The sequence below is a fragment of the Bos javanicus genome, chromosome 5, assembly GCF_032452875.1.
Source record: "Bos javanicus breed banteng chromosome 5, ARS-OSU_banteng_1.0, whole genome shotgun sequence".
Lineage (NCBI taxonomy): Eukaryota > Metazoa > Chordata > Mammalia > Artiodactyla > Bovidae > Bos > Bos javanicus.
In genome coordinates, this window is record NC_083872.1 from 107,592,553 (window position 1) to 107,735,707 (window position 143,155).

The 143,155-nt window shown below is 46.2% G+C and overlaps 3 protein-coding genes and 1 pseudogene across 17 annotated transcripts in view; 1 reads left to right on the top strand and 3 right to left on the bottom strand.

Moving 5' to 3' along the window:
* Window positions 1-2,265: 2,265 nt before the first annotated feature.
* Window positions 2,266-22,381, bottom strand: SLC6A12 (solute carrier family 6 member 12). Of its 10 annotated transcripts, none has more exons than XM_061418270.1 (17): window positions 20,052-20,719; window positions 19,659-19,784; window positions 17,300-17,383; window positions 14,626-14,902; window positions 11,670-11,804; window positions 10,968-11,108; window positions 10,373-10,460; window positions 9,238-9,370; window positions 8,696-8,830; window positions 8,231-8,334; window positions 7,852-7,976; window positions 7,446-7,558; window positions 6,851-6,988; window positions 6,043-6,145; window positions 5,141-5,241; window positions 4,519-4,689; window positions 2,266-3,190 (listed from the first exon to the last, which is right to left on the bottom strand). In XM_061418270.1, the coding sequence occupies exons 4-17, from the start codon at window positions 14,846-14,848 to the stop codon at window positions 3,047-3,049; spliced, it is 1,854 nt and encodes a 617-aa protein (XP_061274254.1). In that variant the 5' UTR covers window positions 14,849-14,902; window positions 17,300-17,383; window positions 19,659-19,784; window positions 20,052-20,719; the 3' UTR covers window positions 2,266-3,046. The 10 variants fall into 10 exon arrangements, with proteins under 10 accessions (XP_061274254.1, XP_061274248.1, XP_061274247.1 ...); XM_061418264.1 differs by adding an exon at window positions 20,765-22,381 and having other exon boundaries at window positions 3,075-3,190; window positions 4,519-5,241; window positions 20,052-20,197; XM_061418263.1 differs by adding an exon at window positions 19,226-19,297 and having other exon boundaries at window positions 3,075-3,190; window positions 4,519-5,241; window positions 20,052-20,726.
* A 2,063-nt stretch (window positions 22,382-24,444) lies between these two features.
* SLC6A13 (solute carrier family 6 member 13) lies at window positions 24,445-66,412 on the bottom strand. Of its 6 annotated transcripts, none has more exons than XM_061418274.1 (16): window positions 66,167-66,402; window positions 63,224-63,430; window positions 45,337-45,471; window positions 42,369-42,509; window positions 39,465-39,549; window positions 38,759-38,891; window positions 37,534-37,668; window positions 30,634-30,737; window positions 29,786-29,880; window positions 28,042-28,154; window positions 27,579-27,716; window positions 26,770-26,872; window positions 26,211-26,311; window positions 25,494-25,812; window positions 25,218-25,388; window positions 24,445-24,909 (listed from the first exon to the last, which is right to left on the bottom strand). In XM_061418274.1, exons 2-16 carry the CDS (start codon window positions 63,423-63,425, stop codon window positions 24,773-24,775), a joined length of 2,112 nt encoding a protein of 703 aa, XP_061274258.1. In that variant the 5' UTR covers window positions 63,426-63,430; window positions 66,167-66,402; the 3' UTR covers window positions 24,445-24,772. The 6 variants fall into 6 exon arrangements, with proteins under 6 accessions (XP_061274258.1, XP_061274257.1, XP_061274259.1 ...); XM_061418273.1 differs by having other exon boundaries at window positions 29,786-29,910; window positions 66,167-66,399; XM_061418275.1 differs by having other exon boundaries at window positions 25,606-25,812; window positions 29,786-29,910; window positions 66,167-66,398.
* A 16,356-nt stretch (window positions 66,413-82,768) lies between these two features.
* Window positions 82,769-143,155, bottom strand: part of KDM5A (lysine demethylase 5A) — a 67,063-nt gene continuing 6,676 nt past the window's right edge. Inside the window, exons 4-28 of the mRNA XM_061418279.1 lie at window positions 138,318-138,488; window positions 136,238-136,372; window positions 135,429-135,534; window positions 134,172-134,263; window positions 133,408-133,566; window positions 132,187-132,306; window positions 131,313-131,471; window positions 127,929-128,110; window positions 126,125-126,287; window positions 124,938-125,057; window positions 122,069-122,263; window positions 119,643-119,824; window positions 119,153-119,277; window positions 116,874-117,024; window positions 115,393-115,507; window positions 112,619-112,974; window positions 108,828-108,966; window positions 105,484-105,663; window positions 104,157-104,318; window positions 101,974-102,525; window positions 101,628-101,771; window positions 96,853-97,012; window positions 95,776-95,996; window positions 93,646-94,056; window positions 82,769-87,252 (exon numbers count right to left, since the gene is read on the bottom strand). Of these exons, the coding sequence (XP_061274263.1) occupies window positions 87,046-87,252; window positions 93,646-94,056; window positions 95,776-95,996; window positions 96,853-97,012; window positions 101,628-101,771; window positions 101,974-102,525; window positions 104,157-104,318; window positions 105,484-105,663; window positions 108,828-108,966; window positions 112,619-112,974; window positions 115,393-115,507; window positions 116,874-117,024; window positions 119,153-119,277; window positions 119,643-119,824; window positions 122,069-122,263; window positions 124,938-125,057; window positions 126,125-126,287; window positions 127,929-128,110; window positions 131,313-131,471; window positions 132,187-132,306; window positions 133,408-133,566; window positions 134,172-134,263; window positions 135,429-135,534; window positions 136,238-136,372; window positions 138,318-138,488 (4,707 nt within the window). The 3' untranslated portion in view covers window positions 82,769-87,045. The remainder of the gene's footprint in view (window positions 87,253-93,645; window positions 94,057-95,775; window positions 95,997-96,852; window positions 97,013-101,627; window positions 101,772-101,973; window positions 102,526-104,156; window positions 104,319-105,483; window positions 105,664-108,827; window positions 108,967-112,618; window positions 112,975-115,392; window positions 115,508-116,873; window positions 117,025-119,152; window positions 119,278-119,642; window positions 119,825-122,068; window positions 122,264-124,937; window positions 125,058-126,124; window positions 126,288-127,928; window positions 128,111-131,312; window positions 131,472-132,186; window positions 132,307-133,407; window positions 133,567-134,171; window positions 134,264-135,428; window positions 135,535-136,237; window positions 136,373-138,317; window positions 138,489-143,155) is intronic.
* LOC133248320 (large ribosomal subunit protein uL15-like) lies at window positions 105,943-106,483 on the top strand (annotated as a pseudogene).

The window sequence follows — 143,155 nt, forward strand, 5'->3', positions numbered from 1 at the left end:
ATGTACCCACTCCAGCATTCTTGTCTGGGAAACCTCATGGGCAGGGGAGCCTGGTGGGGTACCCACTCCAGCATTCTTGTCTGGGAAACCTCATGGGCAGGGGAGCCTGGTGGGGTACCCACTCCAGCATTCTTGTCTGGGAAACCTCATGGGCAGGGGAGCCTGGTGGGCTACAGTCCGTGGAGTTGCACAGGGTCGGACACAAGTGAGCGACTAACACTTTCACTGCTTTACTCCCCAAGAAGGCTGTCCAGTTCAAGATCAGCTCCAAGACCCAGCTTGGAGTCAGAACTGGTCCTACCAGGAAAATTCCACTCTCGGGGTGGCAAGAGGATGAGGGAGCTGGGCTCGGGAGATGGGGAGGAGGGATGGGAACTCTTTCATTGCCCCTCCTCCCATTCCCCCTGCAGGTCTGGTGGCTTCTTTCCCAGGGGAACCAGGAGCCCTCACCCCACTGGCTGCTCCTAGCACCTCAGCGCTTCCTGCTCCCACGACCCTGAAACCTCAAGGCAAACTCTGGAAAAATTGTGGGAACTGGCCACAGGGATGGAGACCACCAGGAGGGCCGGCTCTTGTTCCCACATTCCCAACACCACTGGAGAGGCCTATTGCCCCCCTAGGAACCCTCTAATCCCCTTTCCTCCCAAGACATCTGGGTGGGAAGCAGCTTCCCCCTCCACTGCACCCCAACCCCACAGGGAATGAATGTACAGCAGGCATGAGGGAGCCTTGCCCACCATCACAGGGGGCCACAGAGTCCCCGGATGTCAGACCTGGAAGCAAGCAGATTATGAGACAGGCGGGGACTGGGGACCTGGGACCCTTTACTGCCGTGCGTGTACCTGGACAGGTGTCTCCTCATCTCTTCAAGCAACAGATACAAAGAAACTGTAAGGAACTGAAACTAGCGGCACGCCCGCACAGCCGGGGCAAGTCATGAACCATAAGATGCAAAAGCCAAAACCCAACTGCCATGATCCCTGTCCACCACTAAGGGGGTGGGCAGACCCCCTAAGCCACCCTCCCACCTGACCCACCATACCCTCACCCCAGCTCCTGCCCCGCCCCCAAGGAAAGGAGCTGGAGAGAGCCCATGCCCCGCCCCTCCGTGTGCAGAGTTGCCTGCTGCCCACAGCAAGGGTCTCCAGGCTGAGGACCCAGCTGCACAGCTTGGTGCACTCGGGGCAGGTGGCCAGCCCCTGAGAAACCTGCTGGCCTCCACCCCATGCCCCCGGCAGCAGGGCTGTCCCAAAACCAGCAGACTCTTGTGGGAACACCCACCAGGGCCGTGAGGAGGAGGGTGTGGGAGATTTTTGTTTCCAGAGGGCACTAGCTTGCACAGGGAAGGGGAAATGCTCAGCCAGTCCATATGTCCAGCGAGGGCAGGGGTGAGGGGGCCTCAGGAGGTGGGAGGCCAGATCAGGGAGGTGGCCCTGCTCCCATCTGCCACCAGGTGGCAGCAGAGAGCACCATGCCTGCCCCAGGTCCCCAGTTCCGGAAAAGAGGAATCCGGCTGGAGCAGAGTTCCTCTCCATCCCCGGAGGGCCTTCTTCACCCACCAACTAGCCAGTTAACTGCCACGGTGTGCAGGCAGTCCAGAGGGAGGCAGAAGGGGCCACCCAGAACCCAGGAGTCTGGACATCTGCTTGTGCCTGGCATGCCAGCATCCTTGTTCTCACAAGCTGAGCAGTCCTCAAAGTTCTGAGCAAAGGATACCGGATGCTCTGAGGATGCTGGGCAGTGGGGATGGAGCTCACCCTGGCTGGACCACAGACTTTTACTCCAGCCACCAGGTGGTGACTTCTACCTACACATCATTGCAGGTGGCTTCCCTTCTTCCAGCCCCCAGGTCCTCCCCAGGACACTGTCCCCAAGTGGCCCACTCCATCCCCACTCCCCCTCCCTCCTTCCCTTTGGAACAAGACCTCACAGCTTATCCAAGCCCTGCCTTCTTCCTCCAGGAAGCCTTCCTCCTCTAGGAAGCCTCCCCCAGCCAGGGAAGGGTCTGGCATGGTTTGGCAGGGGCCTCGGGAAAGGGGCACCCCCACATCTCTGTGGGAGACTGGGAGTCTCTCACAGATCCAAAGCATCCTCTGATGGAGAGGGTGGAAAGTGGGGAGAAGACAAAAGTCTAGAGAGGAAATCTGGTCAGAGGGGTGTGGGCTGGTAGAGGAACTGCCAAGGGGGGCTGCCAATCTGGGGGGCTGCTCACCCCCACAGAGGGGGCCCTCTCTCTCCCACCCCAAGAACCACAATGGACAGAAAAAAGGTAGGCACATGCAGCAAGCGCTCCATGGGGCTTGTTAACAAGGCAGGAGAGGGAGGTGAGGGGGACACTGGCCTGAGAGCAGGAGGCTTCAGTCGTGTCTCTGGCCCCGAGCAGCTGTGTGAATTGCAAAAGTCACTTTGTCTCTCAGGTCCTCAGTTTCCTCGTCCACAACGTCAGGGTTGGGACAAAGACAGAATGCCAAACAGAGCTGCCAGGAGCTCTGTCTTCAGAAGGTCATGAGCTGGGGAATGTCTGTGCAGGGTGCAGGCTGTGCCACCCCGAGCCCCTGCCACCCCAACGCTCCATGTGTTGAGGACAACACTGCAAGGCAGGCTGGAACTGGAGACGCCTTGAGAGCCTGTCTCTGGGAAAATGCCAGACAACAGTGGCTGTGTCTTTCTTTGGTTCCTCCCTGTAGACTCCAGGATGCTGAGCCAGGTGAGGGGTCCCCTCCAGCAGAACATTGGGATCCAGCGTGGGTGTCAGTGGTCACGTCTGACATGGCACTACCCTCTCCAAGCCCAGAGATGGTAAGAGGAAGCCCCCCATAGAGGGCACTCCCCCCGTGTACACTGCAGTTGTCATAATCAGACAGCGGGCTTCAGGAAGACCACCTCCTGCTCAGATAAGATGCTGAGTTCCAACAGGCACGGCATGCTCCAGCCCCAGGAGGGGCTGCCCACGGACAGCACAGAGTTTCTCGGCAAGGCTGCGGGAGGGGGCAGAGGTGAAGCTGTCCGCTGGGGACACAAGAGCCACCTGGCTTCCGGGCACTTCCTACAAGTGCGTCTCCTTCTCCCCAGCCATGAGGCCCTCCTTAAGTGGGGTGGGCCCGCAGTCCCGGCTGCTGCCACCATCCAGACAAAGGTGTCTCTTGGGCTGCGGCAGGCTGGGGTCAGGGGTGACGAGCTGCCGTAGGCGCTGTGGGGAGAAGAGGGAGTCAGTGGTGCTGTTGGCGAGAGAGGCAAAGACAATATGTCCTCCTGTCTGTGTCCCCAGGGCCCAGCTCAGAGCCTGCCCGTGGGGAAGCTCAGTGCGGTGCGACTGAATGAATGAGCACAGATCTCGAGAAGAGAGAGGAGGCAGTGGTGTGGGGACAGTGTGGGAACCAGTCCTGACATCTGTGTAGCCATAGGCAACCCACTGAACCATACCACACCTCAGCACAGTGCCTGGCACAGGATCAGTGTTCAGGGTCTATTTTGTCCTTATTATAACTATTCTTATTGCTACTTCTATCAAATACTCAGTAAATGTCTATCATGTTTCTTCCTAGTAGTACTGCTACTATTACTATTGCTATTGATGCCATCTCCCTGCCTTGAACACTGATGTGATGGCTGGAATCATGACCACCTTCTTGTGACCATGAGGTGATAAGTATGATGACGAAGGGACACCATGAGCAGGATGAAAGTGCAGGAATAGAGGAAGCGTCTGGTCCCCAATGGCCTCTTCAGGCAGCCAAAACAGAATGCCAGAAGCCCTAACTCTGATCTTCATGTGTAAGAAGACACTGAGCCTGTTTGTTTATTGCAGTTGGGTTTTCTGTGACTTGTAAGTGACACAGATTCCCACATATGTAATGTCTTTGTGGGACACTGGCTCTATGTCTTCCAGGAAGGTATGTCCTACAGCCTAAGCCGGGAGCCTTTGTAAAGGGTTCGCACAGGGATAAGAGGAGAGAAGAGGGGAACTGTGTGGATGAACTGTGGCTGCCGGTCACCAATTTCCAGGAGCAGGAATCTGTGCTCTGTGACTCCCTGTGTCTGGCACCTTTGAGGTCTTGTTTATAACTTAGTTTCCCAGGTGGTGCTAGTGGTAAAGAACCTGCCTGCTAATGCAGATAGATGAGAGAGACGCAGCTTCGATCCCTGGGAAGACCCCCGGAGGAGGAAATGGCAGCCCACTCCAGTATTCTTGCCCAGAGAATCCCCAAGGACAGAGGAGCCTGGTGGGCTACAGTTCATAGGGTCACAAAGAGTCAGACACAACTGAAGCGACTTAACAGGCACACACACCCCTTAACCCTTTGACAGTTGCTCTTGGTCAGCCTGCCCAGATGATCTGGAGGTCAGATTCCGAAGGTCTAGACTCCTGACCATTTCTGAAAATGAAGCCACGGGTCTTCAAAGACCCTTCTCCTTAAGATTCTCTTAGACAGAAGGGCTGCCTGGCCTCAGAGCTGCCCCAGCCATGATGCCCTGCCCATTGTCCAACCTCCACAGGGCCACTTTCCCAGCCCCTACCTTCTTGAAGGAACCCCGGGTCTTCAAGAGGGTGACGATGATGAAGAGAGGGACACAGCCCATGGAGGAGCCAGCCAGGAACCAGCCAATGAAGTATCCCCAGGTCGGGTACACATAGACGTTGTTGTATTTGAGAGGTGTGTACTTGCTCAAGGAGAAGAAAAAAGTGGCCTAGAGAGACAGGGGGAGGGCAGGCGCAGATGCAGGAGGGGCCCACGAACCCTCTCCTCGGGGATGGAGCACAGTTAGATACACTGGTGCTTCTGGAGGTGGAGAGTAGACGCCATCGCAGACCATGGGCCAAGGCGTCAGTCACATCCAGAAGGAAGGGAGGGGAGACGAGACGCTCCAAGCAGACAGGCGGAAGTAGACCAGCAGCTGGAACATCAGGCAGACCGACAGACCGACAGAGTTGCCAAAGGAAGGGATGGAGCAGGAACCAGGCCGGATGATAGTGCTCGTGAAACCAAGAGACGGTGAGAAAAGAGGGGCGGGGGGACCAGCACACAGAGGGCACGGACCTGCCCCCCAAGGAGCCCCAGAACTCAGCCCCCTGCCCCTCATCTCCCGGAATCGACTGGAGAGGCAGGAGGGGATATAGGGGGCACTGATGGGCACATACCAGGCAGAGGCCAGGGGTCAGGAAGAGCCAGGAGATCTTCACCAGGGGCCATGGCCGGTAGCCAATCATGTCTGCCACGTTGTCATAGAAACGGTCGGCCCCTGCCCAGGTGGGTGTCGGGAGAGTGTGAGGACAGGATGGGGGGCAGCGGATGGGTTTGGGGAAGGACTCGGCTGCTCCGTCCTCCCCATCCCCCACCGTGTGGGGGAAACTGGATCAGCACACAGGAGTGACACTCGGGGAGGGGGAGGCTGCCCCCAACAGGGAGCCCCCTCATCCCCCAGGGTGTCTCTGGCCTCCCGCCTAGGGATGAAGACCCACGTCCTAACACACGGGAGGGTGTGAGCCAGGGGTGCTCAGTGGCCACACAGATGCTTATCACATCACAGAGACAGATTCGGTTTCAAGTAAAAGCAGCAGAACAGCCAAGGGGCCGCTGAGCCACGCGGGGCACTGGGCAGGGGCGGTGTATGCATCCCAGGCTCCAGGTATTCATAATTATTCTCACTATTCAAGGAACCCAGGGTTGTCCCAAGCACAGCTCCACCTGCCATTTGAGAAATGCCTGGGTTCCCAGCGATGGATAAACCTCAAGTAAAAAGAACCAGGGCAGAGACTTCCCTGAGGGGCCAGTGGCTAAGACTCTTGTGCTCCCAGGGCAGGGCGCCTGGGTTTTGATCCCTGGTCAGGGAGCTAGATCCCACACGCCGCAACTAAGAGTTCTCATGCTGCAACTAAGACCCAGAGCAGCCAAATAAATAAATACAAAATAAATATGAAAAAAAATTAAGAACCAGGACAGCAGCTCAAGGAGCCACAAAGACCAGAAGGCCAGCTTGCTGGTCCTTACCTGGGGCAGATCCAGCCCTTCCAGGGACCCCAAGGCTCCCCCCACCACTTACCATACACCCAGCCGACGCAGATCACCTCAAACACGGAAAGGAAGAGCAGGCACGTGCCGCTGCAGGCATAGTAATCAAACAGCTGAAAGAGGTACATCCCACCCTGCAGGCAGGGGATGGAGCTCAGGCTTCAACCTTCCCCTGGGCGGTGGTGGGTGGCAGGGGACACACCCTGTCCCACCAGAGAAGACAGATGCCCACCTTGTGGGGTGCCACCCTGCTCGGCCCAAGGAAGTTGTCCCTTGCAGCTAGAGTGTGCCCTGCCTGTCCGTGCCTCCCAGGCCTCATCTGACAACCATCTCTGACCTCAGTGAGGACCCCGGGGACTGTGGCGTAGATCCACTGTGTTGTCTGCCCAGAATCCCACCTTCTGGAAGGTGCTGTGTTGTGGCCATCTCACTGTGAGTTTGTGCGCCCCACTCCCCTGTTTCAGGCCTGAAGAGGAGCCAGGGCTGACTCTCAGGAAAAGGGCCCTGTGTCCCCAGGGTTGGCCAGTGGCACAAGGGAAGCCCAAAGCTGCCCCAGCCATCTGTAACATCCCAGGAGGAAAATCTGCCCAAGAATGACATCATCAGAGGAAAGGAGGGGACCATCTCTGATGATGTCATTGGGGGCTGCTGGATCCAACCGTGCCTGAAACCGAACATCTAGACTTATCTGTTCCCTGATTCAAAAAGTTCATTTTCCTGCTTAAGCCAGCTTGTGTTTGGTTTCTGTCACCTGAAACCAAAGGAGAGGAAACCAACACAAGAAGGCTCGACCGTGTGGCCCCTCCAACCTCGGGGGAGGCTCCGCCCCTGCCGCTCACCTCAGTGACCAGGAAGAGCCCGATCAGGCAGCACGTGACTGAGATGGCGAGGATCAGAAGCTCCCGCCGCCCGCTCCTCCGGAGCTGCCTGGGGAACATGTCCATGGAGGCCGTCACCAGGCACTCCATACAGACAAACTGTGGGCCGGAGGGGGCTGGTGAGAGGGGTCACTGCCCACGCCTGCTCCCTGCCCCCCACCTCCACGCTGACCCGCAGAGTCAGGGGCACAGGGGTCAGAGCTGGGGTGAGGCCAGCCCAGGTCTCCACCACAGAGGCTCCCAGCTGGGAGGGGGGGGGGGGAGGCTGGGTGGCCTGACTGTGCGGGAGGGATGTTTGGGAGAGCATGTCCATGTCTGCGAAGGGTCAGGCCTGGGGGTGGGGGGTTGGAGTGGGGGACAAAGGAGGCAGCCCCTCACAGAAGAGGGTCCCTAGGCCAGGGGTTCCCCTCCCGCCAACCTCAAGGACGGGTCCTGGTCATGCAATGGAGGAGGAGCGACCCTGGGCTGGGGCCAGGGAGCTGGGGAAAGTCCTGGCAGGGAGCACAGAAGCTGGGAAGGGGGCTGCAGGGTGGGGCGGGGTGGGGGTGGAGCAAACCTGGCTGTCCAGCCCGAGGAAGATGAGCATGATGAAGAAGAGGCAGGACCACAGCTGGGACAGGGGCATCATGGTCACGGCCTTGGGGAAGGCGATGAAGGCCAGGCCGGGGCCTGCCGGGCACACACAGCATCAGGGGGGCCCGCCCGCACGCGCGTGTGCACGTGTGTGTCTGCCTGCGTGCGCTGGCTGAGCCAGTCGACTACTCTGGGGAGCACACTTTCCACCTGTCCGCTCGCCTCTCCCTCCTCCCTCCCCGGGTTTTGGGGTCCTGCTCTGTGCCAATCACTGCCCCCCAGTGTTGAAAGTTTCCTAGTATCTGGTTTCTGGGACTCCCACTCCCACCCCACCCTCTGTCCCCTGCCCATCCTTCCCTCCAGCTCCCAGACAGCCAGGCAGCACCCACCTGACTCGGCCACTTCAGAGATGGGCACCCCCTGCTCCCGGGACATGAAGCCCAGGATGGAGAAGACCACAAACCCGGCCACGAAACTGGTGCCACTGTTGAGGAAGCAGAGCGCGATGCTGTCCCTGTGGGAAACGGGAAGGAAGAGGGAGAAAGAAGCCCAGCATGCGAGGAGATCCAGAGCCAGTGAGCGGTGAAGGGCAGGGAGAAAAGGAGGTGGGGGATGGAGACCGAGGCCAGGTACCGGGAGAAGAGCCCAGTCTGGAAAGCGGACCACAGGGTTGGATTTGTGCAGCTCGGGCCCCCACACCCACCCCTCCGTCTCCGATCACAAAGGAGGGAGGCCCCCCTGCCACCCCCAGGCCCCACCCCCGCTCACCTGTAGCAGTTGTTGTGGTACTTGTTGTAGCTGCCCAGGGCCGTCAGGCACCCCTGGCAGATGGCGAAGGAGAAGAAGATCTGGGTGCCCGCGTCCATCCACACCTAAGGGAGAGAGGCCCCGAGAAAGTAGTGAAAAGATGGGGGGAGCCTGCAGGGAGCCTGGTGTGCGTGACCACACAGCCCCCCATGAAGAGCGGCCCCTCCGCCTCCCCTCAGAGCATCCCACGTCCACCAGTGGGTCCTCCTCCTCCTGTCCTGGGCGCGGTGGGCATCACGTGTATGCGTGCTGTCCACACTAGCTCCAGGGCAGCTATATTATAATTTCTTCTATATTATCTCTCTTTTCTGTGGTGGGCATATTTTGCCTCTACACCAAGGGAAAAGCAACCAGAGGTTTTTAGAAGTCTGAATCTGGTTTGGGGCAGGAGACACCTAGGATAAGGGTCCCCAGCAAGGTTCCTACCTGGGGGTCCTTGAGCCGAAGCAAATCTGGTTTCAGGTAGTAGATGATGCCCTCGTAGGCTCCGGGCAGGGTGACGCCTCGAACCAACAGGATGACCAGCATCAGGTAGGGAAACGTGGCTGTGAAGTAGACAACCTGCAAGGGGGAGGCCAAGGTCACCCCTCTCCAGACGGCATGAGCCTCCTGAGGAGGGGTGAGTGCAGGAAGCTTGCCACCCCTCCTTCACACGTTCCGGGGGGTCTGGGGCTCCCCAGCACAGGGTGAGACACACATCAGCGGGCCAAACTGGGGCGGGCTTATTTCACCCTGCAGGTTGCTTGCTTATGTACACAGGCCTTTGACAGTCATATCGAAAAAGAAAGACTTTCCCAGTGTTGAGCTAAACCCCTTTCCCGGGACGTCCCCTGTTCTTAGCAGGCCCTTCCCTTCACTACTTTCTCTTTCAGGTCTCCAGGGGGATGCCGTGGTGGTGGTAGTGGGGGGAGGGGTCCCTGCAGACTCTGGGGGCCACAAAGAGCGTGCCCGGAGCCCGAGCCCCTCACCTTGCCCGTGATCTTGACGCCCTTCCAGATGCAGAAGTAACAGATGATCCAGGCGAGCAGGAGACACAGGGCCAGCTCCCAGCGCAGGCCGCCCAGGTGCTGGATGCCAGGGCTGATGCTGAGAACACGTCTCCTGCAGATGAGGGGTGGGGGGTACACCGCCAGGTGAGGCCGAGGGGACAGCAAGCCGCCTCCTCCGTCATCACTGGGTGTCCTGATCCTCAGAGCTGACCCCACGGATCTCAGCCTCCAGACCACCCCACCCCCTGCCCCTCCCCTGCCCCATGGACAGCACGTTCCCATCTGTGGTCTATAAGCCCTTGGCCATCATGAGACCAAATCACATAATGCCACAGGTATGTCTGTCTAACGCATCCAGCTTTCTCTGTTGCTCAGAGAGACAGAGACAGTGAGGGTGGCACGTGCCTGAGGGGCCCGTGGTGGGGCACAGCTGATGAGCAGGTGGGTGAGCAGATGCCTGGGGAGCAGAGGGACTGGTGTGCACTGGGGTTGGCAGGTGACGGTGATAGGAACATGTGAGCCAAGGGCTGGAGGGCGTGAGGGTGAGTCAGGGCTGGGTGGGCGCCCTCGGGAGAGTGTTGGCAGCTACGTGTGTGCCGAGGTGAGTGTGTGTTGGGGGGGGAGGGCGGGTAGACTCTGTAAGCACAAAGGTGGACACGTGTGGATGTGGGAGAGGGTGTAAGTGCTCAAGTGGAGGCTGCAGGTGCGAGTGTGGGTGAGTGTAGAAATTTGCCAGTTTGTAAATATTCCAACTTCGGCCAAGTTCAAGCTACCGCCAGGACGTCAGGGCACCCAAAGCTGGAAAGGTGCACAGAGCTGATCTCCTGAGCTGCGAGGTGCAGGCGGATTAGTGGGTGCGGGTAGGGGAGGGTGAGCAGGCTTGAGTGGGAAGGGAGTCACATGGACACTCACATGGAGTCACTCACACCCATGTGAGTCTAGGTGGACACGGGGGTGTGGGGTGAGGGTGAGGGCGTGGGCGGTAGGTATGCGAGGGTCCCTCATCTCTTGGTGATGGGAGGTGTGTGCTGGAAAGGACCCCACATCCCAGGTCCTGGACACCCAAATTCCCTCCCCTGGCACCCCCAGAGGCACATCCAGGCCTGCTACCTACTCCCAGAATTCCATGACGGGGGACGTGACATTCTCGGATGGGCCCGTTGTGCCGGCTGTGGAGTGGTTCAGGAAGTCCATGCAGTGCTCTGTGGGGGACGAGGGGGCATCCACAGTGGGCGAAGCAGGCAGAGACACCCTCACATCCTGTCCCCCACCCTCTGGCCTGCTTGCCCCATCATTCCCAGCCCTGGAGACCCCGCTTTCCAGTGTCAGGAGTTCCCCCTTGGGAAGCCCAGGGAACCAGCCCCCTCTCCCACCAAATCTGGTCCCGCCGAATCTGACTGCTCCTCTGGGCCCCCCTGGTCTGCCTCTGCCCCTCTGGTCTCCGGGGTCTGGTGCACAGTAGGCCCACGGTAAACACTGGCTCAATGGGTGGACGGTGGGGGCAGTTAGTGCCTGGCAGCCAGTTATCACCCACAGTCCCACGGGGCTGTGGGCTGTCAGGGCAGTTGGTTGAGTGACCCACACGGGGCTGGCCCACAGAGTGGCCCCCAGCAGCCCCCACAGCTTGGCTTGGGGCGGGTTTGGCTGGGCGCCTGGTCACTGTTAGCCTGTTGCCAGGCTCCCTGTCCCGGGCCCAACCCAACAGGTACCTGTGTTCCAGGAGTGGGCGCAGGTGGTCCAGGGCAGCTCGGAGGTGAAGGAGCTGAACAGGTAGAAGAGGGCCCAGGCCAGGATGATGATATAGTAGATGTTCAGATAGGCCTCGATGACTACAGACGCCAGCCCAATGCCTTGGGGACAGGGTGGGGGGTGGGGGTGGGGAACAGGAAGGTCTGAGAGATCAGAGTTAGCCCGGAACCCACAGGAGCTGTCAGTGGCGCTGGAAGGACACGGGGCCACGGAGACACTGCCAGGCTTACTCACAGGCCTGAGAACCCTTTACTCCTTATTTTTCTAAATAAGAACAGCAGGTGACACCACAGCACAACACGGCCTTAGGCCTTCTCCCATCACCGTGGTCACCGTGGTTACACCATTGGACGCACATGGGGGGCCCAGCCGTTTGCTTGTAGCACATTTTTCCGTGAAGCTGTGAAAACTCAGCTCCAGGGCTCCTCACTTGCAAGCACCCCTCCTAAGACTGCACCTAGTTTTGTGCCTGAGTACGATTTTGTATTGTCTTTCCCTGAAGACCACTTGCCCCAGGTTTTATAAGCTTTATAATCCGGTCCTACAAAGCCGGATTATACTTCCTGCTGCCCCTGCAACCCTGAGCACAGTGTGGATGAGGGAAGGGGTGGTGGGGATGGGGCTCCTGGGGGCCTGCAGGGGGGCGGGGGGAGGACACTCACCCTGGAGGAGGGGGCAGATCTTCCGCCAGGCTGTGACGCTGCCCTGGCTGGTGTACTGGCCCAGTGCCACCTCCAGGAAGAACACCGGGATGCCACAGGAGAAAAAGAAGATGAAGTAGGGGATGAAGAATGCTCCTGTGGAGAAAGGGGAGGTGGGCTGAGCCTGTAGCCACCCCTCAATGTCCCTCCCGCTCCCCCCAGACCCCAGAGGCCCAAGGCAGCTTCCTACTGTTCTGAGCAGGGCTGGTGGAAAGTTTCTGGTCTGCACCCCACCCAGGATAGGAAAGACCTTCGAAGGGAAATGAATGAAAAGGTAGGTGGAGATCCCAATATACATACTATTTACTGTCTCAATGTGCTTCACAAATCTGATTCAGTTTATTATTTTTGGAACCAAAAACATGTGTTCTGTATAATTTGATCAATGGCACCCCACTCCAGTACTCTTGCCTGGAAAATCCCATGGACGGAGGAGCCTGGTAGGCTGCAGTCCATGGGGTCGCTAAGAGTTGGGCACGACTGAGCGACTTCACTTTCACTTTTCACTTTCATGCATTGGAGAAGGAAATGGCAACCCACTACAGTGTTCTTGTCTGGAGAATCCCAGGGACAGAGGAGCCTAGTGGGCTACTGTCTCTGGGGTCACACAGAGTCGGACACGACTGAAGCGACTTAGCAGCAGCATTAAATTATCAAGTAGGTTACTTTTTAGAGGAAAACTAACAAACAAAAATATCTTGGAAAAATTATTTTCCTTCTCATTCAGAGGGTTTTTTCCCCTCATATTCAGAGGGTTTTCCCTTCTCTCAGGCTCTGGTCTGAACTGGGCTTCTCTGACAAGGTCACTCTTCTGCTGGGGGGCTATTCTTGGGATGTGGTTTCAGCGTCGGAGGCGCTGACCTGCAGGCCGTGGAGGGAGGCCAGGCCTAAAGACACCCTGGAAATGACAGCCCAGGGTGTCCACCTCCCTCATCTCAGAAGTGTGTGCCTGGGTGAACACATTGCGTAGTAATGCAGTTATTGCAGAGTTAATTGCATAGTAATAACACTTGGCACTTGGGCTTCTGTCTGTAAAGCCTGCTTCTAAATGCTTTACCAATATCAAAACCCTCACAAAGCAACCTCCCAGGTACTGATGTTATCCCCATTTTACAGATGAGGAAAGTGAAGCAGAAACTCAGGTAGTCTGACCCTGAGACTGGGCTCGTAACCACAGTGTTACAATGCTTCTCAAGCATGTGTTACTGTGTAGAAAAAATAGAAAGTATAATGGGAAAGAAAGAGAAAAGCATTATATCAGTGAAAAGTGAAAGTGAAAGTCTCTCAGTCATGTCCGACTCTTTGCGACCCCATGGACTATACAGTCCATGGAATTCTTCAGGCCAGAATACTGGAGTGGGTAGCCTTTCCCTTCTCCAAGGGATCTTCCCAAGCCAGGGATCAAACCCAGGTCTCCCGCACGGCAGGCAGATTCTTTACCAGCTGAGCCACAAGGGAAGCCCTTGTATCAGCATATCCGTCCAATTTTCTTATAAACATATCCACATATATTTCTTTTTTTTGCAAAAATAAGAACCTACTACGCATGACTTGATGACCATTTAAAAATGTACAGACTTCCCCAGTGGTCCGTGCTCCCAATGCAGGGGGCCTGGGTTCGATCCCTGGTCAGGGAACCAGATCCCACATGCCACAACTAAAGATTGGTTTCAGTCAAATAAATAAATATTAAAAAAAGAAAATTAATCATGGATGCTTAAAAAAGAGAGCAGGATACATAGTAAATGTTCAATAAATATTTGTCAACTTAAATATAAATGGTGTTTAGAAGGATTTTCTAAACAATGGCTATTTTTACACAGGACTGTTCCTTCTTTTTCACCTTTCTGAAATATTTCTAATATTCACATACATCATTTCCACAAAAGAATAAAGGTATTTTCAAAAGGCAAAAATGAATCTGGCCACTCACAAACAAACCCATGTAAATGAATTATTCCACTGATGTGAAATATTCCAAGCAGGTAAAACCACAGCCACAGGAAGCAGATTTGCGGTTGCTGAGGGCGGGCTGGGAGAGGGCTGGGGAGTGACTTCTGATGGGTACAGGGCTTCTTTTGGGGGTGATGGAAAGATTCTAGAATCAGTTGTGGTGACAGTTGTACAGTTCTCTGAATATACTAAAACCACACTTTAAAAGGTGACTCTGGCCCCTCCCCATTACACCCTTGCTCATTTTTACTGCTGGTGCTAAAACATGCATAATTGCTTCTTTAATTAAAATCCTAGACAGGGGTCACGTCTCTTATTTGATCAACGTTCCTCAGTGGCTCCTGTCTCACTCAGATCCAAACCTCAGGTCCAGGCCCGTGCCCTCTGGTCTCTCCCCCACCACCCACCCCATCACTCCCCTCCTCGGCCCTCCTCAAACAGGCCAGCTGCTCTTCACTTGGCCTTGGCCCTTGCTGTCCCCTGAGTTTGGCGTGTTCTTCACCTGGACTCCACCCTTGGAACTCACTGCTTCACCTCCTTCAAGTCTCAGCTCAAAGGCCACCTCCTGGACAGACCCTGTCCTGGTCCCCTCGCCTCCCGCGTCTCGTCCTTCCCTTCCCGATCCAGTATCTCCCCACCCCGTCCCTCCACCCTGCTCTGCTTCTAGCCCGTCCACGCTTCACCTCTCAACAGACTGCGGTGGATGTGTTTGTCTGTGACCTGCTGCCCTTCGCTGCAACGTGACCCGGAGTGTGTTCTGTTTTGTATCTAGCACAGTGCCTGGCACAGGGTGGCCCACAGTAGGCGCTGAGCGAGGGACCGAGCTCTTCAGTGACTGACTTCCTCTTGGAGAGGAGCTTGTTCTGAGGAATCAAGCCCATTTCACGGCGGGGGATGCTGAGGCCAGTGGTGCAACTGGAGCTCCACAGCTCTCCCCCACCGCGCTCACCTCAAGTGAACTCACCTCCCCCGTTTTTGTAACAGAGGTAGGGGAACCTCCAGACGTTGCCGAGCCCGATGATCTCCCCGGCCACGGACAGCACGAACTCCATCTTGTTGTTCCACTGGCCTCGATCCTTCACCTGGTCCTGGGCTTCCTGGTCCGGCCTCGGGCCCTCCTCGGGGGCCCAGGGGACCACCGGAAGCCCCTCCTTGGGAGCTGCCAGTTTTCTGTCGTCTGCAGCCATGGATGGGCTGGGAGGCCGCAGATGGGTGTGAGCGGGACGGTGGGAGAGGTCAGCCTGCAGGGACGAGAGGAATGAGCTGGGCAGCCCCAGGGGTACTACCACCCCTGCTCTCCCCATTCTAACCCTTCAGCGTTGCCGGGAGGTTTTCTAATAGTGTTGGATCAGATTCTCAAATTCTCAGTGACATTTGCACCTCAAGTTACCCTTTGCTCTCATGGCTCCAATAATAAATAGGGAGCAGTTTGCTCTTTTAAAAAATGTACATATGTATTTATTTATGGCTTTAAAAATTTTTATTGGCATAGGGTTGATTTACAACGTTCTGTTAGTTTCTGCTGTACGCAAAGTGACTCAGTTATACATATACATACACCACTCTTTTTTAGATTCTTTTCCCATATAGCTCATTACAGAGTATCAAAAAGAATTCCCTGTAACGTACAGAAGGACCTTATGAATGCAAGCATATTTTTTTAATGGGAACTGCATCTGGATTTTATTTTATTTTTTATTAATTTTTACTGGAGTATAGTGGTTTTGGGCTTCCCTGGTGGCTCAGCGGTAAAGAATCCACCTGTCAATGCAGGAGATGTGGGTTTGATCCCTGGGTCAGGAAGATCTCCTGGAGTAGGAAATGGCAACCCACTCCAGTATTCTTGCCTGGGAAATCCTATGAATGGAGGAGCCAGTGGGGTACAGTCCATGGGGTCACGAAAGAGTCGGACACGGCTTAACAACTAAACAACACAAACAGTAGTTTCTTTACGATGGGAGCGGCTTGCTCTTTGCCCATTTTGCAGATAGGAAAACCCAGGCCTCGGCAGGCGAAGTGATTTGCCTGAGACCACACAGGAACTAGACGGGGATTAAAACCCAGACTCGGGGACTGTTATCCCAAGTCTCTTTTGATCCTTGCAGCCAGCTGCCATCCCCGCTGGCCCATCTGCCTTAGGTCCCCAGCGTCCCGTGAGTGGCACCATTCTAGCCATAAGGGGGTCAGAGGCTGCCGGGAGCGACGGGAGGTCAAAGGGCTGGTGTGGCCAGGTAACAGCATGGTCTTCTCCGGGCCAGCTGCGTGCTCGTCACTGTGCCAGTACAATCGATTGCCTCCGGGTAAACACGGGGCCAACTCGCTCTGGGCATCTGATTGGGAGGGCAGGGGAAGGTGGGGCCACCTCATGAGGCCAGATGGGGACAGGGTGGCCTTCAAGGGAAGCCTGGTTCTTCCCCTTCTCTTGGTTGAACCTCCATCCTGAGAGCTGGCAAGGATCCTGGAGGCAGAGGGGGTCACCAGAGAGAGCCTCACTTGGGTGGTCACCTCCAATCCGAGTGGTGTCCTCAAGGGAGATCCAGAGTGAGTGCCCATCACAGGCAGGTCATTGTTCCTCCTGACTTCCTACCGTCCTGAAGGGCGGCCGCTGTCTGCTCTCCCTTGTCCCTCCCATGGCCCATTTACCGGCTGCCAGGAGATAAACTGATGCCTGCTCTATCCGGAATCCTTGTTTGCCTCCCCTCCCCACACTCTGCCCAAGGCCACCTCTGATTCTGTTTCCAGGAGCTGCCAGGAAAACGTGCCTAGGCTGCAGAGGGGGGCACTCACCCACATGCCCCCTCCCCTCCCCCGCCTCCAAGGGGCACTGGGGAACCAAAGTGACCAGGAGCTACCAAGGGCTCTGTTCCTCCAAGGCTCCAGAGAAACACAAGGGATTCTTTTTATTAAAAGAAGCGTCTGTTTACTTGTTGGTTCTTTTAACCCAGGCAACAGCCCAAGCCCAAGTCAGCTAGGAGGGCGTGGCAGGGCCATTTGAGGTTATGGAAATTTTTGAAGGTGACTTGGAGGGTGCAGATTGTCCCAGGAGTGAGGAAGCATGTCGGGGGCGGAAATTCAAGTTCTGGGACCTACGAGGAGGCTTCCCTGGCAAGCTCAACCCTGGACAGAATGTGAGGAGAGAGGCGCCTGGTGGAATCAAAGACCTCAGCCTCTGATACAGGGAAGGGGTGGGGGGAGAAGGGAAGGAAAAACAAAGAGGCCGGCCCCCGGGGCTTTGAGAACCAAGCCTCAGGTGGAAAGAACGGGGTGGTCTGGCCCCAGGGGACACCTGAAACAATGGTGGATGCTGATACAGAATTGAGGCTGGGCACCCTGAAGACTGGGCCCTGAACCCTTATCAAACAAATGAATGGACTTGAAAACACAGACGAAGAAGCATCAGACAGGGACTCCAAGGTCTGGTCCAGACCTGGCTCAGAATAACAACAGAAGCAAACCTTAGCACTATGCCCAAAACATACGCGTTTGCATGCATTATTGAGTTTCATCTCCATAGAAATCTTTGTGCTAGGAATTACTACTAACTCTGTTTTATGAATGATGAAATGAAGTTCAGAGAAATTCAGGAACAGGCCCTGACACCCCCAGTAACTATTTTTGAATGATCTGAAGAAACTTACCAGTACAGTAAGTGGGGAGCTGTGCCTCCGGGTTGCTCTGTTCTCTTAGGTAAGTCTCACCTCCTCTCTGGGCTTTAAGTCTCCCTGAAAGTGAGAATGACGCCTGCTCAACTGTGGTATTGGGAAGGGGGGGGACACAAATGAGATCCACAAGAGCCAAGGAGAGATATTGCCTTTGCTTGACACGCCATAGGGTAGCCGAGCTCCGGGCCTGAACACAGGGTCACCAACTGGGCGGCCGGGAGACAAGGCTCACTGTCCCCAGACCAGAGGCAGTTATTTCAGGGCCAAGTCGTCCCCAGCAGCTGGAGATGCAGAGACCCCCTCCCCAACTCTGGGAAAGGAGGAAATGAAGGGAAAACTGGAGGAGAGTACAGGATGCGGGGGAAACCTCAGAGCTCAGAGTGGGCACAGGATTTGGGAGAAGAGAACGCGTACAAGCTGACCCTGATGTGAAAAGTTTTGCTCTGTTTTCTTAAAAAAAAAAAATATATTGAGAGGAGCATGATTTATGGGTTAAGGATGAAATACCGAACAGCAGGACGAAAGCAAGAACACAGGAAAGGGAAAGCTGGCTCAGAGCCATGGCAAGTCAAGGGGAAACAGGCTGAAACTGCAGCAAGCAGGCTTCGAGTTAGACTCAAGGAAGAACTTTCCAGTCGGATGTTAGACATAAAAGCTGTCTGAGCTCTCCCTTTGGAGGGTTACTTTTAAAAGCCAGAAAGAGACTTCCTTGGTGGTGTAGTGGCCAAGACTCCACACTCCCAATGCAGGGGTCCCAGGTTCAATCCCTGGTCAGGGAACTAGATTCTGCATGCCACAACTAAGACCCAGCACAGCCAAATAAGTAAATATTAAAAAAAAATTTTTTTTTAAGCTAAAAAGAGAGCACCCTGCCCTCCTCGCCCACACTATATGCCTTTCCACCTCTGGCCCTTTTGCAAGGAATACTTAAACAACAGTGTTACCCTCAGTCTCGATGACTTGCAGAGAACTCCCCCTTCCAAGGGCTCACCCCAGCTCTGTCACCTCGCCAGCTCCTCGAATCGCCTGCCCAGGCTGCCGCCGGCTCTGCTCAGCTGAGGCAGGGAGTGAGGGTGCGACCTGGACCTCCCCATTCTTCAGTGCCTCCAGAGGCAAGATACCCACACCCATGGCCGGCTCAGCCCTGCCCAGGAAGGAACTCTTCAAGAGGCTGATAAGCCCCACAGTCACCATTTTTAGGGGCTGGGCAGGTAGGTGGAGGCCTGCCCAGTGTCCAGCCAAGGAGCAGGCACAGGTGAAAACGCCGCTGCCCAACAGGCCCGGCGATGGGGGAGCGGCCCAGGCCCTGGACGCTCAGCCCCGGCTTCAACCCACACCCACATACCAGCTCCCGTTCTGCACACACACCGGGGCCGCTCCCGTCACGTCCCCATGCGCTCACATACCTGTGTGCACCGCACCACAACCTGACCCCCACCCCTGTCCAGTCCTTCACACCCCGTGGGCTGCCTGGCTCAGCCCTTGTGGTTCCCCGGTGCACAGGCCCACAGCCTCCTCCTCCTCCGGGGAGCCTGCCTGGCGGGAGTCTGATCAGGTCGTGGCCCTTCACCTGCCAGCCTTCCTCCTCACCTGCGGGCACCACCTGCCTGCCTCCCCTTCCCTCTCGAGCCGGTGGGTGATCACCTCTCTCTCACCCGCTCCCTGGGGCCACCCCCCATCCAAGGACTTTCCTCCTGCTAGGCAGGCTTGTCCCCAGCAGCTCAGATGCTGCTGATGGTGCCGGGAGCTGGGGGGTTGCCGTGTCCTAAGAGTCCCCAGCACCAGACTTCCCCTCCAGCCTCGCTCATAACCAGACACACGCTTCCACCCAGTCCTCCTCCCGGGGGTCCACTGAGCCCTCTGTGGCAGCTCTCAGTCCTCCTCATCCCACATCCCACTCACCTCATCCCTTTGTCCAGCTCCCCGGCTCCCGTGTCCCCAGCAGAGTCCCGGGAAGACGCTAAGAGACCCAGCCTGAAAGGGAAATTGCCCCACTCCTTCCCCTGTTCCTCCCAGCTCAGAATCCCATCCAGCGTGGTCCTGGGACCGCCCCGCCCGGGACAGAAAGTGACTGTGTGTGTCCACATGCATGTGAGCCAGTGTGTTGGAAAAAGAAGGGGCAGAGAAATGCCGCAAGCAGAAAGAGGGCCGGAGGCCAAGAGTCTGAACCAGGATTACAACTCCTAACCTCAGGAAGTCTCCTTCATCCCCAGCCCCCTCCCCCACCTCCCTCCCTCCCAGCCGGGGCTGGTGGCTGAGGCACTGTCTCAGGAGGACCCCCCAGAGACCCACATCCCTCCCCTCCTTTGCCCTGTCCGTTCCCCTCCCCTCTCACCTCGCTCCTCTGGTGTGGCTTCTGCTCCTCCGGAGGGAAGCAGATGGGATGGACAGGGCTGGGCACAGCCCTCTCTCACTGGGTGGTAGGGTGGGTGCTACCAACCCCCAGGCTGCAGGCTGAGATCTGGGGAGGGCAGGGCAGGGAGGAGGTGAATCACCGCTGGACTTTTCCACCAGTACCTGCCCTCTGCGGTTTCGCGGCCAGGCTCTGGACCTTCCCAGCCACAGCCCCTTTCCTTGGGATTTTCCTAGACACAGTGCCCAGAGCATGCCTCGGGAAGCAGCATCCGCAAAGGGCACAAGTTTGCAGGCAGACAGCCCTGGGTCTGCCCCCTTCTCTGTCACCTCCCGGTCATGTCAGCCGGGCAGGCATCTGAGCCTCTTTTCTCACCTGATAGCACCCACTTGCAGAGCTGCCAAGAGGGTTAAAGGGTGTTACTGGTGTCTCAGGCCACTTGCTGGTGTTTGCTGGGGTCTTCCAGAAGCAGGGGCTGGGGTGCAGGAGTCCCGGACGGCGACACGATGCTCTGGTGACCTCTGGGCAGTAAGCACACAGTCGGGACTTGTCTGACCGCCTGGCAGCGACCCGTGGTGAACTGGTGTCTGAGTTAGCGTCTGTGTCCCCTCTGTGTGCCCGGGGAGCTGCTCTAGAACAGGGTCCTCATTGACGTTTCTGCAATGTCCTCACGGCAGTGGCACAGGGCTGCCTGTGATCTTTCACTCTGTACAGCCAGGGTCTCCTTCTGGACAATGAAGACGTCTCTCTGGCCCCAGGTGGTGGCGGGGGAGGAGAAGTTGTGGGGAGAAGGGAAATTTCCCTCAGCCTGGACTTCCCCTTCGTGTTCTAGAACTTCCCCGCAGGGCCGGGGTGTGAAGCTCGAGTCTCAGTCTGTAGTTTTCCATCAGCACCCTACTCAGCGTCTCTTGGGCCCCTTTCGGCACTTCCCCCAGGCTCCATGGACAGAATCCTCACTCCCTGCCCCCAGCCCCCAGTGGGGATGGAATGACTGTGCTGCTTGCTGCGATGCCCGGCTGCTGTCCCCTGTCCCCACAGTGCGTCAGCCGAATGGCAGAGGGGCCCCCAAAGTCCCTGTGATTGATTACCTGGCTGCAGCTGCTCAGAACCAATGACTCCACCTCTCGGGGAAGTGGGGAGCGTGAGGGAAGAAAGCCAGGCTGGGCAGAGGGTGAATTTCCCAGCTCAGGCATTCATTCAGAAATGTTTCTTGGTGCCAAGTGTGTCAGGCGTCTCTGCAAGGACCTGGAGATACACGTGTCACCTCCTGTTCGTGTCAAAGAGAAGGGCTGCCAGGTTTCACCTGGCTGCCCTGTGTCTCCCACCCTCCCTGACTCAAGCCCACCAAACCCTTCAGCTTCCAGCCCCTGCTGGGCATTTAGAACAATCTGTAAGTTCCCAGAGGCATGAGACTTCCATCTTTGCAAAAGGTGAGGATCCCTAAGCTACCTGGAAAGCCTGCCTAAGGCTGGGCTGTCTCCATGCTGGGGAGGGTCGGGAGTGAAGATGGACTAGTGAATCCGGTATCTTAGTGCAGTGAAAACCGTTGCATCACCGCAGTCATCTTCTATCCCAAGCCTGCTTTTGGAGGGCCTGAGGTGGAACCTGGTTCCTGAGCACCTAACTCAGGCCAGGCACTTTACATGACACCCCATTTTGTCCTCACGAGAAACATGATGAGAAACATGAAATCTAGAAATTGTTAGCCCGTTTTTCAGTGAGAAAGCTGGGGCAAAGAGAAGCTCATTTACTAGGTGTCCCTAGTAAATGAGGGAGCTAGGATTTGAAGCTGGGCTCCGAAAATCTGTGCCTGTTCCTCTGCAGCAATGTTGCCTAGACCAGGAATATCTAGAGGGCAGGGATCACATCTCATAATTCTATGTTTCTCCCTCAAGCATTTGATATAGTGCTGGATCAGAGTAGGCACTTGGATGGATGGATAAATTTGTGGATAGATGGATGGGTGGATGGGTAGATAGACGGATGGCTGGCTGGATGGATGGACAGACGGATGGATGGATGGGTGGGTGGATGGACGGATGGGTGGGTGGGTGGACAGTGGGTGGGTGGATGGACAGACGGATGGATGGATGGATGGATGGATAGGTGGGAGAGAAGAAGGGATGGAGGGAGGGAGGGATGGATGGATGCAACTTGAGGGAAATACTGATCTTGGTTTTCCCTCTCCAGAAAGGGTATTGCTCTCTCAGAACCAGGGGATAGATTAGGGCCTGGAGGACTCAGGTCTTGCTTTTCTTAGACAAAACTACTGATGCTAAGCAGGACCCTCAGGCCATGGATGTAGGGTTATTTTAGGTCTGCCTCTCCCTTGCTTCCTAGCAGAAATGCTTAGGTAATAAATGTGTAGCCTTCTTCCTGGGGCCCCTTGCAACCTGATACACGGGGCTGGGGAAGTAGGGGGGCAGCAAAGATGTCTCTGAGCTCTTTCTGGGCTTTTCTGTTTCACTGACAACTCAATGCAGGGGTGGGGGTGGAGTCATGGAAAACAGGATGGATTTGCCTGAAATATGTCTCCAAGGCAGCTACACCTACCCTCTCCACTGGACTCTAACAACACAATGAGGTAAATATTATTATTCTCATTTTATAGCAGAGAAAATTAAGGATCGGAGCCATGAACTTGCCCAAGGTCACATCGCTAGTAAGACCCACGCCAGGCCTGCCCGCCTGGCAGACTGTGGTGTGTCCAGAGGCCTGCCCGCCTGGCAGACTGTGGTGTGTCCAGGTCTGTACACATTCATCTGTGGAGAGTGAGGGGCTGTGTGTGTGCACACGTGTGGGTCCTAGACCAGTTGTATGTGTGAGCACAGTCTGAGGGCCCATGAAGCCTGGGGACTCAGTGTCCCCTTGGCAGCTCCCCGATCTCAGGACGGCCAGCCCTAACTCTCTGGGTACTACTGCCTTTCCTCTTCCTTCCAGCTTGCCCTGAGGCTCTCTGTCCGCCTCACAGAAACCTTGATACAGAGGCGCTGATCTGCCCATTTTACAGATGAGCAAACTGAGGGTGAATAGAAGCTAAATGATGTGTTCTAAGGTCTTCTTCTCCAATAGGTGATGTCTCTAGACAAAAGGCTCTTCTTCCTCTGGGAACTGCAGGATCTGAATCTCCCAATCAGGGCTCGAGCAGAGGGGACAGAAAGTGGCCCCACCCCAACCATCCCTTTGAGAGGCTGAAGTCACGTCCAGGTATGGCCATTCCCTTTCCCTGACCTGAGCCCTGACTTTTAGGACAGCTCCCCACCTCATCCATCCCCCACTCTTCTAATGACCTCAGGGGTGGGCTCACATGCCCGTGACCCCATCCAGCCCCACCACAAACCTGTGTGTGGGTGAGGTGCCCAGTATCATCTCTGTCTGCAAAAAATGAAGACCTGAATTCCACCGAGAAACACGGCAGGTGTGAGGCAGGAGAAGACCAGAACCCAGATCTATGGATCTTGTGCTGGTGAGTTATTTTCCAACTCCATCCACCATCAGTGAAGCTCCCAACTCGGGGTCAGATCACCATGACTGAACAGCCCACCTCCCTCCCTGGGTCTTCCCAGACCCCTGTCCTGGGATCCTCGGGGTCCCTCCCACACCCACTTATTCTTTCGCAGAGACTGCTTTTCTATCATAGCGGTTGTCGTCCTTTGTCCTTAAAGAGATGTCCATTTTCGCTCCTCACGTGTCCTGAGCACAGCACCCCGTAGTTTGTGTACTGGAAATGTCCTCAGCTGGGCAAAGACTCCACGTGTGTATCTGGAGACCCACAAGTTCCTCTAGCAAACTTATTTCTCCCATCTTAGGACTGGGTTGCGCCTGGCACACTGGGGTGGGGGGTGGGGGCGGAAGCCACTGTCCACGAATGAGCTGCCACCACTGATTTTAATAAACCCTCCCAACAATAAAAGAATAAAACCTGAGGACTTCAGTGCATTTTCCCACTAGTAGGCTCACTAAAATGCTAAGAAAATCACCCAGGAAACTCTGTGCACCTGTCTGCATCGCTAAGAATCCTGCCAAGCGCCAGGTTGCAGAGCGCACCTGCGGGCGCTGCAGAGCCAAAGTCAGGCCCGCTGACCCCGAGGTCGCACAGGCTCTGCTTCCCACCTGGCTCCTCTCTGGCCGCCTCTGCGCGCTCAGGCCCGGCAGCCCGCGGAGGTCCCCTAGCCGCCCACCTCGAGGCCGCGTCCTGGTTACCGAGTCTGCATCCATCCTCCTGCGAGCGGAGAGGCGCCGCGGCCCCGAGGAGGCGCCGCCCTCTGCTGGCCGAGTCGGGTAGTGGCCTGCTCCGCCAGGGCTTCGCGGACTGTTTGTACGTGTCTAGAACCCGGCGCACGATGCCCGGTGCGGTGTGCAATTTGGGAAGGCAGGGCCAGGAAAGGACTCGGCGGGGGGAAATCGGGCGGAAAGAAGCCCAGCCACTCTCATCCTCCTTCCTCTAACGAGAACTCCTTCTTCTCCCTTCCATCTCCTTTCCTATTCCAGAGTGAAGGAGCAGGGGAAGGGACCTGGGAGAGGGGACGGATGGGGAGAGGGGATGGATGGGGGGTGTGGACAGAGGGGAGACAGCCCCTCTGGCCAAGGGCCTGGGGACAGAGGACCTTGACTGGGCCCCACCCCCTTCTCCCACAGCAGCCCCTCTGCTCCTCCACAAGGAGAGACCCCAGTCAGTGTGGGAAGGAGAGACAGCGGATGGGGTGGGTGAGGAGGTGGGGAGGGCAGCAACGGTGGGGGGCAGAAACCAGACGGACCCGCTAGCTGCTGGTAGGAAGAACTTGGATTTAATGGAATGAAGGGAAGCCAAACAGAGCTCTCGCCCGTCCCCCAGACTCCCCAGGCCCCTCTCAAAGGGGTTGCCCTCGATCCTGGCCCTTCTCACCCATCCAGCCACCCCTGGAGCAGGGAAGTTGGCACCCAGCTCAGAATTGGGTTCTAAAATGTCCCCTATTATCTTGTCTAGTCTCTGCCTGTCCCCCCCACCCCCGCCACCACCCCTTCCTAAGCCGGGGCGGGGAGCCTGGAGAAACACAGAGGGCTGCTTCTGTGTGTTCCTTCTGTAATCGTGTCCATAGCCAGGCTCACTGGACCACTCAGGCCCTGGCCTCTAGTGGTGAGGCTCCAGCTCGGTGAGGATGAGAAGTGATGTCCTGGGTGTGGCCAGGGCGGAGGGTCCTTCTCGGTGCCCCTGGGGAAGGTCCTTGGCTGGGCACAGGAGCTGGCGAACTCTCTGCGAGCAGAGTGGGGTCTGTCGTGAGCTGGAGACGGGGGGAGGGGGGGTGGGGGGCAGCGGCCCTCTTCGCTGTTGTGTGCGTGCCTCCTCCTACACAGACGCCCTCCCGGTAACCACAGCATTGTCTTGGCGGCCTCCTGTCTCTTTCTGAGACTGCTGAGCACTCCATCTGTCCCTCCCCAATGCCCACGCCAGGACCCCTGGCCCTCCCGTGCACCACCCTCTACCTAGGCAGGCTGCCACCTCTCAGCAAGGACGAGCCACCAGCTCGTCCTCTGACTCTTTCCTCCCCTCCATCTCCCTACCTCTCTGAAAGACCCCTTGAGGGTGCTGAGTTTGTAGCAGCTCCAGGCAGGAATGCAGACCATGGAGGAGAGGGCCAGGAGCCAGCCCAGGGCATCGCCCCACCACGGGTATTTGTACTTCTTGTTGTAGGTCAGCGGGGTGTACTTGATCAGGGAGAAGAGGAAGGTGGCCTGAGGGTGAGAGCAGGAGAGACGGGGCTGGGGGAGCATGGGTCCCCGACCCAGCTGGGCCAGTCTACCTCCAGCCTCCATCCACAGACTGCTCAAAATCCATACCCCCGGGGAGATATTTCCAAGGTGCCTTCTCTGTCTCTGCAGGGTCCCCGCCCCTGGGTGTCTCTACACATGGTTGGCCCTCAGTTGGGACTTGGTGTCCAGCTGTGAGCACCTGGAGCGCAGGGGTGGAGCCTCCATCCCCTGGCTTGTCATCAGCACAGTGGGTGTTCAGGGGCGCTGCTGACCCAGGAAAAGCCAAAGCAGCGGTGCTTAGGAGCTCAGGCCCAGACTCCAAGCCAGGCTGCCTGGGCTTGAGCCCCAGCTCTCGGCCACCTTCCAGCTCCAGTGAACTGCTTAACCTCCGGGGCTTCAGTTTCACCTGAGAAGCGAATGCAGCAGTAATTCTTCGTGGGGTTCTTGTGAGGACTGATTAAATGTGTGATACACTCTGTGCCCAGCAGGAAGTTAAGTGTTCTAGAACTGCTATTGTCATCACTGGACTTTATCAGTGAGCATCATCTCAGCAGCCCGAGGCATCTGCCCCACATTGTGGAGTAGGTCGAGCCGGCTGCCCTGGCCCTCAGTTTGTACTTCTGTGAAATGGGAAGGAAGAAGCTATCTGGCTCGCATTTTGCAGAACCCAACAGGAGAATGAATGAAACCTCTAAATGATTTTCAGTCCCCACGGAGAAGTCCCTTCTAGGGTAAGGGCCCGTTACCCTCCTGGACCACCGCCTCTCTCCCTTCATCTGGTTTCTCCTCCGGAGCTTGTCTTACTGTGCACACAGCCGGTGTGAGGAAGAGCCAACAGTATTTGATGAGAGGCCACGGCCTATACCCAATCATGTCCTCGATGTTGTCATAAAAGCGCCCAGCTCCTGCCACGAAGGAGAGGAGGGAGGGGAAGAAAGGACCGTCTAGCATCTGAAGCATCAGGACAGGGACCACAGCGACCAGGAAGGGCAAGGAAAAGACGTGGTGGATGTCTTCTCTGATCGCCCCTGGGAGCTGACTCTTGCCTGGATTTCACAGACATAAACAGCAGCGGGCAGAACTCGGCTTGGGCCAAGGCAGGGACTTTCTGATGATCGAGGTTGTTAAAGGCTGAAAAGCTCTGGATAAGACGTGATATGGTCCCCCAGGGTGGGCTGGGGGCAGCCATCATTAGGAGGGTGCACAAGACCACCTCTTGGGGGCCATTTCAGATTCTTGAGATTTTTTTTTTTTTTTTGAGGTTGGGCCAGGGAAGGTGGTTGTAAGCAGTGGTATCTCCTTTGTCTGAGAGCCCTGGGCAGAGGCGAGTGCCAGGGTCAGGACCGAGGGGAGAGTCACTCACCGTAGGCCCACGCCACGCAGAAGGACTCAAAGATAGCCACGAACAGCAGGCACATGCCGCTGGCTGCATAGTAGTCAAAGAGCTGGAACACGTACATGCCGCCCTGCCCGGGGAGGGGGAGAGGCAGAACCTTACCCGAGGAGACAGGCACCCTCAGGGCGTGAAGTGGAGGTGGGGAGGATCACAGGAGACAGAGATGAAAAGAGAGCCTGGTTGGTAAGCTGTAAAGCTCTGGCAGACATGTGACAAGGATAGGGGCTTCTTATTGTTGAAAAAGAGCTGAAACAGCCATTGTTAGCTCAGCCCTGAGAACAAGCAGGGGGTGACGCAGAGTCCACGACAGTGTGCGTTTTTGGCAGAAGGTCAAGATAGGGGCCGTCCTGGATACCATCAGGCTACGAGTTCCGTCTCCTGCCTTCTCCCCTGAGATGTCACCCAGAATGTCACCCACCCCAGGGCTCCCTTTACTGCCTTTGAAGTCTGTCCCTGGAACTTGGGTCAGCTGCCTGGGAACTCATGGGGTCTTGCTGGATGCAGTTTTTCCCAGTCCAACCGCACTGGACACTTTTGATTTTCCCATCCAGGCTTTCTATATTTCTCAGCATCTGGGGAGCCAAAGCATCCCTCAGCCATGACCAGAGCTAGATGTTCAGTGCTTCCCAGGCTGGGAAAGGACCAGACCCCAGGCTCTGAAGCCCAGATGGCAGAGACCCGGCATCACAGCAGCTGCTTCCCCTGCCGGGAGGACAGTGACCCTCCTTGGCTTCTCCTCCTCCCCAGGACCCACCTGCAAGCCCCCACACCCTCACCTCTGTGAGCATGACCAGCCCGACGAGGAAGGAGGTGACAGATACCCCCAGAATGAGGACCTCCCTGCGGTTCTTCTTGCGGAACACACGGGGATACATGTCCACCAGCGCCGTCACCAGGCTTTCCACACACACGAACTGGACGAGAGGGCGAGGAGTTGGAGGGCAAGCGCCCCCCACGAGAAGCTCCGTCAACCAGCTCTGGCTCGTCCCTCCCAGAGGCAGCCCTGCCTGCCTCCTGACAGTCCAGAGCGCCCCCTGCATGGTTGGGGTTGGACCCACTCTCCCAAACTCCGCTTGGTCCCTGGAAGGGCATTGTCTCCTGACACATGCCCAGCCCCCAGCTGTTTTAAGGGCCTTCAGGGCATCAGGTTCAACGTTGGGGAACAAGCCCGCTGCTTCCCACCCACAACCCACGCACACCACTGTCTCTCAGGCTCTGAGTGGCCATCCCTCTTGATACCTGGCTGTCCAGTCCCAGGAGGACGACCATGAAGAAGAAGCAGCAGGCCCAGAGGGGCGAGAAGGGCAACATCACCACAGCCCGGGGGTAGGCAATGAAGGCCAGGCCGGGGCCTGTGCAGGGAGAGAGGGACATGCCGGTGCCACCCCGAGGCGGGCGTCCCGGTGTGGGACACAGGACAGCGGGAGCCCTGAAGCTAGCCACCACCACCACCGTCCTGGCCCAGAAGAAGAAACCCAGACCCCGACCTGATCCCTGCTCTTCAAGGCACCACCCGCTGTTTTCTCGGGGCAGGAGGAGAACATAAAGGCTGTGTGCATTTTAAAGGGTTTTGGAAAATAGAAAGGGGTCTATTTCACCCACATTTCTATAAGTTCTACCCCCAAATCCTCAGCGCTCACTCTACAGATCTATTGCTCCAAATCAGAGGTTTCATATTTAAAAAGAGCTCACAGATGTTTGTGGAGCTGGTTTTCCCAGTGTAAAAGGGAGAGTGGGGGAGGTGAAGGACGTGGACCCTTCGTGCAACCGTAAGGCAATTACTGGAGAGTGGTTTCTGTAAGTTTCCAAAGAAAATACCTTCTGGACTAGATTGGGTCTGGGGCACCACTGGCCACCTCTGCACCTCTGCACTGCCTTTTCTCTTGCCTGACAGCAAGCGAGCTGGCATTGGGTGTCATGATACTGTGCCCTGCCACCCCCCGCATCCTCTCAAACACTTCATGTTGCCCTTGGCTGGCTCAGATGGCAAGAACAGGGTCACGTGCCAGCACCCGGTCATCCATAGGGAGCTGCCTTTGAAAGGAAGGGCACGTATATGGCCATAACACTCTGAACGCACCCGATCTTGTATAAAAGGAAGAGCAAGACCGTGGGCCGGGATGACGGTCAGCTCCTAGCCTGCTTCCCATGCTGCCAGGGCCCACCCCACCACTCTCCATCACAAGTCACCGCAAATGCTCAGCACCTCGCCTGGCACAGGGCAGCGCTTTGTAACAGAGAAACGCAATCGTTCTTAGTAAGAACCCATGATGTCAGTTATCTGGTGCCCGGCACCTTGTGTGACGGGGGAGCTTGTGAACCCCATGATCAAAATCATCTTATTACAGGTGCAAGCAGGCGGTCCACGGGCCTAGAGGGTGTTCAAGGCAAACGCTGGCCCCTTACCCAGATAGGGGACCATCTGTGATTTTATTTAAAAGCAGCAGCAGTGCATCATGGGTGGGGGCGGGGGTGAGGGTCAGGCACTTAAAGGAGGAAAGCCATGTGCCGGTAATTAACTTACCCCTGAGACACACTTTAAGGGGTACAAGACAGGGCAGGATGCAGGACAGTGTATACTGCATCTTAGCAACTGGCTGTTACAAGATGTAACAAGCAGAAACAGTAATATGTATGTGTGTGTGAATGTGTATGTACAGACGTATGTGTATGCTTTTTCTCTTAAAAGACTAAACCGTTTCTGGAAGGAAAAGTGTGAACCGGATGACACTGGTTGGCTCCAGGGTGAGGAACTGGAGGCGAGTGTGGAAAGGAAGGTGTTCTCTGCACACCTGTTCGCCCTTTGAAGCTGGAATTGCTGCTTAAGTCCACCCCACATCTTTCCAGGACGCAGCCACTGAAAGGTCACCCGAGTGTAGGGGACAGTAGAAACGCCTGTGAATCCCGGTGGGCTGGCGAAGGTTCAGACAAAGCTCACAGAGTCACCTGGCTCGGGCCCCCCACCCCCCAAAACACCACCCACCTGACTCGGCCACCTCAGAGATGGGCACCCCCTGCTCTTGGGACATGAAGCCCAGGATGGAGAAGATGGCAAACCCGGCCACGAAGCTGGTGCCGCTGTTGAGGAAGCAGAGCGCGATGCTGTCCCTGTGGGCGGGGCAGGGCAGGGAACAGACGGTCAGCGGGGCTCCCAGCGCCTCTGGCAGGGACCAGGGAACCCAAGGGACACCGCTTGCCCAGCAGGGGCAGAGGACACCCAAGGGGCTGGTCCTGAGCCCCGACTCCATGGTCTCAGACTTGGACTGACCCACGGTCATCCTGGAAGAGTGAGGCCTCAAGGGAGTAACAGGGTCTGAACCTCGCCCACGGACACAGAGCCTCCCTCTCCCACCGTGCTGTCACTGTGCCTCCTGGGACACCACCCTGGTACCCACACAGCCCGCACGTTAATGGAGGGGAGAGGGGCACCCAGGCTACAGATGTTCCTTACTCACCTAAGTTTCGATTTTGAAATGCATGATGTGATTTTGTTTAGCTAAAACTGGCTTGAATTCTCTGACAGAACCCAGGCGGGCCCACAGGAACCATGGGGAGGGGCCAGAGCAGGGAGGCCTGGGCCGCTCGGTGTGACTCACTCCCGGGCAGGTCTGCTTGCACACCTGTGCCCACTGCCCTCTACGTGAGCCCGGTATTATCAATTATCAGGTCCTCCAGGGAGCGATCGCTTGCCCGTGCTGCCCCGGCTCCTCTCGCCACCTGGCAGCCCTGGGGGATTGACTGGAGAGTGGGGTGAAGACAGGTGGGGTGTAGGGATCGCCCCTGACCTGGCACACCTGGAGGGGCAGGCGCCCAGGCCCCACCCCCACTCACCTGTAGCAGTTGTTGTGATACTTGTTGTAGCTGCCCAGGGCCGTCAGGCACCCTAGGCAGATGGCAAAGGAGAAGAAGATCTGGGTGCCCGCGTCCATCCACACCTACACAGAGAAAAGGCAAGAAAGCTGCCCCTCCGAGGTGCCCACAGGCCCACGGCCGAGCCAGACTGGAGATACAGAGCCCTGCCCTCAGCCGGGACAGAGAGCTCCTAGACCATGCTGTCCCAATGGGCTCGAATTCCTGGGCCTCTAGATGGGGTGTCTTGGGCACCACCGGGATGGCACGGGCATCAGGACTAAAGGACCCACGATGGAGGCTGGCGGGCAGGTGCTGTAGAACCAAGTGAGGCGTGGGAACTTCCCTGGTGTCCAATGGTTAAGACTCCCTGCTCGCAATGAAGGGGGGGCCCTGGGTTCAATCCCTGCTCAGGGAACTAGATCCCACATGCCGCAAAAAAAAAAAAAATAAAAACACTTCATGTTGAAACTAAGACCCGGGCAGTCAGATACAAAACAAAAAACAAACAAGCTAAAACAACACGTGAGGCTGGGCCCCGTGCTGCTGTAATGGAAACAAAGCCCGGGGCTCAGCCCCCACTTTCTCCCGCCCCAGACCCCGGGTGACGTGCCCAGTTTGGAAGGAAGCCAGGACAGTCTTTCTGGGGATGTGGGTCCTCAACGTCAGAGCCCTCATGAGCATGTGTCCCAGGCGCCTCAAAACCCTCTGAAAACAAAGGAGGGATCCTCCGCTCACAAAACATCCAGAGGGTGAAGGGACGGCATCTCTAAGGGGCTGTGTGCTCCTGGGGGAAGACAGCGCTTGGTAAACACAGGGCACAGCTGTCCCTCTTATTATCTCAGCTGCCGGCCCGGCCTGTGCTCGCTGTGATTTAGATTTCACAGCTAGAATAACATCCCAAAGAGAAAGAAGATCAAGGCAAATGGGGCTCCGCAAGGCTGCAGATCCACAGGAGGTGGGGGTCCTGGGGCCACGGACCCGCCCCAGGCACCTCCTGCCTTCAGGGAACGTGAGCACTGAGCTGTGGCCACGGACGTCGCCAGACTGGGGGCGGGGTCCCCACTTCTGGTCTCACCCTCCGCAGTAGCCCCCAAACAGGTCCCTGCTGTCCTTCCGTTAAAATCAGGCTCCCGTGCCCACGGGCACCAAAGCCTCAGCTGCTTGTGTCCACAGCTCCTCAGCCCCTGCCCACCCCTCCCACCTCCCTAACCGAGACCACCCTCGACCTCCCTTGCTCCTGCTCTCACCACTCACTCCCCGCAAATGCCCCTTTCCTTGGTGCTCTGGCAGGTCCGAGGGAACCCATGCCAGCTGACTGCCTCAGAACACAGATTCCTCAACCAGCATCCCAGATGAGACCCCAAACTAGACCTAGAGCAGAACCCAGAATCCTGTGTGGTTTCAGAGACTCCTGGGGAACCCCAGTGTATAGCCCAGAAGTGGGGATCCCGCCCTTCCAGCCTCTGAGAACTGGAGTCCACCCCGGCGCTCTCGCCTCCTGCTCTCTTTTCACTTGTGCGGGGCTGGAGACAGACAGGAAAGAGGGTGAAGAGAGCGGGGCCGTGCCTGACCATCTGTGCCTCCTGCCCACCAGGACTCCCAGGGCATTTGGGAGGCAGGAGCTGCCACGTGGGGCAGGGGGTCCTCAGCAAGAAGCACAGAGGAAGACCCCCAAGGGGGCAGGGCCAGAAAGGAGCTAGCAGGCAAGGTCGACCACCCCAGGGAAACTTTCTTAAACCTCAGGGGAAATGATGATGGGGAGAGGGGAGGGGGCCTCAGGATTTATTTCAGAAGCTGGAGAAGGAAAGGGCAGGCATGAGAGAAGCCGAGCGGAGGGTACCAGGGTGGGTACCACAAAACTTTGTGGATACCGCAGGCGGAGGTCACGCCTCAGGGAGTCCGGTGCCTCCTTTGCAGCATCTCAAATGCTTTCCTCTTCTAAAACTGCCCCAGAGCCTGAGAGGAGCGTCCTCCCAGGAAAACCCAGTGGTCTCTGGTCTGAAAGTCACTCATCCGCTCCCTTCATTATCGCAGCCCCAAGGGTGGGTTGGTGAGGCAAGAGGCTCTGAGCTCGAAAAGAAAGGATAAGGGGGGACTTCCCTGGTGGTCCGGTGGTTAAGAATCTACCTGGCAATGTGGGGGGATATGGGTTCGATTCCCGGTTGGGGAACTAAAATCTCACATGCTTTGGAGCAACTGAGCTTGTGGGCCACAACCGAAGAGTCTGTGTGCTGCAAAGAAAGAGCCCGCGTGATGCAGTAGAAAGAAACCTCACGTGCTACGACTAAGACCTGCTCTGTGCACTCTGTCGGCCATGTCCGACTCTTTGCGACCCCACGGACTGTAGCCCACCAGGCTCCTCTATCCATGGGATTCTCCAAGCAAGAATACTGGAGTGGGTTGCCATGCCCTCCTCCAGGAACTAAGACCTGACGAAGCCAAAATAAAATAATAAATAAATAGAAAGAATCAGGGAGGTCTCTCCAGGCAGGTCATCCAGAACCTGGCCCAGCCTCGGGCCCTGGAGGTCCACTCCCACACCTGGCGGGGCCCACAGTCCACATGGGAAACTCTCTATTTCCTCAGAGACAGTCCCATGGTTGCCCACGGGCAGATCCTGTTGTTAGGAAGTATTTCGAACTTGGGCTTGGGAAGAAGAAATAAAGGACAACTGTGACTCGGCTGTTCACCTCACCCTCAGGGGACACACTCAGATCGAGCTGGGAGGAGAGGTTGATGAGAACTGAGGAAGAGGAAGCAGGGGGCCTGAGGGTTCAGAGTGCAGGGGTCAGCCCCGCAATTGTGACCCAGGCCCCTGGCTAGTGAGTTGGCTTGCAGCTGCTCTGGGTTGGCCTGCTGGGGTAGGGGAGACGCGGGCTGGGAGCGGAGTGGGGAAGGTCCGGAGGACAGCAGAGCAAGCCATTCTGTTCCCGCCACAACCCAGCTGCCACCTGCCTGGTGCAGGAGCCCTGGTTTCTAGAACAAAACTCCATGAGCTTGGCTGGCGCAGAAGACTGCCCAACAAAACAGGTGTGAAAAAAACTTGGCCAAGTGTGGGTTAAAAAGAGGTCTTGCAGTGGGGGACAGGGGAAGAGAGAAGTTTCTAGAAGATCCAGGAAAGATGTTTTTCAACCCGGAGTCCAACCTCAAGAACTACTTACTATTTTGAGAAAGGCAATTATGGAACAGAAAAAGCCTGGGCTTTGGAGTCAAACTGGGTTCATTTCCTAACTCTGTTCATTACTTGCTGTGTGATCTTAGGCAGATCACTTAACCTCTGTGAACCTCACTTGCCGCATCATGAAAATGGTAATAATAAGTGAAATAAAAAGGGGGTATATTAACAGATAAAATGTGTAAAACAACAAATAAAAATAAAATAGTGTTTGTCAAATGCCTAATACATAAAAAAATACTAGTACCCTATCCCACCTCAGGGCTTCCCTGGTAGCTCAGCTGGTAAAGAATTCGCTTGCAATGCAGGAGACCCTGGTTCAATCCCTGGGTCAGGAAGTTCCCTGGAGAAGTGATGGGCTACCCACTCCAGTATTCTTGGGCTTCCCTGGTGGCTCAGATGGTAAAGAATCCACCTGCAATGCAAGAGACCTGGGTTCAATCCCTGGGTTGGAAGATTCCCCTGGAGAAGGGCATGGCAACCCACTCCAGTATTCTTGCCTGGAGAATCCCCATGGACAGAGGAGCCTGGAGGGTCACAAAGAGTCAGACACGACTGAGTGACTAAGCACAGCACAGCACAGTGGGCTATTTGCTCTTGCTATTTGCTCATTTTAAAGAAGCAACTCGCCTTCCAGGTTCCCTAGGTCTCAATGTGCGACATCAAAATAAAAAGCCTCGTTCTAATTAATGGCTCCAACCTCCCCCCAAAATAAACCCTCCCAAGAATAGCTTAACACAGAGATTTAAGATGTCCAACAAGGGTTCTCTGGACACCTTGTCCCCAACCCGTCCTTACCAATGGACAGACAAAAAGGGTCAGGGTGGGTGAGGGAAAGAAACAGAGCCTGACCAGCACACGCACCAGTGGAGCCCCTGGGGCTGCTCCCCAGTGGGACAGAGTTGGTGCTGGGGAGCCCGGGAGAGGCGGCAGCCCACCCACTGCACAGCAGCCTGGCAGACAGAGAAATCCAGTCGTGTCTCTGCCTGGCTTCCGCTCCCAGATTGAGAGCTTGACAGACAGAGACGCTCTGGTCTTTGTGCTGCAGGAATTTTGCACCTTTCTCAAGTGCGAGCCAAATGCAGGTTGGAACTGTCACACTTCCTGGGGAACGCCAACTGGGTTTGATTAGGACTCTGGCCGGGACATCCCGCCCTGCAGGAAGCCAGGACCAGCAGCTAACATGGCTGCTTACAAGCTCAGGACCAAGCCTGGCTCTGGAAACATCTCCCTCCCATGGCCTCAGAGGACTCTGAGGGCATTGGCTCCCTGCATGGCCTGCAGCTGCCCGGGGTTGGAAGGACAGTGTCCTGGAGAGGAGACTGAAAGAGGTCTTCATCCCTGCAATAGCCAGACACAGAATTATGGCCTTTTAACTCTCAGAGCTGCATGCTCTCTGGTCCTCCTTCTTATTTGCTGCCAACTGTTATATGTGGTGCTGGAGAAGACTCTCAAGAGTCCCTCGGACAGCAAAGAGAGAGAACCAGTCAATCCTAAAGGAAATCAGTCCTGAATACTCATTGGAAGGACTGAGCTGAAGCTGAAACTCCAATACTTTGGCCACCTGATGCGAAGAACTGACTCATTGGAAAAGACCCTGATACTGGGAAAGATTGAAGGCAGGAAGAGAAGGGGACGACAGAGGATGAGATGGTTGGATGGCATCACTGACTCAACGGACATGAGTTTGAGCAAACTCCAGGAGATGTTGAAGGACAGGGGAGCCTGGCGTGCTGCAGTCCATGGGGTTGCAAAGAGTTGGACACGACTGAGCAACTTAATAACAATAACAACTAACAAAGGTGGGGATACTTCACTGGTTGATGGTGAGGATGAGCTGAAATAGTTCACATGAACCTCTTAACGATGCCAGGGCTGTGGCAGGCGCTCAGCAGTTGTCGGCTGCACATGGCTGATCAGCACAAACAGGGCATCGATCAGAAAAGCCACCGGTCAGTTCCAGAGATTCTGGACCCTGTCTCCCTTTCTTCTTTCATTCCATCTGCCCGTCTCCCTGTCTTTCACCCCTCCTTCCTCCTGCCTGACCCCCAAGCAAAGACACCTCGTGGCTCAGCCACCGGTCCACACTGTGCTCCAGAGCCACAGCAGCTCCTCCTGCGTGAAGGATCCACGCCAGACCCACACCTGGCTCCTCTCCCCCCAGGCCTTGCCCAGCTCTGCTGCTCCACCACCTTCAGCTTGCTGCCTGGTCCCACCACAGGGTCCCCTGTGGGTCTCAGCCTGCTGTTACTTCCATGTGAGCCTGGGCCCCGTCTGCTCATCTGTGCTGTGAGGAGTTTGCACAGATGACGTCTGGGGTTTTCTAGCTTGGGCAGCTGCCGTTCTACAGTTTGGCTCCACGGCCACCCTCGGGCCCAGGTGGAGATGAAGCAGCTGTGTCTGTCTCTATCTGTCTCAGAAACAAGTGCAAGAGGGCATGCTCACATCCCACCAGAGGTCATGAAGGAACCCCAGGGCCGAGACTGGGGCAATGTCTGGGCTCGAATGGTCTGGATGCTTCTGGGGGCCACAGCAACCCTAAGACCCAGGATGGAAGAGCTTGTAGTCCATCTGGGTGGGGGAAGGCAGGCTGGAGAACAGTCACCCCAACCTCTGCACAAGGAACAAGGGGAGCCACTGCCTCCGTGGGGACGTCCCCGCCTCAAAGGGAGCTGGGGGAGGGGCCGTTCCCTCCTCTCCTGCCCTCCTTGCCCCTCAGCAAGACAATGCCGCTGCCTTTACTATTAAAATGTTTGAAAAGCTGTCCGGTTGCTGGTCTGTCCTAAGCTGGGCGGCACTTTCAGGCACATGGCCCCTCCCCACCGAGCAAAGGAGGCTTCCAGGAGGTGACCTTTGCTGGGGCGATGGGGGCAGGGGGTAGCCCGGTGTGTAGGGCTCTGGGCTTCCCTCGCCCATGGCCTCTTCCACCCTCTTCCACCTCCGCACCTCCTGGCTTTGCATGCATATGCATCCTAAGTCGCTCAGTCCTGTCTGACTCTTTGTGGCCCCATGCACTGTAGCCCGCCAGGCTCCTCTATCCATGGGACTCTCCAGGCAAGAATGCTGCAGCGGGTTGCCATCCCCTCCTCCAGGAGATCTTCCCGACCCGGGGATGTAACCCTAGTCTCCTGCGTTGACAGGCCGGTTCTTTACCACTAGCGCCACCTGGGAGGCCCTTCAAAACGGCAGGCAAACAAGGAGGCGAGAAGCCGACAGAGGCTTCTCTCAACAGGCCTTGCTGTCCAAATCCTCGTCAGCAAGCACCCGCTCCTGGAGGGTGGACCTGAAGGAAGAGCCGGGAGGGACGGGGAGGCGGGGTGCAGCCCTCTGGACAGCAGGCAGGAAACTCAATACCAGCCAGCTGGCTCCAGGCGGGGCCGGGGACACTGCCAGGGGTGGGCCGTGTGGGCAGAGAGGGGGAAGCAGAGGGCTGGCGGAGGGTCAGGGGAGAGAGGCTGTCCAGTGTGAAAGGAGGTGCCAAGCGGGGGTGGGAGGTGGAGCAGGGCAGAGCCTGGAGAAGGGCTTTTAGGACCTTCAGCCCCCGAGGGACACCCTCCGGGCTCCCTGGCAGCTGTGAAACTAGCAGGGAGCACACACAGCTGCCAGCAGATGTGTGGAAATATCCCCCACCGCAGACGCCGGAGACGGAGCAGAGATGCCCATACAGAGCACAGGGGCAGCCCTCGTCGTCGGGGGTTTCTTACCTGGGGGTCCCACAGACGCGTGAGGTTTGGGTACAGGTAGAACTGAATTCCTTGGGCTGCCCCAGGCAGCGTCACCCCTCGAATCAATAGGACCACCAGCATGAGGTAAGGGAAGGTGGCCGTGAAGTACACCACCTGGGCCAAGGCGATGGAAAGACACGGAAGCCGTGAGGGGCTGGAGGAGCTGCAACCCCACGAGAGAGGTCACGGAGCCCGCCTGCTCCCCCTCCCGCTCACCCCTCATCCCGCAGCTGTTCAGTCCTGTCTGCCCTCTGCCTCCGGCCACAACCTCCTGCCTCCCTCCCTCCAGCTCCCCCTACACAATCCCTGGCAAATATTTGTTGAATGACTGAATGAACTTAGGCATGCCCCTGACAGGGGGCTTAGAACTGTGGCCAGGGTCGTCAGGAACGACAGTTCTGTCACACGTGATCCCTGTCCTCGCCGAGTTTACGAGCTTAGCATGACTGCACGGCCCGATTAGGAGGGCGGCCTGGTCAGAGGCCTCGGGGACCAGAGTCCAGGAGAACTCGAGCTGCCCTGCATGACACTCCGGGGCAGGGCGTCTCCCTCGGGCCTTGGGTGGCTGAGAATTGTGTCAAGATGAACAGTCCCAAAGCACTGCTGTGTGAAACGGCGCCGTGAACCGTGTTCCTTGTGCGATGTGCCCACACACGTGGTGTGTTCCGAGATCCTGCCACCCTCCCCGTCTCTGGCCCCACCCGTCTCTGTCTCCCCCCCGCCCCCCCCGACCCTCCCTCGCCCCCTGGCTCTCTCTGTCTCCCCCCTCCCTCTGTCTCCCCCTCCCCTTCTCTGTCTCCCCCTCCCCCTCTCTGTGCCCCCTCCCCCTCTCTGTCTCCCCCTCCCTCCCTCTGTCTCCCCCTCCCTCCCTCTGTCTCCCCCTCCCCCTCTCTGTCTCCCCCTCCCCCTCTCTGTCTCCCCCTCCCTCTCTCTGTCTCCCCCTCCCCCTCTCTGTCTCGCCTCCCTCTCTCTGTTTCCCCTTCCCTCTCCGTCTTTCTTCCATTTCACCTTCCCAAACAGAAGGACATGTGACTGAGCCCAGGAGAGGCACAGAATCAAGCAAGCAAGCACCAAGCAATCTTCGTGGGGTCATTCCCTCCCATCCCTGACTAGGTACAACTTGAGGAACCCCTGGGTGGCTGAGCCCCCCAGCGAGGGCAGAGGGTCCCGGGAAGGGAGGGGCCCAGGGCTCTCTGACACAGACCTTGCCCGTGGACTTGACACCCTTCCAGATGCAGAAGTAGCAGACGACCCAGGCGAGCAGGAGGCACAGGGCCAGCTCCCAGCGCAGGGCCCCCAGGTGCTGGATGCCCTCTGAGATCTTCAGGACCCGCCGCCTGGGGAAAGAGGGGTGAGCTGCTGGCCTCAGCTCCCTGGGCAGCAGAGCTGAGCCTCTCGCTCTGATCTGAAAAAGGCTCACCGGCTCCTTTACTCTGAACCGTGAGGCTCACCTTTGCCCAGAGATGGGGATAGACAGACAGGGAGGCAAAGACAGACTGTCCCTGGGTAAGTTTATTCTGCCAGGCCGAGTGCAACTGAACCCAGAGAAGGGAACGCAAACATACTCTCTCAGCTGGACTGTGAAGATGCTTTGATATTAGGAATCACGTCTTAGGTGAATGCCAGTATTTGGGGGGAGGAGCAGTAGAGGTAACTGACAAGGAGCTGGGGAGGAGGATGGACACTCATGGGGGTGGCCCCGGGGGAGGGGAGGCAGGCCCGGCTTAAGGACAGTCCTGCATTAACCACAGATACAGGCAAAAGGGAAAAGCCACTTGGATGGTGGGGCCACCAAAGGAGGAAGCAGAAGTTCGTCCCTTGCCATCTGTGGAGTCACCACTGTTTGAACTCACCCCCCTGCCCTGGACAAACCATCCACACTGGATGAAGGGAGAAAGGGCCTCACTTACTCCCAGAACTCGATGACGGGAGAGGTGGCATTCTCAGCGGTCGCATTCAGAGAGCCATTGGTCCTCTGGAACTCCACGCAGCGCTCTGTGGGCGGTCAGGGGAGCAAGAGAAAGGTCACTGGCCAGTGTGACCAGAGGGTGGGGGGAACTTTAGGAGACTCGGAAGGAAGGTGTCTGGGCTGAAGTTATCTAAACAAAACAGTCTCACAATGAGACACGAAAGACATAATAACCTCATCAAACCCATGGCACCCTTTCCCACTTCTCCATGGCAGAGGGGGTGAGGGGTGGGATGGGGGGGGGTCGTGGCTGTACATTCTAATTAAAGCAAGACCAGGCAGCCTCAGCAAAGATGCTTTGCACACTGCTTCAAATAGGCGAATATTTCTGGGCCGCCGTCCTGGATGGGCTCACGACCTTTGAGGAACAATCAGGACGCCATCCAGGGAAGTGGTGCAGTCATGGCTAAGCGCAGGGGTACAGGTCAGGAGGCTCTGGCTTGAATTCCACTCCCCACCCCCCACCGCCAGGTTATTCACTGAGAGGCTCTCTAAGCCTCAGTCCTGTCGGCTGTAAATGCACATGGCAAGAGCCCTGCGCAGGGCCGATAAGGGGATTAAATGAAAATGAGACTCCAGGGCGCTCCATAAATAGTGGCTCTCAATTACCCCTCTATGCCTTCAGACTTTTCACAAAGTGTTCACACCCTTCTTTGCGTTTTTATCAGGACAGCAATCCTGCGAAATACTAAGATAGCATTTTCCCTACTGCATGCACGAGAAAGCGAATCTTCTCAGAGATGACTTGTCATCACCCATCTGTGAGGAAGTGAGGGCTGGGCTCCTGCTCAGCAAAGTGTGTTAAGTTCCACCTGCAGAGGATCTGGGAGCTGGGGACTGCCCTGGGGGTCCAGCGGTTAAGAATCCACCTTCCAGTGCACGGGACTCGAGTTTGATCCCTGGGTGGAGAACTGGTCCCTGGTCAGGCTTCCCTGGTAACTCAGCTGCTAAAGAATCCACCTGCAATGCAGGAGACCCTGGTTTGATTCCTGGGTCAGGAAGATTCCCTGGAGAAGGGATAGGCTACCCACTCCAGTATTCTTAGGCTTCCCTGGTGGATCAGCTGGTAAAGAATCTGCCTGCAATGCAGGAGACCTGGATTCCATCCCTGGATTGGGAAGACTCCCCTGGAGGACGGCATGGCAATCTACTCCAGTATTCTTGCCTAGAGAATCCTCATGGAAAGAGGAGCCTGACAGGCTACAGTCGATGGAGTCGCCAAGAGTTAGACATGACTGAGCCACTAAGCACAGCACAGGGAGCTAAGATCCCACATGCCTAGGAGCAACTAAGCTTGTGGGCCACAACTAGAGAGCCCATGAGCAGCAACAAAGACCCAACAGCCAAAAATTAAAAAAAAAAAAGTCCGGGGGTGGGGGCGGGAGGGAGGGAGAGAGGGAGAGGGAGGGTGAAACAAAGAGAGGAGAAGAAAAAACACAATAAAGAAAATATCCAAACAGAACAGACTTTTTAAAACTTGATTCATTCCACAAATATGTTTTGAGGGCTCAGGATATAGCACACAGCACTAAGCACAAATCAAACCAAAAAAGAGAAAAACCCGGGTGAATGCCAGGGCCCGGGGCCGGGACAGGCACAGGCACACACACTGAGCAGAACCTAGTGGATCAGCGACCCGCAGGGAGGGACATCCAGGATTGGACTTTTCACTTGAAAAGTAGTGGCACGGAGGTGGTGGCAGAGAGGAACGAAGGAAGGAAGGCCTGGAGAGACAGCACACAGTTTGGGGGCGAGGGGGGCCTAGTGGCTGCCGGGTCAGAGAGTACCAAGGACGTTCATCACCCCAGACGGTTCTTCTAGACAGCACTACTCTAGGTAACTTTCAATTTTATCTTTTATTTAATGTTTACTTTCTATTCATTAGACTCAGTAGTTCTATGGCCCTTATGGGCTCCTGTCTTAAAATGGAACCCCAAGAGACAATTACTTGCTATTACAAATGATAGAGATACTGTATAAAATGGTGTATCCCCTGGTTCAGTCCAGATGAACTGGGAGTTGAAAAGGCCTAAAATAGCATCAGAAAGAAGACATGAGAAACAAATAAATGAAATAATATATACATATATATTATATTATAATATATGTACACATATAATAATATAATATATACATATATTTATATATGCATTGTATACAATATATACATATATAAATATATGTATTGTGTATAATATATACATATATCAAACTAACCATGTCTCAGATCACATAAAGGGCTAAACTGCACAAAATGAAGTCAGTTCTGTCTTCATAATATATGCATTTATAATGTGTTTGATGGAACCCATGAATTTTTTACACTGTCTGTAGGGCTTTTCTGGTGGCTCAGTGGATCGTGGGTTTGATCCCTGAGTCAGGATGATCCCGGGTGCTGAAGAACAACTAAGCCTGTGTCTCACGACTACAGAACCTGTGCTCCAGAGACCGGAAGCCGAAGCTACTGAACCCACGTGCTGCAGCTACCGAAGCCTGTGTGCCTAGAGCCCGTGCTCCCCAACGAGAGAAGCCACCGCAATGAGAAACCCAGGCACTGGAACTAGAGAGTAGTTACCGCTTACGACAACGAGAGAAAAGCACTTGCAGAGCAAAGACCCAGCACAAGCAAAAAATAAATAAGTAAAATTGCTTTTTAAAAAAAGGCCTGTGACATTTTCCCTGTGATGCTGGTGGATTCTCGCTCTTATCTTTGGTGTAAGACCTCCGTGATGTCCTTGGAAGACTTCTAGAGCAACCCAAGTACGGGGTGGGGGCCTAGGTCCCAGGGTACAGGGACGATCCCTCTCCCCGGTCACCACAGCCAAGCAGGAGGGGGTGACCTCACCTGTGTTCCAGTCGTGGCGGCAGCTCCCCCAGGGCAGGTCGATGGTAAAGCTGCTGAAGAGGTAGAAGAGGGCCCAGGCCAGGACAATGATGTAGTAGATGTTGAGGAGGGTGACGATCATCTGGGAGGCGTAGCCAATGCCTGGTGGGGGCGGGGAAGGGGCAGACCAGGCTGGGGCACCGGGCAGGTGTCTCACTCTCCTGCCCACCCCTGCTCGGGAGAGGGTTTGTGCTCCACTGGGAGTGTCCTAAGACGTGGGATTCGGGACCCGGGCTTCCTACTCTCCTCCCCATCCCTGCTGCCGTGCCCTGCTTCCCGTAAACTTGCATCAGTCTTGGTGCTAAAACTCCACTGTTTCCAATTCCAAGTTATTTTACACACGTGTAAGGCTAACTCTGAGATTCCAATAGCTATGTTGCCTGGAATTCATCTGATCTATTTCTGAAATATAAAAACACGTGCTACGAGCAGGACGAGACAGTTCACAGAGGAGCAAGTGCACGTAGTGAATGAGCGTCCTCAAAATGCCCTCATGCTCCCTCATCCTAGGCGTGCAAACTGAAACGATGAGGGGCAACATTCTGCACCCGCAACACAGCGAGCATTTCTACAGACGCTGTCACTCGGTGAGCTCCAAACTCGTCCACATAATAGGAGAATTACCTGGCGATATTTTTAAAATTCCAAAGCCCAGTCTAGATGCCAGACCAGTTTAATCACAACCTCTGGGGGTGGGGTACAGGCCTCATGATGTTTTGAAGGTCCCGGGGTGTTTCCAATGTGCTGACAAGTTTGGGAACTAGGGTCATGACTCAGAGCTGTTAAAGATATGGGAGAAAGTCCTTACTCAAGCTCAGTGACTGTACGTCAGTATAACACTTCCATAAGCCAGATCAAGAGACATCGACTTGGTTGTCCATTTGATTCCATGATTCTGAACTTGGGAATTTATCCCAAAGAAATAATTTCAAAAAGAGGGGGGGCTATTTCTACCAAGATACATGGTAGAAGGGTATAACAATTCTATAAGTGATCAAAAATAAGCATAAATTTTGATATATGCATCTGATGAAAGTTTATGCAACTCAATGATTGCTGCGTAGAAAATGAAAAATAACACTAACTAAAGCAGAAACACAAATAAGTAGGAAAAAATTCTTAAAAATAAAAACAAAAAAAGAAAAACGAAGGAAAAAACTGTATATTTCAAACTAATAGATACATACATTTTAATATAGAGAAAGAAATAGTGAAATAAATCTCTCCAAACTACAAACAACCCAAATGTTCTTCAATGGGTGAATGGTTAAATCAATCATAGTACATTCATCCATGCCATGGAATATGGCTCAGTAATAAAAAGGAATGAACCACTGATACCAGGAGCTCCCCAGGTGGCACTAGTGGTAAAGAACCAGGCTGCCAATGCAGGAGATGTAAGAGACTCGGGTTTGATCCCTGGGTTGGGAAGAGCCCCTGGAGGAGGGCATGGCAACCCACTCCAGTATTCTTGCCTGGAGAATCCCATGGACAGAGGAGCCTGGCAGGCTAGTCCATGGGGTCACAGAGTCAGAAACAACTGAAGTGACTTAGCACACACACACACACATACGCGCACACTTGCGTTGATACCCGAGCAATCTGGGTGTATCTCCAGGGCATGATGCTGAGTGAAACAGTGGATCTCAAGTCACACACTGCATGACTTCATTTATATAGCGCTCCCCAATGACAGAATCACAGAGCTAGAGAACAGATTGATGGTTGTCAGAGGTTAGGGATGAGGGCAGGGAGGGGGTAAATGCGACTATAAAGGGGCAGTGGAGTGGAGTTCTTTGTAGCCATGGAACAGTGGTGGTGGTCGCACAAATCCACACACGTGATACAATTACACACAATTACACATACATACCCTCACACAAGCGAGCGCATGGAAACGGGTGAAACCTGAACAAAGTCTGTGGATGGTACCAATGTCCGTTTGCAGGTTTTGACATTGTTCCATAGCTATATAAAATTTTTACCATGAAGGAAAACTGGCTGATGGGTACACGTGACACTCCTGGGCTACTTTTGCAACTTTCTGTGAACATATAATTATTTCAAAATAGAAATTTAAAGAAAATCCTAAAGAGAGAGGAATATTAAAACACCCTAAGTAACTGCTGTGTCAAGATAGTAGAATTATTTATTTATTTATTTTGGTGGTGCCTTGAGGCTTGTGGGATCTTAGTTCCCCAACCAAGGATTGAACCCAGGCCCCCAGCAGTGGAAGTGTGGAGTCTTCTTAATCACTGGACCACCAAGAAAGTCCAAAGATAGTAGAATTATTAATGGATTTTTTTTCTCATTAAAATTCTTTTAGAGACTTCCTTGACCATCCAGTGGTTAGGACTCTGTACTCTCACTGCCGAGGGCCTGGGCTCAATCCCTGGTTGGGGAACTGAAATGCCACCAGCTGCATGGCACAGCCAAAAAAAAAAATCCCCAAACTAAAAACAAGTTAAAAACAAACAAAAAAATCTCTTTTTAAATGCTTTCCATTGATTAAATATGTTTTTAAAAGCATAAAATTATTTGTATGCATTGCAAAATATATACAGGTACAGCTAAAATAGCTTTGCACTCTACTTATTAGCTAAAGCCTTTGTGCCACCCTCAGCCCCGTCTTCTCCTCCATCCTCTGCTGGGCTGAGTGACTAGTTCTGTCTTGGGCCCACAAGTGGAGTTGTTCAGTTACTCAGTTGTGTCCGACTGTGACCCCATAACAGCAGTACGCAAGCCTTCCCTGTCCTTCACGCTCTCCCTGAGCTTGCTCAAACTCATGCCCGCTGAGTCACAAGTGGAAGGTTTAACATAAAGACCCAGGGGCTTATCTCCATTAGCACCGCTGCTGAATCCCCCAGTTATTCCAAATGCAGTTTATAACCTGGTACAGAGACCCTGGTGTCAGGGACGAGCAACTCACCCTCAAAGATGGGGCAGATCTTCCTCCAGGCAGTGATGCCCCCCTGACTGGTGTACTGGCCCAGCGCCGTCTCCAGGAGGAAGACAGGAATGCCGCAGGTAAAGAGGAAGATGAGGTAGGGGATGAAGAAGGCACCTGCAGGTGGGAAACAGGCTGTGTGTTCCTTGGCAGCAGCCGTCTTCTGGTCCAAGTCCAACTCCTCCCGCCACCACTGCTTCCAAGGCGGGGGTGGGGGGTGCTGTGAAAAACTGGGAACACTGGTCTAAGTGTCTGGAACCAAGCAGAGATCAAGTGTCACCAAGTTACTTAGGACCTGGCCAGTCCCTCTCTTCACTCTGAAGTTTCTGTCTATACCTACCAAGGTGTACTTCCCATCAACTTCAGTTATCACCTAAAAAACACATAACCTGTGGCCATCGAAGGAGCTCCTGGAATCCCAGAAACCACGAGCATTTACAGAGCCCACAGTTCAGCATGTGTCGAGGAAATGATTGCTCTCAATGTCAGAGAGGGATTTTTAGCAGACTGCAGTCAGATTTCCTTTTAGTAATCCTTTCTGTTTTCACAGTCATTGGCTGAGACGAGTCTACTGACTCCAGAAACGCTGGCATTTTCTCCACCGTAGACCTCTATCTGCTGGCATCAGGGCAGGGAGTTCATAGGACAGAGACCCAGGGAGCAGAGATGTGCACAGAGAGGGACTTCCCCGGTGGTCCAGCGGTTAAGAATCAGCCTGCCAATGCAGGGGACTCATGTTCAATCCCTCATCGGGGAACTATTATCTCTCATGCCTTGGGGGCAGCTAAGCACACCACGACTAGAGAGCCTGAGCACTACAGTGAAGACCCAGCACAGACAAAAAAGAAAAAAGAAATGTGCATAGAGAGACCCAAATATCCGCAGAGGGTCCCCTATTAGCTTGCAGCTGAGTACTGGTCAGTACATATGTGTGAGGAAACCACCCAGGAAGGGAAAGTATCTCTCAAAAGGATTGAATCCAGTGGTGCTTATGCAGGGCTGGGGACATTCCAAACATTTAAGGAAGAAATAATCCCAGTTCTATAGAAACTCTTCCAGAGAATGTAAAAGGAATTCTTTCCAACTGATTCTACAAAGCCAGCATTACCCTGATAAGAAAAGCAGGCAAAGACATGAAAAGAAAACTGTAGGTCAAACTTTGATGAACATAGATGCAAAATTCTAAAAAATTTTCAGCGAATCAGATCCAACAACATGTATTAATAAAAAGGATAATACATTACATAGTGGGGTTTACCCCAGGAATACAAAGTTAACATTCAAAAAATCAATCTGTGTATCATATTAATAAATTTATAGACAAAAAAATATAATCACTGCAATAAATGTAAGAAAAGCATTTGACAAAATCTAACAGCTATTTGTGATTAAAAAAAAAAACTCTCGGCAAATGATAAACAGAAGGAAACCCTCAATCTGAAAAAAGGCATTTACAAAACATCTGCAGATAACATCTACAAATAATAGTGAAACACTGCTTAACTTCTGAGATCAAGACAAGACAAGACAAAGGTGTCTAGTCTTACTATTTCTTACCATTTCTATTTAATACTGTTTCCATCAGTATTGATTCTAGTCAAGGCAATAAGGTGAGAAAAAAAAAGGATGACAGCCTATCTAGAATACCCTCTGGAGTCTGAAACAAATTCACAGAAGCAGAGTATAGATTAGTGATTACCAGGGTCTGAGGAAGGGGGAAACAGGGAGGTGTTAGTCAAAGGGTACAAAGTTTCTGTTACCTAAAATGAATATGTCCTAGAGCTCTATTGTAATGGCAGTGCCTGTAGTGAACAATATCTAATTGTTTTCTTAAAATTGTGCTAAGAAGGAGGAGGGGCTACACCAGCTAACAGGACACACAAACTTCTGGAACACCTGCCTCCGGCAGCAGGTGAAGGTTCCTATATCTGCTTGATGGAGCTACTCAACTGGATTCCTGGACTTCTGCAGAGGCTCTCTCATCCATGGGTCTGACTGTTCTCTGGGGGGCCATGCTGAAGGGCAGGAGCCAGTTAACAAGGCATTGCAGGTTCTGCTGCCAGGAACGAGCCTATATGCCTATTCTTGCTCTGAGGAGATTGTTTCAACTTCTGTATACATCAGAATAGGTTAGACCTACGCTGTAGTACCTATTATTCTGCCAAATCTCAGTGGTTAGACAAAGCAAAAGTGTATTTCTTGAGTTGCTAGGAGTGGCTGAAGCAGTGAGGAAACTGAGGCACAGAGAAGTCAAGGAATTGGCTTGAGCTCATCTGAGTGACTTCTTCCGACTTGAGCTTGCAGTGTGCTTTGAGAGATGCTCCACCAGATCACCTCAAGCTTTGGTCCCTTGGTACCACCCATTAGCAACAGTCGTAAAAGATCAAGTCCTGAGCCTTTGCAGTGGGAGCACTGACTCCAAGACCCAACCAGAGAATTAACCCTCAGTTCAGTTCAGTTCAGTCACTCAGTCGTGTCCGACTCTTTGCGACCCCATGAATCGCAGCACGCCAGGCCTCCCTATCCATCACCAACTTCCAGAGTTCACTGAGACTCACGTCTGTCGAGTCAGTGATGCCATCCAGCCATCTCATCCTCTGTCGTCCCCTTCTCCTCTTGCCCCCAATCCCTCCCAGCATCAGAGTCTTTTCCAATGCGTCAACTCTTCACATGAGGTGGCCAAAGTACTGGAGTTTCAGCTTTAGCATCATTCCTTCCAAAGAAATCCCAGGGCTGATCTCCTTTAGGATGGACTGGTTGGATCTCCTTGCAGTCCAAGGGACTCTCAACCCCACAGTTCAAAAAGCATCAATTCTTCGGCGCTCAGCTTTCTTCACAGTCCAACTCTCACATCCATACATGACCACAGGAAAAACCATAGCCTTGACTAGACGGACCTTTGTTGGCAAAGTAATGTCTCTGCTTTTGAATATGCTATCTAGGTTGGACATAACTTTCCTTCCAAGGAGTAAGTGTCTTTTAATTTCATGGCTGCAGTCACCATCTGCAGTGATTTGGAGCCCAAAAAAATAAAGTCTGACACTGTTTCGACTGTTTCCCCATCTATTTCCCATGAAGTGATGGGACCAGATGCCATGATCTTCGTTTTCTGAATGTTGAGCTTTAAGCCAAGTTTTTCACTCTCCACTTTCACTTTCATCAAGAGGCTTTTGAGTTCCTCTTCACTTTCTGCCATAAGGGTGGTGTTATCTGCATATCTGAGGTTATTGATATTTCTCCCGGCAATCTTGATTCCAGCTTGTGCACTAACCCTAGGGAGTATCAAATAGTGAAAACTCACACAAAGGAAACCTCTTGAACACAAGACCCGGCATCATCCAACCATCAGTAGCACCCTGTGCAGGATGCCTCATCTAAACAACAAACAAAACAAAAATACAAATGCAATCATCAGCAGACAGGATTACCACCTCACCCAGCCTTGCCCATCAGAGGAAAAACAAACAAAAACTTAGCACAAATCTCAACCTATAGGAAGCTTACACAAACCACTGGACCAACCTTAGGAGGGCAGAAACCAAAAGGAAGAAATAATTCAACCTTGAAGGCTGGGAAAAGGAGACCTCAAACACAATAAGTTAAAAAAAAAAAAAAAGAAAAGGCAGAGAAATACTACACAAATGAAGGAACAAATTAAAAACACAGCTGCTAAGTCACTTCAGTCGTGTCCAACTCTGTGCAACCCCATAGACAGCAGCCCACCAGGCTTCCCCACCCCTGGGATTCTCCAGGCAGGAACACTGGAGTGGATTGCCATTTCCTTCTCCAATGCATGAAAGTGAAAAGTGAAAGTGAAGTCGCTCAGTCGTGTCCCCCTCTCAGCGACCTCATGGACTGCAGCCTTTCAGGCTCCTCCATCCATGGGATTTTCCAGGCAAGAGTACTGGAGTGGGATGCCAGAAGTCCAAATAAATGGAGAGGAAATGGGCAAACTACCTGAAAAAGAATTCAGAATAATGATAGTAAAGATGGTCAAACACCTTGAAAACAAAATGGAGAAAAATGCAAGAATCAATTAACAAAGACCTAGAAGAATTAAAGAATAAACATACAGAGACAAACAACACAATTACTGAAATTAAAAATACTCTGGAAGGAATCAGTAGCAGAATATCTGAAGCAGAAGAATGAAACAGTGAACTAGAAGATAAAATGGTGGAAATAACTTCTGAAAAGCAGAATAAAGTCACAAGAATGAAAAGAACTGAGGATAGTCTCAGACACCTCTGGAACAATATCAAACATACCAATATTCAAATTATAGGGTCTCAGAAGAAGAAGAAGAGAAAAAGAAAGGATATGAGAAAATTTTTGAAGAGATTATAGTTGAAAATTTCCCCAACATGGAAAAGGAAATAGTCAATGATGTCCAAGAGGCACAAAGAGTCCCATACAGGATAAACCCAAGGAGAAACACACCAAGGCACATACTAATTAAACTAACAAAGACTAAACACAAGGAAAGAATATTAAAAGCAGAAAGGGAGAAGCAACAAGTATCATACAAGGGAAACCCCAAATGTTTAACAGCTGATCTTTCAGCAGAAACTCTGCAGGCCAGAAGGGAATAGCAGGATATATGTAAAGTACTGAAAGGGAAAAATCTACAACCAAGATTACTGTACCCGGCAAGGATCTTATTCAAAATTGATGGAGAAATAGAAACCTTTTCAGACAAGCAACAATTAAGAGGATTCAGTATCACCAAACCAGCTTTACAACAAATATTAAACAGACTTATATAGTCGAGAAATAAAACAGAATAAAAAAGATCTACAAAATCAACCCCAAACAATTAAGAAAATGGCAATAGGAACATATATATCAATAATTACTTTAAATGTAAATGGATTAATGCTCCAACCAAAAGACACAGACTGGCTGAATGGATAAAAAAAAAAAAAAAAGACCCATATATATGCTGTCTACAAGAAACCTACTTCAGACCTAAAGACACATACAGACTGAAAGTAAGAGGATGGAAAAATATATTCCATGCAAATGGGAAGCAAAAGAAAGCTGGAGTAGCAATGCTCATATCAGACAAAATAGACCTTAAAATAAAGAAGATTACAAGAGATAAGGAAGGACACTACATAATGATCAAGGGATCAATCCAAGAGGAAGACATAACAATTGTAAATATCTATGCACCCAGCATAGGAGCACCTCAATACATAAGACAAACACTAACAGACATAAAAGGAGAAATTGACAGTAACACAATAATAGTAGGAGACTTTAACACCCCTGTTTGGGGTGGACAGATCATCCAAACAGAAAATTAATAAGGAAACACAAGTCTTAAATGATACATTAGATGAAATGGATCTCACTGATATCTTCAGAACATTCCATCCAAATGCAGACGAATACATCTCCTTGTCACGTGCACACGGAACATTCTCCAGGATAGGCCATATCTTGGGTCACAAATCAAACCTCAGTAAATTTAAGAAAATTGAAATCATATCAAGCATCTTCTCTGACCACAACACTATGAGACTAGATATCAATTATAAGAAAAAAACTGTAAGAAACACAAACACGTGGAGATCAAACAACATGTTTCTAAATAACCAACAGGTTACTGAAGAAATCAAAAAGGAAATCAAAACATTTCTAGAAACAAATGACAATGAAAACACGACAACTCAAAACCTATGGGATGCAGCAAAGGCAGTTCTAAGAGGGAAGTTTATAGCAATACAATCCTACCTCAAGAAACAAGAAAAACATCAAAAAGACAACCTAACTTTACACCTAAAACAACTGGAAAAAGAAGAACAAAAAAAACCCCAAAATTAGCAGAAGGAAAGAAATCATAAAGATCCAAGCAGAAATAATTGAAAAAGAAATGAAAAAAACAATAGTAAAAATTAATAAAACTAAAATCTGGTTCTTTGAGAAGATAAACTAAATTGACAAACCTTTAGCCAGACTCATCAAGAAAAAAAGAAGAGTCAAATCAACAAAATTAGAAATGAAAAAGGAGAGGTTATGACAGACAATGCAGAAATACAGACGATTATAAGAGACTATTATGAACAACTATATGACAATAAAATGGGTAACCTGGGAGAAATGAACAGATTATTAGAAAAGTTCAGTCTTCCAAGACTGAAGCAGGAAGAAATAGAAATTATGAACAACCCAATTACAAACACTGAAAGAAGCTGTGACCAAAAATCTCCCCAAAAATCAAAAGCTCAGGACCAAATGGCTTCACAGGAGAATTCTATCAAACATTTAGAGAAGAGCTAATGCCTATCCTTCTAAAACTCTTTCAAAAAATTTCAGAGGAAGGAACACTTCCAAACTCATTCTATGAGTCCACCATCACCCTGATACCAAAACCAGACAAAGACAACACAAAAAAAGAAAACTACAGGCTAATATCACTGATGAACATAGATGCAAAAATCTGCAACAAAATTTTAGCAAACAGAATTCAGCAACACATCAAAAAGCTCATACACCATGGTCAAGTTGGTTTTATTCCAGGGATGCAAGGATTCTTCAATATACACAAATCAATCAATGTGACATACCATATTAACAAATTGAAAGATAAAAACCATATGATAATCTCAATAGATGCAGAAAAAGCCATTGAGAAAATTCAGCACCCATTTATGATTAAAACTCTTCAAAAAATGGGCATAGAAGGAACTTACCTCAACATCAGATCAGATCAGATCAGTCGTTCAGTCGTGTCCAACTCTTTGGATCCCCTGAGTCACAGCACGCCAGGCCTCCCTGTCCATCACCAACTCCCGCAGTTCACTGAGACTCACGTCCATCGAGTCGGTGATGCCATCCAGCCATCTCATCCTCTGTCGTCCCCTTCTCCTCTTGCCCCCAATCCCTCCCAGCATCAGAGTTTTTTCCAGTGAGTCAACTCTTCACATGAGGTGGCCAAAGTACTGGAGTTTCAGCTTTAGCATCATTCCTTCCAAAGAAATCCCAGGGCTGATCTCCTTTAGAATGGACTGGTTGGATCTCTTTGCAGTCCAAGGGACTCTCAAGAGTCTTCTCCAACACCACAGTTCAAAAGCATCAATTCTTCAGGGCTCAGCCTTCTTCACAGGCCAACTCTTACATCCATACATGACCACGATAGTCACCATCTGCAGTGATTTTGGAGCCCAGAAAAATAAAGTCTGACACTGTTTCCACTGTTTCCCCATCTATTTCCCATGAAGTGATGGGACCGGATGCCATGATCTTCGTTTTCTGAATGTTGAGCTTTAAGCCAACTTTTTCACTCTCCACTTTCACTTTCATCAAGAGGCTTTTTAGTTCCTCTTCACTTTCTGCCATAAGGGTGGTGTTATCTGCATATCTGAGGTTATTGATATTTCTCCCGGCAATCTTGATTCCAGCTTGTGTTTCTTCCAGTCCAGCGTTTCTCATGAAACCTCAACATAGTAATGGCCATACATGATAAGCCTACAGCAAACATTATTCTCAATGGTGAGAAACTGAAAGCATTCCCCCTAAGATCAGGAACAAGACAAGGGTGTCCACTTTCACTATTATTCAACATAGTTTTGGAAGTCCTAGCTACAGCCATCAGAGAAGAAAAAGAAATAAAAGGAATCCAGATTGAAAAAGAAGAAGTAATGCTCTCACTGTTTGCAGATGACATAATACCCTAAAAGATAGAAAACCCTAAAGATAGTATCAAAAATTATTAGAGCTAATCAGTGAATTTAGCAAAGTTGCAGGATACAAAATCAATACACAGAAATCACTTGCATTTCTATATACTAACAATGAAAAATCATAAAGAGAAATTAAGGAATCAATGCCATTCACCATTGCAACAAAAAGAATTAAATATCTAGGAATAAACTTACCTAAGGAGACAAAAGAACTGTACACAGAAAATTATAAGACACTGGTGAAAGCCGACATAAGCAGATGGGTAGGATATTCCATGTTCCTTAAATATTGTGAAAATGACTATACTACCAAATGCAATCTACAGATTCAATGCGATCCTATCAAATTACCAATGGCATTTTTCACAGAACTAGAACAAAAAATTTCACAATTCATGTGGAAACACAAAAGACCCTGAATAGCCAAAGCAGTCTTGAAAAAGAAGAATGGAAGTGGAGTAATCAACCTTCCTCTCTTCAGATTATACTACAAAGCTACAGTCATCAACACAGTATGGTACTGGCACAAAAACAGAAATATAGACCAATGGAACAAGACAGAAAACCCCAAATAAACCCACGCACCTATGGGTACCTTATTTTTAACAAAGGAGGCAAGAATATACAATGGGGTAAAGACAGCCTCTTCAATAAATGGTGCTGGGAAAACTGGACAGCTACATGTAGAAGAATGAAATTAGAACACTTTCTAATACCATACACAAAGATAAACTCAAAATGGATTAAAGACCTAAATGTAAGACCAGAAACTATAAAACTCTTAGAGGAAAACATAGGCAGAACACTCGATGACATAAATCAAAGCAAGATCCTCTATGACCCACCCCGTAGAGTAACAGAAATAAAAACAAAAGTAAACAAGTGGGATCTGATTAAACTTAAAAGCTTTTGCACAGCAAAGGAAACTATAAGCAAGGTGAAAAGACAGCCTTCAGAATGGGGGAAAATAATAACAAATGAAACAACTGACGAAGGATTAATTTCCAAAACATACAAGCAGCTCATACAACTCAATGCCAGAAAAACAAACAACCCAATCAAAAAGTGGGGGAAAGACCTAAACAGACACTTCTCCGAAGAAGACACACAGATGACTAACAAACACATAAAAAGATGCTCAACACTGCTCATTATTAGAGAAATGCAAATCAAAACTACAATGAGATATCACCTCACACGAATCAGAAAGGCCATCATCAAAAAGTCTACAAACAATAAATGCTGGAGAGGGTGTGGAGAAAAGGGACCTCTGGCACTGTTGGTGGGAATGTAAATTGATACAGCCTATAGGGTAAGAGAGTTAGAGAAGGCGCCGTTCAGAAAAAGAATGAGACTAGCACTTTACAGGAACAGATGACCTTTAATGAAGCAAGAAGGGGCAGCAGTCAGATTAGCGAGCTGCTGCACTAAACTAAGAAATGAATAAGTATATATAGGCATGTATGTGCAAAGTTACTGTCTTAAGGGGGCCTGTTCTTCTCCAAGGTTGTTCTGAGTAGTTTTCTCTTAAACGGCTGGGGAAAGGAATTTTGGAAATTGGCCAGAGGCTGGACTGGGTGGGAGGTGGGTGTAATCAACCTAATGTCCATTTTTTTATTTGGGTGAGAGAGTTCTTTGTTTTGCATAGAATGGTGGAGAAGACCTGGAGGGTAGTTTTAACTCCAGGCTACTTCCAGCCATGCAACTTTCCTTCACAGCCACTATGGAAGACGGTATGAAAATTTCTTAAAAACTAGAAATAAAACCACCATATGACCCAGAAATCCACTCCTAGGCATATACCCCAAGGAAACCAAAATTGAAAAAGACACACATATCCCATTGTTCATTGCAGCACTATTTACAATAGCTAGAACATGAAAGCAACCTAGATGTCCATCAACAGATAAATGGATATAGAAGTTGAGGTACATATACACAATGGAGTATTAATCAGCCATAAAAAAGACCACATTTGAGTCAGTTCTGATGAGGCGGATGAACCTAGAACCTATTATACAGAGTGAAGTAAGTCAGAAAGAGAAAGATAAATATTGTATTCTATATATGGAATCTAGAAAAATGGTACTGAAGAATTTATTTACAGGGCAGCAATGGAAAAACAGACATAGAGAACAGATGTATGAACAAGGGGAGAGGGGTGGGGAGGGTGAGATGTATGGAAAGAATAACATGGAAACTTACATTACCATATGTAAAATAGATAGCCAATGGGAACTTGCTGTATGGCTCAGGAAACAAACAGGGGCTCTGTATCAACCTAGTGGGGTGGGATGGGGAGGGAGATGGGATGGAGGTTCAAAAGGGAGGGGATATATGTATACCTATGGCTGATTCATGTTGAGGTTTGACAGAAAACAACAAAATTCTGTAAAGCAATTATCCTTCAATTAAAAAAAAATTTTTAAAAATGTGCTAAGAAGATGAATCTTATATTGTGTTCTTATCACAAAAAATTAAAATAAAAAAAGGACAAAAGGAAACTTCAGGAGGTGATGGATATGTTTATGACATTGACTGTGGGAATGGTTTCACAGGTGTGTGTTTACCTCAAAACTCATTGAGTTGATATGTTAAATGTGTACAGCTTTTTGTAAGTCAGTCATAACTCAATAAAGTGTAATTAAAAAGAAAAGAAGGACTTCCCTGTGATCCAGTGGCTAAGACAGTAAGAAAACAAACAACCCTTTTTTTTTTCAAATGGTCAGAAGATTTGAACAGGTTTTCACCAAAAAAAAAAAAAAGAAAAAAAAATACGTGAGTTGCAAATAAGCACATAAGATGTTCAATATCATTAGTCATTATAAATTTAAAAAATGAGGTAATGCTACACACCAATTAGAAAAATTAAAAAGACAGACCAGGAATTTCCCTGGCAGTTCAGTGGTTAAGACTCCACGCTCCCAATGTAGGGACTGCAGTTCCATCTCTGATCAGGAAACTAAGATCCCACAAGCCTTGCATGTGCGTGGAGCAGGCAAAAAAAGTAAAAGAAAAGAAAGACCAAGTATTGGTGAAGATGTGGAAAAGCTGGCACCCGCATACACCGTTGGCAGGAATGTAAAATGGCACAACCGTTTTGGAAAAGCGTTTGGCAATTTCTTAAAAAGTTAAAGGTGCATTAGCATATAATCCTGTCATTCCACACCTAAGTGTTTACTCAAGGGAGGTGAAAGCATATGTTTATACAAAGACTTGTACACAAATGTTCTTAGCAGATTCATCTGTCATACCTAAAACCTGGAAAGAACCCACATGTCCATAAACAGGAGAAGAGATAAATGGCAGTCCACCCATCTAATGGAATGGTGGTCTAGTCACTAAGTCGTGTCCGACTCTTGCGACCCCATGGACTGTAGCCTGCCAAGCTCCTCTGTCCGTGGGATTCTCCAGGCAAGAATATGGAATGGGTAGCCATTCCCTTCTCCAGGGAATCTTCCTGACCCAGGAACTGAACCCAGGTCTCCTGCATTGCAGGTGGATTCTTTACTGACTAAGCTACTTTACTATTCAGCAATAACAAGAAAGGAACTACTGAGACATGAAAAAGACGGATGAATCGCAAAGTAATTACGCTAAGTCAAAGAAGCCAAATCATGATTCCATTTAAGAGAAGTCTAAGGAATGCAAACTAGTGTATAGGGACAGCGTGGATAAAGAAAATGCTATTACGTATCAGTTCAGTTCAGTTCAGTTTAGTCGCTCAGTCGTGTCCGACTCTTTGCGACCCCAGGAATCACAGCACACCAGAGTGGGGTATTATTCAGCCATAAGAGAGAAGGAAGTACCATGCTTTGCAACCATGGATGGGCCTTGAGGGTATCATGCTAAGTGACATAATTTATACAGAGAAAGTAAAGTAAATATTGTGTGTTCTCACTTATATGTGGGATCTCAAAATAGTCAGATTCATCAAGGCAGAGAGTAGAATGGTGGTTGCCAGAGGCTGGGGGTGGGAGACATGGGGAGATAATCAAAGGGTACACAGTTCATTATAAGATGAACATTTCCTGGGGATAGAACTGTACAGTGTGGTGACTACAGCGAATGGTACTGTTTAATATACTAGAAAGTTCTTAAGAGCGTAGATCTTAAAAGCTATCACCACCAAGAAAAGGTAATGATATAAAGGAATGGAATTGTTAACTAACCTTATTGTGGTAATGATTTTGCAGTATATACTTGTATCAAATCATAATGTATGCCTTAAACTTACATATATTATGTATCAGTAATAAATCAGTAAAGCTGGAAATAATTACATCTTTCAAAAACAGAGACCTCCCTGGTGGTCCAGTGGTTAAGACTTCACCTTCTAAAGCAGGAGATGCAGGTTCAGTTCCTGATTGGGGAGTTAAGATTCCACATGCCTCTTCGCCAAAAAAAAACAAAACATAAAAAAAAAAGAAGCAATATTGTAACAAATTCAATAAAGACTTTAAAAATGATCTACATTTAAAAAATGGTCTACATCAAAAATCTTTAAAAAACAAAACAGGTTTGTGGTTGCATTGACATGGGGTTGCAGAGGTTGGGGGTGGGAGAAAGGGTCAGGAAGCAATTTGGGGGAGTCATGGATACATTCACAATTTTTTTTCTTTTAATTTATATTTTGGCCAGGCCATGTAGCATGTGGGATCTTAGTTCCCCAGCCAAGGATGAAACCTGTGCCCCCTGCAATGGAAGCTTGGAATCCTAACCACTGGATCACCTGCAAGTCCCCGTTAATTATCTTGATAGCGGTGATGGTCTCAGGGGTGTGTACCTATGGCAAAACTTATGTAGCTGTACACTTCAAATGTGTGCCATTTATTGTAAGCCAATTATACCATACTAAAATTGCTAAAACAAAAGTTGGTGGTGAGGAATCAACTCCTCCAATTCTCCGCCTTCCAAGTCTCTTGGTGTGTAGTCCATGCATAATTCAAGCACTGAGGGAGACGCTTGGTGAGTATAAGGGCAAAGAAAGATCATCAACAACTCAGGCAAGTAAGTACACAAATCAGTCCAAGACTCGCTGGGCAGGAGGAGGGAATTAGGAGAGAGAATCCAGTAGCTGAAACGAACTGTCACCACTGAGAGTTAGAAACATCAAAGCAAGAGAGCAAAGAGAGAGTGGGGGGCCGGGAGAGGGGTTTCCAAGCCCCTCCTCCCATCTCTATGCCACCTGCTCTTTCCCAATAAACCAAGCCAGTGTTTAACTGCACCGGGTCTGGTGGTCAGTCTGTTCCCCTCCTCCTCTGCCTCCTTGAGCACCTGGGCAGCTGGCTATAAGGGTCAAAGTCCACACCCACCAGGCAGAGTCACTGGCCCCAAACTGCGGAGGGAGTTAGAGAAGGGATGGAGCCCAAGAGGGGACCTGTGTGCCCACCAGGGAGTCCTGGGGACACTGCCTGTTTCCTCACCTGAGCCATAACCACCACCCCTGCAAGACATATCCAGTCCTGGAGAAGGGAAATGGAGTCATGGTTACCTGCTCCCCCAAAGCCCCACTCAATCTCCTCCCTCAATTCTCAAATGTCCTGGCATCGTCCCCCATGGGATGCCAGAGACCACACACCCATCCTGGAAAAGAACCATTCTGCTAGACATCCTTCTCAGTAAGAGCACATTCTGTGGTGTCACCTGTCATGTTCCAGGTGACAATTTTTTAAAAAATTTATTTATTTGCTTGGCAACTCGGTCTTAGTTGCAGCTTGTGGGATCTAGTTCCCTGACCAGGGATCGAACCCAGGCCCCCTTCACTGGGAGCTCAGAGTCTTAGCCCCTGAACCACCAGAGAAGTCCCTCCAGGTGACACTTTTTTAAAAGACAAACTGTTAAATGTTCCACATGAGTAACACAGCAGTGAGCATTCATGAAGTATCACATGCTGTCATCAGCACTACTGAACCAATACTTGGCACTGAGTCACTAACTAAAAATGGTAACCAGTCGTCAAGTACTAATAACGTAACCATGACTCTTCCGTGAAGAAATGCGCTCCTTGTCTCTCTTTGCTCCTTAGTATCTACGGACGTCCTCAGGGCACAGTGGGGCCGTCTAACACCTGTGGCATTGGCGTCCTATGTGCTGTCTCTCCCTAGAGCTGGTCTAGATGTCTAGAGCTGGGGCTCGCTTGGCTGCACCCCCGCCCCACAGCCTTCCCTCTGAGATCCCGGTTTCTGAGTGGCTCAGCAGTGGCACATTCTGCTGTGGTCTCACTTGGCATCTCCGGCCCCAGGCATCCTGGGTGTTGGGGAACTCAGAATGCTGGTAGCCCAGAGTCCAGGGAGCAGGAGAGGTTCCAGCTGAAGTCCCGGGTTCTGCAGCAACCGGGATCTGGGTATTCAGGTAGAGTCAGCAGGTATGTGAGAAAGAAGGACAGCAAAGAGACATCAAGATTCTTAGCCTTGCAACTGGTCTGCTTCCAGCCTGATGCCTCTGCCATCAGTTCTTAGCACCATAGATACAGAGATTGTGTTCAAGTGTAAGATTTGGCCGCTCTGCTCAAACCCCTGCCCTGACTCCCCATCCCTGGAGTGAAAGCCGAACCTCACAGTGGTTGACAAGCCCTGCATGACCCACCCCCGACAGTGACTCCCCTCCTTTGACTCCCCAGACACACCAGACAGCCGCCTGCTCTAAGGCCTTTTGTTTCCTCTACCCAGGGTGCACTCCCCACCTCCAATATCCCCAAGATCGGGTCTCACCCCCACCCCAGAAGCTGTCACTCAAGTGTTCTCAGTGTGGCCGCCCGCCCCTGCTCCTGCGATGCTCAGCGACTTCTGATGCGCGGTGACACTTTCTTGTTTACTGAGTTTACCGTCTGTCTCACCCCCACCCACACCCAGAATGAAAGCCCCACAAAAACAGGGAGGTGGTCTATTCTGTTTCCGTTTTATCACCACATCTCAGAGTAGTTCCTGGCAGGTGGCGCGTTCTCAGTGTGTGACCACCGTTGGGTGACTTACATTGGTTGGCCTGATTCTAGAAAGTCATAGGGGCCGGGGGTGGGGGCAAGTGCTCAGGGTGGCCTGGCCGCAATGCCTGGACAGCAAGGAGCACACTTACCTAGAAGGCACCCCTTCTTTCCCCATCTTCTGTTGGGTGATGATTCTATATTTTATTTATTTATTTTTAAGATCTTTTTTTTTTTCTTTGGATGTGGACCATTTTTTAAGTGTTTATTGCATTTGTTACAATATTACTTCTGTTTTGTGCTTTGGTTTCTTGACCACGAGGCATGTGGGATCTTGGCTCCCCAAGCAGGGACTGAATCCACATCCTCTGCATTGAAAGCCCAAGTCCCAGCCACCAGACTCAGTTTCTTCACACCACTTTCTCAGCGTCTCTGTTTTTAGCTACCGTGTTTCACTGTCGACCTGTCCTCCATCATATTCTTACCTCAGCCTTTCCCCTGCTCTGGGACTCACTTCTAATCGGATCTACCAAACATCCAAGCTGGAAGGAACCAAAGACAGCACTTGCATTTTTAGTATGGAACTGATGCTGTGCTTTGGGGATGTCTTCCTCCCTGAGCTCCCCAACCAACAAACATTAGCAACAATAAGGTCCCCCCTCCAAGCACAAAAGCGGCTATTTGCAGCTGTGAGTTGGAGAAAGCACCCAGCAGAGGCAGGCTGATAGCACATGTGACCTTGGGGGGTTCACACCACGACCTCAGCATCCTCAGAACCTGCTCAGAACCATCCTCAAATCCCCTGGGAGTCCCAGCCCTGATCTGAGGGCCATGGGTTTAAATAAAAACACTGAACTGGGAGGAGGGGATCAAACCTACCTAGGAGGCCTCTGTCCTCCTCCCCGTCTGCTCTCTCATGTCGGCAGTGAAGGGCCTTGTCATAAGGAGATGTCTGGTCCCTTCCAGACCAAGATGACGAGACAAAGTGTGGAGTCTATGCTCTGAGGGGCCCAGGAGGGGTGAAGAGTACAGAAAGGGTGAACCTCTGGGAACACCAGAAACCAGAAGAGCTGGCCTGTCTGGGTCCCTGCACAGACCCGGCGGGTCCTCATCACGCCAGCAGAGGCACCACCCATGTGTCCACCTGCTGACCCTGGGTGACTCAGGGCCTTCAGAGCAAAGCTGGGCATCAGCCTCCAGCCCCAGAGCCCCTCAGTGCACTTCCTCCAGCTGCCGTTGTCCGTCAAGGAAAGAGAAGAGGAAGCCTGAGGCCTGGTGCCCCACTGGAGAAGAAGGGGTGGGAGGAAGGGGAATGGCGTCAGGATTCTGCAGATGGTCCCAGGACCCCAAAACAGCTCCTGGGACCAGCATGCTAGAGGGTAGGCCCTGCCCAGGGAGGAGGCAGCCACGTCCTACTTCCGCACCCCTGCTTCTTCAGTGAAGAATCAGGGGCTGTGGTCGTGATCCCAGCCTGCGTTTCCTTTTCTGAGACACAGCCACACATCCTCAGGCCACACAGACCTGTGTGGGCCCCCGGAAGCAGAGCTCAGGTGCAAACCTACTGGGGGACGCCTCCCGTAGACAGGGTGACCCTGTGCTCCTGCCCTGGCCGCCCCTCCCCCTTCCTTCCCTTCCTCATTGCAGGGGTCCCCACAGACCCCAGAATCCCTCCCCCACCTCTTCGTGCCAGTCCTGCTAATTCCCAGGCCAACCTCGCGGTCCCATTCCAGAGCGGCTTGCGAAAAGCAGCTCACGTCCTAATCTTCTTGCCGTGTGAGGAGCTAAGCTGGTCACCGGGTCCAGACACAGAGCCCCAGGCCCGGCTTAGCCCCCCACCCCTCCTCCTCCCCGGACTAGCCGAATCCGAACTCCCTAGGGCCCAAGGGTCTGAACAAGCTGTCGGAGGGTCCAGCGCTGGGCGGGGACCTCCTGCCTTCCCTAGAGATGCCAGCTGACCCAGCAAAGTCCTGCAGCTTCAGACTGCCGGCCAGAGAGTCTGGGGGACGGAGAACACACCGGCCCACTCCCACCTGCTCTGGGAAAATACAAATTAACCTCCAGTCCCTGGGCCAGTGCCCAGCTGCCACCATCCTGAGAGTACGAATGGGCTCAGGGCCTCTCTATATTCGCCTCCCTCCTGACCGCCCACCCCTACTCTGTGCTGTGGGCTTTCTCTCCCCAAAACCACTGCGACTGGGCTCACGCACGGGAGGCTCCCACGCCCCCGCCAAGGGTGAGTGTTGCATTAGGGTGCCCTAAAGTCCTCGTGGCCCACAAAGTCCTACGCCTTCAGTCTTTCCCCGTGATCTACCTCAGCATTTCCCATCCTCCAGCCCAGACTGCAGCCCCACCCCGCCCCCAAAACCAGCCGTGGGAGCCCAGTCCCGCTAAGCTTTACCCACTGACGAGGAGACCTTCCGAACCCACTGCTCTTCCCAGAGGCCTTCAGCACCTGGGAAATCCCTCAGGGGCTCCCCAGAGACCTGGCAAAGGGTGGGCGTGCCTAAAAGAGAGTCCATGGTGGGAAAGCGACCCGCATTGCTAAGGAGACAGTGGGATCACTGCAGGGCCTGAGAGGCAGGAAGGATCCAGAAAGGAACTGGAGTCCATGCTCCCCACCCCGTACAAACATTTCAGTGGGAAAATTATAAAAGAAGAGTCACTGGGATCAAAGGTGATACGTGATGTGGGCAGGGAGGGGTGTGGCGCGGGACAGGCGACCCTGGTTGCAGAGTCTCGAGACCACGGGACAGCTGGGTGCCAACATCGCCCTCAGCACAGCCATGGATTCTGAGGCCCTTTGCCCACAACCTCCAGTCCTGACAACCACCTTGAGGGGCAGGAAGAACCGTCTCTGTTCACAGCGCCCACCTGAGGTCCGAGGGCTTGCCCCAGGTCGCAGGGAGTGAGTAGCAGAGCCAGAATCCAAACCCCCATCCATCTGGTCCCAGACCACACCTGTGTTTCTCTGCTGCCACCATGGGCACCCAGGAAGTCACCCCCGTCCAGGTGCTTCTCCTGCAGGGTCCTGAGCGACTTCTAAGGGTTTTTCCAACTCCAGCGTCCTATGCATCTCTGGGGCTCCCCAGAGTGCAGTAGGTGCAGGAGATGGAGACAGCCTTGCAGGGGTGAAGGTTGCGGTGCCTCTCACCTCCCCCTGTTTTTGTAACAGAGGCAGGAAACCTCCACCCACTGCCCAGGCAGGAGGCGCCAGGCGGGCACAGCTCTCCCCCACCACGCCCACCTCAAGTGAACTCACCTCCCCCGTTTTTGTAGCAGAGGTAGGGGAACCTCCAGACGTTGCCCAGCCCAATGATCTCCCCGGCCACGGACAGCACGAACTCCATCTTGTTGCTCCACTGCTCTCGCTGCAGGGCACCATCCTCCGCCGCCTTTTCCAGGCCTGGGCACACTGGTTTGGTCTCGCCATTACTGGTGGTGCCCGAGACCCTGCTATCCATTCCCCCTGGAAGACAAGCAGGGCGCTGTGCTACTGCTGGGGGCTGGGGGTGGGGAGCGGTGCCTGGAGGGAAAGCTTCCCCTTTCCCTTCCAGCAAATTTCCAAAGGAAAAGTGCCAGGGAGGAGAGTGACTCCTGCTGCTGTCCGCAGACCCGCACCCCCCTTGGCATGTCTGGTTGGTAAAGGCTGAGCGTATATGTTCTCTTCCTGCTTCAGTAAGAAGGCACTGACTCTGAGGCACAGACACTGCACCCCTAGAAGGTGCCTCAGGTGGGGGCTTGTGGACATGGGGAGCCCACCTGGCCCGGGCTGTCAGTTCTCTCTGCCACCCTCCAACCAGCCTCATCTGCATAAACATGTACCTCAGTCTCTCTATTCCATGTTTAAGGATAGTTTAAGGGATGGGATTTGTATGTATCCTTAAGCCACCGATTCTCCTTTGGGGAATTTACCCTACAGAGATAACTGTGACTCTGTGTAAACATTCAGCACTGAGGATGTTCATGCTTAAAACCATGAAAAATTAGAAAGTACATAAAAATGTTCAAATATGGTAACTAGGTTAATAAATTATGGCTCAGACAGTGGACTACAATATAATCATTAAAAACTGTGCTGCAGAAGAAAGAAACAAAGAGGTGTTCACAAAATGTGAAGTGCAAACACTTACAAAATAGACCACATGCAAGATGACCCTGAGAAAAGTACCTTATAAAGTATTTGCATGCATGAAAATTAGGATATTCACCAAGATGTTTCTTTCTCAGCAGATGGGTTTTAGAGATATTTTCCTTATCTATATTTTCTACATTTTCATCAAAAACATGTTTTATTTTATAAGAGGAATGTGAAAGTCAGCTTTTTTAGATCCTTGCAAGAAGACGAGAAAGGTTGAGTAGAACCAGGAACTCTGAGTAAGATGAGCTGACCTTCCCAGGTCAGCCCTGCATCTCTCTCTGAGAGCAACATAAGAGGAAGACGACCCGTAGGCTCCTCTTCTTTTCTGGTGATGCCAGCGCAGGACTCCGTTACCACAGAGACGACAACATAAGATGAACGCAGAGCTGAAGGCTACACCCTGCCCGCCCCTATTCTAGACTCGAACTGAGGTTGAGGGTGAGATTGGACGTGGTCACGTTCAGAGAACAACTACTGTAGGCCAGGAGCTTTACATGCCTTTATGTCATTCAGTCCACGCGGCCTCGGGATGTGACGGTTCCCTCTGCTTTGTAAGCAGGGAGCTGCCCATCAGAGAGGTTGGATGACATGTGTGCAGCCATGTAGCACAGCCGGGACCTGACCCCACGACGTCCTGCTCGTTCAGCTACCTCCCTTGCTTACACTGGCTGGTGGGTTTAGCAGCAAGTCTAATGTAAGTATCTCGGATTGTATACAGCAGTCTCTTCTCTGCAGAAGTGGGTTCATGTGCTTCTTTCTACGCACCCCCTCCCAGAAAAGTTCCTGGGAACAAAATTTTCTCACAAGAGCCCCATCTGGCCACAGAGCCTCCTGCAGGTCTGTCTCCCTAGTGGGGCTGCCCCAGGGGATCCAGAAAGCCAGAGGGAGGTCAGGAATGTGCTGCTTATTTGATAAATGAGGGAACGGGCTCCAGAGACTGTGGGTTAAGAAGGAGAAACCCAAGCCGTTGGTCCCCAGAAGCTTCCCCAGTCCTTCTGAGATGGTCGCCTCTTGGGCAGGTTCTGGGCCTAATGGGAGTCTTCCAATGATTAAACACTACCCCCCTCACTTCTCTATCCCCCGCAGACCCCAGGAGAACAGAAGCCTATCCTAGGTCTCTTAGCCACGTTGATTAGCAGAGGCAGCATCATGCGATTGAAGGGCAAGTCTGTATTCAAACCATAGCTCTGCATCAGAGACCACCCGACTCCCAGGAAATGAATTCATCACTCTGAGCCTTGGTTTGCTTGTCTATAAAATGTCTCTTCACTTCATCTCCTGATTCCAGCTCTACTCTCCAAATGTAACTACTAACAACCGTGCAGTGAATATTTCTTCAGACTTTTCTATATGCAGATGTGTGTGTGCGTGTGTGTGTGTGTGTGTATGTATTTGGGAAGTTTTTCTAACTGTCCAAAGTTTTATAATTTACACATCTTTATTCTAAATCACTGTCCATTCCAAGTCCTAAGCTGTGAAAGAGTAAGATAAATATGCGTTTAAATTAATCTACACAACACTTGACCAAAGAGACATCTACTCTTGATGGATTTATATAGGGGCATGACAGGATACACTTAGCCATGAGGATTAAATGAAGAGATGTATATATACATACATGTATTTCATACACATATATGTATATATATTTCATACATGTATATATATTATATACATGTGCATATATATACATGTATATATATGTGCACACACACATATATGAAAGCACTTCATAGTATAACAGGCACTTGAATTTTTGTTTTCTTTCAATCTTGTTTTATGGTCTTTCAACTTTCAATCTTGTCTCAGAGCAGAGAGCCTTCATTTTCTTAGAAGTAAACCCAAATGTCTTCCTCTTTCATCTGGGGTCCTCTTTCTCCAAGTTACATTGGTCCTTGAATCAGCAGCCATCAAAGTTTCAGAAAGTCAAGAAAATAGCTAGTCTTTGAGTACCACACATAAATGTCATATTTTCTAGGAGAGGATCCCCAAACTGTAAGTCTTATGGATCCAACCCACCTGAAGTCTGACACCCAGAGAAAAAGAGAAGAAAACAGCACCAACCTTAGTGTAGTTGCTGCCAGAGGTCCGGTCAGAGGGGAGAAGAATTATCTGGGGGAAGGGGAGGTGATGGCTATTTAAAGTGTGGTTCCCACTCCTCTGGCACTTGTAATTCTAAACTTGGCCCAGCCCACATTCCGCCCTTGTCCCCTCCCCTCAGCTCAAAGGCTCACCCTCGCTCACCCTCCAGTGCGAGCTGGTAGGCAGCACTCTCCTCCTGGGTGACCTCAGGTCTCTCGAGAGGGATCCCGCCTTCTCTCTCTCTCTCTCTCACTCTAGACTCAAGGGCTGCCATAAATCCACCAAGAGTAGGTGTTTCTTTGGTCAGGTGCTGTGTAGATTAACTTAAACGCATATTTATCTTACCCTTTAGCAACTTAGGACTTAGAATGGACAGTGATTTAGAATAAAGATGTGTAGATTATAAACTTTGGCCAGTTAGAAATACTACCCCCCCTACCCACACACACACTTATCCGCATACAGAAAAGTCTGAAGAAATATTTTCTGCCCGGTTGTTAGTAGTTACATCTGGAGAGTAGGGTTGGGGTCAGGCGATATGAAGAGGCACTTTTCACTTCTGCTTTCTAAGCTTTAGTATTGCTTGAATTTCTAAACAATGTGCTAGAATTTTAAATAATTGTCTAAACTATCACAGAAAAGGATGTGCCAAGGTTCACAGCAAAGCAAAGCCCTACCCGGGTCATGGTGCAGGAGCGGACTGACGGGGAGAAGATGAGCACAGGGTGGAGTAGGGAGCCCCAGCCCCACCAGGGACCAGGGAAACAAGCTGAGTGTGCCCAGGGCTGCTCCGGCTCCCGGCTCCGAGGCCAAGGTCGTCCAGGGTCTGGGTCCCGCTTCTGACCCTTCCCAGGCTGCTGTGGGGAGCAAGGCGTCCAATCTCTAAAAGTCCTGTTTTTTCATCTAGATGAAGAGGAGCATCCAATGGATCTAGAGGCAGTTATACCAAGTGAAGTAAGTCAGACAGAAAGACAGATACAATATGATATCACTTATCTGCAGAATCTGAAATATGATACAAATGAACTTAGCTAGGGTAAAGAATCTGCCTGCAATGCAAGAGACACAGGAGATGCAGGTTTGATCCCTGGGTGGGGAAGATCCCTGGAGAAGGAAATGGCAACCCACTTCAGTATTCTTGCCTGGGAAATCCCACGGACAGAAGAGTCTGGTGGGCTGTAGTCCCAGGTGTTGCAAAGAATTGGACAGGACTGAGCATGAGCGCAGACAGAAGACAGACAGGGACACCCCTAGATGTGGAATGGCCAAGACTGCACTCCCAGTGCAGGGGGCCCGGGTGTGACCTGTGGTCAGGGAACTAGATCCCACATGCCGCAACTAAAGATCCCACATGCCACAGCTAATATCCGGTGCAGCTGAATAAATAAATAAATAAAGATCTTTTTTACAAAGACCAAAAGAATCCCACAAATGGACTTATCTACAAAACAGAGATGAGCTCACAGATGCAGAAAATAAACTTATAGTTACCAAAAGGGAAAGGAGAGGGGGAGGGATAAACTAAGAGACTAGGATTAGCAGATACCCACGGCTACATGTAAAGTAGATAACAAACAAGATCCTACAGCACAGGGAACTCTATTCAGTACATTGTAATATCCTATAATGAAAGAGAATCTGAAAAAGATATATATATATATGTATGTATACATATGTATAACTGAATCACTTTGCTGTACACTTGAAACACTGTAAATCAACTATACTTCAATAAAAATAAAAATTTTTTTTTAAAGAGGAGAATATTCCTTACCTTGCAAGGCTGTGGGAGCTTCTAGGAGATCTGAGTACGTGTAAAGGGCCTATAACACCCAGGCAGCCCTTATTTACCCTTAAGGAAGTGTTCATGGTCAGCAGGGACATGCCCTGAAAGGGACGGGGCTGAAAGACCCCTGAGCAAAGTCAGCTTCTGCTGGACAGAAGTCAGGGGGTGTGAGGGATGCAAGGGGTGGGATTGTACAGCCATTCCAGAAACAAGCGTAAATCAGAGATGCTGCTGCTGCTGCTAAGTCGCTTCAGTCATGTCCGACTCTGTGCGACCCCAGAGATGACAGCCCACCAGGCTCCCCCACCTGCCTCGAGACCTCGGAATCGCATCACAAAAACTCCAGTGAGCCTCTCAGAGATGATTATTCTTCTGTTTGTTCTGCCTCTCTCCTCTCCCCGCCTATCCGTCCATCTGACTTGAGTGTGTCAGCAGTAGACCACAAGGTCCTCCCAGGGAGGCTGCAAACTCACGAAAAAAGACCTGTCTTCATGAACTCCCATCCTTACTCATCAGCAAGCAGTACTCACAACACAGTAAGGCCCCTAACAAATGAGCAAGGCTCCAGAACAGAGTCCATGAAACAAACTCTGGAGGAGCAGCCCGGGAGGCCTGGGCCTCCATCAGATTGACTCTGGTCTTTTTAAACACCAACATGCCATGAGCTAGTTTCCCCCCCATTTTTTTTTTTTGTCTATCCTTGGAATGAAAGAAGAGCAAATCAGTTTTAAAAGGAGCATGATTTGTTTCAGAAAGAACATTTCTGAGCAGCACTGGTTTCAACATTGGAATGGGTTGGCAAAGGAAGAGGTAGGTTCCTCTCTTCTGTGAATTAATGGGCATAGTCATGTTTAACTGCAGGGGGGAGGGAACTTTTTGATTCCTGTTGACCTTTTGGATCTCTTTTCAAAGATCATACTGAAAGGGAAGAAAGGAGCAAGCCCAATAAATGAAAATAAAAATCATGGTTTGCTAAAACTGGAACAATTTGAGCAAGAAAATGAAAAATGATGATACTGGATTATAACCCAAAGAATAAAATATAGTCATGATTTCACACTAACAGAAATAAATAGTCTACTAAACAAATAAATGGGGAAGGAAGGCCAGCTTTTCCAGATGGTGGAATTCCAATGATTAAATCCAGAAGGAAAGAGAGAAATAGAAAATCAGCTTTAGACAGTGAGATAATTTTTGTACACAAGTGAAAGTTGCTCAGTCATGTCTGACTCTTTGTGACCCCATGGACTATATGGTCCATGGACGGGCAAGAATACTGGAGTGGGTAGCCTTTCCCTTCTCCAGGGGATCTTCCCAACCCAGGAAATCAACTGGGGTCTTCTGCATTGCAGGCAGATTCTTTACCAACTGAGCTATCAGGGAAGTTTGTAGACAAGATCCCCCAATAAATTAGTGGGAGTTACCTGGTGGCTCAGAGGTTAAAGTGTCTGCCTGCAATGTGGGAGACCTGGGTTCGATCCCTGGGTCAGGAAGATCCCCTGGAGAAGGAAATGGCTACCCACTCCAGTATTCTTGCCTGGAGAATCCCATGGACGGAGGAGCCTGGTGGGCCACAGTCCACGGGGTCGCAAAGAGTCGGACACGACTGAGCGACTTTACTCTTACTCACCAAGGTAATAAAACATCAATATTCACATCCTGAACTGCTTGAGACAGTTACTAAGAAGGACACAACAGTTCTGTGGTTTTCTTGCCAAAATTGTTCTTCACTCATAAGAAAATGTAAGACAAATCCAAAGTGAGGGACATTGGGCCAAATAAGTGGCCACTCACTCTTCAAAAGTGTTCTGGACAGGGGACTAAGGGGAGATAATGATTCAGTGCAGAGTGGGTGATGGGTGGGGTCCTGGGTGGGATGAGGACAGAAGAGGGACGTTGATGTGAAAAGGCCTTGAGTTTAGTTCAATCATGTTCTACCAATGGTAACTTCCTGAGAGACGACACCATGGTTACGTGATTTGTGAACATGAGGGGAAGCTGGGTGATGGGTATATGGAGACTCTGTATTATTTTTGCAACATTTCTATAAGTCTGAAATTAATTTAAAATAAAACTTTTAAAAAAGATTATGATTTGCTCTCTCCCCCATCCTGGTTTCTCCAAACAAGAGAAAAATAGACAGGGCCCCTTCAGACATGCTATGTCAGCACTGGCCAGCCAACACCTACCAGGAGCACATGTGTGGTTCACTGGTCATGGTGGGAGGGAGATCACCCCCCACGATTGTCTGTGAGGGGCTGTGGGGGCCTCTTGGTGTGTGTTCAGCATTATGATATTCACGGGAACAGAGAACATGAAGGTTTCCCCTTAAGGAGACACAAACTCCCGTGCCAGAAGCAGTTAGAGAACAACACAGGCAGGAGGACTACGGGCTGAATCAAACCACAGAAGGTCAGCCGAGAGGGTGTGCAGCTGAGAGCTGTGTGGAGGCGGTGAGGTGGGAGTGAGGTCTTGAGGGGCCAAGCGGGCAGGGGGGACAGAAAGGAAGGCCCGTGAGACCACAGCAAGCAAGATGTCTTTAGGGGACGTGGACAAAGAGTTTTACTAGAGAGAGAACTGGGGTAGGTAGGGCCAGATCACCACTTGGCCAGATTACTATCAGCTGCAATGTGAGAAAAAGGTGAAAGTGTTAGTCACTCTGTCATGTCTGACTCTGCAACCCCATGCACTGTAGCCCGCCAGGCTCCTCTGTCCATGGGATTCTCCGGGCAAGAATACTGGAGTGGGTAGCCATTCCCTTCTCCCGGGGATCTTCCCGACCAATTCAGGGATGGAACTCGGGTCTCCTGTGTTGCAGGCAGACTCGACCATCTGAGCCACCAGGGAAGCTCCAATGTAAGGATCCCCAGGCATGATGCAGCTCTGGGGGCTTTCAGGGCAAAGGGAAAGTGTCAGACATGCAGTGCTTTTCGTGGAGGGCCTGCCGACGGGAAGACACCTAACGCAGGAGCACAGGGTCCTCCCCTGGGAAGCGATGCCAGCGCTGACCGCCGCAGAGTCATTACAGAGGTGCTGTCGCTGTTGCTCGCTGTTTAGTCGCTAAGTTGTGTCTGACTCTTTGCGACCCCCTGGACTGCAGCCCTGCAGGCTTCCCTGTCCATGGGATTTCCCAGGCAAGAATCCTGGAGTGGGTGGCCATGCCCTCCTCCAGAACTTACTGGCTATCTATGTTCAATACATCCTGTATATAGCATACATATAAACTTACAGTCTGGGCCCAGCCTAAGGAATTCCAACCTTGAAACCTGACTCTAACTCAGGCTCTGTCCTAAACACCCACAGAGCTGAGAGTCTGTTATCTGCTGACAGCATTTCCAGGGAGGAAGGTCAGATCACACGGCATCACTGACTCGATGGACACGAAATTGAGCAAGCTCTAGGAGATGGCGCTAGACAGGGAAGCCTGGTTTGCTGCAGTCCATAGGGTCGTAAAGAGTCAGACATGACTTAGGGACCGAAAAATAACAACAAACAGGTCCTCTCCTAAATCATGCGACCCTTAGCACTTAAGGAGATTTACCTTCACCCTTAGCGTATGTCCTCAGCCATGGGCTGGCCACGGAAACCACCCAGGAAATATTAAAAAGTCACCAAGGCCCAACTGCCAACCCTGAAGATTCAGCTGAATTGTCCTGGGGTATAGCTTGGACACTGAGGGTTTTTAGAACTCACCCTGAGTAACTCTCCAGAAACCTCTGCAGCCTAAACCGTCAGGCTGCTGTTACGTTATTGCTTGTTCTGTCCTCAGGGAGGAGGTGTTACAGCTGGTCTTACATTTGAAACTCTATCTGAACGCCATGCTCAGCTTTTTCCTCTCCAAGAGCAATAAGCACAAACCCTTTCATCTTTCCTAGGCATCTTCACTTCTTACCCCACCCACTGTTTCCTTTCTGGACACCCTCCAGGCACTCAACAGCCCCATCAGGCCAGAGCATCCGGAATGACCTCCTGACTCCCCCACTCTGTGCCCTGCTGATCAGCTAGCTAGGTTGTGTTTGCTCCGGCCGTGGCTCTGAGCTGCTGACTCAGCTCTCGGTTTCCATCGATGAAGATTTTAGCAGTTGAGTTCTGTGTTCGCACCTGAAGACTAGCAGGCAGGAGCCTGAAGAAGTGACTGTTGGGACAGGGCATTGAGGCCTGCAAGGCGATCAGTGTGGGGGAAAAGGCAGAAAGGAAGGGCATAAATGGAAGATGAGGGACTTCCTGGGTGATCCAGTGGTTAAGACTCCAAGCATGCAATGCAGGGGGCCCAGGTTCAATCCCTGGACAGGGAATTAGACCCCACATGCTTCAACTAAAGATTCTGCACACAGCAACTAAGACCCGGTGTGGCCAAATAAATACGTATTTTTAAAAATGATAAAAAATAAAAAGAAAATGAGGCAAGAGCACATTTTGGTGTGATGAAAACAACGGATACCCTGGGAGACAGAACAGGAATATTCAGTCCTCAATTTGATAACCTTGGCCATCTATTCCATCTCTCTGGCCCCCGTTTCTCATATGTGAAATAAGAGGATAAGACTGGGTCATCTCTTGGTTTCCTTCAGCTCTGACTCTTCCACAGCTGATCTCGATAGAAAAAAGAGATTGCCTGCTCCTTCCCCATCTACCTGACCTACCCAGAGTCTGTCTCCCAGCAACACCAGCCGTTCCGAGAGTGACCATCCTCCCAGTTCTGAGGGGCAGGGAGTAAAGTCCAGACTTAGCACCACTGGAATGACCTTAAGACAGTGCACTGCCCTCTCCTGAACACAGAAGACTCTCAGAGTACTTGGACCACTCAGCAGACACTTGAAATACTTGAATGAGTTAAAGATATTTTTCTCACACCCACAGAAAGCCATCCGTGTTGGCAGCAAGGACCCCATGCCGGGAAATTTAACATATTTCTTCGTTAGTCCTAACTGACCACCAGGAAGACCAGCCTCATCCCTGATTTGTATTTATAGGTAAGAAACCAAGCTTCCGAGAGGAGGACCAAAGATGCCAAAACCTACTAAGATACACAGTTAGGATCTGAACTCATGTCTCCCCCTGAGACCTGAGCTTTATCCAGCAGAGGCACATACACCGTGAGTAAAAGTTAATGAAGCTAACAAAGCTGGTCTTACAGCCCCTCCCTTCCAATGAAGTCGCTCAGTCGTGTCTGACTCATTGTGACCCCGTGGACTGTAGCCCGCCAGGCTCCTCTGTCCATGGGATTCTCCAGGCAAGAATACTGGAGTGGGTTGCCATTTCCTTCTCCAGGGTTTCTTCCCAACCCAGGGATTGAACCCACATCTCCTGCATTGGCAGGGGGGTTCTTTACCACTAGCACAACTAGGGAAGCCCCATTTCAGTCTGAGGGCATTTTAAAGCCGTGCTGGCCTTCTGCTCTGTGAATGATGCTGGTGCTTTAAGGAAACAACAGGATGTGGCTTCCCCTTGTGCCACTTGAACGCGGATTGCTCACTACTCATTCATGGTACTCATTTTTCTTTGTATCCGTGGGGTTCTTTCCACACGACGGGTTTCCTTCCTGTCTCCCTGGGGCAGGCTGGCTGGAGCGGGTTTCAGCCTGTAGGAGCTCCCCTCTGGTTCTCACAGCCAGCCTTCATTCTGCCCGAGATCCTGGCTGGGGACCCAGCCCTGTTCCTCCAGTCTTCTGATTCACAGTCTGCTCTCTGGACCAGAGCCTGTGGATGTTGGGGATTGGAGCTCAGCTGCTTTTATAACCTTCAAAGCAGTGTCTGTTGAGCCCTTGCAAAAGGAATGACTTGAAAAGAGAGGCTAAATAGAGAGCACATTCTATACCTCAGTGTCTGTAAGATGGGTCCAGAATTTTTCACGTTTCAGTGCAGCTTCTTCTCTAACCCCATCAAAATATCCTAACACTACTTCTTATCTTCTGTTCCTTCCTTCATATAGACCTTAGTTACCAGATCGCTCTCCTTCTTTAGATTGAAGTCAATTTTCCCTCTTTCCTCCCCTCTCTGCAAACCAGAGAGAGTGCAGAGACAACTCTGGAAAAATACAGCTTAGCAAAGAAATACCTTGGAAACTGGGAATTTTGTGTGGACTCAGACCATCATGTTTCCCCTCCTACCCCCACCCCCGCCCACTCACCATTCCCCACAGCCTTGACACCTCCTGCGCAACTGCAGAAATCTCACAAAGTGGGAAAATCTTTGCTTAGTAAACAGATATTTATTATACGATGGTAGTTTAATTCGTAATATTAGAATGAAAAAAATGGAACTTGGCTATTGATGCATAAATTTCCCAGATACATTTTTCATGCAAAGATTAGCTATCTTTGAGGACTGGTTTAGATACCACTTATTGGGAACAGAAGCATGGAAAAGCTGATGTTAGGAGGCCTGGAAATCTTAGGACTATGTAACTCTAAAACATGACTTCGGAGATCTATCTATATAGAGATATCTAGTTTCTATCTATTTATCTAGATATCTATGGATATATTTTTGGCCACCTGATGCGAAGAGCTGACTCACTGGAAAACACCCTAATGCTGGGAAAGCTTGAGAGCAAAGGGAGAAGGGGGGTAACATTGGATGAGATGGTTAGATAGCATTACCGACTCAATGGACATGAATCTGAGAAAACTCCAGGAGACAGTGAAGGACAGGGGAGCCTGGCACGCTGCAGTCCATGTGGTTGCAAAGAGTCGGACACGACTTAGCAACTGAACAACAAAAAGTAGTTAGATAGTACATAGATAGATAGATTAGGTGGATAGCAACAGAGCCTAGTGCAGGGGGATATTAAACATTTTCCAGGAAAGAAAAGCAACACAACACACAGCTAGCCCTGACCTGCTGAGGGGTAAACCCACCATGGGTAAGTGGGTGTACAGGAAGAAACTGCCTTTCATTATCAGAGACAATCTCACCACCTTAGAAATAAATTATTATTTATTCATTTACAAATGTGGGATGAGATGCTTTAAAACTCTGAATTCTGCTTCCAGTCTCCTCTCTGACCTTATCCTTTCTCATATCAAGAAATCAATTTACTAAGCTGTCAACTTACCATTCCTAGGAACTAAATAGAAACTCTCACGATGAAAGGGAAAGATAAAAGAAGAGTAATTTCCAAGATGAGAGAATCCTCCCATTTCCGTATCTCTGAATGGAGCTCAGGAATGGGAAATAATAGGAATTTTTGCTGACAGTCTCCAGAAGCATGAGGCTACAGAAGTGAAAAAAGAAAGACATACAGAGAGGAAACAAATTTGCAAAGACTCTTCATTACGTGTACTGTGAATCTTATGAATTAAAAAATTCTAGGAGGTCAGATTTCTTCATCCAGAATTGTGATTTAAAGATCAAAAGAATGTTCTGCATAGACATTAAAAAGGATATGAACAATTTGGAGCATGTTCAGTAGAGAACTACCAGTAGGGTCGAGGAACTCAGAACAGTAGAAATAAACTTGATGAGATTTGGAGATTTCTGTTTCTCTAAGACGCAGGAAAGTTTTGTTCTGCTGAATGCCAGAGGGTAGTTATAATTATCTCAAATTGAGGAGGTCTAAGAAACATTTAGTCCAAGGGAAAAAGGTTACTGCTTTTCTTTTCATGAATATTCGAGAAACAAAACCATTATCCTTCTCTTTCCAAATCTGACATGAATAGAGTGAGTTTGTTAAGCTTCCCTCCTGGGGCACTACCATGTGAATTCGATCAGGATTTGACTCACAGGGACTACGAGGGGGACAGACAGAGCCCGGCGACCCCTGCCTCCTGGGCACCATGACCTCTGTGATCTCCCTCTTTTGCTGCCTTTGAGGAAACAAGTGGCCCCGTTGGGAAGCGTGTGAGCCCAGAAGCTGAGGATGCAGCCAACAGGAGGACACTTAGCCCTCAGTCTGACAGCCCACAGGAATTAAACACAACAGCCTCGTGTGCTTGGAAGTGACCCTTCTCCAGCCAGCCTCTAACGGCATCTTGACGACAGTCAGTGAGATCCCCAAGCAGAGGACCGAGCAAAGCCTGGCCCTGACTCTCCCCACAGAAACTGTCAGGTCATAGCGGTGCTGCTTTACACTGCGAAGTTTGTCGTAATATTGCTACCCAGCAATAGCACGCCAATGCAGTGGGTGCATTTCATGTACACACACACACACACATACATGGCAGTAGAAGCTTGAGATGACCACATTTACACACGGAGACGTGCAGGGTAGATGCTTCAGTACTTTCAAGAGTGAATGTGGGCTCTGTAAGACACATTTCTTGGCTAAGAAATGTAGCCAAGAGAGGAATAATCTACAGAAACTTGGCATTCCTCCCACCAATTAATTCAAGGAGGAACAAGAATTTAGTATAGAGAATAAAGCTATAAAAGCACGAAGCAAAATTGTGGAGGTATTTTTATTATCTTGTTGGGGAGAGTCATTCCAGCCATGTCAGGAAAATCAGGAATTATAAAATTAAAGAGGTTACAGTTATGGCATGAGATTTAACAATGTCTATAAAGAAAAATGTAAATAAGGTTAAAAGACCAATGATGAGTGGTCAAAATTTTGCAACATAAGACAAAGAAATAACATCCTCGATATACATGACTCTTACAAAACCATTAAGATTTCATTGAATGCAAAACTACAAAGCCATTAAAAACAATACAAATCTACACTTATTGTCATATATAAATGTTGATATTAAGTAAAAGAAGCAAGTCAAAAAGCACTGTGTGGAGTGTGATCTCATTTATGTAAAGGAGCACATATCTATAGATAGCATACCTAAATAGACACAGAGAGCTGTCTGAAAGTAAATTTACTGAAATCTTTCTCTTTTTTTGGAGAAAATCTTAATGTGGTCATTTGGGTGTTGAAGATGATTTTTCATTTATTTCTTCCTTCTAGTAGTTCTTAAAACAAATTTGCATGTATTATTTAAAAAAAAACAAGAAAGATGTTTTTCTCCCCCAATTTTTGTAAACATTAGCCTGTTTATGAAGAAAAATCTTCATAAAGATTTGGCAGAGAAGTTTCAGACAGCAAAACATAGGTGAAGAAACACCAACGTGAAAGATTCTCAGAGGAAAATAGCTTTATCTATGGGATGGACACCAGTGCTCTGTCATCACTTCCGGAGACACCATCTCAGGGAGGGAGCTCTGAGAGAGGTTCTGTTGCTGTTAATTCATGAACTATAAGGGGGAAAGCAGACTAGAGATATTTTTAAATAGCCTGGGGAGAGAATGGGAGGCAACTTTGAATTTGATACTACAAGGCATGTGCTTAGTCGTTCAGTCGTGTCCTACTCTTTGCGACCCCATGGACTATAGCCCACCAGGCTCCTCTCTCTCCATGGGGATTCTCCAGGCAAGAATACTGGAATGGGTTGCCATGACCTCTTCCAGAGGATCTCCCCAATCCAGGGATCGAAACCAGATCTCTCGCATTGCAGGCGGATTCTTTACTGTATGAGCTACCAGGGAAGCCCGGTATAAAGGGAAAATAATAGGCTGGTCCATCAATTTTCATTATCAAGTTAATGATATTATATTAGTGATGGTTATGTGTGCTGGTGTGGGCACATTTTCACAACTGTGAAAGTATGTAAAATATCCTTATTATACACAGTTCTAAAAATCACTGGTTCCTTTTCATGCGTTTAGAACTGTGATATTCAACCGTGGCTGCATTATTAAAAATCTCCTGGGAGCTTTTTTAAAAATCCTAATGCTTGGGTCTAGAAAAGGCAAATCTGAACAAACTCGATTTTCCTGACTGGGGGATCAAAGCCATGTCTCCTAAATTGGCAGGTGGATTCTTTACCCACTGAGCCACCTGCAAAGCCCCTACTCTGCGATACTCTGATCCAACTGGTCTGGAATGAGCTCTCCAGACGATTCGAATGTGTCACCATGAGTGAGAAACACCAATTCAATTAGATGGGGCCACTTCACAGAATTGCTCTTGGGTTCTTTGAGATGGAGAGTATATTTGGACTACCCTTGGTTTCCACTGTCCATCTCTAGCTCTACAATAGAACCTTGGTATAGTCATTGTGAATCCACCTTGTTGGGGTGACTCTACACACAGTTCCACTTTTAGAATGGTAGGTTGAAAGCTAAAAGAATGCTCTGAATATAGGCACTAAAGATGGGTGTGAAGTGCGTTGGAGTTTGTTCAATTATATGCAGTGAGTTTGAACTTGAAGGCAAAATCACAGCACATGGGAAATAATACTACACCAGAAGATGGAAGGTGAAGGTCAGGAAGTAGAAATGACGGCCGTCCTTAACTGTTGAAGGGCTACCAAGCAAAGGCAGTGGAACCAGCTTCATACCCTCAGAAGAGTCAGGATTTCTGTAGAAGGTCATAGGAGATGGATCTCAGTTCTCTGTAAGGAAGATCTTTACAATAATCCCACTCCAGGCATTGCGTTCATCCTGGACATACAGAGGCCCTGATGATGAAACATTCTAATGGTTCTCCACCGCCAGCAGACATCCAACCCCCTGGAGGCTCGTCCAAACGCAGGTCGTTGGCCCTGCCCGCAGAGTTTCTGACTCCGAAGGTCTAGGTTGAGGTCCAAGGATCTGCCTTTCTAACAAATTCCCAGGTAATATTGATGCTGCGGATCCGGGAACCACATTTTTGAGAAGCTATACGTCTAAATGTCACCAGAGCTCCATAAAAGGACATCTGAGTCAGATCAGGGGGAGAGGAGTGACCCAAAAGACTTCTCAGCAGAGATTCAGGATGTGCTAGACGCTGAAGAAAGAAGAGGTGCGAAGGAGAAAGGATCGATGAGGACAGGGCAGCCCAGACACAGGGGACAATATTGAGGATGACTGTCCAGCTTCCCAGGTGACGCTAGTGGTAAAGAAGCAGCCTGCTAATGCAGGAGACGCAGGAGACACAAGTTCAACCCCTGGGCCTGGAAGATATCCTAGAGAAAGAAATGGCAACCCACTCCAGCATTCTTGCCTGGGAAATCCCATAGACAGAGGAGCCTGGCAGGCTACAGTCCTTGGGGTCACAAAGAAGTTGGACACGGGTGAAGCGACTGAGCACGCACACACATCCAGGGAGGAACAGAGGCATGAAACTGCATCCGCTCAAGTTATTTATCGGATATTTACTCTACACAGGATGCCGTTCTTGGTGCCAGGTACGGAGGTGAGGGAACAAAGTCCTTGCCCTGGCAGAATGTATGAACGATCATGTTGCATGCTACAAAGCCCCACAAGGGAGCAGCACAAAGGGCGGGGGGGCTCTGAAGAGGCAGCACCTACGCTCACATCTCAGAAATGAGAGCTGGGACAGCAAGGCAGAGACAGGAGCCCGACATGTTCAAAGAGATGAACGTGCACGTGTGGGAAGCACAGGGACTGAGGGTGCATGGAGGCAGACGCATTTAATAAACGCTGGCAGGTTCCTTAGGACAGTGCGGTCAATGTATCAGCTTTTTACAGTTTGAAAAGTGTTAGTTGCTCAGTCATGTCCGAATGTTTGCGTCTTCGTGGACTGTAGCCCGCCAGGCTCCTCTGTCCATGGGGATTCTCCAGGCAAGAATACTGGAGTGGGTGGCCATGCCCTTCTCCAGGGGATCTTCCCAACCCAGGGGTCGAACCAGGGTCTCCTGCCTTGCGGGCAGATTCTTTAGTATCTGAGCCACCAGGCAAGTGGTTATTCTGGTAGAAATTTGGAAGATGAACTAGAGATCAGCCTAATGACCAGCATGGGAATCCAAGTAGAGTGGTGAGAGCTTCAAGTGATGCTGCCCGAGGGGAACAGAGGAGATGGAGACGAGTCTGAAGGGTTCAGTGATGGTCTCATCGGACATGGAAGCAAGCGGTCAGCAAGGATTTAGGATGGCACACAGAATTCTGGCTGTTCTTTTGGGAAGGTAATAGAGAAACTGGCTTGGTGCTGGGAAGGTGGTAAGTTCAGGTTTTGGCACAAGGAGTTTGGAGTGATTAAAACAAACACAAGTGAAATCTTACCAGTTTGATTAAAGAGTAAAACAAGCCTGGGCAGGTCAGACTGATATTCAAACAACTGAATTAAGCATTAATTGGTGGGGGGGCGGGGAGGAGAAACGAGGGCATCCAAGGAGGAGATACAGGAAGAGCCTCTGATGACACTGTCTGAAGGGTAAACAGAAAAGATGATAGAGAGCAGCTGCAGAGAAAAGCCAGTAGGAAAAAGTAGTGGCCAAGAAGCTGATGGAGGACTTGTAAAAAGAGAATGCACAGGTGCTCAGTGTCAGGTACGAAGTGACATGTCCTCTGCACTTGCTGACACATAGTCACTAACGACTTCAGTGAGCAGCCTCAGTGGAATGTGGAGAGTAAGGAGGAGGGATTTGAAAATGAAGCAGAGGAAACAGATGGGGCTTGGCTGCAAGGAAGGATGAAGAGAGCGGGGGAGGGAGGCAGGCTCAAGGCTCTGAGTTCAAGTGCTAGAGGAGGAGGGGGTAACTGATGGAGTGAGGTCTCTAGGAAGGTGGGACGGGTCTCACCGACTAGCCCGTTTGCCTACACAGTCTTGTTGCCCAAGGACAGACACCTGTCCCAAGACAGATGCTGCTGGATGGACAGGTGATGGGAGCTGAGAGCTCTCCCGTTGGCTTCGGCTTTCTCTGCGTTATAGGATGGCCTCTGCCATGGGGAGAGAGGGGGTGGGGTGCGGACTGGATGAGAGACCAAGGGCTGCAGCGTCTTAAAGAGCAGAAGGGGCTGCTGCCCTGCTCTGTGTCAGCTCGTAGGGCAAACGATCCACAGCATGTGCTCAGCAGTATTCAGGACAGATGACGTCAGCTCGCCGAACTGAGCCAGAATGAGGCCCTGCAGGGCCAGAGAGATGGAGAAAAAACAGACCATAAAGCTTAATGCCAGGTAGAAAGGATGGTCGAGTTCGGCCAGCAGACTATCTGGATACTGCCAGGGCCTGGGTAGGCTGCTGCCTCAGCAGGCAGCTGCCCAGTATGGAGAGGGCTGGGCCGATGCTTTGGGGAGGGGGGTGGATTTCTCACTAAGGCCAGGTACCCTCTCAGGGGGCTTCCAGGTGCCTCTGGAAGCAAAGAACCCGCATGCCAATGCAGGAGATGTGGGTTTGACCCCTAGGTCGGAAAGATGCCCTGGAGAAGGAATGGCAACCCACTCCAGTATTCCTGCCTGGGAAGTCCCATGGACAGAGCCTGGTGGGCTACAGTGCATGGGGTCACAAAGAGTTGGACACAACTCAGTACAGCACAGGTACCAACTCAGGAGGAGGGAGGGGTTAGGGTTAGGTCTGTTGAAATGTGTTCAATGCTCTCATCTTTTCGAATGGCACAGCGGGATATCGGTCTCAGGGAATAAGAAGTGGGTGACGATCTCTGCAAACTTCAGACCCAAGTGAAGTGAAAACTGGCTATGCTCTAATACGGATGTAGGGATCAAAACTTACATTCTCTAAACATAGGATATTCTCCCTCCTCAGGAGACCTGAAGAGATATTTCGCACTCAGTGGGAATTTAGACATGTCCAAAATTCCTTTAAGTTTTTGTAAAAAAAAAATCCTTAAAAATCGATTTATCTTACCTCCCTTAGAGTGAGATAACTCCATCTTTGTATCCATGTGAACTAACCCACACATAGTAGGAAATGGGACTCAGAAAAGCCAAGTAACTAAGAGAAGGCAGCCCAAAGCGCTAACACTCAGATTAGTGCATTCCTAAATCTGACATTCTCTTATGTAATGCTAAACTCATCTGGGCTTTTGAAGTTTTTTGCTTGTTGGTTTTGGTTGTGGGGGGCAGAGGGTTGTTTTTTTAAAAACTACAGAAGATTCTGAGTCCATCCCTATGTTCCTGGCAACTCACCAGAGTTCCTTACTACAAGCTGGAACCACCAAAACATCTTTAAGACTTCCTGTGGTGCCTTTTTTTTTAATTAACCCCCTTTACATTAACAAGATCATACATCCTGGCTCTAGGGATGATGTGAGAGAAAATCCTCACCTAATAAAGAATTTTCATGGGACTTTATTGTATGGAAATACAAAAGCTTTCTCCCTACTAAAAGCCCAGAGTAAAAACACACTTTAAAAAGCAAATAGGCAAGAAGAGTTAAGAAATCCCAAAATCACTTGGTCACAGAATGCAGTCCTTGCGTGTGTTCTCTTATGCCCTTGGGTCCCTGTGTCATGTGAGACTTCCCAGTTAAAGATTTAAGTATCCCGTGAAGAGGTTCTGGGTCTTCAGCACACTGGTTATCAACCACAATGCCAAGGCCCCACGAAAAACGTGGTCTGAACTGGGATGACTCCACACCTCTTTTTAAATGTCAGACTTACAAAGATTCATGTGTCTGTTGTCTTTCTTGGCAAAATTCTTTTCCAAGTTGAGATAATTAGATCTGCCTTCTTGCCACTAATTCTACTCCCCAACACACATATAGTTACACACTTAAAAGCCCAATTTCACTGCAAGCAGAGCCTTTTTCATCAATGATGGGCCCTTTGCACCTACGTGACCTGGTAACCTTGGCAAAGAGAAAACAAGCACTATTCTCTGAAGTAAGTTTGCAGTTTGAACTAGTTTTAAGTACAAGGAGGCCAAAGGGAAAAGGGCCTATTTCTTCATTTCCCCTGGTATGACTGGCTTGCTGCAAAGGGGCACCCGGCTTGAGAATCAGCAGTGGGGAAATGTCTGCTTGCTCATCACTGTAAACAGACAAAGTTGAAATCTGCAGGAATCACTTCGTCTACTTCACACTTTCTGAAGACAACTATTCTCAGCAATGCAACAGGCTAATCACACCACTGGTGAAGTTATTTGAGGCCAGTTTTTTATTTTAGAGACAGCAAATGCACAGGTTAAAAGTGGCTGTCAGGTCATCAATACAGTGACCACAATCTAGCTTGGCTTGGTTACCCTGGAGTTGCCACCAACATGAATGACAGAGCAGGGGGCCTGAGTTCACACACAAAGCTTTTATTTTTTTAGATGTAATGCAAATAACCATATCTAATATTTTTTTTTCAGAAAACAAAAATAAATGCAAAACATGCTCAAAAAACAAGAAATCAAGTTGTACTTTTCATAAGGCACCACCAAAAACCCTGGTAAATTAGAGTCCATATTATATTTAAGTGTCTCACTAAGGGGTAAATAAATATGTAAGGGGATAGTCAATAAGTCTTGAGGTTTACAAAAGACATTCCTGTTTGGACATCTTGGAGTATTGCAAGAGTAAAGACTGAGCAGGGTGTGGCTGTGAACACCTGTCACATCCTTTTCCAGTGCACGTCGTTCGGTCGTTGCATAGTGGTGACTGGATACGGTCCAGGCCAAGAGAAGACGCCAACCCCAGATACATTAATATCCATTCTTTCCTTCTCCTGCGGTAAACGCTAACTGCCACGGCACACCCATATCCAAAGTAAAGATAAGCTTTGATTATTTGAAAAAAAAAGGGGGGGGATTTCAAAAGGTAAAAAGCAAACCAAATGCCTGTTTTTAAAAATTTATATTACTGCAAAAGTAACTTTTTACACACATATGAAGCTAGTTCATATATAAACTTTACTGAACCCGGTTACGTGTGGGACTTCACCTTCGTTTTCCCACAATTTTCAAGTTCCACTTCAACTTTCCACTTTCTCCTTGGAGTGGCTCATCCACCTTTTGAAAGAAGGGCTTTCGCAGTTTTCCCTCTCCCCTCCCAGGTAAAAGCACTGGCTGGCTCTCACGTCAACGTACTACAGAATCCAGGGACTGACCAGTAGGGAGTTTCTCCTACAGCTGCAGAACTGCATCAGAATTGAAGAATTAAGAGAAACAAACTTCTCAGACACGTTGAAGATAAAGGTGAAAAGGAAAAGCACAGGTGAAAGCGTCCTTGGCTCACGGGTCAGCCCTCACTGGCGTTTTGATCACTAAAGTACGTCATGGGCAACCACAGGTTTCACGTTTGACATTTCAATTATCCAAAGCAGGACGTGCAGCAGCTGTCACTCCACGAAGCCCAGGTCTGAGTCACAGAGAGCTGGGGACTGGCCGCCCGGCAAGGCCCTGACCTGGCGCCTCCATGTGGCTCTGCTGCGGTCACTACAGGCAGTGAGGCCAGCACCAGCCAGAGGGACCACGGGAGGGCTGTGGCCCCACGTGCAAGGGGCCGAGGGTCTACTCTTGGGCTACCGATTTTCATCTTCCCTTCTCTAATACTCGCCAAAATGCTTTATAGTGAACATAGTGAGAAATGCCTTTGAAAGAATTATTACAAGAAAGTTAAAGTATCAATGGGGAAGAATTGTGACTTGAAGGAGACAGGAAGGGTGAAAAAACATTTTAAATCGAATTTTAATTTGACATGCTACACCACTGCAGAATGGGTTTAAGCTGTAAATATGTAACTTCCTCTAAGTGAAAAGTTTTATACTAGAGAATCAACATTTCTTTAAACAGATGAATCTTAGTCCACTAATTGCAAAATTACACATTTTATGTATTTTTCTTCTTCTTTAAACTAATTTCACTCATCTGTTCTCAGCCTGTCTAAATGGTCAAAAGTCAGAGCAAATTCCTGTGACTTTCAAATTAATACAGAAAATCCCACAATATCAATTAAAGGAATCAGGTTTCAAAATGTCTGAAGATGAACAGGAAGCTATTCATGGTTGGGAGATTGCCTTGCGACTTTCTCAGGTCAAACATACAGGCAAATGCTGTATTGTGGATATAAATAATTTCCTAAACAGCCCTCTCTCCCCATCTCCCACTCTCCAAGAAGCAGAGCCATCTTTCTCAGCATCCTCATGTCCCTCTGCTGACAGCTGAAGGGAAAAGAAGGTATTTTAAAGCGTGTTCCAGGCAGCCATCACTGAAGACTGCAATCAATTTTTAACCCACAAGTGTCTGAAGGCTTTTACAGAGAAGACCAAAAAGCAAAAAAAAAAAAAAAAAAAAATTGTGCTTTCTTCTATAATATAACCAGATGAAACTCTTAACTAAGTAATGGTATCTTTATGTACATTAAGCAAAATGAAAACTTATGAAAATAGTTACCTTGTAATTTCCACTGAAATCTTAAATCATACATACAATTGAGATGAAACATTAGGACCCATGCACGTCAACACTGATGAACTTCTTAACATTCAAGATTTTATGATACCAGGGGAAGAGAGACGGGAAGATTGGTAATAGGAACTATAGAGAAAGCATGTCCAGAAACTGGATTTTACAGGAAAGGTTTTTTAGGAAGAGGTCTTTTGAGTTAAATCTCATACCCACTCAAACTGTGACTCGACAGTACATTTCGCTTCTAGTTACTAGAAGACATTTCTTTAAAAAGGGAGGACGAGAGTATTAGCTGTTCTCTGGGCCCATCTTGCTCCTCCCTTTAAAAGGAAAACTGATGAATTTATAAGCCAAACCACATATTTTCAACCCAAAATAAAGGGACACAGGATAGTGAAGACGAAACACCGTTTTCAGCTTGTTTGGTGGGTCTTTTTTGTCCTTAAAAAAAGAAAAAAAAGAGTCCCCTTCTAATAAGAGCTTCCCTAACACCTCCAAGAGGACAGAACACGACAGGAAGGAGGACAACACAGCACCGTCGTTTCAAACTTTCACAAACAGAATGGAACAGAACCAAACAGAACCACCATTGCAGATACAGCACGATCAGGATTCCCCACAGACAGGGACGAGTCCCCACACACAAAGGAAACAGAATTATCTATTTGGACAAAACAAGATGGACCATCTGGTCAGGCGAGGCTGGAAAAGGAAGTGCTAACTCCATTTACTACAAGGAAGGAGTGTGACTCCTTTATAAAAAGCAAGAAGAGAAAGCAAGCCCCCAAATGGATTTCTGATGCTGAGACTCCGTCACAAGCTGCTGGTAACGGTAAATATATATATATTTATATATTCATATATGTATATTAAAAAAGGAAAAATAATCTATTTATAGAACAGTCAGTAGTCAGAGACATTTAGAAAAAAGTAAAAACAAGTCCTTTTTTCTTTTTTTAAAAATGGATTTACTAAAACAACTTCGTCACCAGAGGTACTCTATGCCCAACTCCTCAGAGAGAAGCCATGGGGCTATGGGATAGCGCCCGCGGCTGGCCTCTGTCAGCAACTGCCAGTCCTGGAACCAGACAGTGGGGCAGGGCTGCAAGGCAAAAAGCTGTTTTGCTGGTTTTGCTGGTGGCCATGCCTGAAGCCTGGTGGCACCTGGTACACTTGTCAATGAAGGTTTCCCCGAAAAGCATGCACCGCTAGCTCAGTGAAACATTCTGACTCATTGTGTCTGCTGCTGCAGAAGCCTGGATCCACATACCTGCTCTTCTCTAAATGCAGACCCAAAGCAACAAGACTTCTCAAAGCCAAAAAAGGCTGCTTGCCTTAAAATAAAATCTCTTCTTCCCAGAATCCAATCTAGTCAGATTCTGAACTGGATGCTACTCTCCTCCTTAGGAAGATGGGGTGATCTGCCCCTCACTTGGGGTTTTCCTCTTGGTACACACAAGCACACGGAGCGGAGGTTTACAGGCCGGGCTCCCCTCCCACGGCCTCTAACAGGACTATGTTTGTCCTGGTCCTCTCCGAGCTGGACCTGCCAGGCATCAAACGCGGGTCAGAGTGGAAGGAAGCTGGTCCTCTGATTCCTCCCACTGCCCTAAGGAGATCCAAGCAGTCAGTACCTCCCAACAGTGCTGGCTGTGAACCTCTAACTAGTATCAACTGGCCCTAAAACACACCCTTACAAGTCATGCGAGCATACCAATGCAATGATGCCAACCTGCCACCCTAGAGCTCCAGTGTCTGGCCTTAATGTGACAAAGGACCTCAGAGGAGACATGAACTGAAACCCCGGCTGCTGGACCAAGGCAGACACCCTCAGCACACGAGTGCAGACAGAGAACGCGGGTCCCACATCCATGCGCAGAGGAAGTCGGCTGAGAGGACTTTCCCAGAAGGCCGTTCATCTTTGGAAGCAACATTCCGAGTGGACCTAAACCACTCTACTCGATGACTACGGTCTCAGTGTGGTCCATTTTCCCCCGTGTCCCAAACCAACCCAGCGTCTGCTAACTGGTCTCTTTAAGATCCTCCACTGGTAGTTTGTAGCTCATTATGAAGGAAGGGGGCGGCGCTGGCCCTGGGCTGTCTGGCCCCTGCTTCTTTGCACAGTTTGTACAGATGTAGTCTTCACTTTCCGCCATTTCTGGAGAGACCCCCACACAAACTTGGTGAAACCACTCATCGCAGCCACCATCACACTGCACCCAGTCCACCTGTTGGAGACAAGATCGGGGATATTTAGGTTACACATGCAGGAAGCCTGGGATACAAGCAAACCAAAGAGCTGCCTTGGCTTAAATGATAGCAAATAACGGGGATGCCCAGAGATAGACAATAACTTCTTACGGAGTTATTTTTTAAAGAAAGAAGCTGGGAAGTTAATCCCCCCAAAATCTTTTTTTTTTCCGTAATGTGTCCACAAAATGAGGCCTCTTAGGTACTCCATCACCTCATAAATACCTGGGGCTCCTTGCAAGGCAGAAACATGTTTGAGAAAATTTGACAAAAAAAAGGAACTTCTAATAGAGCAGCCAAGTAGTTTTAGCTAATATTAACAACGTCTAGGCTCTAAGACAATGCAATTATCAGGAAAGGCAGAGTACAACAATGTGAAGGCAATCCTGTGTATTAGCTTTATTTCAAAGAGATAAGCCAAAGTACTAAGAGCATTAAATACCTTTTTAGAAAAGCAGTCACATAGGCCACTTTTAAAACTAATATTTTTTATTCTTCTCTTCTTCCGTTACAAATACAACTCCCTATAAAAAGTTAGCAAATATCAGAGGTCAAATCTTACAAATTAACCAATTAAAACAGTCAAAGACACAGGTCAATAGATCACTCTGGGGTTTAAAATTAAGGTCTGAGTAACTGACAGGTCAGTGGCAGAGGCCTGGCAAGCTGTGACCCTTCAGAGAGGATGGTGACTATAGGAGGCCAGAAAGGGACTGTGGTTTGGTGGCACTACGCCTGGGGTAGACACTTAATGGTGAGGAGATACTGGCTTTGCTATTTGGCAGGTAATTGGGGTGGTTTTTATGGCTATGCCATGGCAGATTAGAACCTTTAAGATAAAAGGGCTTCTTACTCTTCTCTATGCAAGATAAAAGTGGACCATCTCACTAACAATGTCAGAAGCCATGCACAACAATGAACTTTTCTAGAAACCAGAGCAAAGTGAGGAGAATGAAGGGATCCACGAAGTACTTCAGCACAGCTTGTGAGAAAGGACAGAAGGAAGGAGGAATGAGCTAGGAAATAAGTTTCAGGGAAAGTGGGCAGTTCTCAAAATCAGTGTCCACAGACTATTAAAACTCATCAAAAGTTTGACAGTCATGTTAGTAGTTTCTGGGTTTTTAATAAAGGGTGGGAGAAATCATTTGTCAAAATTATCTTTTTGCTTTAGTTGTTCTTAGAGTTCTAGCTCTCGAGGGGCCAATACTGTGTGGCATAAAGATTACGGAATTCACTCCGAAGTCCAGACTTCTGATGTATGAGCTGAGGCAAGTCATTCAATCTCCCTAAGGCTCCACATCTCTCTCTGTAACACGGAGACCGAGTCTTACTCACAGAATTATTTACAGCAAGGGGTGCTCAACCTCCAGGATCTAATGTCTGATAACTGGAGGTGGAGCTGCTGTAGTAACAACAGAAATAAAGTGGACAATAAATGTAATGTGCTCGAATCCTCCTGAAACCACCCAATGACTCCAGGCTGTGGAAAAACTGCCCTCCATGAAATCAGTGGCTGGTGCCAAGAAGGTTGGGGACCACTAATTTAGAAGATCAAATGAAATAATGTTTGGCAAGGCACCTGGTCCCCAGGCTGGGACATTGGAGCCATTTCTAAAATTGTAGTCTCCCAGCTCCACTCACTCTTCTTCACACGAAACATTCTGCAAATAACTGCCTGCAGCATGACTCATGCCAGAATTACCTGCTGTGTGTAGCTGAGACCTAGCCCAAACCCACAGACTCAAAATCACCTTGGTGTTCAAACCGGAAGCCTGTATCGTGACCAGCTCCCAGGTCATTCTCATATATTCTAAACCTGACCATCACTTTCACTGTGTGATACTGCTTTCTGCAAGTTCAGAGTGACTTGTTTCCTCAAACGAATTTTTTGTTCTGTAATTGTTTGTATGATATTTAGCTTCTGAAGTCTTAAATGGTCAAAGTGTTCCTACTGTGGCAAACTGCACTGGAGGTACAGAAAACGGAGATGACGACTCCGGTGCAGCAGATAAAAAATAAAGACAGCACAGGCAGGTGAAAGTTTATAGCCTGACAGTGGGTGAACACAGACTGTCTGGCTGTGTGGCGCTGGCCAAGGGACCTGGGAGGACCAGCTGTGGTCCTCTGGGCTGCTCAGACCGGAGGTGTCGTCCGGGTTATAAACACCTGAGTCGACAGGGAACTAACTATTCTAACCAGTCTAGTCCCCACAAGGTAAACAAGTTACAATTTGTCATGATTTGCTGCCAAGAAAAGTTTCTTTTAAAATCAAATTCTGCATCCTGCTCACTGGTTTCTGGTTTCCCAAAATCAAATCTACTGCTCTCTTTCAAATAAGGAAGATGGCATTTCCCCTTTTGAGAGTTTGGCTAGAGGTCCATTCCTAAGCCCAGCTTCCCCACCATTCCAAAAAAGCATAGTAACTTTTCCTGAGACTTGATCCTAGCCTATAGGTCAGACAACAATTTGGCCTAATAATTAGCAGGGAAAAAACGGCCCTATGAATATCTTTTGATCATGCTCCTTGACTAACGATTGAAATTATACTTTTGTCTGGAATGCTAACTGAATCCAGAGTATTCTGAACAGACTGTGGCAGCCTGAATACTTGAGAACAAAGAATCTGGTTAACTGCATAGTAAGTCCTAATAGTCATTTCCCCTTTCATTATTTCTAGGAAGCATATTTATCAAATCAAAAAAAGTAGTTCCTGAAAAACTTCACAGCTATGAGCTGTTCAAATATTAACCGATAAAGAGATTATCGGTTAAATGCGTGTTTAAAAGAGAAATATATTAAACAGAGAAAATTATGTTGGTTTGGCATTTCTTGTTTTGCTAAATGGTTTCATATTTATGCTTAAGAAAAAATATTTGGCATGTTGTATTTTCTTTGATTCTTAGTGCATATTATTACACTGGGAAAAAAGAAAGCTGGTGATTTAGTGATACTTTTAGCTTAGTTACCCAACTGAACTCTTTATATTTTTGGCATTCAATCTCTTTTGCACCAAACTTTCTTGCAAAAGCCAGATATGAAAATTAAAACAATTTACTTAATCAAGTACAACATATGCTTAGAATCCCCATGTATGTTTTTTGGTGCGCTCATCAATAAGTAACCAACCTTTTCAGTCTGCCCGAAATTAACCAGTTTCCCAAGACACAGGAATTTCGGTGCTGAAAGTGACAGCTGGTCACCTTATCATAACATCACCGTAGTTTGTGTGTGTGAGACTCACTCATTTAGGTAATCCAACCTTCGTTTATGCTAAAAGGAGATGAGAATGATAAAGGAACTGATAATGCAAATACTTTTGCCTATATGATTCTCCACAAAAATCCTTTAAAATCAGAGTGGGTAACAAACAATTGAAGTGAGAGAAGTTTATAATCTCTCTTTATTTACTGTATTGGACATCTTAGGGAGGTAGTAATGCTAAGAAGAAAGCCCCAGAAAGAAGGTAAAAAAGCTAAACGGGGAAAAAGTCTATTTTCATAGTGAGATCAAATATTTATTTCAATGCAGAAAAATATTATTTAAATACTAGCTTGAAAGAACTTGCTCCTTCAAGTTAACTCTTGGTACCAGTAAGATTGAATGAAAGTGGCAGAGTTCAGGGAGAAAAAGAATCTGAACCTGAAAACTAATCTTTTGAAAACAGTTAATTATTTTAAAAAAAATTAATTTCAACTTAAAGTCAATTTGATAATGATGGAAGAGATAGTTTTGGGCTTTTAAAACCTTTTACTTTATTCTGATAAAATTTTTCTTTTTTCTTTCTAAAACATCTTTGAAACAGAGGCTATATATATTTAAGTAATCCTTCAAAGTTTTCTCAATCTGCACATTTTTAGGTAAAAGTAACAGAAAGTACTTGTTAGAAAAAAATGTACATTTACCTAAATATGAATAAACTCTAGAAGCTGTGTGTGTTTTTTTGCTATGTAGTATTTAAAGAAAAGACTTCTTTTAAAAACATTCTTTTCTTGGTATCCTTTTGTAGTGAAGACGTATATCATGCATTAATTTGTTTTCCTTAAAGAAACACTACACTTCAAATTGAGGAAGTTGTAAAATTATTTACAAAGGTTTTAAAGAAATACACAGGTAGTAACATTGTGTCAGAAACAAGCTTGGAGCACTACAAAAACTGCAGAACAGCAGTGATGGGCAAAATGTGTATAATCTGAAATAATTCCCATTTGAAATTAAACACATTATAGAAATACATCATTTATAAGTTTCTTTTATGTAGCTACTGACAGGGTGAGGCACACCTGTTCACCTGTGTGTTCAACAATCTTTTCTACTAATCTTCACAAATTTCTGTAGTAATCTGTACAAATCTTTTTATATTTTAAACAATAGACATTTTCTCAAAATATGTTGCTATATTTCCTTTTGCTCCATCAAAATGGGGATGATAACTTTCCAGATTTTTTTTTTATTTTGGCCACGCCACCCAGCTTGAAGGATCTTAGTTCTCCAACCAGGGATGGAACCCGGGGCCCCTGCAGTGGAAATGTGGAGTCCTAACCACTGGACTACCAGGGAAATCCCTTTTCTAGATTTTCAAAAAATACAATGTTAAGAGCAAATCTTAGGGCTTATATATTGATCACATTATTTTAAATAAGTAAAGCAGGACATGTTAATATATCAATTTTGTAGCAGAAGAGAGAAAACTCTCTGCAGTGTTACATGCTATGGAAAGAGAACAGAGGCAGTAGATGAACTGAACCCTGTTTTAAATGCTAATTAAGCAGAGGAGAAGGGAGAGTGTATTAAGTGAAAAGGAGGGAAAAAAAGAGGAAGGTTATGACGGATATAAACACTGTAGAAAGGATGACGGTAAGTAAGCTAAAAAAAAAAAACACATCTTGCTGCCAATCCTACAACTGGTGAAAATTAGTTAAAGGAGAAAGAAAGGGGAGAAGGTTCTGCCAACACTAAGCTACTAATGTTTCAGGACCCAAAGAGAAACAGGTAACCTTTCATAGCCTCTTTAATAAACAAATTCAGATGAGAATACATTCAAATCAAAGATAAAAATAATTCATACACACATACTGTACCTACTAAGATGCTTTAAAAATGTTTATACTATAGAAAAATGCTTAGGAAATTAATAAAGAAAGATGCGAAACTGGACAGTATGACATGATATGAAACAAACCATACAGAAAAAGAACTGGAAGGAAGCACACTAAAATATTCCCAGTTGTTACTCTCAGAGAGCTGGACTATGGGGTATATATTTTACTATATACTCATTTTCCAAAAGTGAGAGGACCTTTAATAATTTAAACATGTCATGTAGTTCTGGACTGTTTTTGTACTTGCATCTCAATTACCGGAGGGGTGGGGATATTTGTGGAGCACCTGGTCTGGGAGCCAGGTTTCTCCTTGTGGTTTTGCCACTGACTAGTCTATGACTTTGGTTACATCGTTTATCCTCACTCAGTCCTGGTTACATCATTTGTAAAATGAAGAGGCTGGAGAAGGTGACCTCTTCAAGCTCTAACAGTATTTAGCCAAGGAGGGAATAGTGATACAACTGTATTTATTCTGTTTATATATTCAAACTGAGGGGTTATTAAAATTCTAAGAGTCAAGTGGCGTAAGGAGATAAAGTTAAAGCCATGAACTTACTAATAATCTTGATGGGAACACCAAAATAGATGCCTCCAGACACTTAAAGAACTATGATTTTTCATAAAGTCCATCCACTTTTCTCAGAAGTCTGTAACATCAATATTGCCTTAAGAAAGATCATCATGTACTTACTAATATTTAAAGTTTAGGGCTGACATTAAAAAAAAAGATAGTACCTTTAAAGGTCTTCATTATTTTCTGCAAGAAATTTTTAAAAATCATCTTCTATTTAGGAGCATATACATAGGCCTGTGTGTAGCTAAGACACAGACCAAAGGGAAGATTCAACCCAAGTTTTATGTCTTCACACAAATCTCCAGGCAATTTGCTTCCTGGGTCTTAGAACTCTGGCCTGGGACCTTTTAGGCCACTGTGGCTGACTGACAAGGTGCTTAGTCCTCCGGGGCACCCTACAGGGAGGGCACACGACTGCTCTGAGCTCTGCTGAGGCCACACATGGGGTGCACTGCTCCTGGGTACCACACAGTTTCTCTCTGCTCATCTGGGATGTTTCGCTCTGTACACAAATTCTAAAACACATTTCTTCTATTAAAATCTCATAACTGAAAAAGGTTCTAGAAACTATATTAAACATGTGATGGTGCAAGGCCAAATCCTGGGATCAAAACAGACCATCACTATGTCCCAGCCTCGTGTGCCTGGCTGCTGCTCCGTGTCCCCGCACACACTCGCTGGGACACAGAGAGACTCACCTTGTCCTTGCAGGGCCTCTGGCAGTTCTGCGCAGCGCACACGGCGTTCTCATCATCCGACTCCTCCGCACCAGACCAGTCGTACTTGGAGGGAATGTCTAGCACCTTCTTCTCTCTCTTCTTCTCGGTGCTCTCTTTCACAAGTTCGACTTTGGCTGCAGCGGCTTTCTCCTTCTTTTTCTTCCTCTCTTCTTCTTTTGCTAGCTTCTTGGCCAGTTTGTTCAGCTCCTTTGATTTTTCTGCACTTAATTTTAATTTCTTCTTTTTAGGTTTATCCATTTTCTTTAGCTCCTTGGACTTCTGCTTTCCTTCACCAAAAAGCTGCTCTACTTTTTCTAGCTTCCGTTTCCGTTTCTTCTCTGAAGAGTCCTTTCCTTTTATTTTTAATGGTTTCTCTTCCATGCTGTCATCCTTCAAAAATATAAAAAGAGAAACAATTTAAAAGCAAGACATTCAAGAACAGTTTTATTCTCTTATATGAGGTATCATGAGTATACAATTTCATAATGACAGGAAGAATATGAATTACCAAGGCTGGGGGGAGGGAAATGGGATTTATTATTTAACAGGTACTGAGTTTCTCTTCGGAGAAGGCAATGGCAACCCACTCCAGTACTCTCGCCTGGAAAATCCCATGGACGGAGGAGCCTGGTAGGCTGTAGTCCATGGGGTTGCTAGGAGTCGGACACGAATGAGCGACTTCACTTTCACTTTCCACTTTTATGCACTGGAGAAGGAAATTGCAACCCATTCCAGTGTTCTTGCCTGGAGAATCCCAGGGACAGGGGAGCCTGGTGGGCTGCCATCTATGGGGTTGCACAGAGTCAGACACGACTGAAGCGACAGCAGCAGCAGCAGAGTTTCTCTTTGGAATAATTTAAAAGTTCTGGAAATGGACAGTGGTAACAGTTGTACAATATTATAAATGTGATTAAAACAACTGAATTGTATACTTAATAAATTTTACATTGTATACATTATACAATAAATATTCTGATATTTTAAGAAGACAAATATAATATTCAAAGAAGGTAACAGTAGAAAATAATGGCAAGCCCTGAATAAAATATCTGACTTATTTTTAGCTTATCGGGGACAGGGGGAAAGGCCAAAAAATTGTCAGCATACGTTATACAGTCTGCAGCATCTGTCTGTAACTGAGACGTAAACATAGAAAGCTCAACATATTAAATGTATACTAAGTTACACAGTAACTCTTTTGGTCTTTATTTACCAGCATTAAAATTCTTAACAAGAGGTGAGGCAGAAAAAGAAATACTGAAAATCATAAGCTTGGTACTTAAGAAATAACACTTCCTAAGATTCTGCAGGTAGAGGATGAGATGATTAGACCACATCACTGACTCAATGGAATGAATCTGAGCAAACTCCAGGAGACAATGGAGGACAGAGGAGCCTGGTGTGCTGCAATCTATATGAGTTTGCAAACAGTAGGACACGACTTAGTGACAGAGCATAGGAATCTGCAGAATCAGACAATACTGGGTCACAAGTATCTTAAACCTATCACACCTTGAATAAGACATTTAACTTTTCAAAACTCTGTGTTTCCTTATATATAAAATCAAATAAGACAGTGGTTGTGAAGAGAAAGCTCTGCTAATTGGAAAACAATATCTAAATTAGGCACCTTCGATCTGACTTCCAAACCAAACTACAGCGTGCCAGCATACAACACTGTACCTTCCACTTCACAGAAACAGTCAAGGAAAAGAAAGATGATTCAGAACACAGCAACCAAATGCCACAGTTAGAGCCTGGGTACCTCCACTTTTACTGCAAGTGTGACTTCAGGCAAGTTTCTGCATCTCTGACCCTTACCTTCTTTAGAGGTAGAAAGAGCTAAACGCTTGCCTTGTCTGTCCTTTCCCCTCCTGCTCAGGATTATAGTATCACAGATAAAAAAACATGGGTAAATTGTATAAAAATATATAAACTATGTAAAACCTCAATAAAGAAAACCATAAAGCAGAAATACTTTGGCTTGGTGAGAGAGAAGGCAACTGGAGCACTATCCACCAGTCCTCCCCTTGTGACCTGAGGAACCTCCAAGGAGCTGGGACATTCTAAGTGGTTTAAACCATTGTGTAATAAGCTTCCAATCTGTACCTCCATGATGTGCAGGAATCTATCTTCAGAGGGTGGGTGTGTGGCCTGCAAAATCCGCCATATGTGCTGAGTCTCGTCCAGGGACACCTCCAGGAGATCTCCCACCATCATCAGCTCCTCCAGCTGAGCTTTAGCTCCTGGCGACAACTCCAGCACTGGAGGCTCCAAGCTCCGGGGCACCAAAGGGCTCTTCCGAGGCTGTTTCCGTGGGGTGCTAGAACCTTTCCCCCAAAACAGAAGACAGAACAAAACATGAAAACTACTGAAAAAAGTAATGCTTTCAAAGTAAATATTTAGAGGAATGGTCCCCCTCTTCCTCCAACACTTAATTTAGATGTTTGGATTCACTGTATCAGTATTAAAGTGAAATTTTAAAAAAAACACAGAACAAAAAAGGCCTAGAATTCTAATGACACTCTAAAAAACTGGTTTAGAGTGAAAACACAGGTTCCATATTGTTTATCTTGTGACTGGAGGGGAAAGGGAATGCTCTCTCCATTGTAGAAGATACCGAAAGATTAGACATATAACTGCCACATATAAATAACCCATTATCTGCCTAATTAACAGTAATAATATGCTGTCCCATAAAATCCTGAATTTTACTATGAAGACAGAGATAGTCTCCATTTTCCAGAGGTGTGACCTAAAGCAGTCTGACTGATTTTCACTGGGGACAAAAACTAGATAGTGAACACAATAGAAAAATTATTTACCAAGGGATGAAGAATAAAGCTTTTCAAAACCAGAATGAGTATTCTTCAAAAGTAGCAAGTTCCTCAACAACTAATTATAAACAAATAGAGGATAAATAATGACTGATCAGGGGTTTGATAAAATCGGGTTCAGAAGGGGCTGGATGGACTCTAAAGGGCTTCCAATTAGGAGTCAATGATTCTACAGAAATTTTCTATCATTATGACCTAATGACAGAAAAATGCTACCAGAGACTGGATTTTCCAAAGTTGCATTTTTCAAGTTCTACTGCATTTCATGGTCAGGAGCCATACTTGAGGAGAGACTGCCAGTGTGGTGTCAGACTTCTCTTCCCCACACTGCTCCCCGGGGTGGCAATACCTTGAGAGCAGCTCTTAGAAGCGGACGAGTATGCGTGCTCTGCGCAGAAGGAGGGTGCCGTCCACATGTGCGTGACCACTTCCTCAGACTTGATGGGGATCTCTTCATCACAGAAGAGGTTGGGCTCCAGGCTGCTGGAGGACTTCACACTAGCTGTGTCCTGAAGAAGCAGCCAAGGGGGTGCTGAGAATTAGGAACATTTAACTTGTCCCATGAGAATAATCTAAGCACAGGGTTTTAATACAACACAGTTAGCGGTGGGGTGGGATCCTTAAATATCTGGTATTAAATGGGAAAGAAAATTTCCACTGGGGAAAAAACAATGATCACCACAGTTTCAAGCCAAAAGTAAAGCTCAAGAGCAATCCACAGAGATAATAGATCTACAAGAAAGCTATGATTTGAAGAATAACCTTTCTACAGTCTACAACACATAAAGACTCCTGTAGCCCTGAGTTAAGAAATTCTGACCATTTAAGAAAAAATAAAATGGACTTAGGAGGGGAATAAAGGTTCAGATGTGGTACCTTAAGGACATGGCTCATTCAATCCTCTCTAAAGGTTTTCAAATCCAGATGCTTACCAGTTGCTGCTTTTATTTACCAGCTAGCTGCCCTTACTTAAAAAGCCTGACTGACAGTGTTTTAGGTTATAAATCCTGACAACTTCAAGCAGGTCTCAGATGACTCTCCCCTGAAGTTAGGCTCCACAACCCACATGTACAGCTTTAACGGTCATAGTGCAATCAGGAATACAGAAACCTCAGGTATTTTAACTAGGAGAATTTAATAAAGTGAACTGGCTAAATTGTACACTGAAGGCTTGAAAAAGCAAACAGAAACATCAAAGTAACACCAAGGTAACTACAAGAAAGAGCTGCCATCTCTAGGGCTTGAGGTAACAGAGAAAAGAAGTGGGGTTATTACAACTAGAAAGCTGGGGGCCTGCAGAGCTGGGACCAGACCTGTGAGGAGCAGGCACTGGCCTGTGTTCTGCTATCTCTAACAAAACACAATGTGGCTGGCTTCTGGGGTGCAAAAAAAAAAAACTACACTGGAACCAGCTGCTACTGCCAGGGGAAAAGACAAAACGAAAAACAAATATCCAAAAACCAAACAAAAACAGAAAACAGTAAACAAAACAAGAAAACTGTAGTTCAATGATGGCAGGAATGGAAAATAAAACAGTAAGCCATCAAATCCTTTCTCACTACGCGGGCCTTTTAATGTTCTCTAATGCCCTCTGCTGGCAGAGGGAGGCTGCAGGCAAAGGATAAACGTGCAGAGCATGGGTTGGCAAACCACAGCCTGTAGGCCAAACCCAGCTGCTGCCTGGTTCTTGTATGGAGTGTGAGCCAAGAACATTTTTAAATTTTTAAAGAGCTGTAAAAATAAACAAACAAGAAGACATAACAGAGACCACATATGGCTTGCAAAGCCTAAAAATAATCTACTCTACATCATACATAATATCACTACACATAATGTATGTTAATATATACATGTGGTATTTTACAGGGAAAGTTTACCAAGCCCTGGGGTAGTCCCAGCCCCAGCACCACCAAGAACAGTACACAGGGGAGCTTAGAAGACCAGAGACAACAGCTAAGGACTAACACAACAGCTGACTGTAGGATGCATAAGAGGAAGACGTACTGTCATCAGAGACTATGCTTAATTAAACAGGATACTTAAAAGGTTTCACAAAGAGACTCTGGAAGACAGTTACACTCACTGAGAATTTAGGAACAGCAGTTCACATAGGTCTTCTTTCCTGTTTCAGAGAATCTAAGTCCTAAAAGGCCACAGGCCAAGAGAATACTTTAGTACTCGCCTACTGCCGTCCCCAGGTACTTCACCTCACTGACTAGAAGGGTCTTTTCTGACCTTGACTCCACTCATTTCATTGAAACTCAAGCAGAAAATTTTCTATTAAGCTTCTGAACTAGAAGTGAAACTGATCAGAAAATAATGGTTGAAAATAAAGATAGGTAAAAATAAATTTAAAAAAATTACTTCCCTGGGATGACACATGAAATATAATACATAAAAGTTCAATTTAAATCCAACCATGTCAACAATTATATTAACTATAAAAGAAATAAACACCCCCAATTAAAAGACAGATTGTAATACTGCCTAAAAACCCAGATTTAACCATATATTTTACAAATACATATATATGCAGACTGACATACCAGAAGAACCCTACCACATGTGCTGTCTACAAAAGACGCCTTTTAAATATAAAGACACAGATAGGCTGGAGGTAAAACAACTGATAAACAGCAAGCTAAAGCAAATTACTCTTCCTAAGGGGAAAACTTCCAGTCAGTCCCACTAATGGTAAATACACAGGAAGGAGGAATGGCTTCTCAGTGAGCAATGTGTCTTATAACAGATCTGTCACTCCACCATATCTGGTATCAGCAGGACTAAATTCTCAGACAAAATCTACTCTATTTTCACCAAAGCTGAAGCCACTCAAGTATTAAGGGTAGAAAAGAAGAAAAATCAAAGAATCCAAGTGCTTAACTTGCCATTCTGTAAATTAAGCAATTCCTGGGATTAAAAAAAAGAACTTCCTAGGAGATAACAGCCACTTCTATTTTATACCCTCCTTTCTGATGTGTGATTCCACACATGTATGCATTTGGAAAATATAAACTGTACTATGGATGAACAGTCTAATAAAGGTAAACAATATGGTTTAAAAGGAAATAATCATATGAACATCTGAAAAAAACGTTATCCCAGACACAATCATACAAATCTGTAACAGATTCTCAGACTTTGTTTCATTAAATGTATTATTTTCCTGACTAATGAGTTCTCGGAATTGCTGCTCAGATTTTTTTTGTGGTGATCACATGGTGTGACATGCAAAATGAAGTAATCGAGCAATACAATGCACAAACCATCTGCTTTAAACATTTAAATGCTGTGATAACTAAGATCAAATGACTGATTTTCATTTTCTAATTACCTACTCGTCTTCCTAAACCAGCAGGGGCTCTTCATCTAGCGAAGATATTAAATTTAAGCTATTTTAAGGATAAATTCACAGTCACAATCAGGGAAGATCATACAAAGTGAAAAATCACCAAGTCAACTGCCAGTAAGTTGGCAAGTAAGATTTTCATTACACAGTAAGTGCTTTCTCTATAGGAAAACACTCAAGAGCACTTGAAATTTTTTTAGTACAAAATTTTGGAGCACTGAAGATACCAATCAATGTCAAGGTAAATCTGACCTTGAATTACCACAAGTCTTACCACCATTCTTTTACTCTCCTAAGTTGTCAATACACTGCTAACATTATAACATCCACAATCTTATTTTCCAGCCTGCCAACATCCCCTTCTAAGAGAGTGTAAGCTAAGAGCCCATATATACTTTGCAAACAAAGGACTACTCCATACAACCGTATCAAACCACAGTCCTGATCCATAGCCCTGAAATCATGTAATACTTGCGATGTTTTGTTTTCATAGGTTACTGATCTGCTTCCAAGCAAAGTCCATCATGTTTGACAATTCCAGACTACTGGTTGATACCTAACATGCTAGAAAGATAACAACCCAGGTACTGAAGGTCTCTAAGCCAAAACTGCAAACAGGCAATTTTAGTATTAGCTAACTAACCTATATGTGCTGTGGGCAGCATCCCCTTCCAGCTGCTTCTGGTCATTTTACCAGTTTCATACATACAGTCATTAACTTCACATAGCCATTAACTTCAAGGATGACAATGTGCTTCGAACCTCATTTTAAATGCTAATTCAAATTTCAACTTTTCTCAAGTCTTTAATTTATATGATTTTTAAAAAATTCCCTCACTGAAACATCCCCTGGATCCATTTTTATTTTGAGAAAAATATTTTCCAGCAGGTAATTTACAGGTATCTATGATGGACGGTTTCCCTTTATATCCTGGGAGTTCTAATGCCGATGGTATTTGTACTCTAACAGTGAGCTTACCTACCTGACAGACATGCTGAAAAGACAAAGGAAAAGGATGCACCCTAATTTTTTCACACACCAGACTATGAATTCCCTGGTTATAAGCACAGACGCTGAACATTATCTCCACAAAGAAGAATACAAAACACATCAACGGATTCATTGTGAGCTGGCAGGGTATCTGTCCAGATCACGGTATTACTTGACAAAAGATGAACGTCTTAGGCCTGACACAAAACAACAATAAAAGGCCAAGAAGACCCAACACAGAACCTTGCCAAAACCGCCCCTTCACCCCAGTGTGCTGTCACGATCAGAACAATCATACTGAGGGCAAACCCTTTGTTACGTGACTGTAACTCCACAAATTCAAGTCATGGGCCCAAGTATAACGCATCCCTGAATATGACATTCTATCCAGCACCAACCAGATGAGAGATCAGAGAAAAAGACCCAAAGCACAGCTAGAACGGGATTCTTAAAACCTAACTATACAGACTTAAACAATCCAAAGCAAAGAATGCTGAAATCAGCCATGAAATCTTTCAGTAACTTAAACATGTAATTCTTCCAGCCCCTCTCAGGAAAATACATACAGGCTTTTTAAAAACATACCATCCTTTATTAAAAAATGTAGCTTCACCAATCTGTATTTTTTTAGAGCACAGAAAAAATGCCATCACCATAAACTCAGGATAGATATAACGACCAGCTTTCTCTCCCTCTTTCAGGCCTTAAACATCAGTGTTCAACAGCTTTTTAAACAAACCCAGTGATCAAATGATCAATCCCCCCAGCCCATCCCTGTAATTACCTTCATATCATAGCCATAGGTCTCCCGAATGTCTTCATCAGAATCTGTCTCCTCATCGTCATAGTCCGCCGTTTGTCGAGGGGAAGAAGACACACTGCTCGCCACCCGATTGAAAGCAGACGGCTGGAAACTAGGCAAGTGTCCCTAAACAACGAGCAACCCAGAGATGAAGAGAGGCCCTAAATACACACGAGTGTTAATGCATGCCTGAGTCCATCAAATTGTAATGAAGCAACTTACTGTTATTTTCCTAATAGTGGTGGGAGATTTGATTTACTGCTTACACACTGACAGATATTGCCCCATGAAATAGGAAAAAAAAGAAAAAACAAAATTCTCAACTTGCCTGCAAGTCTGGGTTGGCTGCAGCTTTCTGGAGTTCTGCACTAATGATCTTTTCAGTTTTCTCCCGAGCTGCCTGCTCCACCATCCGCTGGCTCAACACGGACAGCTTGGCCAGGGCAGAAGACAGCTCGTCTGTGGCTAGGGCTTGCCGGGCCCTGTCCTGCCAGCTCATAGCACGTTCTGTCAAACACTGAAGGGCCTCCCCCTCAGGCAGCCGCACCGGCAACTTCTGAAGGGACACCAGGAGGGACAGGATCGTCTCCAGCCGAGGCCTTCGAGACCGCATGCAGAGAGGACAAAGGAATTTTACTTCCTTAGCCTGCCAGCTAGACCCCTTCTTCTGGGAACTCGATTTAGGAAGAGGAACACAGCTGTTGTGAAACCAGTCTTTGCAGAGCTCACACTGGAGCATAAACCCACTCGCTGTCTTGCGGCAAATGCAAAACTTGACGTCCTCTATGCGGTCCACCATGCTCATCTTGGCGAGGTTGGCTGCCCTGAGGGAATGCATGGCTTCCAGTTCCTTCTGCTCCCGCTCTTTGAAAACTGCCACCTGCGTACAACAAACATTTAACTGAAGGGAGTCACTGCAAAATGTTCCCAAAATACAAAATCTTCGAGCGTAGGGACCATCTCCACACTGCAGACTCATGTTGACAAAGCACTGTCTTTTTTTTTTTGGCCACACCTTGTAGTATGTGGGATCTTAGTTCCCCAACAAGGGATTGAACCCACAGCACCTCCACTGGAAGCACAGAATCTTAACCACTGGACCACCAGGGAAGTCCCAAGCACTGTCCTTAAAAAAAAAAAAAAAAAAAAAAACCATCGTTTTCCTAAAATTTGGGGCAGCCTGACAGTTTCTATGCAAATACTCATCTGTGACATAAGCAAACTGCCGTCATATATAACAATGTCCAGCAGTCGAGTAGTTAATTCTTTCATAAGGGGCAGGAGAAAGATGGTATGCCTTGAAATCAAGCCACCCTGGTATCAGGCCGGGCTCTTATACATAACAAGACTCCTGACCCAGGTTTTCTGAATCTCAGTTTTCCAAAAAATGAGAATATTAGTAACTTCACTTTGCTGTTTTAAGGATTAAATAAGATAACATACGACAGTGCCTAACTTGGCACCTGGCACAAGATAAACATTTCATCGGTACTGACTCCCTACCTCCTTCTAATTCATTCTCTGGGGGAAGCCCAATACAAATCCATTTTATTTCTTTCTTGGAATTTCCAGCTTATGGAGAAGAGTAAAAAAGGCTGATGACTAATTATAGTAAGGTTTTATGTAACTCATTAAAAAAATATATATATATAAAAACAAAACTTAATTATCATGAATATTATCAGGGCATCTTCTTTTTAAACTCTGTTAGCTTTGAAACTATTTTGAGGCAATTTCAGTGCTATTTGTCTGGCAAGACTCACTCACTAGGTAGGCTAACAAGAAATTATTTCCATCAGCCTCAAACAGGATCATTTGCAGGCAGGAACGGCCATGTGAAGTCACTTAGTGAATGCGCTTCCCCACTATTACATATTGCCCAAGCTCATTTTTATTTTCTACTTCCTCAGGCTCCTTGTAATCATAACATATCCCTCCTACTCTACAATAAAACCCATAATTTTAATTATCTACAAACACTTTTTTGCATACTCACTATATTACTGAATGCTACCGAGAGAGGCAAAGACTGCAAACAGCAGCTGCGTCAGTCAGTCAGCTGGTACCACTCCTTTGAAGAGCACAATAGCATTAAGCACCATTAAACACTCTAAAATCTTAGCCTGGTAATCCCATTACTAAGAGTCAAGTGTAGGAATACAATCTGAAAAAGGAAAAGGCTAAGTCCACTTTGCTATTATCCATAATACTGAACACCGAGTAACAACAAAAATGCTCAGTATCAGAAATGTGTTCAGTAAATTATGGACAATTTGATGGACTACTGGACAACTATTAAAACAACAATAAAGAAGGATATGGAAAGGGCAATTTTAGGGAGAGAACAGTTTTTATATACTTTGACTTCAAATATTAAAAAGGTGTGAAATATGTACAACCATGAAGTCAAAGATAAACTATACAAAAATAAAGAGTTAGGAACATAAACAGTGACTGCTTCACAGAACGCTGCATTCACCAAGCAAATTTAAGAAGCACTCTAACTCTCACCACTGTGGCTGCGTCTCTGGTTTCCTCCAGTCCTTCCTCCAGGTCACTCAGAGGCTCAAGGTCCAGATCCTTTTCTTTTTCTTTTTCTATCAGCTCTTTTACTTTTTTCCTTCTATTTTTTCCACTCCCATAAATACCAATGTCAGTCCGGGGACTAAGCACCTACAAAAATAAAACCAAACACTGAGCTCTGGTTTTAAAAAAATCTCAAAACTGAAAATAAACGTAACCATTTATTGACCACTCACATGTCCCAGACACGTTCTTACAAACTTCACATGCATTATCGAACTCAAACTTTCCAACAAGCCTCTGAAGTAGGTGGTATTATCTCCACAAACAAGGGGAACAGGTTCAGAAAGGCAACAAGTTGCCCACAGACACAGCATCAACACCAGGAATCCGTCCTCAAACATGAAACAATCTTATTCCAACGTCTATGCTCTTAAGTATGTTCTAACTGTTCAACATGAAAAGGGTAATGAGCATTTAAATTTGTGCTTCTCACTATTTACAACAACCAAGACATGGAAGCAACCTAAGTGTCCACTGACAAGAGGAATGGATACAGATGTGGTGCATATATACCATGCAATACTACTCAACTGCAAAAAAATAATGAAATAATGCCATTTGCAGCAATATAGATGGACCAAGAAATGATTATACTAAGTGAAGTAAGTCAGAACAACAAATACCATATATCACTTACACATGGAATCTAAAAAAAGAAATACATACCAACTTATTAACAAAACAGAAGCAGCTTCACAGACATAGGAAACAAACATGGTTACCAAAGGGAAAAGGTGGGGGGAGGAATAAATTAGAAGTTTGTGGCTAACAGATATATAATACCTATATAAAAAACAGATAAACAAGGCCCTACTGTATAGCACACGGAACTATATTCAATACCTTGTAATACCTATAATGGAAAATAATCTGAAAAAGAAAATATATATGTATAACTGAACCACTCTGCTGTACATGAGAAACTAACACAACATTGTATGTAAATCAACTGTACTTCCAGGTAAAAAAAAAAAATTTTAATTTGTGCTTCTGAGAATAATAAGATCTTTTGGTGCTAAGAGTCCATGATAACAACAGAGATAAGATGCAGGCTGACACAGTGTAAGGTGAACTGGAAGAAAGTCTGTTCAGGGTTCCAGATTACTAGCCAACATCTGATACCACCCAGTGGCAATGAACTTGTATAACCACGACCAGATAAACTGACAACCACCCTCACCTTAGGTAATGGGTCACCTACTTCTGGGGACGGCACTGAAGGGCACGCACATGAAAACAAACCACTCCTCACCTGTAGCAGCGTGTGGCTGGAATTCTTCTTGAGAAAGGTCCTCCCTGTCCGTTCTCTCCAGGCCCGAGCTGCTGCCACTTGAGACTCCACCTGGGGCAGCGCATCAAGACGCACGGGGATAGGGCGGCCTTTAGCAGATAAGCTCTCCAGCTGCTCCAAGTAAGCATAATTACTGCCACTCTGGGAAACAGAAGTACAGCCTTACATAATCTTTGATCTCTCATGGAGTCTGGCAATACACTATTAGTAAATCTTATAAAGAGTTTAGTGCTAACCTTTTCCATTAACTATTAGTCATTAAACCTAACTGTATCTCTTAACAGTCTTCCAATGTCCTTTAAAAAATGTTTGTATAAATTCATGTTGTCAAAGGTTTTTTGAAATGAATTAACAAGGGATCCAGTAAGATGTAAAAACTAGTTCAAAGGACAATCTAAAAACAAACATATAAATGCAATTAGGAATGAGGAAAAGTAGCTCTTTCGTCTAGGCCGCCGACATGCCATCCAGACTAAGGAAGACCCGGAAACTTAGGGGCCACGTGAGCCACGGCCACGGCCGCATCGGCAAACACCGGAAACACCCGGGAGGCCGAGGTAATGCTGGTGGCATGCATCATCACAGGATCAACTTCGACAAATATCACCCAGGATACTTTGGGAAAGTTGGTATGAGGCATTACCACTTAAGAGGAACCAGAGTTTCTGCCCGACTGTCAACCTTGATAAATTGTGGACCTTGGTTAGTGAGCAGACACGAGTAAATGCTGCCAAGAACAAGACAGGAGCTGCTCCTATCATTGATGTGGTGCGATCAGGTTACTACAAAGTTCTGGGGAAAGGAAAGCTCCCAAAGCAGCCTGTCATCGTGAAGGCCAAATTCTTCAGCAGAAGAGCTGAGGAGAAGATTAAGGGTGTAGGTGGGGCTTGTGTCCTCGTGGCTTGAAGCCACATGCTGGGAAATTCATTAAATGTTAAGTGCTTTTCAAAAAAAAAAAAAAGGAATGAGGAAAAGTAAAAGTGAAGTCGTTCAGTTGTGTCCAACTCTTTGCGACCCCATGGACTGTAGGCTACCAGGCTCCCCCATCCATGAGATTTTCCAGGCAAGAATACTGGAGTGGGTCCCAACCCAGGGATCAAACCCAGGTCTCCCGCATTGTAGGCTGACCTTTACCGTCTGAGCCACCATGGAAGTCAGGAATGAGGAAAGGAATTTGCTAATAGATGGAAACACGCATTTAATATCATCCAGGTCTGTGGAATCACCTTTTCTACAGTGTGGAGAATCATTTGTTCCTCACAAATTTAACTGTTTTCCTACAGACTAATTCAGTCACATTACTATCGTTTTTAAATAACTGACAGAGTTGTAATGAGCATGGTAGAACAAAGTCTAAGGCACTTACTCCGAGAATCAAATAAACCCGGGTGGTTCGCTAAACAACATCCACTACTCCACTGAAAGGACATCGTAGTCTCTTCTGCCTGTTTCAAAGTCTTTTAAAATTTTTCCAACTACTATAGAGCAGTATCTGACAACCTCCTCCATTTACAGACAAGAGTGGATATTCTACTAAGTAACAACGTGTCAGTATTTCCACTTAATGAAAATAATCAGTTTTTAAACTCGAGTGCTTTTAATTTACTGACGTTAAAATAATTAAGTCATCACAGGAAATGGAAGAGTTAGTCAGTAATCCATCCCAGGGTCCTGGCAAGAACATCAGAGTATCAGGTTGGCGGCCCACAGACGACAATCCAGAGTGATCCCTCAGATGGTACAACTCTCCAAGCAGACATACAGAACACCTTCTGGCTAGGCCAGGACACAGCCTCTCCCAGCCTGTGTACCCTGAAGGACAGCAGAAAATGTCCACTTTTTCAGAGCCCCCAAGTCTATCCTCCCACCAAAGGGAAGAGCTTGGTGAGAAACAGTCCTTGGAAAACCACAGCAGCTACCTCTACTTGCCAGCTCAGTTCTTCAATCATAAACAGCCAACTAAAGATTATCAGTCATCTGATAACTGCCTGAAACTGGTCAAAGATGAAACAAACAGAGGGGAGTCCTGATGAAAACAAGTAATTTTAAAACACAGAACAGAGAGAGTAGCAACTAAGCAGGTCCCAGAAAAACTCAACTGAAAAGAAAGCAAAACAGAAGTCATTAGACCATGACACCTCCTCTAAGGGCAGCAGCTGTTTAGTGGGAGAGCTGGTTTCCTTTCTCTTTCAGTCCAGTCCTACAACGTACTCACCACTGTAAACGCTGCAGTGAATGATCTCCGTAACTCAGAAGGAACCTTATGTATTAAAGCATACTTTCATCTCCAGTATTTAATTCACTGTTTTGAGTTATGTATGTGTAATACATGTCTTTTCAACTAGAATACGCCACTTTGAGGTCCGGGGTTGTATCTTTACACCCTTCTCTCCCATTCCTACTCCCAAACATCCAGATGAGTCCCAAGAGTATTGTGGGGTTCAGTAAATGTCAGTTTCATTTTCTTTTCCTGCTACTTGTTTCAAAAGTAATTAGAGGACAGTGGGGCGGGGGCTAAATTAGGAGTTTGGGATTAACATATACCCACTCCTGTACTTTCCTGGTAGCGTAGTGGGTTAAGAATCTGCCTGCCAATGCAGGGGACATGGGTTCAATCCCTTGTCTGGGAGGATTCCACATGCCCGTGCACCACAACTACAACTACTGAGTGCACACACCCTAGAGTCCTTGCTCTGCAACAAGCGAAGCCACTGCAAAGAGAAGCCCAAGCACAGCAACAAAGAGTAGCCCCCACTTGCTGCAACTAGAGAAAGCCCCCCGCAAAGCAACAAAGACCCATGACAGCAAACAATAAATAATTTTTTTTAAAGTATACACTATATATATAAAATAGGTTAACAAGGGCCTACTGTATAGCACAGGGAACTATACTCTATCTTGTAGCAACCTATAACAGAAAAGAATCTGAAAAAGATTATATATATATACATAAAAAACTGAACCACTTTGCTGTAACCTTAAAATAAGCACAACACTGTAAATTAACTATACTTCCATTTTAAAAAAGGTAACTCATGTACATGGCAAGAGAGTCAAATACAGCAGGAAATAAACTCCCTACTGCTAGGCATTAATTAAATGGCTAATTCTGTCATCTCTCACAGCAAGAAGTCAACAGAAACAAGTAATGTTTAAATAGGTAATACATGTTTAAAAATAAAAATCAGATAAAAGAACAAGTGAATTTCAAGTACACAATCACTTCAGTACAGAATTAAAGGCTTCAAGGATTCAGGTGTGAGATAGCATTCCCTGAATGGTAGACAACTCAAGAGGTTCTTTACCTGAATAGCTTCCACTTTAGTTGTCCATTCTCGGGCCTTCTGTAAGGCTTCTTTCAGGGACAATACATTGGGCAGAAAGGCTGGAATGCTCTTAGCTTCATTCACGATGCTTTCTAAACTCGCCACACTGTGCCGAGGCCTTGATAAACATAAAAACAGGGAGGATGCATGAGGATAAGTCAAACTACTGCTGCTGCTGTCACTTCAGTCGTGTCCGACTCTGTGTGACCCCGTGCGACCCCAAAGATGGCAGCCCACCAGGCTCCGCTGTCCCTGGGATTCTCCAGGCAAGAACACTGGAGTGGGTTGCCATTTCCTTCTCCAATGCATGAAAAAGAAAAGTGAAAGGGAAGTCGCTCAGTCGTGTCCGACCCTCAGCGACCCCACGGACTGCAGCCTACCAGGCTCCTCCGTCCATGGGATTTTCTACTACCAACACTTAAATAACACTTGTACAACATGTAAAAGAACTTTCATACATGTGACTTCACTTAATTCTCACCATAAGCCTATGAGAGAGGCAAACAGCTACTACCTTCATTTCCATTTTACAGGTAAGTTTAACTCAAGATCAATTACTTCCTCAAAGTCATTTAATGCAGTAAATGGCACACATGAAGCACTGACTCGGAATCAGTGTCAGATCCTGTGCTTTTTCCTACACTAAACTACCTCTATATCAGTTTCCACAGGATCTGAAACTGTCAGAGATGCATAAGAGACAGCAGTGTAGGAAGCAGTGGTCTACAAATCCACTGATGTTGACATTTAACTATAAGCACTAACACCTCACTACACAAAGATGACCAAAATACAGACCTTATCCTAAGAAATATACTTGTACTGGGAACTAAGAACAAATGACTATGGGTTCACTACTAGGGAAAGAGTGATTAATCTGACCTGGGAGAGTTGAGAAGGGTTCTGAACTAGGCCTTAAATAAGAAGTGTGATTTGGTCGTGTGAAGGATTAAAGGAAAAACATCAGGAATTTAATGAACAAAGATGTGGAGAAAACCTGAAGTTGTTAAAACAAGTTTAAGATGAGGGATAGTGAGAACGGGAGGCGGGGTGGGAGTAACAGCAAGAAGGAGGGGAATCTGGCAGAAAAGAAAGATGCAGATTAAGAGGTCTTCAGGGCTGTGAATTCGGAGAAGGCAATGGCACCCCACTCCAGTACTCTTGCCTGGAAAATCCCATGGGTGGAGGAGCCTAGTAGACTGCAGTCCATGGGGTCGCTAAGAGTCGGACAAGACTGAGCGACTTCACTTTCACGCATTGGAGAAGGAAATAGCAACCCACTCCAGTGTTCTTGCCTGGAGAATCCCAGGGATGGGGGAGCCTGGTGGGCTGCCGTCTATGGGGTTGCACAGAGTCGGACAAAACTGAAGTGACTTAGCAGTAGCAGCAGCAGGGCTGTGAATTAAGGTCTATGTGAGCAATGGGAAACTGTGAGCAATGGGAAACTACTGAGAGTGGGAACAGTTTGAGTACCCATGATCCCTATTATGTGCCAAGCACTGGGCTATGTCCTTGGGACGATTAATGGACAAGATGATATAGTCCTTGCCTTCATAAAACCTTTTAATCTTGGGGGAGGGGATTATCAATAAAATGTTACAATACACCATAAATGCAATAATAAAGGAAAAGGAAGATGCTGTCAGAATATACAGTAGGGGGACTTGGTTGACTTGGCAGTAAGGAAGGCTTCCTAGAAGTGACCTCTAAGCTGGCTTCTCCTTTCTGAATAGGAACTAGTCAGGAACGCCAGGACCAGGCCAGGGGAAGGGTGGTGGAGGTGCACCAACGTAGGTGGACAGAGGGGAAACGTGTACCCCAGGGCTGGTGTGGGGAGGGGAGGTCATTATGTCTGGAACACAGAACACAAGAAAAAGAAGAGCAAGGGGTCACGGTAGGTACTTAAGCAAGGGGCTAGATTACAAAAAGTCAGGTTGAAGAAGTCTGAACTTCACTCCAAGGGGATTGGGAAACAGTGGTGGGCTTTAAGCAGGGAAGTCAAACTGTCACTTCTGCACTTTAGGAAAATACTAATTTCACTGTGAAGAATGGATGACAGAGGGGTGAGATTATAGACAGAACCTGGTGCTGTGTGCTAAGCCAGCTGTAACAACAGCCCAAAGAAAAAGAATCAAAGAGAAAAACACCAAAGAAACAGCATCAGCAGGACTCAGGAGCTGAGTCTGAGGGGAAGGAAATGGGAGGGCAGGGCCAACACTAATTTCCAGAGTTCTGGCTTGTTCAAATGAGTGAAAGAGGGTTTAATTCAAAGAAAATAGAAACAAAGGAAGAGAACACGGGAAGCAGTGGATGAAGGTTATTTTGAATACGGGGAGTCTGAGGCACCTACAGGACATCCTCTGGAATTATTTAACAACCAGATGATAGCTACAGGTAAAAAAACAAACTTGTGTTCTAGATGAGGGTTTGGAGTTAGTCTGCACAAAGATGGTAAATGGAGACAAGAAGTGAGATGAAATTTCCAAGGAAGGGTACAAAGTGAGCAGAGAAGTGGCCTAGGCCAGAATCCTGGGGAAAGCACTCTAAAAGGGGGAGAGAGAGGCCAAAACCAGGAGGAAGAGATCCAGAAAGGAGCAGTCGGCAGCTAACCAGCGCTCAGGATGCAAAATGTTAATGATACATTTCAGAAGAGCTTTGACAGGAGCTGGAAAACTGACTCCATCAGTCCTCTCTACCAACTTCATTTTCTTCATGACACTAATTTGTTGAAACTCTGGGAAGATCTCCTGGAGAAGGAAATGGCAACCCACTCCAGTAATGCTTGCCTGGAGAATCCCATGGACAAAGCCTGGCAGGCTACATACAGTCCATGGGATCGCAAAGAGTCGGACAGGAGTGAATGACTAACACTTTCACTTTTCATTCACTTCTTCATCTGTGTCTCCCCACTATGTTGGCCAATTTTAGAACAGACTTTCCTATCAAATGAATCCAAAATAAGTGACTGGCCAAGTAATTAAACACATGGAAACTTTGGAATGAAGTAGAAAAGGCTTTAAATTTGAGCTGTATTATTTAACAACTATGTGATCTCCGTAAGCATCCCAATTTCCTCATCCTCACAAAGGAAATTATATTAATATTAATCTTTGGTGAAAAAATACTTTCATACAGAACATGGAAGTCAAACTGACGGATGCCTGACTTTAATCTCGCAAGTCTATTGGGTGCCGATGCTAATGCCTCCCATTCTCCTGCCTGCCTCTCATTTCCCTCTACTTCCCCGCGTGAATCCCCTGCTGGGGTAAAATAACCACCGCTCAGCTTCTGTCACCTGGGCACACACTGACACATTCCTTAAGCTGATCTTAGGACATTTCTCTTACCTCCCCTCCCATTTCAATCCCACTCATTCTTCAAGGCTTGACTTAAGATCTCCTCTTTCTCTCAAGCGTCTCTTCTAACCATCCAAGCTACAATGACCTTTCCCCCTCTGATTCTAGCATTTTTCTGTTCCTCTCAGTTAACAACATACTGCAGCAGAGCTTCGTAACTAGAGTAGCAGTAATGGTGAGGCTGTAAACAAAACACTACTTTGTATCACTTACTAAAGTACTTAACAAAGGACTCTGCACACAGTGTGCTCACAAGATTTGAAACTGTCCATATGCAGACCCACTTGGTAACCTAGTGACCACTTGGGGAAGGCACAAGACATTCAACTCAACAGACCTTTATGTTCCTCCTCCCTCTCTACTTTCTAACCTACATCTTAAAGAGGGGACAGTCACCAATAGATGTGTGTTCACCTTGCCTGTAGGCAGACCTTGGCCTTCTCTTCCCATCGCTCAGAGACTGTGAGGAGCTCCTGAAGCTCGGCCATCGCTTTCTCCACAGCATGGTGGGGTGCCAAGCCGACCCCAGAGTCTATCAACTTCTTCATGACATCCAAGGTGACCTGCTGAGGGTCCGACAGCGTCAGTCTTACTTCATCCAACCAGCGAGCTTGCTGCAGCTCTTGCTTTAGTCGAGCTAACTCCGGGAGCTCCACATACAGACTGGAGCCCATATCGATCAGCATCTGGAGTTTGGACGAGTCTGGGGTCTCGTCCATCATGGCCTCCTGAGCACGCTCATGAAACTCCTCCACGTCATCAAGCAAATTCTGAAAAGGTCAAAGGAATAAAGAAAAAACTTAGGAGATACAAAATGACTATGGAATACATATGGTTCTGGCAAACTACCAAATTCTAGACCATTTAATAATCTCACCATCATAGCACCAAACAGACATATGATAAAGACATAAATAAGCTTCTCTGTAATTACTTACACACCCCTTTTCAATATGATTAAGTCACTTTATTTTTTTGGGCCCCAAGATCACTGCAGACAGTGACTGCAGCCATGAGATTGAAAGACGCTTACTCCTTGGAAGGAAAGTTATGACCAACCTAGAGAGTATATTAAACAGCAGAGACATTACTTTGCCAACAAAGGTCCGTCTAGTCAAGGCTACGGTTTTTCCAGTAGTCATATATGAATGTGAGAGTTGGACTATAAAGAAAGAATTGATGCTTTTGAACTGTGGTGTTGGAGAAGACTCTTCAGAGTTCCTTGGACTGCAAGCAGATCCAACCAGTCCATCCTAAAGGAAATCAGTCCTGAATATTCATTAGAAGGACTCATGTTGAAGCAGAAACTCCAATACTTTGGCCACATGATGCGAAGAGCTGACTCATTTGAAAAGACCCTGATGCTAGGAAAGACTGAAGGCGGGAGGAAAAGGGGACGACAGAGGATGAGATGGTTGGGTGGCGTCACCGACTCAATGGACATGAGTTTGAGTAAACCCTGGGAGTTGGTGATGGACAGGGAGGCCTGGCGTGCTGCCGTCCATGGGGTCGTAAAGAGTCAGACGTGACTAAGCAACTGAACTGGTCACTCAAAAATATTTCATGACTACTGAGTTAGATGCAGGCACTAGTCTAGGCACACAGCATTAAACAAAAAATACAACATCCTTGTCCTCAAGGAACACGTGTTTTAATGTAAGTGGCCAGACACTGAAGACATGAATATAATGCTTCAGTTAGTTTTCAGTGCTATGAAAGTAAAATAGGGCAATTCAATACAAAAGTGATCAGAGGTGATGAGGTGGCGCGGGGGAGCATATTACTTCACAATGATGGTCACAACCAAAACCACAGTGAGGAGGTACAGGAGGAAGACTAGTTCAGGAAGGGCAAATAGTAACTGCAAAAGCTTTTAAAGAGGAATGAGCTTGTGTCTTGGCCCAAAGTGGATGATGGAGAGCAAAGTGGACACAGGAGAAACGTGGTTAAGGAATGAGCAGAGGTCCGATTACACAGGACCATGCAGATTAGTGCCCATCACTTCGCATTCACTGACGGCTCTGGGGAGCCACGAGGATCCTAACCACGGGGAGGTGACGTGACCTGGTTTCTGTTTCACATGATCACTCTGGTTACTGCGTGAGAAGTGAGCGGTCAGAACAAGAGCAAAAGAAGACAGACCAGTTAAGGAGCTGCTGCAGTTATCTAAGGGGCAGAGTCCCACGGTTTCGGGCATAATTTAAGTGACGGAGATGATGACTAGCAGTCGACTCTGGGAGACATTTTAGAGGCAATATAACAGCAGCACTAGTTTTGAAACTGAATGTGATATATAAGGGAATAAGGCAATTAAGGATTTTGATTCATCTCATCTAAAATGCCTTTCAGCCCACCACAGGCAAATGGAGTGGCTGCAACTGGATGGACGAGTCTACAGAAAAGAAGAAAGAGTCAGAGCTGGGCATCAACTGGATACAGGTGATATTTAATGTCACCAAGAAGAGATCAGGACCTCGAGAAGAAAGGGCCAAGACTCCCAATATACTCCAAACCCAGAAGCCAAGCTGAGGAGAAAACGAACAGCTTCCCTAAAGAGGAAGGAACTGTGAATTATGAATCTGAGATAACCACAGTGTGGTGTCAGATGTTTAGAAAAGAAAATCTCTCAGGAAGGAAAGAATGGTCAATAATCAGAACACTCCTATGGCACGGGGTTCGACAATACAACTGACATTGATTTCACTGTCGACAACCTTGATAAAAACCATTTTAGTTACCCAGCCCTGGCCAAATCACAGAAAGACACCACAACTTACCAGAAGTTAACTATCCAGATTAATGTGTCTGAAAGACACTTCTGAGATTTTACATATTCATTAAGCCATGATGGCCCTGGTAATTTCAGAGCCCTGCATTTTCAAAACTTCATGGGCTAGTAATTCACTGATACATTGATTCCTTTAACTAGTTTTCTGCATTTCAATTACATCTACGTTAAATGGAGGTTCTGGCCTAAAAGTAACAGAGAAAAAAAATATTTCTAAACTAGCCTTAGTTCCAGAATTTTAAAGGAGGAATTAAAGACTAAGAATGAAACCAAGCGAGTTCTTACTACCTACTGAAAAACCTTAAACAGCAGCACTTATTTGAGAAAAGAAACATACAGAACAAAAAAACGAATCAAGACACACTATTCGCTTTACCCCAGAGAGAACGTGATACTCCACCTTTACTTGTCGAGCTTGGCTGATGACACATGGAAGACTGAAGAGCTGCTGGACAAAGGCCTTCAGCTCTTCCACTGTCAGTTTGGTCCGCGTCCTCCCACCATCTGGGCTCTGCCTGGTGTCAGACAATGTTGAGACATAAGTAAGAAAATTCAGTCACTCCAGCATTAAGGGGGCTTCTAGTCTCTTCAGAATTCTAACCCAAGAAATCCCAAAATACACGTGTCTGAGGGATTTCATTTTCAAATGAGATTCTTAGCTCTTCAGTTAATGGCTCAAAGATTCAACTCTCTAAATTACAGTTCTTCCAACCTTACAAGTATTAAACATCTCAAACATTTAATAAATTCTCACAGTAAAATGTTAAGTTCACTGATAAAACTAAATCCTCCATCTCAGGAAACTGAAGATGTAGAACAAAGGCCTTTAACCTGGCTTAGGAGATAATAAATCCTGTGAAACTGACTCCAGATTATGTCTGTATGTACACTTTTCTAAGAAAAGGGTCTCTAAGCTTTGGCCAGATTCTCCAAGGTGGGGAGGTGGGGGTCAGAGACCCATGACAGGTGCGGAGTCCTGACTGATGATTGGTCTCTCATAAAACAAAAGATTAAAAAATGTACAAAGTAATTAAAAACCCAATGTAAACTGCTATAGAAAAAACCATTCAGACACAAGGAATGTGTTAGAATGAAACACTGCCACAGAAAATGAAACATGTGAATTATGGGAAATCCAGGGCATATACTGCCATGCTCCTTAACAGCCTCCCCTGCACCCAGGTCACTCTCTGCTAGCACCTGCCTTCAGCCTGCAGTATCATCTGTTTACAAACACCTATCACACACCTACTGTGTGCCAGGCATGCTTCAAAGCACAGCAATGAGAAGGATGAAAATCCCACATTCTACTCTAGCATTATCTTCCAGTGGGGTAGGAAAAGGAGGAGGAGATAAGAGAGTAAGTAGATTCGTCTATCAGGAGAAAAACAAAGCAGGAAGGAAGAATAAAAAGGCTGCAATTTTACAAGGTTGTCAGAGAAAGCTTCTCCAAGAATATGATGTCTAAAAAAGACTTGGAAGAAGCAAGGGAATAAGCCGGCTGGGTATCAGGGAACACAGCCCCAAGGAGGGCCAAGAGCAAACACGCAGGCCCTAAGCAGAGGACATGGTGAGGGTGAAGGGCAGGGGGAGCACGGTGAGGGTGAAGGGCAGGGGGAGCACGATGAGGGTGAAGGGAAGGGGGAGCATGGTGAGGGTGAAGGGCAGGGGGAGCACAATGAGGATGAAGGGCAGGGGGAGCACAGTGAGGGTGACGAGCAGGGGAGGTAGTGCAGGCAGAGCAAGAGAAGCGCGAGCAGCAAGAGACAAAGCTGGGGCATTACTTGGGGAGGGATAACATGGCCTCACAGACAATTAAGACTGTCATTACTCTGGTCAAAATAAAACAGAAAACCACTAGAGAATTCTTCTCAGCCTTACCTGTGTTTCTGCTTTTTGCTCAGAAGCAGCTGAGCCACAGAAGCACACGTCTCAGCTTCTTTTACAGCATCCCTAAGTTTTCGAAAGAGATCATTCTCTGGGTACTTCCTATCCTCAGCATCCTCCAGCATTACTCGTAACTCAATCAAATCTGTAAAAAGAAAGAGAGTCATATACTATCACCAGAGAAAATAAAAAGCCACTCACCAATCAATTAGCAAAAACACCATAGCTGTGAAAATCCCACCAATACAACTGAAGCTTATACCAGGTGGCTTGTTTCTAATTCTGAGAATTTCTCAGTTCAGTTCAGTCACTCAGTCGTGTCTGACTCTTTGCGACTTCATGGACTGCAGCACACAAGGCCTCTGTCCATCATCAACTCCCGGAGTTTACTCAAACTCATGTCCATTGAGTCTGTGATGCCATCTAACCATCTCATCCTCTGTTGTCCCCTTCTCCTCCTGCCCTCAACCTTCCCAACATCAGGGTCTTTTCAGATGAGTCAGCTCTTCACATCACGTGGCCAAAGCACTGGAGTTTTAGCTTCAGCATCAGTCCTTCCAATGAATATTCAGGACTGATTTCCTTTAGGCTTGACTGGTTTGATCTCCTTGCAGTCCAAGGGACTCTCAAGAGTCTTCTCCAACACCACAGTTCAAAAGCATCATTCTTTGGTGCTCAGCTTTCTTTATAGTCCAACTCTCACATCCATACATGACTACTGAAAATCGTAGCCTTGACTAGACGGACCTTTTTGGCAAGGTAATGTCTTTGCTTTTTAATATGCTGTCTAGGTTGGTCATAGCTTTTCTTCCAAGGAGCAAGCGTCTTTTAATTTCATGGCGGCAGTCACTATCTGCAATGATTTTGGAGCCCCAAAGCATAAAGTCTGTCACTGTTTCCATTGTTTTCCCATCTATTTGCCATGAAGTGATAGGACCAGATGCCATGATCTTAGTTTTCTGAATGCTGAGTTTTAAGACAACATTTTCACTCTCTTTTCACTTTCATCAAGAGGCTCTTTAGTTCTTCTTTGCTTTTTGCCTTAAGTGTGGTGTCATCTGCATATCTGCAGTTATTGACGTTTCTCCCAGCAATCTTGATTCTAGCTTGTGCTTTATCCAGTCCAGCGTTTCTCATGATGTACTCTGCATATAAGTTAAATAAGCAGGGTGATAATATACAGCCTTGACTTACTCCTTTCCCGATTTGGAACCAGTCTGTTGTTCCACATCCAGTTTTAACTGTTGCTTCTTGACCTGTACACAGATTTCTCAGGAGGCAGGTCAGGTGGTCTGATATTCCCATCTCTAAGAATTTTCCACAGTTTGTTGTGATCGACACAGTCAATGGCTTTGACATAGTCAATTAAGCCAAGTAGATGTTTTTCTGGAACTCTCTTTTTTGATGATCCAATGGATGTTGGCAATTTGATCTCTGGTTCCTCTGCCTTTTCTAAATCCAGGTTGAACATCTGGAAGTTCTCAGTTCACGTCCTATTGAAGCCTGGCTTGGAGAATATTGAGCATTACTTTACTAGCGTATGAGATGAGTGCAATTGTGTGGTAGTTTGAGCATTCTTTGGCACTACCTTTCTTTGGGATTGGAATGAAACCTGACCTTTTCACGTCCAGTGGCCACTGCTGAGTTTTCCAAATTTGCTGGCATATTGAGTGCAGCACTTCCACAGCATCATCTTTTACGATTTGAAATAGCTCAACTAGAATTCCATTTCAAAACTCCACTAGCTTTGTTCATAGTGATGCTTCCTAAGGCCCACTTCATTTCATGTTCCAGGATGTCTGGCTCTAGGTAAGTGATCACACCATTGTGATTACCTGGGGTCGTGAAAATCTTTTTTGTATAGTTCTTCTATGTATTCTTGCCACCTCTTAATATCTTCTGCTTCTGTTAGGCCCATACCATTTCTGTCCTTTATTGTGCCCATCTTTGCATGAAATGTTCCCTTGGTAACTCTAATTTTCTTGAACAGAGAATTGCTCAGTGAGCTGTTAATGTGAGTCTACTTGTAACAACGGTTCCCCAAAATATATGATACATCTGCTGTTAGCAATCTCATTTTATATCAACTTTATCACTTAACAAAAGATTCTCAAACAGGAAATTAAGTCTGTAGTCAACCAACCCATTGGTCTCAAATCTCTTATGAAGCCTAGGACTTTTCCTTAATGGAGGAAAAACACATGAAACAAAACAAGATCTCTTTCAAAGTGAAAACCATTTCAGTGTCTGCTTAAAAAAGGAAGAAACTTAACCTTTCTTGTGATTGAAGTTGGCGGATAATGCTTCTGTAACACGACTGACCCACGTGTCATAGGACTGTGCCCTGACCTTCACACCATAGAGCAGAGAAGGGAGGTCCTCCAATGGGTAGCGATATCTAAAAAGAAGATCACATACAAAAATAAAAACTTTCAAAACCCAACAATATTTTGAAAATAAATTAACATTGAAACAGAATCACCTTAAGGGAAGTACAATGGCCAGGTACACATAAAGAGAAAAACCTAAGCAGCTCACAGAGTTTTAATTCAGAGAAAGTCAAGGAATGTGTGACATCAACTTGATAAAGCAATTCATTTTATTCAGTAAGTTTAGGGCCAACTTTAATGGGCTGATCTTCAAGAAAGGAGGCGGACAGGTAAGAGGTAACTAGAACAAACACAAGGAAGGGCATTACGAACAAGAGTATTAACAATTTTTAAAAAGACTGTAATGGAAGCTTTACAAGAAACGTCTGGATACCTAAGACATTTTTTCTGCATGGGGCAGGGGCACAGATCAGTCGGATGGTAGAGACACACGAGCCGTTCAGGGTTACAGGAGCACGTGAGAGCAGAGAGGAAACAGGTGGTCCTGCAGGCTGAACACTGTCGCTCATCATCAGGCACAAGCTCAAACACCTCTTCCTCCGACATCAGGACACCCTGAAATACAACTGATGTCACCTGATCAAGTCTTTCCAGTCTTTCAAGCATCAGAGAACTTAAAGTGATTAATTTTTTTTCTACTCTGACGACATAAACATGGGAGATACGATGGCACATCCTCAAAATATTTTCTAAAAACATTGCTAATTTTTTATGAGCAAGACTAAAACCTTAGTATCTAAGAATGCACATGTGACTGACAAAAACTTCTTAAAATGCAAGAAATGCTTACTACAAAGAGGTTAAATGTCATTTGTTGAGGGAAGGAAAGGAAGCAGTAATTGGGAGGTACTTTGAAGATGGTTGATAAGGGTTTTTTTGGGCACAGTTAAGCCAAGACTTTTTTATTTGCTAGTATTATTTTTCTAACATATTTTGCCCTAAAAACCTTTTTTAATATACAATTTTGAAAGGTTATACCCTATAATTATTACAAAATACTGGCTAGCTGATAAACTTCTATTTCTTGACCATATAGTGATGACAACAAAGGTTGCCACAGAATAATTCATGAAGTTCTCTCTGTTTTATGTAGTTTTGTTTTCTATTTAACATAAGAAAAATATAAATCAAAAAGTACTGTCCCCAGGGACAATATACCCTTGAACTAAAAATTTTAGTATTCTGAAAATAACACTGATAGGTACAAACACATGCAAGGATAAAAAGATGTAAAATTACTTAAACTATGAAAATCAAAGTATAATCTATTTCAACAAGGCATCAAAAAGAAAGCTAATCTTTTGCATATAAACAACAAAGCCCCATTATACATATCACAGAAAACTATATTCAATATCCTATGATAAACCATAATGGAAAAGAACACTAAGAATGTATATGTGACTGAATTACTCGGCTGTACAGCAGAAATTAAAACACTGTAAATCAACTAGACTTTAATTTAAAAAAATATTAAAACTGGGAAAAAAGAAAGCTTATCAAATTTGGTATGCCACTTTAAGAAAGTAAGGGCACCTGAAGCGCATTTTACAAAGGCTTCCATTTGATAAATAAGGGGGTCCCCTTTACAGTTTCTACTTACCTGAGCACAGTATTTACAAGCCAATTCCACTATGAGAGCAATCTTCTTTTCTTCCTCCACTTAAACAAGGTAGTGATCTAATAGTTTATTCACTGGCAGACACAACCTAATTCCTTCAATATTTTCTTCTTATCTAGATATCTCCTGGCTGAACTCTATCTTTTCATTTTCTCATAGAGCACTTCGTATTTTCTTTAAAAGTTACTTTAATACAAAAATGGTTCCAAAACACATTGCAAGTGTTTCTTACGTTAACAGCTGGCAAACAGGGAATGCTAATACATCAACTGACTAAGTCCTGGCTGCTTTAAGAAATTCTACACCTCTTTCCAAAGCATACTCGAAGGACCACTAACCCTAGCAGGTATTCCACAAAAAAACAAGGAAATTTAAGGGGGAGATAAATGCTATGCATCATACCTCTTCCAACTGGAAATTAACAAACACCAGCATATTAAAGGATCAGGTAAGTTTTACAGTAAAGAATTCCACTAAAGGACCTCCATAGTGATCTGGTGGTTAAGAATCCGCCTACCAATACAGGGAACACGGATTCGATCCCTGGTCCGGGAACCAAGATCCCACAAGGAATCGTGTATCATGGGAAATAAAGTGGGCTATGCAGAGAAGGAGGGAGCATGGTACACACCCAGTGAGGCTAGCTACGTAGGGAGGGTTAGGGAAAATGGGCTAAGACAGGCTGAAGACATATATTTTCTCATTTAGTTTCCATTTCAATATGATATTTAGTTTATTTGAAGCATTCAAAATCCCAGCACTGGGTTATTCAGTGCCTCTTATATTCACTAAAAACTTAGATTGGAGGAAAAAGACAAATCGATTAACTCAGACAATCTGCAATCACCAGAAACACAACTTTTGTTTAATTAGAAAGCTGAGAGAAGAACTTGATCTTTCTCACCTAAAGAAACACTATACATAGGACAATTTTAAAAATAAATATATACCTAATAAATTCTACCTGACAGGACTGCATTTTTAAAAATCTGGAGATGCTGACATCAAGATTCCTAAAACTTCAACTTAAACCAAAATGGCAGAAACAAAGGTATGAAATCTCCAAACTAGCAATTTCTGTGTTCAACTTCTAGAGGGATTGAAGATGAAAATGGATTCTTTCCACCATAGGTTCAATTTTTAGTGTATTCCGTGAGCACTATAATCAGCAAACTCACCATCTGCATCACAGACTCTCTTAACCGTGTCTCCTCCTCAGTCAGGAGCGTCAACTCCTTGCACACCATGGCAGCTAACCCCACATCTAAGCATTCCGGATCTGCTGCCATCTTGAAGATGAGCTCCTCATGTGAGAAGACACAATGGCGCCTCAGACGGCGGTAGTGACTCACACACTGACGTCCAATGGGCAGCTGAAAAAAAGACAAGATTCTCAAATTAAAGTACTTGCTTATAACACATTCCAGAACAGAACCACTGCTTACCCCAAATCCTCTTTTTTTCTTATAAACAACAGAACAAGAACGTCCATTTGAATATAAGAGGTAACTGTAAATATTAAAACTTTATCACCCAGCAAGAATTTCACGAAGGCCTTCCCAAAGAAAATCCCCCTAATTCACGATGCTGAGCTTCTAGCCTAAGCAGCTGATTTCCACTCATTACACAGTTATGCATCTCAAGCATGAGTTTCTTGACACATAAATGAGGCAGAACTCTTTTACACCAGTCACATGGGACTGCTCTTACAAGAAAAGGAAAAAAATTATCAAGCTATAAAGGTATAATTGGACGTATTCAACATTGATGTTTCCACAAAACAAAACAAAACAAAACCAGATGCTACTACAAAGGAGGGAAAATGGAAGGGAAGGGAAGGAAAAAGCACTAAACAGTTCACATGGACTATTTTTTATAAGGACTATTTAGATGTTATCTAAAAATTATTTTTAAAACTACCAGTCTGGCCTAGAAAAAATTCAAAGTGCAATCATGAGATTGCATGTACTTTAATTTTAATCATGTACTTTAATTTTCCTACGTGAAATAAATTACTAAATGATCACTTTTCATAAGCCAACAGATACACTAAGATAACTTCTGAAAATCTAACACGCTTCAAATAAAACTGATACTAGCTACACTACACAAACTCTCTCTCTCTCTCCAATTTCTTTCCTTTACTCAAGTGGAAAAACTTGGATGGCTAAAGTTTTTATTTGTATCTGAAAACTGTAACCTCAGAGAAAAAATAAAGTCAACCTCTAAGAACCTTTTGGAGCTCACCTCCATTTTGAGGAAGCAGAGGGGAATCACAGGAATCAGAGCGCCAGAGCACAGTACTATCTCTGAATCAAGCACTATTTCCCCACTCTTTCAAAGAAACAATCTTTCCCAAGAAAATACATGTTGAGCTTATGCTTTTTTTTGAGCTTATATATTAAGAAAAAAAAAAAGTTGAGCTTATGTTCAGCATTTATCTTGTCCACCAACAATATACAATTCTTTCTTAATTCTCAGATATGTAAACATTTCTCAGCCTTAAAGCAAGAGTAAGAAAAAAAATAAAACCAGAGGATTTGCAGTTTTTAATTATCACAAGGAAGCTACATAAAATAGAACTGATTGTCCACTGTAGCTTATAAAAATTTGTACCATCACTTTATTCCAGATATAAAGCTGCTTTTACTTTTCAATTATATCACACTCTTTTCCTAAGGAGTATCAAGGGCTTTCACATATATTACCTCACTTGTCTGAGGTCACTAAGTGAATCTTAGCATTTTTTACATAGGAGGTAAAAAAGAATTTAGGACCAGAGAAATTAAAAGTTACCCAAGATTAGACAGCAGTAATAATGAGCATGTTAAAGGTAGAATCATTTCCAACTCATCTCTGAATCACCTGCATTTCCACACTATATCTACCTGGCCAAGGAACAAGTAAATCATAAACACTTAATAAATGTAAGCTGAGTTTTCTGAAATAGAGTTCAAGTCCAAGACAAAGTCCTAAGCTCTGTTTTGCTCTTGCTACTTTCTAATTAGTAAGAAGTTTAGAATGACTAGGTCAAGTAGGATTGTTCATTATTCAATTTCATTCATTAGCTAAGGAAACAATATGACTAATTAGCCCACCAGGCTCCTCTGTCCATGGTATTTTCCAGGCAAGAAAACTGGAGCGGAGAGCCATTTCCTTCTCCATGGCATCTTCCCAATCCAGGGACTGAACCTGGGTCTCCTCCACTGCAGGCAGATTCTTTAGTGACTAAGCCACCAGGGAAGCCCAATTATGAAGTTTAACAAACTAAGATGCCCATAGAAAACATAAGATCTAATATTACTAAAAAAAAAAAAAAAAAAAAACCCAAATGTCAGGAGAGGTGACAAAACAACAGAATAGTCTCACTAAAGGAAAAATAAAGTCAAATAGTGTATTACAAGTTTGCAGTTTTACACCCCCACCAATAAGATGTACATACTACTAATTACTTTTTTATATCTACTTCATTTACAAGCAAAATAGCAATCAATGGCAACAACATCTACACAAAAGTGTAGCCCATAGAGATCTCAGTATCATGGCTACCCTTTAAAATAATCTTTTTAAAAAGAATATAGAAAACATAAAATGGCAGGAAGAATAAAATCAACTAATTGTCTATCAGAAGGAAAATAATAAAGGGATGTTTTAAGATAAAAATCAGAACTGGATATTTTAAAATAAAAATCAGAGCTAGCTATTTGATATGGTACAATTAATTCCCCCAAAAGATCTGGTCACCTTTATAAAATCCAAAAAGTGGTCAGAGAAACCAGAGACTAGAGGAATTACGTTCTCTCAGAGAAGATGCAGAAAACATCAACTGCTCATTTAAAATTCAAACAAAATGAGAAAGTAACGAATGAGAAGAACTACAAAACCTTCCAAATAAAAACTACCTGGAACTTTCTAAACCGCAGCAGACATCCCAATCCCTACTGAATACTCATAAACCCTCCCCTCCCAGCTAAGCAAACACAGCAATTACAATGCATCTCCAGGGGTGTTAGTAGACGTACAACAGCCACTTGCTATAGAACAGACCCAGTCAGCAGTGCAGAAGTTCACAGCCTCGGCGAAGTTGTAGCCTTGGTTAAACCCAGAGTGATAGGCCCGAGGGAACGTCACCACAAACTCGCCAGCACACTGATTGGTCCTGTACACCTAAATGCAAGTCAGAAACAGGATACGAAAGCAGAAGAAAACAAAATGAAAACAACAGAAAAAGGAAACATTTCACCAGTTTCAGAAGCGTTTTTTAAACTTGACAACAATAAACTATTAAGCTACACATACCAAAAAATAACATCAGGGTTGAAGAAGCTATCAGTTTCACCTTCTTATAATATTATGTCACTGATAAAATAATTCATGACAAGAATTCTCAGCCCAAAGAAATTTTCAAGGAGAAAACATTCCTCTCACTGAGCTACTAGTTTCCTGACTTGATGACAGTTTTACAATTAAGAGAATTTTTCTTTTATCCCTTTATTCCTATGGTGTACATAGTGGGAAAGGATGAATTTCACTGTTTTTGCATAATTTTTTTTTGGAAACTAACTGATCAGGTCCTATGCCATACAGAGAGCCTCAAATCAGTTTTCCTGAATCTCCTGGTTTTATGATAATACTATGTCTTTTGAAAAGTCCAAGATTTTGTACAAATTAACTCTTTAAAGACAAGATAACATTACTATCGCCCGATCTCCTTTCTCATTAAGGTTATAACTATTTGACTATATGAAGCAAACACTGAATTTATACTTTATCAAATATTAGCACAATTTAAATGTAATAATCATTTTCAAAACTAGATTTAAAAGTAGAAAAGGTGTTCATTGTGTCTTTACTTCATTATCTCATACAAAAAAAGGCTATAAAATCTTCATATGAAAGATGGAAATATGATCTCCACAAAGATAAGGATCAGTTATTAGAACTACCACTTAAGACACTTCTACTTTGATTAAATGGGATAATAAAGAAAATAAGATGTTTACTAAAACCAAGATATACTGAAAACAAGGTTATTCTGACAGGCTGCTGTACATAAAGGTATGATTCACATTTCATAACAACCCATTCTTAATAAAATAAATGTTGTTCCCTTTGGAATATAAATTCTAATTTGGCTAGAAGAGGATCTGATTTTATTAACTATTATAAAACCAAGCATATATTATGATATACGTTAACTTTAAAATACTGAAGGGAGATGCAAAAAGACTCACCGGTACCCCGTGCTCCATCAACACGTTGGGGTTCATGATGGTGACTAACTGATGCAGGAGGTCAGGCTGGGACTCAAACAGCTCAGGGGCTAGCTCCCTCATCACCTCCTCCAGCTGCTCTGCAGCATGAGACGGCACGCCATACCATGTCTTTGGCTCTCCCCTAGCAAAGAAGTAACAGTTTATCCAGGCAGAGCACGGTGCCCATGAGGCCAGGGTCTCGGACTCAAATCCACTAAACTGTAATTAACTTTGTCTTGCTCTGTGGCCATAGATAATGGGCCCTGAATCCTAGCAACCATTTCAAAAATCTGTGCTACTATTCACAACAGGAGGTAAGGCAAGTGTATACGGACAGGTGGGTATGTAGTTTTCACTATGGAAAGGCAAGTCGAATGAACTCTTTAAGGTAGAGCAGTAAACAGCATCTTCCAACAGAAAAGATGCTATAGGAAAAGCAAGCATTGTACCAAAGGATACTGACATACTGCCTGGTTCACAGGTCCACTGGACATTCCAATTATCCCCACCATGATCAAAGTAAAAGTCAATGCCCTATAGAATATGTCTGTAGAACTTCAACATTACTATCCAAGGAAATAAGCCAAGGAAAGACATTGTTGAAATCCTGAATAATACTTATGAATCTTACAAATTGTTGAAATCCTGAGTTCTATCTATGAATCTTAAGGACCAAACACTTGGCATCAGTAACACACCAGACTTCAGTGGACTAGAGTTTACTTATAATACTAAATTGAAGTTCAAGGAAATTGATTTAATTAGTCATGCAATCTACAGAATAACTTAATCATAATACAATTCACAGTGCTGTCTCTAATAGAAACTTACAGCAATGACTGAAAATGTTCTGTATCTATGCGGGCCAATACAAGGGTCACCGGTCACAATTGACAAGTAAGCACTTAAAATGCGGTTAATGCAAATGCTGAAGTAAACTTTTAATTTTAAACAACCACACGTGGCTAGAAGCTATCATATTGCAAAGCACAGGGATGAAAGAAAGAAAACCATTAGTTTGCACAGCCTGACCTGAGCTAAGTTAAGCTAAGTTACTTCAGTCGTGTCCGACTCTGTGCGACCCCATAAAAGGCAGCCCACCAGGCTCCCTCGTCCCTGGGATTCTCCAGGCAAGAACACTGGAGTGGGTTGCCATTTCCTTCTCCAGTGCATGAAAGTGAAAAGTGAAAGTGAAGTCGCTCAGTCGTGTCCGACTCCTAGCAACCCCATGGACTGCAGCCCACCAGGCTCCTCCGTCCATGGGATTTTCCAGGCAAGAGTACTGGAGTGGGGTGCCACTGCCTTCTCCGCTGACCTGAGCAGTATCTTTCAAATGGAAAGAAAAATACTATTTGGTTAAGATCGGAATACTGAACATGGAACTGGGTAAGTAAATAAAAGCTGTGGGTCAAATAAAAACAAAAACCAACAAAAAACCTTAACTAATACACATGTAACACAGGCATTTAATTTCAAATACTGAAGGTTAGTCAGATCTTGACTATATAAACTTTAAATATCCTGCCTTACATATCAAAAGTTAAATCAAAGAAATGTTTCCTGTACACTGAATACTAAGAATCACCTGGTCTAAAACCTGGGGCTCGGCTGCACACGTTAAGAGTGGAAGTGTCAGAGACGCTGTACCCTGAGACCCCTACCCAGTACCTTATCCTACTTTGGGTAGGACACACTTTAAAGTCAGTTCTCCCCATCACCTAATTTTATCACACCTTTAGAAAGGTCACCAAGTGTGCATGTTGTTAACAAAAACTGTGCGTACCAGTGCAGGTAGTTGATGGAATAACTCCAGTGATCTTCAATGTGCCAGCAAAAGGAGGAGAAGCACATCCCCACATAGAGCCACGGCACCTTCATGCCAGAGATGTCCACGTTGATATGTGCAAGAACAGACTGCTCTAGCACAGGCATGTTATTCAAGTTCCAACCAGAAAGCGCATATTCCTACAGAAGGAAAACAGTGTAAATGAGAGCAGAAATGACAAGAGCCCAACAGGTATCTCAAGAGAGTCTTTAAAAACAAAAGTAAAAATTGTGTTAAGTCACAATCATCTAATCCAGAATCTGTGCTCCTTGCTCCCTACGTGGAACTCATATTCCTAAATATTTAATCCTATCTCCTAAGTGATATTTACATTTCCCTTTAGTTATTTAAGCTATCTCTGGATTACTCTACGCATATAAGGCTTATTATTACTCCCCACCCACCCCCACAGCTTACCAGTAAAATACTGTGAGATTCATTTTAATAGGTTGGTATTGTATATCTACTTTATCCCTGGTAGCATAACTTACCAAAATGTTTATCAATATATTTGTGGTGCCAAGATACTGTGAGGACAAAAAGGAATAGGATCCTGAATCTGTGGCCAACGGTGAAGACCAGGATGGTGCAGAAAGTCAGCACCCCCAACCCCAACTATGTGCTCAGTAATGTCCAACTCTTTGTGACTCTGTGGACTGTAGCCCACCAGGCTCCTTTGTCCATGGGATTTTACAGGCAAGAATCCTGGGCAATCACACTACAAACACATCCATTAACAACAACGACAAATTTTTTTGTTTCACAAATGAGTTCAAGAGAAAAAAGAAATTGCAATTTCCAAAAAAAAAAAAAAAAGCACAGCCACAATGAAAAAGGAAAGGTGCTGAGTTTTCAGGTTTCTAACTGGATATAAGCTCTGGACATGAGTTACAAACACCCACTTCTGAAGCCGTATGTGGCAGAGACTTAAAATGCTATCATCCTTGTGGCAAGCAGTTCTCAAAAGGGGCCTAAGGAACCCAAGTGGAGTATAAGGAATCCAGGAGACCCACAAAATCGAACTACTTTCATAACAGCTCTAAGATGCTATCTGCCTTTTTCACTGTCATTCTTGCAAGAGTGTAGTTGAGTTTTCCAGGATATGTGATGTGATACTGCAGAAGTCTGAATGCAGAAACAAGAGAATCTGACTGCCTTCTATTAGAAGGCTGGTAATGGTTGAACCTGGATGCCAGGGAGGAAGGGAGAGAAATTCATTATGATGTTAACTTTTAATCATGTGAAAGTTTCTATAATACAGAGATTAAAACCCTCAAAGTAAAGAGGTTAAATAACCAGTGACAAAGCTGAAGAGAGAATCTGTGAATGAGAGAATCTATGAACATTTTCCTAATGCGATTATCTTAACCTGTGCTCTACTATGACAGGAGGGAAAAAATCAATAATAAGGCTAAAATAAGAAGACAGCCAAAAGACACAGCTTTTGATCATAAAACAAAACAAAAAACGAAAACCCTATTCAGCACATATTAAGTAGTTAGATATTTCTGACTGGACAGTTGGCATGATAAAGAGTGAGACAGTACCATGAATAAACTGGGTCGGTGATACTGTAAGGAGTTACAACGGACTGGTCAGGGCAAGATGGGACTCAAACAAGGGAAGCCAGGGTTGGAACGGTGTGAGCATGCACATTCCCATTCCTGTTTTAGAACATGACTGTAGGCATGATGCTTACCTGCTCACAGAGACATACTACATAGGGAAGGATACAAGAGAAGATGAAACAGGGTCCTCTGTCTAACTAGAGACCTGGGTAGGAAGGAGACTTCTAATCGTGAAGAACTTTTGGAAATGGTGATGTAGGGAGGTTGGGCAGTTCCCTCCACAGAAAACAAGGATAGAACTGAACAAGATTATCAGAACAACCATGTCAAGAAACTAGAACACAATCAAAGGCAAAAAAATTGAGAAGTATTTAGTCTTAAGAAACTACAAGGCTAAATACAGACATTCTCACATAAGCAAAGACAAGAATTCATTGCTAGCAGACCTGCACTACAAATAGAAACAGTCCAGGAGGCTCAAATAAAAAGTATCCTGGACCCACAGGAATGAGAGAAAGGGTACCAGAAAGGGTATATATGCGTAATGACGTAAAAGACTGTAAAAGTCTTTCTTCTGAATTGTTTTAAAGACCATAAGATGGTTTAAAGCAATACTATACTGCCGTGTTGGTGTATTATACAATATGCAGATACAACACACAATACACAAAAGAGAAAAGCAAATGAAAAAAGTTTCCAAGTTTCTAATTTACCAGAAGTCAATATTGAAATGAAGTAGAATGTGATCAGTTAAAGACAGACACTGTTGATGAAGCTGTTTTTTTTTTTAAAGCTATATACTGTAATTCTTAGGGAACCACTAAATAACTCAAAATATGTATCTCCCCCGAAAAAATTTCAGGCCAATTAAAATGGTATGATGAATACCTCTTGAACACCAAAAGAAGGCAATAAGAGAGAGAGGAGCAAAAATGCAGGAGACAGAGAAAGCAGCAAGACGGCAGATATAAATCAACCACATTAAGTTTAAATGTACTGAACACTCCAATTAAAGTCAACCTTCACACTAGATTTTTAAAAAGAAAGATTCAAACATATGCTGCCTATAGAGACACAGGCCAGATTCCAAAATACAAACAGCTTCAAGGTAAAACAATGGAAAGAGATACACCATGCCAATGGTAACAAGAGACCTAGAGGGGCCGTATTTTAAACTACGTATCCTTCTCCACTATGTACCTTTTTTTTTTTCTTACCACGTGTAAGAAAACAGGAAATAGAATTCTCAACTATTGCCAAATATAAAGGAAAAGAAAGTGACAAAGACCAAAGTAAGAGAAAAAGAAATAAATGATCATCTTACTTTAGCTTTACACATAAAGATCATCTGTTACAATTTAAATGCATATTTGAAAACCTATCTGCCCAGATTTTGAAGGAAACGTAATTGTGGACCTACCAGTGAAATGTAGTATTTTTTTCTAAAGTCATTTTCTACATTTCCAAACAGAGAGAGCTACGCAAAATCTTTTAACTGGAGTTAAGTTTCATGGGGTCACAAAGAGTCAGACACGACTGAGTGACTGAAGTTTTAAATTAATTAAACTGGTTTTAAAATGAAAAGTTAAATGATTTTTAAAGTTACTCTGAATTTATTGTTTTCAAAACGGAAGATTATTTGTAATGTCCAAATTCTACATATTTAGTGTTTTAAACGGATGTGGTCCCTAAGATTAAAGAAAGGCCATTTTCTACTAGCAAAGGCTGGGTTGGCCAGAGGTAAGAAGTATGGATATTACTACATGCTCTGCACCTCTTCTTCCGGCAGCATCTTTCTGCGGCCATCCTTCACAGGAAATCCACTCCCAAAGTCTTTTGAGGAGATGTCAGCTCCATACTCTACAATAACGTCTTCTTCAATGCTGCTCACCAGCCGCCAGAATTCCTTTTCTACCAGTTCTGTGGGGACCATCTACACATGGAAAAGAGAGATGACAGATTACAAACTCACTACAATCATAACCCATTATAACATAACACGCAGGTCAACTGAACAAAACCCATGAAAAAAAAGAAACCTTCTCAGTTCTCAGAGTTGAAAAGACTGCCGTCTTGGCTTTTCTGATTGAGGATGGGGAAAAGCTGAAGACGACTTAGATGAAAAACATAATGAAAACAAAAAAAAAAAACCACAATGAACTTGAACTGCTTTCTTCTGCAAGCTGCTTTCCAACTAAGAAGGATAAAGATGACCCAGGACACAATGAAGAAAAAGGAAATACAAAAATCAAGGCTGAATTTTAATAGCTTTAGAAAATTATTTTGACGGAAATTTTTTAAAGCCCAAGAAGCCCCAGGAAAAGCAGCAAACCTCACAGTACAAATAGCCAAATAAAAGCAGCAACTGCCACATCTTCCACGCTTGTGTGAAAAGGACTGTGCTCAGAGGGTCCACAAACAAGGGAAAGACCAAAGTCAATTTCTCAACAGGAGAGTGCACACTGCCCCAAGAAAGCTGAAGGAACAGAAGCAGACCCTGGGCCCCTGATCCTCAGATCCGATGTTCTATCGTCTTTTTCACGCCAATTCTGTTTTTCACAAAATAATGGAAGCTTTTAAAAAGCAAAACAAAAGCTTTGGACTCAGATAAATCTTTCATACTTCCCCAAAGTGACCTAAATACTCACATGGACCGGCATATTGAAATAGTCAGACTTAAAATTATCTGCCATCTCTCCAAAGCTCTGAAGTGTATACTCTCGTACGGCTTGTTCAAATCCAAAAGCTTCTCTAGGTTTATTACATTCCTGGGAAGAAAAAAATATCTAAGATTAACTTACTTAAACTGAAGAAAGTATAAGGCTCTCAGGTATGACCTTCTTTGATCATTTTCCAAGGTGAAACAAATCCAGTCAACTCTAGACCACAAAACACGTATTAATTACTTTCAGTGTGGAACCAGGAAATAATGTTCTGAAACCTCAATTGCATTTTCATGCCTTCCAGAGGAAGGTGGTCATGAGACAGCTTCAGGCTTGGAGCTGGCATTAAGCTCTGGCATTAAGACACACACCTGGAGGGCTACCAACCTGGAATCAAGCCCAGAGATGTCTATCATCCTTGGTGGAAAAAACAAACATTCAGGGAGGGAGGAAAGGTAATGGAGAAAGGGACAGTCACCGGGTTGCTAGGACACCCAGAAAGAAGAATGGTTTTTTTTTCTACTACCAATCATCACGACCAATTTCTTAACACAAAGACTTAGAATAGAACTGCTTCTGAATTGCTTAATGTTGAAAATAATAAAAAATAATTAAAAGATCATAAACATATGCTTTCAATGTATCTAAATACACCCAGCCAACTCTTTCAACATTCTATCATATTTTGTTAAAATAAACACACCAGGCATTTCATGAGAGTGACATTACTATAATCTTTCAATAACAAATTTAGTACAATCAAGCCAAAATTTAAACAAGTTAACAGATACCACCAGTTTATGTGGCAGCATGAAAACTGGATGCATAGATCCTAAGTTCTAGAGCTTCATATCAGATTTTTACTTTTTTTTTTAATTAAATAAAGAACAAATAACCTACGGATTTCCTCCACTTTTACTGTTTTCCTGGAATATGAATAGTCTAGCAAAAGTCTCATTCATCTGCAGCAATAAACAGAGTTACCAAACCAGTGAGAAAAAGACACTTTAAAAAACAGAACTGAAAAATAAAATAAAATAAAAAACAGAACTGTTACATTTCCAGTCACTATCACTCTTTTAAAAAGCCTAGCAATTTCAAGTTCTGAAAAACAAAGACAGAGGAGAAGCAGCTTCATGGGAAGTGTTGACTGTACACCCATATGTATGTTTTTGTTCCCTTTAAAAGATAAGATTGGGTGTGTACCTCGGCCACACACTTAGGACACCTCCAGTCGCCCTTGGGCACGTCAGGCAGTGGGGGAATTAAACAGAACGTATGGTAGCTGTCATCACACCCGTCACACAGCAGCAGCTTATCTTCATTGTTTCCCCGACCACAAAACATACAAACATACAGATCAACCTGTTAACAACAAAATAAAGTAACATGAAAGTTTATTAATAAGTTTATTAAAAAGCAGTATTAAATCTTTACCAGGAATGCCTTAATTGAAACAAAATACTGTACACTAAAAAATAAACATAAGTCCTGAATACTTATTTTAAATAACGGTATATAAACAGCTTTGCATAAAACTTCCTGAATTTCCTCAGAGCTGCTACAAGCAAGTTAATAAAAGTGTATCAAGGTATCGGAGTAAACGACCACTACAAATCTAGGGTACTTGAATGTCAATTTCTATAAAAAAAATATACCATGTCACTTTTCCTACACACAAATGCTCTTCACTGGTAGAGGGCTCAGGACAGAGTATTGTCTAATTCAGCTAAGGGTTGACAGAGTCATCCTCTCACTCACTCATTCACTAGGTATATGACTCAGGAACCCTCTGTGTGTATACCACAAAGCAAGGTTAATGTGATATACACCAAAGCTGAAGCTTCAGATGCACTAAGTCTTCGGACTAAATGAACTAACTAAACGACACACCAGACACAGCAAGGTAAAAAAGCATAACTAAAATAAAAATAAATCCTTTCCCTCCTAACACATCTCAGAACACTTACAAAGTTAACAGAGAGAGTTCCTTTCCGTTGTCTCATTTGCATGTTAAATGCGTCTGACCTGTTGGTAACTTTTCGTCTTCGGGAGACCTCATCTTGAAATAAAAATAATTATATAATAATAGTAAAAACTAATGTTGAGAGCTTACCATGGACCAGACACTATTTTAAATTATTTAAATTAATTAAAATCTCACAACACTATGAGGCAGATAAACTATTATCCCCCAGTGAAGATAAAGAATCTGAAGAACAGAGAAGTTAGGTAACCTGCCCAAACTCACACAGTGAGTCAGCAGCAGATTTGGGATTCTAGTCCAGGCAATTGAGCTGCAGAGAGTTTAAGTACTAATTCTGTATTGCCCACATGGAGAACTTATCAGGAACTAATTTGAGACTAGCATTAAGATCACAGCCAGCCAATACAATTACAAACATAAAAAAGATAAGGTGCTTAATTTTTAAAAGAGTAATAATAAACAATGTAATATATCAAGTAAGTCTGATCACACTGAATATTTGGTGATAGAACAATATTATCTGATCAACCAGAGTTCAGTTCAGAATTGGAATCATGACTTAAGTCATATCAGAAAATGCACAAAAATCAGTATGACTTGTGATTACAGTATTTCATTAAATTCTTATACAGTAAAAACACATCCAACACAATCTTCGTCAAATTGAGTCTTTTAAAACTGACATGTACTTATCTCTGCATTAGCAATTTTACTCACATGCTAATTCTAACATGCTAAGCTGGGAGCACCAGCCATTTTTCAAATAGATTACTTAAATGAAGTGTTATAATATACATCAAGGCAATTACAGAAAAATATTATAATGAGAATCTAAATAATTAGCTCTCCCTAGTATGTTCTGATTCTAAAGGTCAGAGAGACTCCTCTATTTCTTTTCAAAATTAAAAACAGCTAGCTTTAGATCACCAGGTAAGAATCATTAATTTTGCCATTCTCTTATAAATTGGCCTTTAGAAACAATAATTTCTGTGTCAAGTGGAAGGAGGAAATGGAGGAGGAAATTTTCTCCCAAAATAATATAAAAATTTAACATACTAAGGCTTCTTACACCTTAAGATTATCTGCCATTAAAAAGGTGATTTGTCTGGGAATCATGCTGCAAGTCTACAATATAATCCTTAGAAAACCCCACAGCAGACTACGATTCAAGCACAACCTGCATCTGTTATAACCATACCACTACACCTTAATACTTTCCGTGACCAAATAACAGATTTACCTTCCTTTTCTTTTACTCCCATTGCCAAGCCCACAACCTTAGGCCCAGCCCCAAAAATCCGAAGTTTCTTCAGTTCCGTATTTCTATTCACTTCTCCAGATTCTGACTAAAAAAATAAATAAAAGTCACATTAGTATAATTTTGTGATGCATTAATTTACTTTCTTACATAAGAAAAGTTTCAAGAGCCAGTTAAAAATAAACAAAATTTTTAATTCTCTCTAAATCGGCTTGCTGCCTTATCCCTGATCCAGGAACTAAGATTCCCCCCAAAACAAAAACAAAACGCAACTTGAAGGACCACAAAGAAATGGGAATATGAAAGTGGGCGAAGAGCAGACAAAAATAAATTATGGGCATTTTTTTTCTGATGCTTTCATTAGGCTTTAAAATTATTCTAGGTCACAAGAACACCATAGAAATTACACTGGAATGATTCAGACACAAGAAAATTATATTCTGGTTTTTAAAGGAAGGATGTGTGAAAAATAAAATCTCTCCTTCCTACTCTTCTCACAGTAACCATGAAAATAAAATGTACTAGAAATCATCAGCATGTCTATGAAATTGGCCCAGTATCCAGAATCACTCCGATTTGCCATCTCTGTCAAAGTTATTTAATATTAACAAAAAACTCTCTAAATCAAATTTTACAATTTCCTCCTTGAATATTCATCTCAAAAGTAAATTAAAAAATATGTCTTTCAAGCTTTAAAGAACAGTACGTGAATGACCTCCCCAAACCAGGCATGTGTTCTGCACAGTCAATGAGGTAAAAGTCCTGTCAAAATGGCCCACAGAAACTGATACCTGACACTTGACGCGTCTTGTTCTCTTCGGCAGAATGTTCATTCTTGTTCCCGGTTCTGGCGAAGTTTGGATGTCAGTGCTAAGAACCTCAGGCTCCACTTTTTCCTTAAGGTCTAAATTAGGCATTTGTACACCCTAAAGAATTGAGAGCACAGGAAGAGGGCAGATTCAGTGATAAGAAATCAGATTTGAGAATCAGGAGAAAAATAATAAATTTCTAATATATCCCTAAAACTATTAACACATGAAACCAGATGACAATTTTCCCGCCAAATTGATCTATAGATTCAAGGCAATCCCTATCAAAATCCTAGCAGGCTTTTGCCATAGAAATGGAGTAGATTCTAAAATTTATGTGGAAGTGCAAAAATTTTGGAAAATTTGAAAAAAGAACCAAGCTGGAGGACTTATACTACTACCAAATATCTAAACTTACTATAAAGCTATGGTAGTCAAGATAGCACAGTATTGTTGTTAGGATGAAACATACAGATCAAAGAACAAAATGGACTAGGAATAAACCTATATATTTATAGTCAACTGATTTTCAACAAAGGTGCCAAGGTTAATCACCTTGGTAAGGCAAATCACCTGGGCAAGGTAAATGGGAAAAAGGCCATTTTTTAAAGAAATGCTGCTGAACTATCAGATATTCCTATACCTCAATGCCCCCAAAACAAACTTTTAGCTTTACCTAAGACTATCACAAAAAATAATCCAAAATGGGTCACAGACCTAAACATAAAAACTAAAACTATAAAACTTCTAGATGAAAACAGACTTTTGGCCTTAGGTTAAGAGAAGATTTCTTAGATATGATAACAGCACAATCCATAAAAGAGGCAGAAAACCGAACCACAGACTAGAAGAAAATACTTATATGAAATCATACATCTGATAAAGGACTTATATCCAGAATACTTAGCAAAATTTTATAACAAGTATAAGATGGCAAACAATCCAATAAAAAAAAGATTTGAGCAGACACTTCATCAAGATATACAAATGGCTAATACGCACATGAAAAGATGCACAACACCATTAGTCATTAGGGAAATAAAATTAAAACCACAATGAGATACCACTACACACTCACTAGAATGGCTGTAAGCAAAAAAACTGACAATACCAAGTGTTGGCAAAGATGTGGAGAAACTGGAAGCCTCTACATTACTGGTGGGAATGCAAGATGGTTCAGCCACTTTGGAAAACAGTTTGGCAGTTTCTTAAAAAGTTAAACACAAACTTACCGTATAACCCAGCAATTCCACTCCTAGGTATCTACCCAAGAGAAATGAAAACATATGTCCACACAAAGACTAGTACATGAATATTCATAGCATCATTCATAATAGCCATAAACTGGAAACATCGAAATGTCCATCAACTGATAAATGAATAAACAAATGTGGTATAACCATACAACAGAATATTATTCAGCCATAAAAATGAATGAAGTACTGATACTAAAATACAGATAAACCTTAAGAATCATTAGGCTCAGTGAAAGAAACCATACACAAAATCACACTGTATGAGTGCATCTATGTGAAATTTCTAGAAAAGGTAAAACTACAGAATCAGAAAGCAGATTAGGAGTTGTCCAGGTTTGAGGGTAGAAGCAAGAACCAACTATAAACAAACACAAATAAATCTTCTGGGCAAATGGAAGTGTCCTAAAACTGGATGGTGATGACAGCTGCATAAATTTATAATTTATCACAGCTTACTGACTGTGTACCTACAATGGGTGAATTCTGTAGTATGTAAATTCTACCTCAATCAAGCCGTTAAAAAAAAAAACGCGAATCCAAGTGGAGAAATTTTTTTTAAAAGCTTAAGCCTTGCATAAGTGTAAACATCTTATGTAAGTAAGAAGACATTCTTCACTCCCATTAGCCTTTACCTTGTAAACCATCAAAAACAGTTGTGATTTTTTAAACTTGCTCCCCCAAATTTTGGCACCTGGAGAAACCACACCAACTGCTAGCTAACCTGTTAGAATAAACAGTCTGAAGTGTGTTTCTATATCTGGCAGACACTGGATTTATTCACGCCTAAGAAAAGTGAAGCATCTCACCATAAGGCTGACCCCTGACTGGAAAAGCTCATAGGGGTAGAGAATTCTTTCATAATGTGACTTCAAAAGGGATCCTGTTCCTTTTCCTGGCAGATATCCCAAGCGGCTACCCACTTTAGACCATTTCTTCTCTTTGGTGACCATTTCAAAACCACCTTTGCTGGCGACAATCTGAAAAGAAAGTAAAAATTATTTAGGGAAAGAGGAAGATTCATGTATTTTGACTCGACATCTTGTGTGCTAAATGGAAAAATTATTTTGGGCCTCGATTTTAGATTTGCTTTCAAGAAACATGTGACAAAGTTGAAACTCACTGATATTTAAAATATGAAAGAGAGACAATGATTTTGGAAGTTTTAAACACTATTGTTTGTTATTGTGCCTACCTTCAATGAACCAAGCATTCAAAAACATTCAATGAATTTATACATTTCACATAATGCACCATGGGAATTCTAAACACATGTATGTACTCTATATCCACAGGGAATTCAAAGTACAAATAAAAGTTAAGAACAGACCAAGTACAGTCATAAGAATATTACATAATACAAAATGAACATTAATACTGATACTAGAAAATAAAGCAACTTAAGAGAATTTTTAAAAACTGTCAAGCGAACAGTGGATTCAGATGATATTTTCAAAAAGAGGCCATCATTTTTAAAAAAGAGAGAAGTTTTACAAGAAAGATTATAAAGAAATGATAAAGAAAGTTCAACTGCAGTAGCTATAGCACAGCATAGGTATTAAGGTAGGAAGTGATGGGAGAAACTGGCCAATTTTTGCTGAATGCTCATATCAAATGAGGGTTTCCATGGCAGCTCAGCAGGTAAAGAATCCGCCTGATGTGGGAGACCTGGCTTTAATCCCTGGATTGGGAAGATCCCCTGGAGAAGGGAATGGCTACACATCCCAACATTCTGGCCTGGAGAATTCCATGGACTGTATAGTCCACAGGGTCACAAAGAGTCGGACACAAATGAGTGACTTTCACATCAAACCAGGAGCAGTACAGAACAGACCTGTACCAAGGCCTCCATCTTCCAGAAGCTGATATTGTACATAGCTCACACTTCTAAAATGTACGCAGTTTTCAGTTTCATTGATGAAAGAATAAAGAAGGCTGTGATGAAGGTATCTGAATTGAAAAAATTTTCCTCTTTGAGTGTACACTATCGTATTCTACGACACCAAACAGCTAAAAGAGAAAAACAATTACCATAGGATCCAGCAATTACACATATCTAGCAGTATACCCAAAAGAAACAGTACTCACATACCAGTGTTCACAGGAGCATCACTCACACACAGACAGTAGGTAGAAACAACCCAAATACCCATCAAAAGTTGAGCAGACAAACAAAATGTGGTAAAGACATGCATGGAATATTATTCAGCCGTAAAAATTAATGAAACTCTGATACATGTGACAACATAGATGAACTCTGAAAACACTATACAAACACAAGAAGATGAATATTGTGTGATCCCATTTAAATGAGATAACCCTACAGAAGCAAATTTGTAGAAAGAGGTTTCACCAGGTGCAAAAGGGTGGGGAAAGTTCTGGAAATGGATAGTAGCAATGGGCTGTACAACACTTTGAAAATACATAATGCCATAAAATTGTACACTTATAAATAGTCAATCATGTGCATTTTACCATTTTTTTCCAAAGACTAAGAGCATGGACTCTGGAGCCAGACTGCCTGAGTTCACACCTCAGCTCTGCTAACAGCTGTATGACCTTGGGTAAGTTACATAATTTGCATCTCGGATACCTATTATTAAAATAGTAATAATAGCAGTACCTCTACTTCATTATGAGGCTGCTGTGAAGCCAAATGAAATAAAACATGAAAAGCACCAGGATAAAGTAAGAGCTGTATTACAAATGTCTGTGTGAGGTGGCAAATTGGGGATGGAGGAGAGGTATACAGACTATAAGTAAGGATGCATTTTCTGCTCTCGTGCTTAGCCCTTTATTACAGCAAAGATGAAACCACAGCCCAGGCAAAATGCTTCTCTAGTGAAGTATCTGAAAGTATGGAAGAAATGAAGAAGTTCATGTCCACAAGAGTAAAACCCATCTCCAATTCTTTAGCTTTTTTTAAAATCATACCCTCAGAGAAGTTCTGTATGTTAATAAGAGTCAACCAGGGAAAAATTAAGTAGAGAAAAAACTTTGATTTCTCAAATTCTGTAGTGTAGAGGAAGACACACTAAGGGTGGTGTGGCCAGAGGGCTGTCTGGAAGCAAATGGGTGATGAGAAGGTCTTTTATTCACAGCTCCCAGGGTCTTTACACTGTCAGCTCTGTTGCAGGTGCTGGAGCTACAGCTGTGAATAAAATAAAGACCTCTGCCCTGCTGAAGCTTATATCCTAGTGGGAGACTAAATGTCAATTTTGAAATGACAAAGCCTGTGGAAAAAACCTTAGAGTAGTTTAAAAGCCTCCCCAGTAGGAGAATGAGGGTGAACTGAAGCATTAAACAGTCACAAACGCCTCATCATGAAGGCAAGAGGTGAGCAAAGACCTGAAGGAGGGGAAAGCAGTGACCCAAGCTGATACACTAGAAACAGCCAGAGTCAAGGCCCACGGGAGAAGCCTGCACACTGAGAAACAAGAATGAAACCAGTGAGGCTGAAGCAAGTGGGAGAAGCAGTACAGAGAGCAAACAGAAGCCTTCTCAATAACGTGTGTTCCCCAACACAATTACCACCATTGCATAACAATCTGCTCTGTATTCTAAGCACTTCCAGCTAAATTTCCATCAATAACGATAGAGCTCCATGGATCCAGTCATGCTTCTCACCCAGGTCTGCCGACTTCTGACAGCAGCATGATCAAGGTGTTGACAAGAGTAAGACAGAACTGACTCACAAAGAAATCAAAGCCACGACTCTGGCTTCATGTTCGCAATACTCCAACAATCTAAGCAGGCCTAATACTTAAAAGCACACAAAACCTAATACTTGCATTTCTACAGTTGAGAGATTCAGAGATTAGCATGCATAATTTCATTTACTCCAAACATTTGCCATGCAAGGTATCACACCACTGTCATTAGAAAACATCACATGACCCCATGCCCTAAAGAGAGATACATGGCAAGCACTTAAATTGAACACAAAGAATACAAACCTTTAATAAAACTTAACAAAAGAGTAATGTCAATCAAGGCCAAAATTTCAGTCCAATGAAAAACAAAGTCCAGTTAGCAGGGGACAATTTTAACAGACAAAAAGCAGCAGCAGTATTCAACTTAAAAGCTCCCTCTCAAAGCTCCACTAAAAAGTTGAGGGACAAAAAAGCATGCTCCCAAGAGGGCAAGAAGACCGAGGGAAAAGGAGATGTCTGAGTGACACTCTAGCAAGCAGAAACAACAAACAAAAAAGCCCCAAGCAATAGAAGAGAGCCAAAGAGCAGCAACATAGAACCTGGAAAGGCTTAAGAAATGGAAGCATCAGTATCTTTAAAATTAAAAAGAACAGTGTTGACTAAAAGCCTATATAAAAGCAGTCAGGCCTCCCCCAGTCAGCACAGCCAGGCAGCCATCCCTCTTCAATCCCAGCAGAAGACTAGAGATCTACTCTCAGCAGAGTCTGAAAGAAGGGACTCGAACCTAGGAAAGAAACAGATAAGTAAACTAGACAATCAGTCTAACAGTCTCACATCCAAATAATGGCAGTTTAAAAAGAGAAAAAAGATAAGTGGAAGAAATTAGCGAAGAATTAAACACAAGAAAAGTTACAAAAACTCAAGGATGGGAGTTCAGATTAGAAAGATTATCAAGTGCAATAAATATATGCAATGAAAATTAACACGTACCAGTGCATATCACTGAATTCTCAAAGTACTGAGAATAAAGATCAGACCTTGTAGCTTAGAAAAAGTCACATACAAAGGAACAAGAATTAACATGGCATCATTCTTCTCAATAACACCACTAGAAGCTAGATTATGGAGTACAGCTTTCAAAATACAATTTTGAAGTAAAACGATTGACAATTTAGACTGCTAAACCCACCAAACTACCAATGAAGTTTAAAAGTAGAACATTTCTAGACAAGCAAAAAATTTACATTTTGTTTACTTTCTTGCCATCAAACTAGCAGAAAACTAGCAGAAGAAATGTTTCACCAAATAGGAATAAACCCAGTAAAAGGAAGACTTAGAACAAGGAGAAAGGCAAATGGAATTCCCAGAATGATGATAGTGAAAGTTCTAAGCTGACCGCAGACCTTAAAAAAAAAACCACCAGTCTGGATTGGAGTAGCAAAGAGAACTCTAGAGGAGTAACTCCAAGAAGGAAATAAAACTGACAGGTTTTTTGCTGGATAAAACCATACTGAGATTTTATACTTCTGGAAAGATAGGAAAATAAATCTTTGATACTCAAAGAGAAAACTTACAAAATAAAAAAAGGCAACGGGACCATTAACTCCAAGGAAAATAAAAACTGGTTCAAGGAAACAATCATAGCATGCTATTAAGCACAAGCAGAAGTAAATTTATGCAGTCACAGCAATAATTTAAAAAAAAAAAAATTTAGGGCACTTGAAGTACATAAGGATTTAATTTTTATACCCACTGCCCATCTCTAATAGTAAAAAATCAGTATGCATATTCAAAACTAAAACAATAAAGAAACAGCATGATCATGTTATTTGGAAATATGGAGATCAAAATCAGAAACAGCTAAAAGAACTGAAAGTGGTTAGCTCTAAGGAGCGCTAACAGGAGTGGAGAGATGGAAAAGTGAGAATGTTAGTTTTTACTCTAAGCATTTTTAAAAAGTATTACTTTAACAAAAATTTCTTTTAAAAATGACT

Excerpts from the sequence above, each read along its gene's own strand:
- SLC6A12 (XM_061418264.1), bottom strand. The coding sequence starts at position 14,848 with ATGGCTGCAGACGACAGAAAACTGGCAGCTCCCAAGGAGGGGCTTCCG. Across the intron at positions 6,989-7,445 it reads TCCTCGGGCTGGACAGCCAG|TTTGTCTGTATGGAGTGCCT; the intron begins GTTTGCTCCACC and ends TCCGGCCCACAG. Across the intron at positions 6,146-6,850 it reads GGCTCTTCCTGGTCACTGAG|GGTGGGATGTACCTCTTTCA; the intron begins GTGAGCGGCAGG and ends CCCTGCCTGCAG.
- SLC6A13 (XM_061418273.1), bottom strand. The coding sequence starts at position 63,425 with ATGGATAGCAGGGTCTCGGGCACCACCAGTAATGGCGAGACCAAACCA. Across the intron at positions 45,472-63,223 it reads CTGCTACAAAAACGGGGGAG|GTGCCTTCTTCATCCCCTAC; the intron begins GTGAGTTCACTT and ends TCCCACCTGCAG. Across the intron at positions 37,669-38,758 it reads GTGTCAAGTCCACGGGCAAG|GTGGTGTACTTCACGGCCAC; the intron begins GTCTGTGTCAGA and ends GCCTTGGCCCAG.